The 144179-nt window shown below is 44.2% G+C and overlaps 1 protein-coding gene across 10 annotated transcripts; it reads right to left on the bottom strand.

Annotated features, from left to right (window-relative positions):
* Positions 1 to 9419: 9419 nt before the first annotated feature.
* RALY (RALY heterogeneous nuclear ribonucleoprotein) lies at positions 9420 to 90872 on the bottom strand. 10 transcript variants are annotated; one of them, XM_044263212.1, is made up of 11 exons: positions 90792 to 90835; positions 66971 to 67121; positions 55587 to 55667; positions 16838 to 17102; positions 15905 to 15977; positions 15668 to 15715; positions 13474 to 13640; positions 12672 to 12785; positions 12290 to 12468; positions 10964 to 11012; positions 9420 to 9781 (listed from the first exon to the last, which is right to left on the bottom strand). In XM_044263212.1, the coding sequence occupies exons 4-10, from the start codon at positions 17091 to 17093 to the stop codon at positions 10968 to 10970; spliced, it is 882 nt and encodes a 293-aa protein (XP_044119147.1). In that variant the 5' UTR covers positions 17094 to 17102; positions 55587 to 55667; positions 66971 to 67121; positions 90792 to 90835; the 3' UTR covers positions 9420 to 9781; positions 10964 to 10967. The 10 variants fall into 10 exon arrangements, with proteins under 10 accessions (XP_044119147.1, XP_044119153.1, XP_044119148.1 ...); XM_044263218.1 differs by lacking the exon at positions 90792 to 90835 and adding an exon at positions 53068 to 53156; XM_044263213.1 differs by lacking the exon at positions 66971 to 67121 and having other exon boundaries at positions 90792 to 90872.
* Positions 90873 to 144179: the final 53307 nt, after the last annotated feature.

Below are 144179 nucleotides of genomic sequence, written 5' to 3' on the forward strand. Positions count from 1 at the left end.
CAGGATTTTACTATTTTACTTGTGTGACAGGTTGGCACACAGTCGTTGTAATTTCAACCCAATTGTAACTTCATTCTCAAAATTATTTCTGGACAGGTAACACGCTTTAAGACTGTTTGATTAAAACTGAATTAACTCTTCATTAACCCACTCAGTTTTGGCCTGCCCTAAATTACCCATTCATAGTAGCCTTTATGCATCTGTCTCTACCACCTCATACCAACCAGCTCAGCTGCAAGGAACCTTCTGTAGGGTGACAAAAAAGGCAACTAGAGGATTTGTGATTAAGAGCCAGGTTTTGGTTGTAAGAAAGGAACAAGACCTTTTCCAAATAAGACCATTTTTAAAGTGTTTTAGGAGACAGTCCTGAGGAGTGTTCGTAATTATACAAAGGGGAAAAAAGAAGGGTTCTATTGGTGGTTTAAAAAGTTTGAGACTAGATAAACAGGTTACATGACTGCTTTAGTTATGCTGATGTGCATGTTCTTTCTGACCCCATCCTGGCTCACTCCCACATTTCCACTGCCCACTGCATATAAAATAGCGCACCATAACATAGGCACCAAGAACAAGGGGTTTTGCTAACTCAGGCACCCCCAAGTACTGAGGGCAACCAGTTCCTAGCAAGTTGTAGGTGTTCAATACTTTAGTTTCATCAAAGATTTTTGAGAGAGAGCACAGGCAGGTGGGCAGAAGGATAAACAGACTCCCCGGCTAAGTGGAGCCTCATGTGGGGCTCAATCCTAGGACCCCAAGATTACAACCTGAGCCGAAGTCAAGTCACCTAATGGACTGAACTACCCAAATGGCCCTTGAATGAGTTTCTTTAAAAGAAACAAAGAGCCACCTGGTGACTCAGTTGGTTAAGTGTCCAACTCTTTGATTTCAGCTCAGTCCTGATGCTAAGCCCTGTGTCAGCCTCCACGGTGGGCACGGAGCCTGCTTAAGATTCCTCCCCCAGGGGCACCTGGGTGGCTCAGTGGGTTAATCCTCTGCCTTCGGCTCAGGTCATGATCTCAGGGTCCTGGGATCGAGCCCCACATCGGGCTCTCTGCTCAGCAGGGGGTCTGCTTCCTCCTCTCTGCCTACTTGTGATCCCTGTCTGTCAAATAAATAAATAAAATCTTTAAAAAAAAAAAAAAAGATTCCTCCCCCACCCATGCTCATGCTTATTCTCTCTCTTGTACTTTAAAAAAGGTGGGGGGGGGGGGGAACAAGAATATGTAGACTTTTATAGCCCCTTCTCCCCGGACATCCTGCAATGTAAATGCTCTGCAGAAAAAACTTTGGCTGGACATCTTAAAAGAAATGCTATTTTATGTGAGGTCCAGTTCTGACCTGACCTTCCCCCACCCAGATCCTTTGCCTTGGCAGTTCTAAGGTTTCACATTTCAACAGAACGTTAGATTTTGCAATGTGTTTTTAGAGTTTGGGCTTTGTAGCATTTGGTCTTTATCAACTGAAAAAATGGCTTTATAATTAAAAACTTAATTCCCATAATCCTATCAACATTTTAGTATCAAAAACATTTTTCCAAGTTAGTGCAGTCTTCATAATTTTTTAAAACTGCAGAGAAGTCCATGTTATACCATAGTTTATTAAATCAGTGCTTGGATGGGTATTTGCTAATTCTTAAGACTGCTAGGAGCATGGACTCTGAACAGTCTAGAATGGCTTCCCATTAAAGATTGCTCTTGGGTTGGTCGTCTTTGTTTCAGAACCTGATAAACCCTGCCACCCTTGGCCATCAGGGCATCAAACTCCCCCAACAAAAACATAGTCCTTGGAGCTTTGTCACATTAATGGTGCTTTTTGAGAAGAAAGGACCAAACACTTGCTGGGTCCCCTGTGGCCCCCATGGCTCCTGTCTTTTCAAACCTTCCCTGATAACAAATTTTCCTGAACCCTTTTCATCACTGCCCTTTGATTTAAGCTTAGGTTCTGTTTTATTAATACAACACTGGAAATTACTGGAGGACAAGCAGTTATAAAGGATAAGTATTAATGGATAGCCTTCATATTAAACACTAACATCTTAATAGCCATCTTTTTAATTTATCCTCATCAGCTGCAGATTTTCACGAGCTTTTTAAATGGACCAGAAATAAGATGAAAGCCAAAATCTTACAGGGGAAGCTGGCCAAACCTCATCATATATTGAGCCAACAGCTTCAGTATCATAACTATTTAGGCCTCTGAGAATTGAGTGATTTTTCAGTCTCATACAAAGCTGTGCATTCAATAAGACTACTGTGGTGCAGAATCTGGGGTATTCTTACTAATTTTTTAAACACTTTTTTTTTAAGTAGGCTCCATGCCCAACATAGAGCTTGACCTCATGACCCTGAGACTGAGAGTCACATGCTCTACCCACTAAGTCAGCCAGGCCAGGCACCCCTATTCTTTTTTTAAAAGTGTTTTATTACATTCTTAAATAATTTTGAGCTATTCCTAAATATTCTTAAAATAATCTTTCAGGTAAGTGGCTAGTACTACCGAAGTCCCAACTTTGTGCCAGGCTCTGTTCTAGTGTTTTTCACAGCAGCCCTTTGAGGAAGGTATACTATTCTCCCCATTATGGAGATGAGGAAGTAGACTCAGACAGGATAAGCAACTTGCCCAAGAGGCACAAAGCTGCTAAGTGGGGAGCCATGTTGCAGGTCCAGGCATTTCTGGACCTCTGCCTCTCAGGGACAGTATCATATGTTTAAAAGTATTATCTGAGTGTCTGCAGCAAAAGGCAGTCAGTCCCCTATCCCTCCAGAAGCTTAGAGTTCAGTGAAGATGACAGATGAGCAAACCAGTTGTAAATATAATCTGGTAAGAGGGGTGGTGATAGAGCTAGCATTACTGGAAGGGCCAGTGCTAACTCAGATCAGGAAGGTGTCTGAACTATAGGTAATGAGCCCAGTGGAGAAGACAAAGCACTGCAGGAGGAGGTAACAGCAGCAGCTGTAAAGGCACAGAAGTCAGATAGAAAATTCTAATTCTTTCCACCATTGGTTCCATGTGCCTTGACTGCAGGGGTCAGATTAGGAGATGGGAGATGTTGAGCTGGAAAAAGAAAGGAAGGGGTCCAGAATCTACTGACTGGGCAGTGAATGGTGGTAAAAAATGATGTGGAAGGGGTGCCTGGCTCAGTCGTTAGGCATCTGACTGCAGCTCAGGTCATGATCCCACGGTCCTGTTGGGCCCTGCATCGGGCTCCCTGCTCAGCAGAGAGCCTGCTTCTCCCTTTGTCTCTGCCTGTCGCTCTGCCTACTTGTGTTCTTTCTCTCTGTCAAATAAATAAAATCTTTAAATTAAAAAAACAAAAAACACGAATGACCTGGGAAATAAGCATCAGGGAGGCTAGTTTGGAGGTTATTGTAAAAATCCAGTAAGAGATAAAGGGCCTAATCTAAGGCAGTGGGATAGAAAATGAACATGATCTGACCAGTAGAAGATGCTGACATGGAAGTAGGTGGACAGTGGTGCCATTCCCCAAGATGAGGACTCATGAAGAAAAAGACTGGTGGCCTCACAGGGCAGGGCTTGACTAAAATCCTTGTGGACATCCAAGTATAGCTCTTAGGTGGGCAAATATATGTATCCCCTGGTGCTCCTGGGGAGGACTAAGTTAGAGTTGGAGATGGGGACGCACTCCTGTAGAGTCTGAAGCCATAGATTTGATTAGCCGGGAAGCTATACTGAAGAAGGTGGTGGTGAGGCACTGACAGACAAGGAAGAATCAGCAAAGGAATAGTGTACAGAGGCAGAGAAAGGGCCAGGAGAGAGAGTTGTCCCAAGAAGCAGGAGTGGAATTTCAGGGTCAGTTTGTGACGGCATGTGGGAAAGGACTGCCCAGGTTTGCATCCTGCCATCCAACTCTTCAAAGACAAGATTCACAGTCAAGACATGATCTTAGGCAAACTGTTCAACCCAAGGTCTCAATTTCCCAACATGTAATCTGGGAGGAGTATCTCCAACTCTGGGAATTATTATGGGGGTTAAATATGATAATGCAATCCCTGTTAAAGAACTTCACAGAGCACCCAGGAAATGCTAACACAGACATGTTAGATCTCTCTTTCTACAGAGTCAAATGCTGCAGGAAGGGTTGGGGGGGCACATAATTAAGAACACAAAGTTAGGGGTGCCTGCCTGGCTCAGAACACGTACCTCCTGATTTCAGGGTCCTAACTTTTTAAGCCCCACAGTGGATATGGAGATTAATAAAACCACCACCACCACCCACAAAGGTAGATACAGGATTAAACTGTTTACATGTGTTTCAGTTAATTAACTGACCAAGTCACACACTGCTTTTTAAAACCCTTATGGGAAAGAACTAATGAGACAGTCTCTGGCCTTAGCTCCCTGTGTGGTCAAGGAACTGGACACTGGGCTGTGCAGGGGGTAGAAGAACATTGCAGGTAAGTTTTAGAGGTAAGGGGGGCTACAAGATGGACAAGAAATGGGGTCCAGGTCAGAAAGTGGGAATGGGTAACCCTGTCCGTTTCTGTTCTATACACCTGTAACAGCCAAACCCATGCACTTGCCAAACGAAACTTGGCTGCTACACCTTTATAGGACACCCTGATCACCTGGGTTCCCTCAGGAGGTAGACTGAGACAGGGGTACAGGGAGGAGGAGGACATGTGCACCAGGAGCCCACTCACCGGTCAGAGGTGGCAGGTGTCCATTCATTCATATACACAGGAGGGCCGGCTGGGCTTGCTCCACAGGTTTAATGACCAGATGGACACATTACTCTTGACTGCAGTTAATTCTTAGATGTAGGGGGAAAAAAGCTTGCTAATATTTTCCCTTTGCCTCCTTTTTATAATATTCTATTTTATAATACTCTATTGATTTTCTCTTTGTAAGTTGTCTGAAACATATTTTGGAACTCCCCTGGCCGGGGGGGGGGGGTGGGGTGGGGTGGGGAGGAGAAAGAAAATTCTAGTCTGTTAGTTTTTAAAGAGAAAAATCACCTGAATCTCCATTAGATTATAATAAATGAACTCATTTATTAAGTACTCTCATAACAGCGTTCTCTTTTCTGCTTTTCAGATGAGAAAGAATGACTCAGAGAGGTTAACTGACTTTACTAAGATCATACAACAAATAATCTGGATTGGAACTCAGTTCAACACAAAGTCTATGCCCTTAACCCAGTACCCCTAAAGTAGAGCAAATGCCTTAACCTCTCTGAGCCTCAATTTGTGCCCTAGTTACTACTGATAGGGAACAAATTAGTCCAAAACTCTGTAGCTTAAAACAATGACAATCACTGATTATTCTCCCTCACGGTGCTGGGCTTTAACTGGGGTCAGCCAGGCAGTTCTTACTTGGTTTTCAGCCAGTGGCTGCGATGGACTCGTCTTGAAGGCTTCCTCACTCATGTCTGACAGCTAATGCTGCTGTCAAGTCAGCTGGAACATTCCACAGAAGTGGAACTTGCTAGTTCTTAAGAACAGAACTGTGAGACTGGCACATCATCACCATCACTGTATTCTGCTGATCAAAAAGCATGCCAGAGTCCAGATAAAGGGGAGAGGGTATAGATACCAGCTGTCAATGGGGCCAGGTTTTAGAACCCTCAAGGCACAACTACACAATGAAGACCCGTTGTTTTTGTCAGCCCAAACCTCCCTTCTTCTAGCAAGAGAACTCCTATCTTCTTTCTGGAGGTTCTCCACACTCAGGCTCTGCGACCATGCTCTGCCACCACAGAGAACGAGGCCCACGGAGGAAGCAAAGCCGAGGAATAGAGAAAAAGATTCCTGAAAGACTATCCTCAACCTTTAAATCTGTGACAATAAACTTCCTCCTGCTTAAGTCCAGAAGCCTTAGTTCAGTTCTAAAACGTGTAACCGAAAGTTCACATTACATAGACCTAAAAGGTGGTTACAAAGATTAAATAAATATGAAACGTGCCTTTTACACAACAGATACATAGGAAGTGGTTTACTGTCGTATGGCCGTAACCGTAAGGATCTGTATTAGCCCAAAGTGAATCAGTGGCCCACCTGGAATTCAAACCCAGGATGTCTGTCTGAATCTTTTGCCCAGCTATACCTTCCATATTTCTGTGGTCTTGCCAGATGGCTCACTATAAAGTACATAACATCCTGAAGGGACAAGAGATGACCTGGCCAGCTCTGGCTAATACTGGACACTCATATACACACATGTCAACTCCTCACGCATAAAACAACATGATCAAATTATCATGTTACTATTTTTTAGGAGTCTAAAAAAACCTCCAAATCCTCAAAAAGCACTCCAGCTACTGAACATTCTGAATGACAAACGAAATAAAACCTGAGAGGGATTAAAAACAAACTGGCCCTATTTTTGAAGCTCCTCAATTTAAGAGGAGTTCAGGCTTAGCCGTGTGACTTGCTTTGGCCTAAAAAAGCTGCCAAACACGACCCAAGCAGGAACTTGAAGAGCTCTTGGGTCCCAGGGCTTACCTGGTCTTGCCTGCTAGATGCCGGGAACATACGTCCTGTTGCCTGCCAACCACTTGGCAAGTGTGTGAGATTATCTCTCCAGCTGATCACCACTTCAGCCACATCAAAGCCCAGATGAGGTAAGTAGAAGCCCAGCTGAGCACAACCCAAATTGCCAAGCCACTCAATCAGAAGCTAATAAATGTTTATTAAGGGTACTAAATTTTGGAATGGGTTTGTTATACAAGTTAACAACTGATGTAAGGCCCATTTACTATCCCCAATCTAAGCCAACCCCTCATACAGATGAGGCAACAGAAACCTAGCAAGGAACACGACTTGCCCAGGGTCACAAACCTTACTGGCAGCAGTACAGGGAGGAAAGCCTTGACTCACAATCCAGTAAACCCACTGATTGTGATTATTCCTTCAACACCGCTGCCAGGATTACAAATGAGGCTTCAGATCTTCAGAACACCTAGGAAATACAAGTCTTTTGGGCAGAATCTGGTTATCACATTCCTTCATCTCCTTTTGGTTTTCAGAGATTGAAAAGATAAACAAAAACTGATGAGCAATGGAAAGGGAGAGCTGTTCCCCTGCTCCAAACATGGGGAGGATGGGCGGGGTATGCAGCGTTTTGTGGATGTGAATTTCCCACTCCAGCTCTCCCATGGGTTACGTAGTTCTGGAGCTTTTCTGGGGCACCAAGATGGGGATCTCAATCTGTCTCGGGTATGTCCTGATGCCGGGGGATTAGGCAGGGCCTCTGTGTAGGACAGATGCTTCCTGGCCTGGAAGTGATCTTCCCTGCTTTCCTGCCTAACATACTACAGAAGCCCACAGCCCCTCCTGTTCTACCTGTCCCCCAAGCACTGCAAAGTGAGTGCCTTGGTCAAGCACTATTGAGTAAAGTGTTACAGAGTCTGAAAAGGTTACTACAGTGCAACGGGCACAGAGCACTAGGCTCTGGGGACACAAGAACCTGGTGCCACCTCTCAGTGTGAAGTCCACAAAGGTCCAAAACCCCTTCTTTGTACTCTGCCCAAGTTCCAGTCCAGGGCAGTGTACAAGGTAGGGACATGAAGACCTGTTATGTGCATGCAAGTGGGTCACTAGAACTTGGCTCTGGCCTTCTGAGCAGCAAGGACAGACTGAGTTCAGGACTGGATGGGTATGTTCCACTGAGGCCGCTTTGAAAGAGATGAGACACTCCCTGTGGACCTAGCCTCTTCCACTGGACACCTTCTTTAGCTCTCCAGACTGAAATCTTTTGTTCTAAGCTCCCAGGGGCTATTTTCCACCCCAGGTCTGAATCTCTCAGACTGCAGGCCACAGCCTCTATCTTCTCTTTCCTTGCTGCCCGGGGTCCCTGGCAGGCACACATAAGGGGACTGAGATCCTACTGGGCAGCTAAAGCTCCAAAAAGGCAGAAACACTGCTCCACATCATGCTGAGAGGCAATGGCCAGCAGCGATGGGGGCATTTGACAAAGCTGCGGGTCCAGAACTCTGGCTGTCTTGTGGGCTTCGCTAGTCAGGACCCTGCACAACTTGGGAACACAGAGCCGCACTCAGGCTTCAGAATGCTAGCCTGCCAATAGCAAGCAGGAGGGCTGCCCAGGAATGGAGCCAGGAGACAACAAAGACTTTCCTGGGTGACTCCATACCCAGAGTAGCCTAGCCCGAGCACGGTCTCAAGCCCAGCCTCTATCCCCCACCAAAACCTGGAGCCAGTTCCAGGGGAGGTCTGATGGAGACGATGCTGGAGAACTGCTAGTGGGAGATGGATTTTCAGTAAGGACTCCGGCATGCCTCAGACTCTGAGGAACATGTAAAGATGAGGGACAGCCCAAACCCCAAATTTGTGATAAAGGGACCAAATTTCCTGTTTGGGGGAACTGCCTGGAAGAAAAATGAACAATTTCTGAAGAACAGTATGCCAATCAGAAATACTTCTCAAAGGTGCCAGCATTAGAAGAGCAGTTTGAGGAGGAGTGGGTATTTCTCAGGTGGACAAAGCAGAAAACAAGAAGAGTACATGCCAGACTTTGGAACAAAGCTCCAGACCAGAGAGACCAGTCCAAGTGGCCACACCTTTATGACCCAGTTCAGAGGGGAAGGTACTCATAACCTAGAAGTGACTCAGAAAGATCCACCGTGGCAGGTGATCTCTCCTGGAAATCTGAACAAAGGGAATTCGCTCAACCTGTGGAGGTGAAGTTAGGACAGAAATGGAAATCTGAAGGAACATCACCAGTAGTCAGAGAAGAGAGCAAATACCTAGACAGGTGACCCAAGACAGGTGGAGGGAGGCACAGCTCTTCTGATAGTCAACTGGACTGGGGCTCCATTCCTTGCTGCCTAGGAGAGTGAGGGACCTGTTCTCAGTGGGCCAGAAAAGAGAGGTGGTAACAAGGGAGAGAAGAGGCCAGGGCATATAGATCATGTACGGGAGTTGGGGTTTTGTCCTGATGGTGAGTAGTTGGGTTTTACAGGGAAGATACGTGACTCAGATAAAGCACTGGGAAATGGGGCAAGGAGAAGCTAGGGACTGGGAGGCCGGTGAGAGGACAAAGCCCGAGTGAAAAAAAGTACTGTCCTAAACTAGGACAGGGAAGAAGAAGAAGAGGTGGACTCTAGAGCCACCTCAGAGCTAGGAAAAACAGACTTGAGAAGCTGAAACCTGGACCTACCGCTGCCTAACCAAAGTGGGTCACAACTGCCTGATACTTAAGCCACTGAAGTATTCTCTTGGGGACAGGGACATCTGACCCTTCCCAACAACCCTATTGGCCATTTTTATCCCCATTTTAGCTGTGGAAACTAAGACCCAGATAGACAAGTATTAGGCACCCTTGACAAAGCTCCCTAGCCAGGGAGATTGAGGAAGGGAAAAGAATAGGGTGAAACAGACTAGACCAGACTATGGCTGGGCAGGAGGGCCCAGGTACTGTAAGAAAACACAAACCATCCCATCTCAGAGCAAGTTGGGATCCAATCTCTTTATTGTCAGGGTACCCTCCCTGTGACCCTCCCCTCTCCAAACCTATAGAAAAACCCCAAGCCTGGGAGTGTCCTGGGAGGGGAGGTAGAGTGTAGGGAAACCTCTGTGCTCTGCCCTCTGGCCTGGGCAGTGCCAAAAGGGAGGGCACTTGGGAAGGGGAGGCCAATAACTCCACCTGCAGAGGATGTGGCACTGGCTGGGATGTGTGGAGGAGGAGGTGCCTGCTGCCAGCTCTCCTGGGACCCGCTGGGGGTAGTCTCCAGGGGTGGGTGCCCAGCTTTAGGCCTGGTACAGTGCATGCCCTTCTCCTGCCGGTGGCCATCACTCCTGCCAGGCTGAGAAAGAGAGAGACAAAGGAGAGACTGAGGCTGAGAGGAAGAGCCCCCAGTACTCTTGATAACTAGGGTTGGGAAGACAAAGGGGATAATGGTGTTTGCTGTTAGCAGACAGACACATGCCTGCACTCTGGCTCTGGTCTTCTAATTTCCTGGACATGCAACTTTGGGTGAGTCCCTCCTTGTCCCTGAGCCTCCATTTCCTGACCTGAGCCCTGCATCTCATCGTGAACTAGCTTCATGAAGTCCAACTTAGCCTCTTTGGCAAAACAAACCAGGAAGCTCCCAGAGGACAGACTACAGATACAGAATTTCCTAAACTGTCTGCTGGTAGAGCATCTTACAGCATAGATGTGTCTTATGCAAAGACACCTACGCGACTTTGAGACCTTCCTCCACCTAAACTTGTGTTACCGTGAACATGGTCCCCAAAGGAATGGGGCAGAGCAAGGTGGTGGACACGGCCTGAGAGCAGGCTGCGAGGCCACACACCACTGGACTTAAATCTAAGCTCCACTGATTATCACCTTGGGACTGGTGAGACACGTTACCGGGCTGCCCCTCTCAGTGCCTCAGACCCCACATCTGGTATGCCGGCCCCATCACAACCTTGCAGGGCTGGGACAGTTTCCTCCGGGCAGGATTAAGTCCCAGCCCCTAAGCACAGCACAACCAACCCTCTCTGATGACGAACAGCTGATTAGGAACTCACCCTGACCATGCAGAGCCGAGACTACCGCTGCAGGAGGCTCCTGGCCGACTCCCACATACTGAGGACCACCAGAGCCCCTGAGCTTGGCTAAAGCTGTTCCCTCAGATGCCTCTCCCTCAACCCTGAACAGGCTCAACTACATATTATCAGCTCTTCCACCACATCCTCTCTGACCTCCTGGCTCTCCAGACCCTCATGAGGCTCACACTAGTAACAGTTTGTGTCTTCCATCAGACTCAGAGCTCTTCAAGGGCAGAGGAGATGGACAAAACGCCTGCAGTGCGCCGAGGAAACCCCTGCAGGGCTGGAGCGGCTAGCCCATCCATGGCTGCTACTCCCACAGCCTACCAAGCTCCCACCACAAAGGAGCACAGTAGAATGGCTGAGGATGGGGGAGCCTTCCTCAATGGGCATAGCACGACCCTGACAGGTCTGTTTCACTTCACCCCCGTCCACCTGGACCCCCATACCTGCTTACTGCAAGGCCCCATCCTCCGCGTCTGTGTCCTGGCTGTGCTCCTGATAGGGAGGAGGCAACAAGAAACCATTCATCACTTACCCCCAACTCTGAGTCATCCCTGGAGCCCAGAGCACATCTGGAGGCCAAACTCCAAAGAGGGATAGAAAGCCAAGGGGAATGATTATGAACAGTCTCAACACAGCAGGCTTGGAATTCCGACAAGATGGTCTGGGGATCCCCCAGAAGAGAAGGGACCAGTCAAGGATATTCTAGCTGCAGCAGGGGACACATTTCTGCATAGAAAGACCTTCTCAGACTGCAGCAGGCTAAAAGCCTGGTAGACTGGTGAGCTCCCCATCTTTGGGGTACCTAAGCCTTTGTTAGGGTCTTTACGGAGACTGCTATGCCTAGAGAGTAACTGGGTCAAAAAAGAGAGATGAGGTAGGGGCATGAGGAGGAGGACCTCCTAAGTATGGTGGCCTCTGTCCTCCTACCAGGACCCAGCATTGATGAAAAGGATAAAGTTCCACCTCTGTCCTCCTACCAGGACCCAGCATTGATGAAAAGGATAAAGTTCCACACCTGGTGAAGAAGTTTGGGCTTTAATTCTGGCTCAGCCCTTATTATTCAGAAGGCCCTGAGCAAGTTACTCTACTCCTGAGTCTCAGTTTCCTCACTGGGTAAAAGCTGGGAAGAGTAATACTTTGAACAGCGAAAGGCTGTTGTTAAAGTTAAAGGAAGTCAGAAACTACAGGGCCTGGTGCTCATTTGAGTGCCTTTAGGTAAATGGGCAGTAAGCACACAACAACCAACTTACACACTCAGAGTCTGGTCTACCTTGCTACTTTACATAATAATAAAGCTCCTTGCCAATGGCTTCCAGTCTCACTCTGAAGAGTTCCAGTAACAGAGAGCTCCCTCCATGACTCCATGCCTCCCTGCCCTTCTTTCATACTTGGGCAGTAATGGCTTTTAGAAAATCCTCAGGTAGGGTGGATACCCAACCTTCCAGTGGCTTCCCTAGGCAATCCCAGTCCTGCCCTCTGGAGCTCTGCAGACCGTGTGCACTCCCTTGAGCCCGATTCCTCCCTCCTCCAACCTGTTCGGAAACCGAATCTAGACTGGGCCCTGGACTGAAGAGAGGTCTACCTCAGGCCTCAGGGGGATTTTGGACTGGCAGTTGAAATAGGCATTCCCCTGCTCTTCTTCACAGGGCTAGAATCCCAGGGAAAGAGGAAGGCGGGAGCTCACAGGACCACCAACCAACTCCGAGGCTCTGCTCTCCATTCCCCCCACCCACTGCCCTCCTGCAAGCCCCTCCTCTCGGTGCCCTCACCAGTTCTTCCTCACTGTGTGTCAGCAGCCCCTCCTCATCGCCGTCGTCTCGAGTCTGTGCTTCTCCCTGGGGCGTGCCTGCCTCAGAAGCCGTGTCCTCTTGTGGGGCTGGTGGCCGGTTGCTGCCACCACTACTACCCCCACCACTGCCACTGCTGCTGTCGCCCTTCTTCTTGCCATCTTGAGGGGAAAGGGGTGGGAAGAAGGGAATAAAACTCAGCCCGGGGCAGCTGCCCAGGGCAGTATCTTACTAGAAGCTAGGCCTCATCACAGTGGACCCAGGTGGCACTGACAGCCACAGCCCCTCTCTCTGCCCTACGCACTGTCCTCCCCACACTCTGCACTATGCTCACTGAGCTGGGCAAAGACCCTTGGAAGCTGACCTGGGTTGGCCTTCTGCTCCTCAGCAATCTGCTCCAAGCGGCCCAGCAGAGCGTCGATGTTGGACTTGATCTGTGTCAGCTCTGTCTTGATGGTCTGCAGCTCACTGCTCTTTACTGGGAGTGAAGGGAGTAAAGGGCTGTCACCCAGGGGCTGGGAGCTTGACACTAACATAAGACCCCAGCCCCATTCAATCAACTAGGAAGGCAGGGCAGTGGCAGGAACTGTCTTCACCTGCATTTCTTTGGCTAGGGAAAAGGCTAGAGCCGTCTGAGGCCATGCCTACAGTAACCAGCTGGCCTTTCTGAAATTGTGAACTTTCCCCTGACCTCTCAACTCCTGAAAGGGACTGGAGATGGATAAGAATGCAGGTGTAGTGTGCATCTGAGCAAGCATATGTGTTTGTCTTCGTGTTATAGGATGATGCCCAGATTTCAGGTGTATAAATGCAGGTCTTTTACCATCAGATTTTCTGGGTGCCTGACTACATCCATGTGTACACCAGAATGAATGTGGAGTAGCGGGCCTCTGCAAACTTGTCCTTACTAGAGGAAAGATGACAGCTTCTCCTCACTGGGTTCCATGTCACAGCACTGGACATTTCTGTGTCCTACCCAAGCCCCTCCTCCTCAAAAGTCAGCCTTTTCCTCTTAGAAATGCATAAAAATACTCACTTGGTAGTGTCAGAGCTGCAGAGCTGTGGGAGATTTGTTCCTTCATCTATTTTCCAATGTAAAAATATGTGATTCTGTTATTTTACTAATAAGAAAAACAAAAAAGATCTAGGAAGATCTAGTCACTCACACTTGATCTTGGCTGAGCTGGCAGTAATGGCTGTGGAGCGGGCAAAGAGCTTGACAGGTATGGTGGTTTTGACGCGCCGGACCAAGGGGACTGTGACCCGGGGTCGCTTCACAGGGACGGCCCTGGGCACTGGCACAGGTGACAGGCGGCCCCGATAGTCGAAGAGCCTGTAGGGGCAAACGGGCCAGAGGCTGCAGCATGGCCTGTGGCCACCAGAGGGCACTGCGACTCTAGACCAACATGGGGCCGGTGGGCAAGCTGTGCTACACACTTCTGCCTGCTCCCAACAAGTGCCGGGGCGATGGGGGGGGGGGTGTTAAAAGGAAAGGCTTTTCGGACCTTAAAAGCTGTTGGAGTCTCATTCCATCCACCTTTCCTGCCAGTCAGGTAGGGTAAGGGCATGTGGGTGGTAATGGTTATAGCCCCAGTTCAAGAAAGGAGCCAACTGAGATGACCCCCCAGAAAGAAGCCTTCCCTAGATCTCCTGTATTACCTGACCCGGCTTCTGCTCACTCAACTGCCACCTCAATCTCTGGTCAGAGTTTGCAAATGTCCCTAAAGCAACGCAAACTGCCAGCTGGGAACAGAAAGATGTGGGAATGGGGAATCCCTAAGTCTGCCAGAGCCTCAGTTTTCCCATCTGCTTCATGAGGATGGCTCCAAATTCTGTGCCAAGAACCCATCCCTCCCAAAGACTGCTGTGAGGGCAGAGAATGAGAACACTTGGTTAAAAACACATGTTAAAAGGTGTGATAGGTGGAAGGCTAGGGTGCTGAGACTCCAACCAGGAGCCTATGATCTCAGGGGCATGAGAATGGAGTCCAAGCCCTCATCCTCATTCTGGGCCCCCTTAATCACCCCATCCTTCTAGTCTACTTCAGAGATGGAGGGGAAGAGATCGGCAGAATATCAAGGTTCGGCAGCTCAAATCAGACCCCTGAGCTCCAAGACTATAGACTGGCAACACACAACCCTCTCCAAGAGGGTTCTTAATCCTGCCCATCAGGCAGAAGCTTGTAGGCTGAGGCGGGGGTGGGGGGTATCTCTTGCACCACATCTGCTATTACCTTTCTGCAGGGAACAAGCAGCCTTAGGGGTACACTATGGGCTCACTTTTGAGACAGCCAGAAAACATGCCATCACTAGGCAATCCAATGTCCCATGGCTTGGCACTCATTTACTGAGAGAGTCCCTGCCCTGGGGTGGTGATGGCTGGAGATGAAGAGTCTCTGGGAATGGATCCAGTCCCGGACCCTGCATTTCTGCCCCTAAGGGGAGGGGGCGGCTCTGGCCTTGGTCAGAATCACTGAACCACAGAATCCCAGAGCTGGAGGAGCCCTAAGGGATCACTTCGTGCAAAAGCCCATTTCAAGACTGGGAGGGCATCTGCCCAAAGTCACACAATCCATTCAGTGGCAGAGCTGAGATTAGCACCCACGTCTTCTGACTCCCAGGCTAGGGCATGTTCCACTACACCGAACTATCTCCTGAAACCATTCAGAGGTGAGAAAACCAAGGCTCTGAGAGGTTCTGTTCTTCCTTCCCATGGGCCAAGCAGGAGAGAGAAGAGAGGGAGGGAGGAAGAAGTTTGGAACAGCCTCATCATGATTCAAGATCAGCCTCAAGAATGTGGCTGGTGCCATGGAATGGAGCCCACAGCTCAAGGCTGGGGTCTGATGAAGGATGGGACATAGGCTACTGGGGACTAATTCAGACCTCCAAAGGTCCGCTGGCCTCTTGGCTATAAATTAAAGGCCAGGGGCTTACACTGAGCTTTGAGGTCCCTTCCACCTGGCTGAGCACCTCCAGGAGGTAAGGAGACTAAACAGCAGGAGCGTGAGGGCTCAAACTCCCTGCACCTACTCCTGTAACCTGTTCTGTAATCCAGCGTGCTAGATTTACATGTCCCTTGCTATCCAGTCGCATTGAGTCCCACCCTAGGATCAGGAGGAAGAAGGGCAGCCAGAAAGCGGGAAACAGTGTGGGGTGGGGGAAAGCTCTGACCTGGGCACCTGCAGAACTAGACCCTAGTCCCAGCTCTGCCACCCATTTGTGAAGCAGCCTTGGGCAGATGCCTGTCCACACCTTTGGGCTCTGGTTCCCACTTGGAGGACTGAATGGGCTGCACCAGCAATCTCTCAGGACCCTTCCAGCTTGGCTGTTTCATGCCTGGGCACGCCCCTCCCCTGCTCACCTGTCGTAGAAGTCGTCCCGGTAGTAATCATAGTCAAAGCTGTAGCCACTGGGGAAACAAAGGGGAGAGGGCCAGGGCTTAGGGACAGCCATTCAGCCCACTCTCCACAGGCCCTCATCTCCAAACGCCTCCCCAAATTCTAGGCTCAGCACACTGTCGCCAACCAGTGTTTTCTCCCTCTGTGCAAAGAGGGACCAATCCCACCCAGATGGAGACAGACAAGACAGAGCGCCCCACCTGTATATGGCAGATGCTGCTCTCTTTAGCCCCTTAGGTCTGTTGGGCTTGGGCTCTCCAGCCATGTTGATATCTGTGTGGAGGGAGGAGGCACAGTCAGATGCTGGCAGCACATGAGCAGCGATTTCTATATGCTTATGTGAGGTACACGTGGACTGTCCTAACTAAACAACCAACAGAGGTCTTCACACATTATTCACACCCACACATCACAGAGACAGGCCTATTTACAAATCAATATACATTCAGACACCCGCATGCATGCTCACAAGCATATCACTGACACGCATGCCATGGACATCATATGCACTCTCAGGTACACTCGTGCACATTAGGACTTCAAATATTTATCTTCATGTGTATCTTCACACGTTCATGTATCCAGGTAATCAAGTCACACACAAAAATAACAACTATACTCTCAAGTGCGCAGAGACATGACTCCAACATCTATATAGATATAGATATGTATATGTATGTATATATAGATATGTATCTCTGTATCTGTATGGGTATCACATATACATATATATCACCAAGGCCAAAGGCACATACTTCACCTTGTGCTCCCAGCCCCTCCTCCCACCTCTCATAAAAAGTTCTAACCTATGCTATCTATAGCCCAACATTATAGGCTATGCTAGTCCACTCCATTCCTTTTTTCTTAGGAATCTGCAATTTAACTGGAACCATAAGAGATAACACAGAAGCAATTCTGAGAAGCTCCAAAATATTCCCCTCTAGGCAGATTTTATGACTACCTAATTTATAACTTACATGTAATTTACAACTATTTAAAAGTTATGACATTTCAGATAAAGGCAGTGGGTAGTAGCAAGGGAAACAGAAAAGGGCCTAAGAGAGAAGCTAGAAAGTCATCGGTGGAACCCACTCAGGAGAACATCAGGAGCAAGGCCAAGGAGAGACGCTTACCCAGGGTCTGCCCGGCCAGCACCCGCCCATTCTCTCCCAGCACAGCTGCCCGGGCATGACGCTCGTTGGCATACTGGACAAAGGCATAGCCTTTGTGCACAGAACAGCCGGCCACACGGCCATACTTGGAGAAAATGGTCTCCACATCTGACTTCTTCACCACAGCTGTGTTGAGGTTTCCGATGAAGACCCGAGAGTTGATAGACTTGGGGTCATTCTTGTTAGTTACGTTGCTTGTCTGGATCTTCAAGGACATGGTGGCCACCTGAAGAGAGAGAGCCACTGTGAAGCTGGGTCCCCGAGCTGGGCTCAAGGGCCACCCACAGCCCACATCCTGGCTAAACTGGAAGGCTTTGTGCCCTGCTACACATACACCCCTATAGCACCCAGCCTCCCCTTTTTGTAACTTACTGGACTGCTGATGTCATGGTCCCTCATTTGGTACTGGCAGAAGCAGAACCAGACCAATTCACAAGGGAGAAAATGCACATTCAGGAGCACAATGTCAGTGAGCGACAGGGCCAGGATTTGAACCCCGGTCTCCTGAGTCTAATTCTTTTAAACCCATTCCTTCTTTAATGCTTATTGGGAAATGTTACCCCTTGCAGGATCTAAATTTGAAGACCTTCCATCATTTTTCTTCTGTTCCTTTAATGTAGAACCATGGCAAAGAAGTCACAGGGAAATTGCAAGTAAAACCTGCTCCAGAACAGTACCACATTATGAAAATTGCTCAGTCTGATCCAGACACTGACCTAGCTTTGGCTGTCTTTATTGTCACCAGTCATTTTTTAAAAGGTGAGCTAAACAAGTCTCCCTGAGCACTCACTGCAGGCTAAGGGTGGCACGCAATATTGAGTAATCAGAAAACCCTATAAACAGTATTACTATTGTTGTATTTTATCAGAAGCAGACCACAGTACGTTCTTAAACTTGCCAGGAATGAGCACTCAAACCCAGGTCAGTTGGTCCCTACAGCCCATTTTTTTTTCCAGCTCTATCCCTTTCCGTCCCAGAGCTAAAGCCAATTTAAATACTATAATATTTACCAGAGAACTGTTTTTAATAAATTAATTTTTTAAAGTTACCCATTTTTACACTGACTCATTCAAATTTTGTTGTTTGCTTAGGCATCGTATTGCACCTACTCTTTGCTCTCTATACCCTGGCAAAGTCTTTTCCCCAAAGGACCATACAAATCTCTCCTACCCATGACACAGACAGGTTACATCAGAGGACAAGCTCCAGAAGGGAAAAAGAGGCTTGATGACAGTAGGAAAAGCCTAACATTAAGTACTGGTATTTATACTTCCTGGACCAGCCTTCCGCTCACTGACTCGGGACAACTCCCTTTTGGAACACTCCTATTTAAATACTCCTGCTGCTGAGCAGTAGGGGTCTTCAGCACCAGCCCAAGCTAACCGTAAACACCTGCCTACTAACCTAATCTTTTTGGGTAGAGGGAGTTTCTTTTCAGAGAATCAGAGCATAATACAAGCTGGGAAAGCCATATTTATTGCTCCACTAGGATAAGAGACCCTTTTCTTCCATCCTTCCTGCCTGGAAGCTGGCATGTTCTGACCAGCAGATGGCAATGACTGCAAGGAAACCACAGGCTGGCCCTGAGAAGAATTGTGAAGAAACCTTTTCCTATGGTGGGCTTGCAGTAGCTCCACGGATATACTAGGGTCACATGTGCACCATCCTAAGTAAAAGACAGGGGCTGAGAGGGCACTGCTATTGATGAAAGGATTGGTGCCAGCTTTGGAAAGGGCCTGGAAGGGACAGACTCTTTTTTTGTTACTCGGTATACTTCTGCATCCAATCACCGTTTATTAAGCAGTGAAGAACACAAAAGACCTCACCCACGAAAACACTTATACTTACTGTCCATGTGCAGTAGAAAATGCTCCATGTATGTGGGTTCCCCTGGGGACCCCATTGCTCAGTCCTAATAATCCCTCTCCTACTTGGATGACAAGGCATTCCAATGTTAATTCCTTGTCCATCCATGGATATACACAGAAATTTGTGAAGCTCCTCCATGGCCATCAGATAGCTCTCCTGGCTGGTTCAGCTCAGAGGCATGAGGGGAGGTGTCACCTACTTTGGCTGGAAGGAACCAACCACTGGCCTGGGGTGTAGACCAAGACAGAAAGAGAGGGGATGATGGTTTAGACCTGTTGGTGACTACTACCTCTGCACTGACCTGGCAGGGACATGACAGGTGCTACGTTCCCCAAGACCTCTATCAGCAGCCTCTAATACCACCAAGCTGTAAGCATTCGTTAAACACCTGTGTTTAGTGATACAACAGGATCAGCACTCACTTCTTGGCTGGTGAGTAAAGTTCAGGTTTGGTCATACTCCGTTTTTTCTCTTGTAACCTGGGGTTTGGGACCATGTACAGAAAAGGACTTTGCAAATGGTTAAAGCTCTTTATAGGATCTAATAATTGACTAGCTGAACTTCTCTGTTCTAGTAACACTGCCACAGTAAGGTGGATTCTAAATGAGGGTCAAAATCAGACTGGAGCATTCTGAACAATGCCAAGAAAAGGCAGCCAGAAGCCATGTCACACAAAGGCTAGAGAGAGTATGCCTGTGGCCATTCTGGGTGAGGCATCTGCAGAACCATGAAGAAATGCCCTCCCAAAGCATGCTCTAGGAACCAACCCCTCCCTATCTAATCAGCCCTCTATCTGCTTTCAAAGGCAGTCTCCTAGGGCTGTGTGTGCTGCTATTATGCATACTTCCTAAGCCCAAAGGGACAGCTGTCTGTGGGGATATGAGAAACCTTCTGTGTTTAAACATGTTTATGAGATTCCTGCAAGTGAGGGATCAACTTGGGGGTAAGAAATGAAGAGCATGCCCAGATCAGCTCTTCTGGAACTGCTAGTTCAAGTACAGAATCCCAGAGTCAAGAATTCTAAATTCAGACATGGTCTTCCAGGTTGTTATGAACCTTAAAATCTGTTAGCTTCACTTACAACCTTCAAGTATTTCGACATATAGTATGTCCCCATCTGTACTCTGTTCTGCCTTGCAACTCTTAGAGGCAAGCCTGATGAAGCCTGGGACACACACAGTAAGTGCCCAATAAATATTAGGAAGAAAGCAGTAACAATAGTGTCCCAGGAGCAGAGCCCTACCTAAAAGGGGGGTGGTGCACAGACCACTGGGGTCAGAGGTCCCAGCCATCTCATTAAAAGACTAGAGTCTGACCCAAACACCCCTTATCCCCAACAGACCAACCACCCCCAATTCAATCTTCCCCACGCCATTCTTTGTTGGTTTTCCCAGGCTTCCCCCTAGCTTAAGAGTAGGAATCCTAGAAAATATTGACGTTCTATTCAGCAGCAGCAGCTTGATTTGATAAGCTATTTCCCCGTGGGCCAAGCTCTGCCTCACAGATTAGCTGTGTAATTGAGAGCAAGGTGTCTACAGCCCCTAGAGGCCCCATGCTTAGCACTGAGCCAAGAAAAGGTGGGTAGAGAGACTGTTCTTGATGGTGGGGGGGAGAGAGGAAGAAAGAACCAGACTAATCTCCAGAGACTTCTGCAATGTCAGATTAGCAGGGACTTCAGTGAACAAGGAGTTTATAGGCCCTCGCTCTGAGGAACGGAGGGGAATGGACTTGGCCACAATGCCCCAGCCCATGAGTAGCAGGGCCAAGAATCCCACTGTTCCTTTAAGTCTAGGGTTCTTATATTCCCTTTCTTCTTTTGGGAGGGCGAGAGACAACCCTCAGGACAGTGAGGGGCTGGGAGGGAGCAATCCAGATATGCGGGTTTTTTTTTTTTTTTTTGAAGATTTTACTGATTTATTTGACAGAGAGCGAGCAAGGTCACAAGGAGGCAGAGGGGCAGGCAGAGAGAGAGGGGGAAGCAGGCTCCCTGCTGAGCAGAGAGCCCGATGCGGGGCTCGATCCCAGGACCCCGAGACCATGACCCAAGCCGAAGGCAGATGCTTAGCCCACTGAGCCACCTAGGCACCTCCAGATATGCTATTTTTAAGGAAAACTAGGGACTGGCTCCCAAGTATGTGTCTCTACCTTTACCTGCTGGAGAAACAATTGCTGCATAAAAGCTGGGCCCTTAAGCTAATTAAAACCCACCAGAGACGCACGCTTTGAAATGCAATTTACAGCTAAAAGGGATGGGCTCACTTCTCCAAGCTAATAAGAAACAGAGGAAATCTGGCAAAAACAAATCGTTTTTCTCAGCTGAAACATTTTAGATGGAAGCTATGTTTTAGAAACCAAGAGCCAGCCTGAACACATGGCAAAGTGACAAGGATTTCTAAAGGTAGAAAAACCCTGAAAAGGTATGACCACCCCTGAACTCTGGGTAAATGAGACCCCTCAGAGAACCATCAAGGTTAAGAAGAGCCAAATTACTCAGTGTCAGACTTTACATATCCAACCTTATCTAATACAACAGCCCTGTGAGGAAGTATTTTAAATATGGGAAGGAAGACTCAGAGAGGCCAAATAATGGGTTAATATAGCAAAGCCAGAAATGGAACCCAGGTCTGTTTGACTTTTGACCATAGCGCCAATTCATAGAGATGCCTTGGGTACTGATTGCCAAGGTGAGAGAATACGTCACCCTGATTAAATGACAGCCTCTCTCCTTGGTCCTCATCCCTTTCCCTTTCTACTACAACATCTCCTGTCTGCACAGGATCTTATTTTATTTTTAAAGATTTTATTTGCTTATTTGACAGAGAGATCACAAGTAGGCAGAGGCAGGGGGAGAGAGAGGAGGAAGCAGGACCCCTGCTGAGCAGAGAGCCCAATGTGGAGCTCAATCCCAGGACCCTGAGATCATGACCTGAGCTGAAGGAAGAGGCTTAACCCACTGAGCCACCCAGGTGCCCCTGAGCAGGATTTTCGTGAACAAAACCAGTTTATACTCTTGATCCAGACACTGTCAGTCTCATCTAATAGATGAAAAGCTGAGGGATCATCAAGGTAAGTGACTTACTTCAGAAGGCTATCCAACCTAGTAAAGGGAGTAGCTAAGGGACTTGAATCCAGGCTTCTACACACCATTTCAGCAACTGTCCCAGGCCTCTGGCTCTGCCATGTCAATCCTTTCACCCTCCCAGTTCTGGCTATCAGGTTCAAGCCTAGGCTTCAGCATGACCTCTGAGGCAATTAACCATCAGAACGCCCACTGCCCCAACTCTGTAATTCCTCCCTGACACTGGATCTCTTCTTAAAAACACCAATTTCAAAAGAAGAGCAGCTGCTCTTGGTTCTGATACCCCCCCGTGACTATATAAAGCCTCTGTCTAGGCCAGTCCTGCTCAAAAGCTCTGGCCTTATTCTCTAACGTGCAGATGAGGATCACACGAGCTTGTGGCCAGACCTCTGCCCTTAGTTAACTCTAGAGATATTGGGTGGTTTTGAAGGAAAATAAATACCAGTGATGGTGAGGCTATTTCTGGAGAAAGCCAAGCAATTAGACTGATCAGTGCCCAGGGCCTCCTTGGTCCAGAGGCTCCTGGTTAACAGGCGGCCAAGGATGACAGAACATCTATTAATCTCATTAAACTCACCAGGCCCCAGCTCATTAGCATTGCCCAAATGATCATTACTGGCCAGACAGGACTAATTTCCCAAGGAATGCTCTTTAGTTCCTGACAATTCCCACTTCCCTGAGAAACCCTAGCCCACAATATGTGAATAGTGGCGGGGAGGGATGTAGAGGTGAGGAGTCTAGGCTACAGGTTCAGCAGGCCTGGCCTGAGCTCTGATGTGTGCCCTGCAGCAAGTCATACCATTTCTCTGAGCCTTATCATGCTTCTTCTGAAAACAGGAATAACCTTTGTCCTGATTACCTTTCAGATTGGCTATAAAACCAAATAGGCTAATCAATGTGAAAGTGCTCTGTTACATCTGTAACATACTCTAAAAGGATAAAGGAATGTAGTTATTATTACCCAATTCCTATCCTCTTCACTCAGTCAACAAACATTTCCTAAATATTCCCCTCTGTGCTGGCACTGAGGAGATGCTGGGGAAGAGTACTCACAGGCCTTGTCTTCTGCTTCCTTTTCAACAAAGCCCACTTTTCAGGAACCTGTTTCTTAACTGTTTCCTAACAACAAAGGGGGAAATGCACCTAAAACAGTAGAAAATAGGAGATGTAAACTTGGGACATGTCCCTTAAACTAAGTCTCAGATTCTTCAATTGCAAAATGGGAATTATACCAATGCCCACGATTAGGATTGGAGATAACAGCTATAAAGTGCCTGATACGATGGCTGGGACCAGTAGGTATTTACGTAAGAAACTCAAATGCCCTGGGCCCAATGAAAACTCTAGATCATTCACATTCCAGCCCTATGTTCTTTATCCTAATCATCTTCCAGTGCTCCATACTCTGCCTGAGAATAGGGGAGTCAGGGGTAGAGGGCCTACACACACTCTCTCCCTTGTCCTAGTGTCTGGAACCAAATCTAGAAATTTCATAAAGATGCCCCCCGCCAACCCATGCCAGATTTGACAGGCACTACTCTAAGGAGATGGGCAGAGTGTCAGGCCTTCTCAGCCAGTGACTCACTCATCAGCTGTACCATGAGATTTCTATTCCTATACTGTATTATTGGTACCAGCATCTGATAGGCACTGAGGGGAGACCCCAAAGCAGAGGCAGGGCTGGGGCCTCAGTACCTGAGTATATATCCTATCTTCCCTCTATCTTGCACCTTAACTCTACCAGACTGTAGCCTCAGGCTGAGGCTTAGTTAACACTGGTGACAAGCAGCCCTTCTAGCTATGGAGAAACAGGCAGCAAGGACTGGGTAAGTACAACCCTGGGCCTTCAAGAGACCCAAAAACAATTGTCAACCTCTTTTTGTCAAAGGAAGTCATCCAAACACTACCTACCCATTCAATCATAATTATAGCTATCCAAATACTCACTGGGCCAACTCAGTCATCCAGCAACTGGTCGGGTACCTGATCTCAAGAACTCCCAGTACATCAAGGGGACATCCACCAGGACCACAAAGCACATGTGCCCTGGGCTCTGGAATCCACTGCCCCAGAAGCCACCAGTCCAGGATATCAGAGAATGGGAAGAAGCACTACAGAAGGCTCGACAAAAAGGGACTATGTTTAAGGTGAGTTCCAACTGGGTGGTGATATGGGGAGAGGCTATGCCTGACAGGAGGAACTGTATAATGTAACAGTGTATAAAACATGCCCCCCCTTTCTCCTTTCTGCTCCCTGCTCTACCCTCGCTCCTGCAAGTATATGCAGGGTAGGGCTGGAAATAAATGTTTGAAGTAAGAGAATTTCTTCAGTGCTGCCTCCTCTTCCTTGATAGCTGCATACTAATTCCTGTCTTGAGGAAGAACAAAAAAGGAATACACAATTCAATATGCAGTAGCCTTATACTAGGCACTGTGTTGGAAGTTTTATAGGCATAATCTCTCATAATCCTGACCAAACCCCAATCATTCTTCAGATGAAGAAACTGAAGCTCAGAGACAGCTTAAATAATTTGTCCACAGTTAAGTGGCATGATTAGGAATGAAAAGACCCTAAAGCTTATCTGCTGCTAAAGCCTGTGCTCTTCCTACTCCATTTAGATTGCTCCCACTGACCTGCCCTCTTCCCACAGGAAGACTGAACTGGCTTTACTGCCGCTGGGCTACATGACTCAGGCTCGGGGGCACTTGACCACAAAAGGCCCTTTCAGGGCTAACCATGTGACTGTGACAATCATTACCAACACTTGCTGAGCACTTTTCTTCTGCTGTGGGGTAGGTGATGGTGTGTATTGTGCTCATTTCACGGATTAGGAGCCTAACGGTCAGAGCTTTGTCTTACACAAGCCAGGAAATGACAGAGATGCAGATCAGTCTATTTGAGACCAGAGCTGGTGCTCTAACCTTGGCCCAAAATGGCTTCCATGCTAAGCACACCCTGTATCTGCCAGAAGGTCAGCTTTTAACACCTTCTGATCCTTTGGGCATAAATGCATGGGGTTCTTGCTGAGGGCATACTCTCACGTCCAAGAGCCAGTAAGCACTTGCTGTGAGCTTGGAGAATGGTCCCCCGCCCCCTTCCTACTGCTTAAGGGGCCGGCTCCTCACAGTGATAATGTGGCAAGATTAGTCACTGCTTGCTGTTGGTTGATTATAGCTATTCTTTTCTGTAAATGAAGTTTAAAAGTCATCAAAGGGTCTGTCAGCTGTGACTTATGAGCCTCTTTCCCGCAGGGAAGTCAGGCAGTGACAAATGCCCCTCTCGTTCTGCCATCCATTATGAGTCGGAAGGTGCCATGTTCCAATTACTGGAGATCCCGGTGGAGCTCATGGAAAACCCTGTTCCAAGCTGCGGCCATTATTCAGGCCTGGCAGCGCTGCCAGCAGGGTTACCCTAAGCCCAGGCCCCACTAGTAAGAATGGAGAAGAGCATGTTTCTGATTTTGTGAGCCAGCCCTTACTATCCCTCACTTGTGTTATCCCCGGTGGGTTTATCCTAGACATATTTCACAAACAAGTAAAAACATGGGTACCATGTGGGTGGTCTCAAAGTACCCAGGATCAAGAATACCCGGACAAACAGACACAAGGAAATAAGGTCATGCTGCCAGGTGGAGAAGGTGGGGAATACAAGGATGCTCAGGAGGGACAGAAGAGAAGAAATGTAGGGTGTTCAAAGAAAGGAGTGACTGAAGGGGCCCTTTCAGATCATGTAATGTGATCAACTACCTCAGTTCTCAATACTCGTTATATGCCAAGCTCCGTCCAGCAAATGCTGAGGGACCAAAGATGAATGAAACATAATCCCTGCTACTGAAGGTGGATGAGATAATTCAGGTCTAAAGAAGTGATTACCCAAGGTCATAAAAATAAGTTAGGGTCAGGGATGGAATGAGAAAGTAGTCTCCAGACCTCTTGTGAAATAGAGAAAGTGGTGACAGCGAGTCTGGCGTGGAGACGGGGAACCTTCTTATGTGCCATGCTCTTCATGAAGAACATGACACAATAGTTCAGAGTGTCAGCTCCTGGGGCACCTGGCTGGCTTGGTCAGAGGAGCATGTGACTCCCGATCCTGGGGTTGTTTCAGCCCCCTGTGGGGTGGAGAGATTACGTAAATAAATTAAAAAAAAAAAAAAAAACTTAAAAAAAGAAAGAGTGCCAGCTCCTATCCCAGTCCCATCTACACACTTCCTAAAGGTTTGAATTCTGGCAAGCCCGAGTCTCAGAAAAATGGGGATTTAGAGTAGTGGTGAGGATTAAACAGGATAATGCACGTTACAATGGCAGGCACATATTAAATATCCCAAAATGTTCTTTATCATCAGGTAATTCCTGAAACAACTCTTTGAAGTAGACATTATTCATCTCATTTTATGGATAAGAAGACTGAAGCTCTTTTTCAGTTTGTCACACTAAATAAGCCAGTGCTTCTCTGAACTACATGTGGTGAAGAACCACTTTGTTTGTTTTGCTTTTTATACTTACAATCCATTACAGACAAACACATTTGTAAAATACAGTAAAAATGTCAAATTATTGGTTTTTGGGCACTTTCAATTTCTAGACTTACCACGACCCCCAACAGTTGCGGACTCACATCCATTCAGTGGGCTATACTCTAGAAGCACAGCTCTAAGCAACTCTTATTACCCACCCCCATCAACCTCTATGAAAATCAAAGAAAGAACGGGTTATTTTATTTCATTTCTTTCAAATCCTTTTAGCCCAATTCTTTTAGACTTTGGTGTTAGACCGATTTACAAAACGATCCTAATCGTTTTCCTTTTTGCTTCTCTCGAGAAAGAGAGAACAGGGTAAGCAGGCCAAGGATAGTAAGTTCAAGGACGTGCCACCGAACACTTCAGGAGGTGATTTATCTTGGTCATCTACTCTAGGTCATGCTATATCCTGCAAGGGAAGATGATCTAGGCTGTCTGAGAATGCCACAACCTTCCTGAGGCCTGGGGATCTCAGAGGAGAGTATATTCCTGAAGAGGCTGGTACTTCTGGAGCTTCCCTCCCTGATACTAGATGACATTAGGAAACTAGCCAGGAAGGGGAGGCATGTTGTACCTTTCACAGTCTTATTATCATGGCAGCTACAGAGCAGTCTTCCCAACCCTAGGGAGTTTCTTAAAAATAAGATGGAAAGATTCATTCTCCCAATACCACCATATACCCAAGAGTATGACTGGCTGAAGAAGGTAAGCAGCCAAGACACCACGGTATACCTTGAAATTTTCCAGGTGTATGGCCAAACTCTCATCACTGTACAAAACTTTCTGTTCTGAGCCTATGTCATGCTATCTTTCAGCATAAACCAAAATAGAGTAGCTCATAGGATATGGTGTAGAGAGGAGTATTAACTTGCTGCTGTGAGGAGGGGCTTGTCACCAAGTAGGAGCCAAAAACTGCATGTTTATTCCCACATAAGAAGCCATGTAATCTGGTCAAGAGAGCAGCCTCTGAGGCCAAAACACCTTCATTCTGTTATTGAACTAGCTATGTGACATGACCTTTGGGTAGTGTCTTAAGTTCTTAATGCTTCAGTTATCTCACTGTACAACGGGGGCAGCAAAAAGTATCTCTGGGGTTGCTGGAGAGTAAAATTTAATGTGCTAAGAACAGTGTCTGGCACATTACAAAGTATGCAAATATTAGCTACTGCTGCCACTGCTGTTATCGCTGGAACCTGCAAGAACTCCTCCTTGTGAGTATTAAAGGCAAGGTGGTGGAATCTGCTGTGATAATGTCACCTAGAACAGAACTGTGATGAAGAACACTAGCACTATAGATATAATAATCTCTTCAGGTGTGTCACCAAAACACTAGTATTTAGAAACGTGTCCTGAACTTAAAGAACTTATAGAAGTAGGCACTCATTAAGTGCTGAATGAGGGGCACTTGGGTGGCACAGCTGGTTAAGCATCAGACTTATACTGGCTAAGGTCATGATCTTGGGGTCTTGGGATCAAGTCCAAAGTCAGGCTCTATGCTCAGTGTGGTCTGCTTGAGATTCTCTCTCCCTTCCATTCATGTGCACTCTCTCTCTCTCAAATAAATCTTTAAAAAAAAAAAAAGGTGTTGTATGAATAAATGAATAAAGCAGCATCCCTCCCACCCCCACCCCCTGCAAGAGAATACAACTTGAGAAGTGGGTCAGGAAGAGGCCCCTCCCTAAGTAAAGATTTCAAAAGGCCTCTCTGTACCTTAAGGACCCAGAAGACAGGTTAAGCTTCTCTTCTGGGCAACAGGGCCCCAGGGCTCAACAGTGTAAGAAACCTTTACTTGTTGCTCATTGTTCTGTGTCCCTAATGTAACCTCCACATCCTGTGGCTACTCTATTCTGAATGAGGCTGCAGAAGGCTGTGCCATGGTAGTGCATGTATATTATCCCCATTTTCCAGCCTACCTCAGAAGTAGTAAGGGATATGAGGAACACAGAGAGGGAGGGCTAACACCTTTCAAGATAGGGCCTGTAATAAGTTAAAACAGCAATAGGGGATTACCAGCTTTGGATTTCTGTTTGCCTGTGGAGCCCTGGGTCCTGAATTCCACCTCCACTAGCTCTGTGAACTCGGGAAGGCACTTCACCTCTCTGAGGTTCCTCATACGCAGAATGGGATCAAAATCCCTGCTCTACACACTTGCAATGCAGGCTGTTTTGAGGGTCAACAGAGATAACATATGGAAGTGTACTCTTTTACATGAGATGCGCTTCATAACTATGGACCGGAGTATTGCGTGGATGGACTGCTGCTGCAGGGCTTCCTAGACAGAGGGACCTGGGCAGGAAGCCAGGCGGCGGGAGGCAGGGTGTAGATGGTACACAACCTGGCACTTCAGCCAAGCACTATGCCCCTCAGGTCTAAGGACAGCTGATTAAAATCCTTTCGTGTGGAATCATTATTTTGCTCATTACAACAATCTTTCCTCAAAATACTGAATTCTACCCCTCATGGCCCCAAAAAAGCTTGATCCTGAAGACAGCACATGAACTGACATATATGTTTTTCCTATTTCCTACATTCAGACAGAAGGGAAGAAACCTGACCTCTCTCCAAGATGCCAATCTAAATGCATCTTAGAGCTCACTCTAAGCATGACCCCACAGTTCCATATGTTTGGACCAAAGGGGACCACTGAGAGTGAGAGCACAGTCATAGCCACTCTGCCTTTGTTCCTCTGCTAACAAATTAACTCCATAAACATCTAAGCATCCGTCTCTTGAGTGATAAAGCAAGTGTGTTCCTACCACCTCCTGTTTAAAGCCCTTCAGTGCCTTCCCACCACCAAGATTCAAGTTCAACTCCTTTAATGTGGCTTAGAAGTCCCTTCATGAGTTAAGGTTATCAAATCCAAACACAACAATACTCTAAGGGGTTGTAGGTCACACACTCACTTTACAGATGAGTAAACCCCACTTCAGAAAGGCCAAGTCAATTGCCCATGATCATACAGTGAACAAGTCGACATGAACTGTGTACTTCTGAAGGGCTGGGTATCAGACTTCAAAGTACAGAAAGTCTAAAACCACCTTTTCTTGGACAAGGCTATATGGGACAAGTATGAGGACAGGGCATCATTTCGCTCAGACAAACCCTTCCTTTCAGGGAGCTGATTAGATGGTGTCCCCTGCTGGAGGCTGTCAATCTGACCACTTACACCCTCACAGCAGCACCATCATTAATAAACTTGGCATAATGATCACAATGTCTGTTTGCATGTAGTATGGCACACATTTGCATACCTACGCTCAAGAGGCACTGATGCCACGTACATCAACTATAAGCCAACAAAGGAACCACAAGAACTTGGGGTGGGAGGGGAAGCCCCCAAGACAGCAAGCATAACATGCCAATACCTAACGAACTTCTAAACTAGTCAGTTCAACTCATGATGACAGAAGCAACTGTGATATCTATGGTCTTTTCCCCTGTCATCACCTTAGAAAGAGTTAACTAACCCTTTCTGGTCCCTTTCTCCTCAAAAAAGAGATACTACACTCAACAAGTTTCTACACTCCAATAGTCGGTTAAAAAAAAAAAAACAAGTTTACCCAAAACCTTAATAGAGGTCTCAGCTGTGGAGTAAAATCATGGGCAATGGAAGAGAAAAACCAGGATTTAAATTCAGGTAGTGCATGTATATTATAACCTACTTATTAGCCCTGTAACCTTGGACAAGTCATGAAACTCCCTGAGCCAATGTTCTCTACTAGGCATATACTGCACCCATATACTGAATCATCCATCCCCTCATTCACAGAGTAAACCAAGGTATGCTAATTTGGCCTGCTCAAGAATTTTAGAATGTCGCCCTGCTTCCACTCTTATTACCACTCCCTGAATTCATCCTCCACACAGTCACTGGAGTAGTATTACCATATCACTCCTTTGCTTAAAACTGAAATTCAAGTTTTGCTTAAATTATTTTAAAATTCTTAACCAATAATTTGGATATTTGAACTATTTAGTGTGTTTATTTTTTGAAATTACCATAAGGAATCACCTAAACCCCTATTCCTCTCTAGGATGGAACTCCTTTCAGCATCTTGGTATAGTTTCTTCCAGTGTTTTTCCTTTTGCATTATATTTGAAATTCAGAGCTAAATCGTTTATCCAATTTTGTAGCCTAATTTTTCAATTATCATTATAACATATACAGGTTATAACATATTTGTCTTCATTGCTGCATAGTTTTCAATAAGCCCCATTTTTTAGGACTACTGTTTTTAGTAACTCATATCGTTTTCTCCTGAGTGAACTTATTATAGTTTAGACTGGTTGTAGTCAGGTGATCATTTATGCTTCTCCCAATTTCTCATCATTATAAAAATAACATCATCAAAGGTAAAGTTTATTCTATATATTTGATTATTTCCTTAGGACAGACTCCCAGAAGCAGAATTACTGTGTCAAAATGTATGAACACTTTTAAGGCTCTTGAGATAAACTGCCTAATTGCTTTCCAAAAATGCTGCACCAATTTATACTGCTATCGCCAATGAATGCCACTTTCTCTTTTTCCTTAAGATTAGAGAAAGAGAGAGAGACAGAGCGCAAGACAGCATAAGTGGGGTGAGGGTCAGAGGAAGAAGCAGACCTGCCATTGAGCAGAACCCAGGACCGCCCCGACCTGAAGGCAGATGCTTTACTGACTGAGCCACCCAGGCACTGTGTGAATGCCACTTTCAGGGCAACCTTACCAGAACTGTGTTTTACAATGTGGGGGCAGAAAAAGGAAGAAAAAAGGCAAATCCTCATTGTTGTTTTCATGTATATGTGAAGATAACAATGTCTTGTGTTTATTAGTTTTTGAGTCTATAGGGTTTTAAATGCCAAAAAGAAGTTATATAGATTCCTAGGCAGAGGTATAATATGCTGAAAGTTATTTATCTGCTCATCTATCAAAAAACCATTTATTTTGCACATATTACTGCCAGACACTATACAAAGTATAGATGAACAAAGTACAGAGAATTCACAGTCCAGTGGTAGAGATCTCAGAAAAACCAGAACTTAAATTTCTTCTTGATAAGGGCTATGACAAGAAGACTTAGGAACTCAAAAGACAGGAGAGAAGTGAGAGAAGTCCGAAAGGATTCATCAGGAGTTCTGATCCTGAGGCACCTGGGTGACTCAGTTGTTAAGCATCTGCCTTTGGCTCAGGTCACGATCCTAGGGTCCTGGGCTCCAGCCTCACATCAGGATCCCTGCTCAGCGGGAAGCCTGTTTCTCTCTCTCCCACTCCCTATTTGTGTTCCCTCTCTCCGGCTCTCTCTGTCAAACACATAAATAAAAAATCTTTAAAAAAAAAAAAGGAAGTTCTGGGGGCACCTGGGTGGCTCAGTGGGTTAAGCCACTGCCTTCGGCTCAGGTCATGATCTCAGGGTCCTGGGATCAAGCCCCGCATCAGGCGCTCTGCTCAGCAGGGAGCCTGCTTCCCTTCCTCCCTCTCTTCCTACTTGTGATCTCCGTCTGTCAAATACATAAATAAATAAATAAATAAAATCTAAAAAAAAAAGAAAAAGAAAAAAAAAGAAAGTTCTGATCCTGTCCAGAGGGATGAGCTAAAGTCAGCCCATACAAAAATGAGAGAGAGAACATTTAGGAAAGAGGAACATGAGCAAAGCTGGTAGCTAAACTGAGTGTCCAAATTCAGGGAACAATAATATGTACTGTGGTTTGGCTGGAATGCAAGGAAAGCAAAGAGCCTGGCAGAGGCCAGGTCAGAAACAGCCTTGCAGGCCCCCGAAAAACCTAGCCTTCAGGAAGCCATCACCCACTCCTATGTCACATGCAGGACAGTGTTCAGTAAGGAGGCACTCCTAAGTCCCTACAGCTCTTGACAGTCTGAGCCACATAAGTCAACCCCCTGAACATCCCATCAGTGTTGACTCCTTTTTGTCTCATGTATCTCTCTTCTCTCACCAAGCACCATAAAACCTTTGGGGTACTTTTCACATCACCTAGTATATTATTAGATACATGGCAGGAACTCCAATAATGCTCATGGATCGATTAAGTAGAGGTACTTCATGTAATAATACACACAACTCATAGTGCCCTTGCTGCCCTGGCACAGCCCCTACCAACCTCAGCAGATGCTCAGTCACTGCCTCTCTTGGCAGATGTCCTGCCTCAGAAAGCTACCTCCCCCTTCCTGCTCATTCTGCCAAACAAAAAAAATGAGCCTGGGTATAAGAAGCTATAAAGTCTTTGATAACTAAGGAGCACACAGGGTGGCTGGGGGGGGAAGGCCTGAGGAACATAAATCCTTCCCCATTGTACATTTCTCAAGCCAAGGACTCCCTCAGCTCTGCTGGCAGTTTTGGAACACCATCTCCCCACCCCCCTGCCGCCGCCGCCGCCCTATCCCCCCCCTTCCCATAAAAAATAAAACAGGTTTTTCCAATTGAGCATGTTAAAAGTCTCCTTTGAGCAGCTGCTGACCTTTCTCTAAGGTATTACCTACTTTCTACATTAATAACAGCTGCTTTAATGAAGACAAGGATATTAACAGAATGATTATTTCAACAATTAATGTAGTAGTCATTCTTACCCTGCTAGTTGTGGTATGAGCCATGGGCAGTGGGCTCTGATGTGCCGGCTAACATCCACCTTACACAACTGTATTCAAATGGTCTGTTTCTGTGTTATCTCCTCTCCTACACTGACTGTGAATTACTGATGGCAAGGACCACACTCTTTCATTTCTGCATGCCCTCTGCCTTTCAGGATAGGCCCTGGCCCAGAGTGGGAGCTCAGGGAGTATTTGCTGAAGTGAACTTCATGTACCACCGCCCCTGCCACCCCCATCGGCCATGCGTCTTTTAAAGAAGCAGGCAGTACAGAGAACATAGCCAAAGGAGTCCGGAGGAAGAGAAAGGTAGCCTTTCTCTAAGGGCCTAATCCACCCCAACCTTTAGAAAAGTCTGTTATATAATGTAGTAAATAAATAATCATTATGATATATTAATTGATTATGTAACAGATGCACTGCTAAGTATTTTGCTTCTCATTTGTACAAGTCTTTGAGGTAAGAATTATAGGAAGGTCTCAAGAACTCTTTCTGAGGCCCTTCAGAAGAATGACTTTGTGGAGTTTGACAACCTGGGCTCACATCCTAGCTTTGCCATATGATCCTGGTAAATGACTTAACCTCTCTGGGTCTTAATTTTCTCATTTATAAATGGAAATAATATTACAGTATCTTCCCCAAAAGGTTGTTGTGAGAATTCAATGAGATCATGCACCATCAAGTTCAGCATTCAGGAATTTCCTAGATTAAAGTACTATTGGCCCCACTGTTCCAAATATCATACTCTTCTTGTTGAGTAAGGTTAAGAAAGAGATTGCTTCACCAGTAAAGCAGGACCAGAGCCAATTTCTGATGTGGTGACAAAGGCTAGGGCAACGAGGAGTTCTCTGAGCACAAATCCACTGATGTGATGCCCCTGATGAAAACTCTTCAGAAAAGCCTTTGTTTCCCATCCCCCAAGCAGATCCAGTCATTTCCTCCTCTGGAACCCAATATCCTCTACAGATCTCTGCTGCAGCAACATTTGCTGCACTTTTGTATTCACACACCTGTCTCTCTCCAGGAGACTCTGAATTCCCTGAAGACAGAGACTCTTCCATTAATCTTTGCAATCCGAGCCTCTGGCACTGCCCTGGCAGCCAGTAGATGCTCAGTGAATTTCTGCTAATAAAGAGGTAAAAGAATCCTAGGTGAATGCTGTTTCAGTAAATGGTTTCTCAGTGCTCCCGACAGGGCAAAAGTAAACTGTACAGGGCACCTGAGTGGTTCAGCTGATGAAGCGGCTGTCTTTGGCTCAGACCATAATCCCAGAGTCCTGGGATTGAGTCTCACATCTCACCTCTGGCTCTCTCTGGCTCTCATGAATAAATAAGTAAAATCTTGGGACGCCTGGGTGGCTCAGTTGGTTAAGTGGCTGCCTTCGGCTCAGGTCATGATCCCAGGGTCCTGGGATAGAGTCCCACATCGGGCTCCTTGCTCGACGGGGAGCCTGCCTCTCCCTCTGCTTCTGCCTGCCTCTCTGTCTGCCTGTGCTTGCTCGCTCTCTCCCTCTCTGACAAATAAATAAATAAAATCTTTTTTTTTTTTTAAATGTTTCTTTTTTTTTTTTTTTAAAGATTTTATTTTATTTATTTGAGAGAGAAAGAGACAGTGAGAGAGAGAATGAGCGAGGAGAAGGTCAGAGAGCGAAGCAGACTCCCCATGGAGCTGGGAGCCTGATGTGGGACTCGATCCCGGGACTCCAGGATCACGCCCTGAGCCGGAGGCAGTCGTTCAACCAACTGCGCCACCCAGGCGTCCCTAAATAAATAAAATCTTTAAAAAAATAAAATAAAATAAATAAGTAAAATCTTAAAACTTAAAAAATAAAAGTAAACTGTACAGCTGGTGTTCACGAGATGAGCCCAAGTTCCTCACCCACCAGGATGGCAGAAAAACAAGTAAGACAGGGATGGGAGCAAAAACAGAGACAGAGCAAGACACTGGGGACCACTGTGTTCAGCAGACTACAGGTAGCAGAGGCTCTAAAAGAGAGGTTGACGGGCACCTGGCTGGCTCAGTCAGTAGAGCATCCAACTCTTAATCTCAGGGTCATGAGTTTGAACCCCACCATTAGGTGCAGAGATTAATTTTAAAAAGGGGTGGAGTGGGGAGGTTGAAGCTGCAGCCCAGAGCCTGCTGAATCTGGGCTTTCCGTGGGGAAATATGTAGAAGTTCCTCATCAAGTGAAGAGTAGCAAAGGTTAGAAACCTCCATCCCTATCACCAGTCAACACAGCAAGGGACACCCAGCCCTCCCGCTCTGAATTATCTGGCAACACTGAGTAAGCCCAACTACTGAGTCCTACCATGCTGGCTTGCTGGAAAGAACACGGATCAAAGAGTTTGAAGACGGGAAGTTCATTCCTGAGAGTATACTACTTTTTCATCTAATAAATACTTCTTGAGTATCTACCATGTCAGACTTGCACTAGGGACCTATAATACAACCATGAATATATCACTAATTCGCTGTCAAACATTAGACAAGTCATTATTCCTTCTGAGTCTTAGCATACTTATACACAGGTAGAAGATAACCTCCATCACAGAATTGTTTTGAGTATTAGATGTGGTCTGAAGTCTACTGCACAACTTTGCAAATGCAAAGGCGATGTTTTTAACTAGATCTTAACTACAAAGCTTAGCAAAATGCAAGGATAGTGTCCACTAAATGTCAAGGACAACACCCTCTGCCACGGGCTATACAGAAACCCAGCAGCATTATTTCTACCGCTAAATTCTGTGGTGGAGATTGCAACGGAGGAAAAGAAATCTGGCACATTCTCTCCAAACCCATCTCGAAATCTTCCCCATAGTTACTGGTGTGAGTGGGCTCATCACTGAGAACTCAACTGTGAGCCTCTAAAATGAGCCCTTGGATGCAATGGAAACTTCCTAAAGAATAGACTTTAAGGGGCGCCTCGGTGGCTAAGTTGGTTAAGCGACCGTCTTCAGCTCAGGTCATTATTCTGGAGAGCCAGGATCAAGTCCCACATCAGGCTCCCAGATCTACAGGGAGTCTGCTTCTTCCTGACCTTCTCCCCTCACATGCTCTCTCTCACTCTCTCTCTTCCTCAAATAAATAAATAAATACTTTAAAAAAAAAGAAAAGGAAAGAACAGACTTTAAAATGTTTTGGATTTGGGGCACCTGAGTGGCTCAGTGGGTTAAAGCCTCTGCCTTCCGCTCAGGTCACTATCCCAGGGTCCTAAGCATCAAGCCCCATGTCGGACTCTCTGCTCAGTGGGGAGCCTGCTTCCTTCTCTCTCTGCCTGCCTCTCTGTCTACTTGTCATCTCCGTCTGTCAAATAAATAAAAATTTAAAATCTTTTTTAAAATAAATAAATTAATTAAGTAAAACATTTTGGATTAGAGGAACCTTTCTAGACATTGAGCTAGTGTCCCAGCCCCTGGTCCTTCAACTGTTTGGAAACATTTGTTGGCTATTAAGCCTGTTGTTTCCTAATCTTTCTGTTTAGTGGGATAAACACATCAAAACCGAAAGCTCTCCACTCTGACAAGACTCTGATTACTGGTCTGCAGAATCCTCCATAATTTTTATGATTTGTTGGCCAGAAGAGGAAGAACGGTGGACTACAAATAGTAGTGTGGCCCAAGAGGGAGTCAGGCATCCTGAACTTGATTCCACTGCAGAGTGGCTCTGGAAACTTGGTGATAGACCTCAATTACCTCAGCCAGAAAACAGAGGAATTAGATCAGCTCAGTGATACATGAACTCTTCCATGGAAGAGCAGTGTTCCTCAAGATGTTAATGACAGTTCCTCACAAAAGGGGCTCCGAGGTCAAATACAAATAGGAAAGCTGGTGTACTCCATCTCCCCCCAACACACTGCTCTACCGAGTCCTATGCACACTAGGGCTCTAAGAAGGCAGCAGGAAAGAAATGTGCTTTGCCTTTTTTGGTCTGACTTCTCCCAGCTTATTAACATCTCCTCTAAGACAGACACACTAGGACAGACCTCTGGTATCTCTATCCACTCTAACCCATTATGGTTTGTATCAGAGGTACTTAGCCAGTATGCCCCAGCACCCCTGCTTCCCACTAATTCAGTTCTCTTTCTTAACCCAGTAAGGCACTTAAATAAAACCTTGGTTAATAGAGTGGCTCAGTTGGTTAAGCGGCTGCCTTCAGCTCAGGTCATGATCCCAGCGTCCTGGGGTCGAGTCCCACATCAGGCTCCTTGCTCGGCAGGGAGCCTGCTTCTCCCTCTGTCTCCAGCCTGCCACTCTGTCTGCCTATGCTTGTGCTCTGTCTCTAACAAATAAATAAAAATTTAAAAAAAAAAAAACAACCTTGGTTAATAGAAATGTATGACATAGAGCTCATTTTGCTATAAAGAGAGTACTAATTTTCAAAAACTCAGAATACAAGAACTTAAAACACTGAGATGGAAAACCTGCAGTTACTGAGCTTCTAATACTTGTTCTATACACTCTTGGCATTTTTTCATTCATTACACCATTTAATCCTTAGATAACCAGAAGACATAAATACTGTTATCCTATTACAGAGAAGGAAATGGAAGACTGAAGAGGCTAAGTAACCTGCCTGGTTATGCAGCTAGCAAATGGTGAGCACCAGATTTCAAACCCAGCACTACTGGTCTCTCAAGTCTTCATTCTGTTTAGTGACTATCAGTCACAACCCTTCCCTGGTCTCAACTATGAAGTGGGAATGGTAATCCTTGCACTGCTTCCCTCACAGAGCTTCTCTAAGACTCAAAGGCAGTAACATGCATGAAAGAGCTCTGTAATGTATAAAGACATGAATCTGAGGGGCACTTGAACCACTGTGAATAAATGTTGGTATTTCCCTCCATGATCTGTAAGGTACCTGAGGTTATTCTATGCTTTCCATCATGGAAGTCAACTGTCCTAATCCCAGTCGCTCACCACCCCACAGTGCTCCTTAGAATTTTCCAGTTAAGATTTTGGATAATGAAATAATAATGATAATAAAATTTAAAAATAAAAAATAAATCAAGACTTCAGATAAATAAGAAACATGTTATTTCTCAGTAATGACTACAATTTAGTGTTTGTCAAAGTCACATCAAGCAGCAATCTGCTTAAGCAGTCAGTAGTAAAGGCAGCAGCGTAGGTAGGAGCCTGGTAGGAGGCCTATGGACAGAGGAGATGCCAGAATAGCTGTGGGACAAGACTCCTTTACCTCATTTTAGAACGTTCTGGGGGGAAAATAGGCCCAAAGGGTCATTTGGAACAGCAGGTCCTAGAAGCCTTTGTATGAAATATATCCAGGAGACCAACAAGTATGTGTGTCATGTATGGGAGAGGGAGGTGGTGGGGTGAAGGAAGATGGGAGCTTCACTTTGTTCTGGGATAGAAAACTACCTTGGGCAGGGGCCTAGGGACACATGCAGCTGTATACGATGTATGGCTCTCAACTCATCCTCTAGCCCTGCCTGGGATCACACCCTCATGATCCACATCGCTATGACCATCTGCTCCCTCCAGCTTCTGGTGGACTAAGGCCAAAACCAATAGCAAAGCATTCTTGGCACTGGGCCCTGGCTGGGGACAGAGAAATAAATAATAGAAGTCCCTGCTCTTAAGGAAAGCACTGGACCAAGATGTTTTGAGCCTAACCAGAGGCTCCCCTGTATAGTCAAGTCTCTGGCTCATGGGGTATATTCAAGAATTACATGAAATTAATGGGGCACCTGGGTGGCTCAGTTGTTAAGCATCTGCCTTCAATTCAGGTCACGATCCCGGGGTCCTGGAATCAAGCCCCACATCGGGCTCCCTGCTTGGTGGGAAGCCTGCTTCTCCCTCTCCCACTTCCCCTGCTTGTGTTCCCACTCTTGCTGTCTCTGTCAAACAAGTAAATAAAAATCTTTAAAAAAAGAAAAGAATTGTAGGAAATCAATCAAAGGAGCCTACCTTCTGTAATTTAAGAGTATCTGTTTGGTGTCAGGAGCCCTGGATTCCAGTCCTTGTGAGTAATTCAGTAAACTCTTAACTTCTGTGGCCTTCAGTTTACCCATCCGTACAGCAGGCTCTATCTACCCCCTAAGATGGTATGTGTAGCTAATTAGATAATGGATGGGACACACTCTGTAAATGGCATGACACGGAATAGCAGAAACTGACACTGGGAAATAAGGTCTTAAAAATTCAGAGCCCAATCTGGGAAAGACCTGAAATAAGCTCCCTTTCTTTCTCCCCAACCAACTTAGCCTGCCTTTCTCAGAGATGTTCTTTGCATTTCTTGTGATGGAAAAGGGAAATGTGCTACACAAATAGGGGATAGAAAGGTTGCCATCTTTCTACTTTCAAAAGTTTATTCAGATTTACTGTATAATTATTAATATTCATAATTTATAATCCTAGCTTTTGTTAAACAAAAGCTGTGAAACCATGAACAGGCCTTAATATCTGTTTTAGTTTCCTCATCTGTAAATCAGGGGGAAGTTTCCAAAGTGATGATTATAGTTAAGATTAATTAATTAATGGTGGAAAAGTATTTTGTAACCCACAAACTGCCACACAAATGCCAGTTATTACAAGGCTGTCTTCCCATCAGCTCATGAGCCACACAGAACAGTGGTTATCACCGCTTGAGAGGTGAGATAATCAAAGCCCAGAGAAAATACTGACAGTAACATTCAGCTCTACTCCAGCTTCCTGCAGCAGAGGAATAAATTCTTTTCATTTATTATAATAATATTGTATTATTATAATAAATTCCTTTGATTTATTAAAGGAGTTGTTTATTAGTCTGTCTGCCTCTTTAAACTGACATATCTCTGAGACAGGAGACTACAACCATCTTGAGCACTTTCGTATTTCAATGGTCAGCATGGCACTCCTAAAAGATGTTAAATGTTGCCTTAAAGATGACCAACACTGGTAGCAGAAACACGTCCAGAACCCAGGATGCCTAATCTAGGGATCTTATAACCAAAGAGAAAGTGGCCTAAGCCTCACAGATTTGACTCAACAACTCCTCTCGTCTTCAATTCTCCCATTCTAGCAAGACTCAACTTTCCATTCCTGGAGAGTCTTTGGGCCTTTGTATGTGCTGGTCTCCCAGCTTTAAAATACTCTTCATCTGCTTCTTTGCTGAGCTAATTCCCAGTCACCCCTCAGATTTGGAGGCCTTTCTAATCTAATACTGGGTCAGGTTTTCCTCCTGTGACTCTTTTGTTTATCACAGAATCCTGGCACACAGATGTGTCAAAAATACCTCCTCAAAGTAAATACCGGAATGAATCTAATGCTGGCTCTAGAAATTCAAAGGTGATGCAGGGAAAGCTTCCTGGCCTGTAAGTCAGGAAACCTAACTGACTCTTAATTCTAGCTCTACCACTACTGTGTTCAATGATCTTGAGCAAGCCCCAGTCCCTCTCTGGATGATCCATATGTAAGCTATTATTATCTATTAATCATCTCGAAAGGTCCTTTCAACACCGACAGCATACCAGCCTTAGACTCATGCTAAATCCTAGGTGTGAGGAAATTTGGAGGCCGTGTGCTCCATAATACGGGAAGCCCAATAGCCCCACTCCACAAGCAGACTTCACTGTCAGCAGCCTCCAGCCCGCTGGTTTACTTAATTCCTCCTGATGAAGTGCCAAGAATAAATCGTAGGTAAGCAGCAGAGCCTTTTAATGAGTCCAGAGTCTAATGAATCTTTTCCTTCCTGTGTCAATTAGAATTTCAAAGCTAGGATCCCCAAGGACCAATTTATTGGGAACAGAGAGAAGCCTTTTTGTTCATCAGCTGCCACCTGAGCTACCTGCCCTGGTCCTCTCTCTGCTCTGTAACAATCCTGCTTACTCAGCTATACCGCCTGGGGAGTCAGAGACTAGCCTAAGAGGCTCCTTCTTGCCCAACATTTCTGGGGCCGGAATCTGAGGAAGGAAAGGAGGGATCCAGGGCATTTCTGGGGGGCACGTGGGGATGGGGAGGTGGTCAGAGAATCAGAGCCACCCTAGACTTTAATGCCACCGCCTAAAGACACTGGTCTTCACAGAGCTAACTGCAACAGATCAACTGGCCATTTGCTCAGTATCGGGTATTGTGTGACACTTATCTACCTAAGTATTCTGAGTCCTCACACCACCAAAACTGTATCAACTGCACGATTTTACAGACAGGGAAACTGAGACTCTGAAGGTAAAGTAAGAATCCGAGTGAAAAACACAATTAGCAATTGGCAGACAGGGATCTGAACTCACAGCTATGTGACTCCAGAGACTGGACTCTTTCTATCAAACCACAACAAGCTTTTCCAGGGGGAAAAGTCAGGGGCTGATGTCATGAATGGCAGAAATGAGTCTGTGGGCAGCCACAGCCATGCTAGGAGGCTTGCCACCAATACACTGTCTTTTGCCTAGGCACAAGTAAGGGTGGCTAGGCATTGCCAGTCCTGTCAGTCAATGAAACTGGCAATCCCCTTATCCTCAGAACATAATCCAAGCAGAGTCACCACCACCAAGGCTCCTACTCTAGAAATCTTTTGATTTATTTGATTTGAGAGGAGCTGCCAATCCTTGATCTAATGGCTCCCAGGCACCCAGTTCTCTGCCTCCCCATCTGGTCCTCTTCAAGTCATACAGGGCTAGCCCAGTTACTACTGCTCCATCATCAACACATTTTCCAAGGTGAGCAGGTAAGCACGTCAGGTTTCCAAATGGTTACACGGAGGAAATCTTAGAGCTCTTGTGAAAGAAATATTTAAGAGTGAGGTCAAGAGTCTTATCCAAGTTTACACAGATAGAAAACAGCAATACCAGAACACAGGCATACACTGAATCTTAACCTGACCATCTATCAATACACACAAAAATACACACAAAAGAATACAAATAGAAAAAAATGAGATTAGTGCTTTCTACAATTTTTTTTTTCACTTTGAGAGAATTATAGATTCATGTACTAGAATTATTTTTTACAAGAACTTAGGACAGTGCCTGGCACACAGAAAACCCCTGAGTGTTGTTAGCTATTAGGTAACAGAAAAAAGGGAGAGCATACAGGATGCACCATAGAGGAAGAGTAAGTTTCTCTTTATAGGATCCATGAGGGGTATACATATAATACCGTAAATAATCTTTCTAATGACTCCATTAAGCAGGTATTAACATCCCCATTTTATAGATAAGAAAATTGCTCTCAAGAGTCAAGTAACTTATCCAAGATTACTTTGTCCCAGTGTGTGCTGGGATTCAAATCCATATATACCCAACTCCAAACCCTATGCTCTTTCCACATTGCTTCTCTGGAGATAAGACTAGGGCTGGACTTCAAAGACAAGCCTGGATAAAGACTGAAGGAGAAGAGCAGGCTGCTTGCTTATTCAAGCGTGGGGTATCATGAACATGGGTGCAGAATTTAGCAACATGCTGTCTTTGCAAAGTGTGGTAGTTCAAAGACACTGGCCAGAACAGTAAATTCACATGACAAAGACCAAATAAAAAAGCTAAGGTAAGGACACACAGCAGAGAGCCATTAAATGCTAGCTGCTCTTGCCAACTACATGGGTCACAACCTGATTCCCTTTTGCTCAACACTAAGAAAGGGAGGCAGCATGCAGAAAATAAAAAGCCAGGGACTGAGTGGCAAAGGAAATCAAGCTCTACCACTAACCAGATAGGTGGTCTTAGGCAAATCACCTGTCTTCTCTGGGTTTCTAATATCAGGGGCTTGAAATAAAAAAAGTGGGGGCACCAGGGTGGCTCAGTTGGTTAAGCCTCTGCCTTCGGCTCAGGTCATGATCTCGAGCCCTGCATCAGGCTCTCTGCTTTCCCTTCTGCCTACCTCTCTGCCTACTTGTGATCTCTGTCAAACAAACAAATAAATAAATATCTTTTTAAAAAGAGTCCAAGGACCTCCCTAGCTTTGATTTCCAGGAATCATGCTATTAACATGCTATTACCATGTCACGTGTGCAGAGGTGGGCCTGGGAAATGCTTACTATGTGATAAAGAAAACTAGCCTGAAATGAAACACCACAATGCTGTGACAAGAACCTCAGGCATAAAAGGAGAGAAAGAGAACTGAGTGTGGGAAGGGAGAAGGAAGGGATTAAATGAGATCCAAATTAATCTTGGGTCAAAACCGGAAGATAGCAGGGAGGCAAAGGCAGAAAGCTGAACCAGGATGGGAGCAATCCTGGCCTTGCAGATAACTTGCTGTATGGCCTTGGCTATTGATTAGTCAGCCTCATTTTCTCACTGGACAAATGCACCTCAGGGACCTGTATGTTCTGGCCTCAGGTGTTCCCTCTCCAGCCTGATGATCTGCTTCTTTCCCCTTCAGGGTGCTGCTCCAGCCATACTGTGTGCCTTCCAGTTTTTCTACAAACATGCTCTTACCTTGGGGACTTTTCACTTGCTCTTCTATCAGCTAAAAATGATCTTCCTCAAAAAAGGGTTCCTGGCCATTTTCTAGCCCTTTACTCCTGCTTATCTTTCTTCATAACACATACAAAATGAGAGACTAACTAATGATTTACTCATTTTCTGTCTCCCCCACTACGACAAGTTCCATGAAGGCAATGCATTTTGTTCACTTGTTCACTACTATATCCCAGCTCCAAGAGTATAATCAGGCATCTGATGAATAGAGAACTGAATGGATGGATGAACCACTGGTCCTGAAAGTCCAATTCTGGCATGCAATGATTAACATATGGGCCTGTGAACTGGAGAACATCTCAGAAGTTCAAACCCAAGTAAGCTTAGGTCTAATCTGTCCTTCTGGGTCCTTCTGGGTCCAGATTCACTTTGCCTCAGTGGATCTTCACAAATTATCTCCAAATGTAATACACACACCCTAATACACAGTTATACACATGCACAAATAGACAAATGCCTATCACCTAATTCAAAGATAATTATCACATGCTATGTATGAAACACACACACACACACACACACACACACACACACACTTCCTTAAACGGAATGTCAGATTTCACACAGTTTAGCCAATTTACTGTTAACTTTAGCCCTAACCACACTCCATTCCTGAAATCCTCTAATCTGGCTACACTGGACCATTTACCCTCTCTTACCCTTCTCTGAGACATACACCTAAGTTTCTGTGTCTTTGTCCTCAATGTCTCATTGCTTAGAAGCTGCAGACGCCCCTTCACAATTACCAATATTTCTTTCACAACTGTCAAAGACCTCATATTTGAAGTCCTTCTGTGAAACCTCCATTGATCTCTCAGGCAGTTAGTGTCCTCCCTCTCCATCTTCCCAAAGCACTGCACAGTAAGAGCTCTACAAGTATATGCTTCCATTACAGTGATCGTCACTATAATCTATTTACCTTACCTGCCTGTCCTCTTTAATCAATTATGGGCTCCAAAGACCCTGACCATGCATCTGCCTTCTCCTAAGGACCTGTACGCCTGTGCCTGCCACAAATGTTATCAAACTGGGTGTTTACATGGCACCACAACTAAAAACACTTTCAAACCTTCTTCGGTAGACTCTCAGGCTTCCTTCACACTGTCCAAAAGTTCATTTCCTTCAGATTTCTACTCACTAGTATGAACTCCTTTGGAACAAAGAGCCTGAGGAAGAGGGGGATAGAGAAGCAAGAAAGAAAGAGTCTTTGCAGAGCCTTGAATGACATTCTAAGGAGACTGGAGGAGGTTAGACTTCAGAGGCAAAGACTGGAGGTGGGGAGAGGAGTTAATTGACAATTCAAATAGTCCCAGTGAGAGAGGACTAAGATTTCGCCTTGGTTGGTAACAATGAGAAGATGGGCAACATGCTCAGAGACAAAACCACATAATGAAGCAGTTACTTAGTTTACCCAAATAGAACTCGGTGTTCAAAACTTCCTCCCGATGGAACTACGATGGAACTACGTAACCTCTTTGCATCCAAGACGGCCCTGAGGGAAACCAGAAGCAAGGTAAGAGCCTCCTTGACCAGAGGAAGAAGCAAATCTAGGATCAGCAAAGGCCAAGCTCCAAGCCAGTGAGTAGAATTTTAGGAGAGAGTTCAAGATCTTGCTGATGGGTGCTACCAGAAGCTTTAGCAAGGAAGTAGGGTCTGTGCCCTGAGCAGAAAGGTGCCTTCCTGGGTTGGTACAGCTCTAGCTAGCTTTAATACAAGAGGCTCTGGTAATTTTGAGTGGTGGTAGGTTAAGGAAAATTATCCAAAACTTAGAAACAAGGCAAAAAGATGACTGTGTGACCTTTTAAAGTCCTGTCAGAACATTTTTTATTTTTATTTTTTAAAGATTTTATTTATTTATTCGACAGACAGAGATTACAAGTAGGCGGAGAGGCAGGCAGAGAGAGAGGAGGAAGCAGGCTCCCTGCTGAGCAGAGAGCCCGATACAGGGCTCAATCCCAGGACCTGAGATCATGACCTGACCCGAAGACAGAGGCTTAACCCGCTGAGCCAACCAGGCACCCGGGTACATTTTTTAATATACATCTCAGAGTCATCTAATGAGCATCTGATACTTTTGGAGAATGGAATTTTGTTTGACTTAACATTCAACAAATGGTTAGAGCCCAAATGTTTTGAAACTGCAAAGTTAGAGGTTAAGATGCACAAAACAGAGAAGGTGCACTTCTAAGCAGAGAAGATAATGCCAAACTTTACATTTTCATTAGGACATTAATCAATTTTGAATCTAATTTAGCAATCTAATTTCAGCCATCCTTTTTTCCACTAACACGAAATCCCGTTTCTCAGCTCTTCTCCTTCTAGTTTCCATACTCATAAAGTTAAACAAAACTTGACACAAGCTCACCATATGTATGAAAATTATACCCTGACAAAGTACAAACACACATAGGTCTGCCTATCTCAAAAGAACGAGATGCAAGGAGGCACAAAAAGCCTGACATCCACGTACAGAACGTTAGTCAAGTAGAACAGGTGGTCACTTATGAAATAACATAAAGCTCAGTAGAAAGGACACCAAGCTGAGAGTCAGGAGACCTGCTAATTCACTGTGTGACCCTGGGTATATTACTTACTGCCCCTTGCTGGGCCTCAATTTCACAATTATAAAGGGTTTCTCTGTAAACCTGATGTCTGTTAAGGACTCTTCTCACTCTGACATCTTAAAAGTCCATCATTTTATGGCAAATGATCCTGGGGAAAATGCAGAGCCAAAAATATATCCTCTTACCCTACTCCTAAAAAATATATCATTAGAAGGAAGTCTCATTAAGAAGCCCTAGCAGCAGGTGAGGAAGGGCACAAATAGCAAAGGGCTGAGAAAAGGGCAGAGACTTAGGGTCTGCACCTTTAGCAACTAAAGACTGGGTGGGACCCAAGGCCAGGGACAGAACCCTTTCAGGAGGGGCTCAGACTCACTGACCTTATCAAGACTAAGGATTTGGATTCTAGCTACTGGCTCTGTGACATAAAGGCAGGTGCCTTCAGTTTCCTCAAAGTAAGATCTCTACAAATCAAGTGCTTTGTAACTGAAAAGCCAGTAGAGATTGGAGGACTTATTAGAACAATCTTATTCCTAAATCTCTCATGTTTATGTCTCTTCTCCTGCCAGGTCCCCTGAAGGAGGCCTATCAAACTTGAGATGTACAGACCCTCTTTCTTCCTTCCCTGCATGTCCAAGCTGCTATTACAAATGCTTGAAATATTGCCCTCATTCAATTCTGAAAATGACAAGTACATCTTTATGAGGGATTTAGTGTCCCACGTTGAAGACAGAAACTTGGTCTCTTGCTTAGTGCTTGGATCTCTGGGCCACACACCTGGGTCCTGGAGGCAGGCAAAGAAACTCACGGGAAAATGGCACTGAAGGCATGAAAGATATTCCCATTATGCTAACGCCACTCCTGAATAGTGTGAATAGTCCTGAACAGTCTACCCTCGGGGAGGGCTGATGCTAGAGAGGCAGTATGGTACTCAGGGAAAAGCTTACAGTAGGATCTATGGGGTTAGGAGGACCTGAGTTCAAACCCAGCTCTTTCACAGACTAGGTATGTGACCTCGAGCAAATTCATGTACTTCCCTGAGCCTCAGCCTTTCCCTCTGGAGCTATTAGTAACTTAAGAATTACAAAGACTAAGGGAGATAATCACAGTATCTGGCACATAGTAGACACCTCAATAAATGTTACTTCCATCAAGAGGGAAAGGGCAAATAGCAAGACAAATGAATGTGATTCACATGACAAGTAGGGAGGACTTGGGGACAAACCCCAGAGTAAGCAGCATATCAGAGCTGGAAGTTCCGAATGGAAATGGGCTGATTTGGAGAGTCTCATGTGCTATTCTAAGAGCATCTGGATCCTGTACCAGCCAAAGCAAATCAAAGAGAAGTGCTTATGGAGCGCTGGTTTCTAAACAAGTGCGGGCTGTGTTATTGACACAAGCCACAGGGGAGCTGAGAAGGCTGTTGGGGAATATGTTAAGAAAGCTGACATGCTTTTAGTACTAATCTCTGCTACAACATACACACAAGTACAAGTGACCCTGGCTCTAGAGAAAACTCTGGACAGAGACACAAGAGACCTAGGTTCTGATCTCAGCTCAACCCAGAGCAGGTGACTTTCTCTCTCTCTCCTTTGTTTTTTCTTTCCTCCTCCAAATAATGGTAATTATCTTGTGCCTCATACTCTATTGTCATCATTTTCAGAAGATGATACCATGGCTTGTGAGATTAAGCTAGTACTAATTGGAATTTGAATTCAAAGTCTGCTGTCAAAGCCTGTAGTCTTTCTACTCTGCTGCATTACCTCCCAATGTTAAATGAGGGGTTGGACCAGGTGGACCAAGGCATTCCTCAGCTTGAAAATTTATGATTCTTAGTGGCCTGAAATCATAGTTTCAAGAGCCTTCTAAATACTCTAGGGCTAGACAAAGCTTGGCTTGTAAAGCCTTTGCATATAAATGAAATCAACACAAAGGAGAGCCAGAAGAAAGTAAACAATGAAATTTTAGAGAGCCCTAAAGAAGCCCTTGGAGAATACATCACCTAATTCGTTTTATAGATAGGGACATGAAGGCTGCAGAAAGAAAAATAATTTGACTGGGAACACCAAAAGACAGTTAGGTAACAGAGCACAAACTGGGTCCTATGCCTAACATTCTGTCTCATACTAGGTATGTACTTGGATCTCCAACCTGGACCATTCTGATTTGCTCTGGTATTTCTTTTCTGTGTGTTGGGCAACAAACAGTCACTGCCCCTGAAGCAGACTCCCAGATACTTCCAATACCTGCTCAATGCAGATAACAGCTTTCTCTGTAACTGTCCTTGCTGTAGCCTTGAGGATGACTGAACAGAGGCTTCTTTGACCCCCCCCTTGACTCTGTTTCATCTTGACTCTTTGATGCCTCTGAACCACAGGCCCATGTGCACAGAACTAGAGGCACAGAACTAGAAGGGACATCAGCAATTAAAAGGTCAACTTTCAATCTTTCTTTTTAGAGCTGAAGAAACTGAGGCCCAGAGAGATAAAATGCTTTCACAAGATGGAGTTAGTAAAACAGGGTTAAGAGCCTGGGGCAGGATCTTCACCTTCTATTGTAATCGGACCCTGAACAGTGGTATCAGAATTTTAGTCACTGCGCGTTAACACCACTCCAGGCCAGGCATGTTTTTCATATTTCCTACTAGCATCCCAATAACCATACAGGCATTTTTGTTCCCCATTTTGCAGATGAGGAAACTACAGTTCAGGGGTACACAGGAAAAATGTATACTGTAGGTAACTTTGGTCTTCTGCCCTATGCATTTAGTGCATAATCTGACATATTATCCTAATTGGAAAGATGGGACAGGGGGAGGCAATGAGGGAAGGGAAGCAGTGGAGATTCAGACAATACAAAAGGACAAATAATTCAAAAGAAGCAATTTCTGCTTTGTTGTTAACATGGGTCTTCAGTAGGATAGTTTTATTATTTTTCTTTATCTGCCCCCATGAAATCATAAATCCCCTCAATTCATGCCCTACTCATCTCAAGGTTCTAACACCATGGTTGGTGATAGACCTTGGATTCCTCATCTATTGTTTCCCAGTTTCACAGTTTGGATTTTTGATCTCTTGTCCTTATTCTTAGGCTCAGGACCCTGCTTCTCTGCCACATCCTTAGAACTGCCCTACAGCTTATCTGACTGACCTATAGGGTCTGTCAGTCCCTCTTCTGTCTGGCTGCTGTTCCAGTGGGACAGAAAGATCTTCTTTAGTTTTAATGAAAACTGGGAAAGGAAGAAGGGAAACAGAGGACCCAATATAGCTCAGAGCCCTTTACATAGTATTCCCTCCCCACAAGTGAGCTGGACCTTATTGCTTTCCTGTGACAGAAATCTTCAAGAAAGCCGGCTGTTTCTGGAACCAGAGAATATGAATATGGGCAAAATTCCTGGGTGGGGAAAGAACAGGAACAGCTGCTTCTTACACGAGTTGTTCTGGTGGCCTCCCTCAGATTTTCTCCACAGAATTCTCTAGCTGTCATCTGATTATTACACTGGCAGACAAGGAACCTTCTGCCTTACTAAGCTACAAAGACCATTTTAGTCAGACATTCATCCCACAACTTGAAGGATAATAATGCACTGCTTTTACTCCTGGACCTTCTCAGACTCTGTTCCTGGTCCCTATCACCAGAATTACTAACATGAACAGTCCCTTACATTTGTACAGTATCTAGCAGTTTTATATAGCACTTAGTTGACATATGCCCAACAGAGTTCAATGGTAGAAACTGTTACTCATTGTTTGTAGATGAGGGAACTAAAGATCACAAATAAATAACAAACAAGCCCAGGTGTTGCTCAGATCAACACCTCAATGTTGACTAAGGGATCTGCATTTAAGTCTTATTTAATAGAATTAAATTTCTGCTTAGAATCTCAGTCATTACTGGAAACAGAGGTATTCTGCAAGGTCTCAAAAGCCATCCTGAAGCTTCTGAAGTCTGTGAGGTATGCAACTATCTTGACCAGCTCTGTGCATCATGCAAAATCTCCTCAGAAGCCTGGGGGAGCTCTGGCTTTCCATGTCACCTGCCCTCCTACTGCACCACCCCCTTCTCCTACATGGAAGTTCAGACCTGATCCAAGTCCTGACTTGGGACAGGTAGGGCTGAGGCTGCCTAGCACTATGGGCCCAGCACTTTGGGTCTAGCTCCAGCCCCTTTCCTCCCAGTGGGTCCCACCGCACTGTTTCTGAGTGAGGCCCTCTTGGAAGCTCCACATACTGAAAACCACCTGTTTGGACTGCAAAGCACCTTAAAAAAAAAAGAAAGACACACACACACACACACGCGCGCGCACACACACACACACACACACACACACACAGTCTTAAGAAACTAGAAAAAGAAAAGAAAACCAGCCACCAAGAAAGTCGAAGTTAAGAAATAATAAAGATTATAGAAAGAAATTAGGGAACAGAAAAACAATGCAACCAAAAGTTGGTTCTTTGGGAAAAGATAACAAAACTGGCAAACATTTAGCAAGACTGACCAAAAAAACCAGAGAAGATACAAACTGCCCAAACTAGGAACTAAAATTAAAAGTAGAGTTGGGTGCCTGGGTGGCTCAGTGGGTTAAGCCTCTGCCGTCGGCTCAGGTCACGATCCCAGGATCTTGGGATCGAGTCCCACATCAGGCTCCCTGCTCAAAGAGAGCCTGCTTTTCCCTCTCCCTGCCGCTCTGCCTACTTGTGCTCTCTATCTCCCTGTCAAATAAATAAATAAAATCTTTAAAAAAAAAAAAAAAAAAGATGACAACGACTGTATTACTCATTTCAAGACAGAAAGAACACAAGCGCCTAGGTGGCTCAGTGGGTTAAGCCTCTGCCTTTGGCTCGGGTCATGGTCCCAGGGTCCTGGGATCGAGCCCCGCATTGGGCTCTCTGCTCAGAGGGGAGCCTGCCTCCTCCCCCTCTCTCTCTCTGCCTGCCTCTCTACCTACTTGTGATCTCAGTCTGTCAAATAAATAAGTAAAATCTTAAAAAAAAAAAAAAGAAAGAAAGAACACAAGCAGGGGTTAGGAAGAGGGAGAGGGGAGAAGCAGACTCCCTGCCAGGAGCTGGATATGGGGCTCAATCCCAGGATCTGGAGATCACAACCTGAGCCAAAGGCAGGCACTTAATCATCTGAGCCACCCAGGCAACCCCATGAACAACTTTAAACCAAGAAACTAGTCAACTTAGATGAAACGAAAACATTTCAAGAAAGGCTCAAATTATCAAACATGACTCAAAAAGAAACAAAATCGGGTGCCTGGGTGGCTCAGTGGGTTAAGCCACTGCCCTCGGCTCAGGTCATGATCTCAGGGTCCTGGGATCGAGTCCCACATCGTGCTCTCTGCTCGGCAGGGAGCCTGCTTCCTCCTCTCTCTCTCTCTGCCTGCCTCTCTGCCTACTTGTGATCTTTCTCTGTCAAATAAATAAATTCTTAAAATAAATAAATAAATAAAATTTAAAAAACAAACAAACAAACAAACAAAATCTGAGCAGACCTAACAGAAAACAAAAATTAAACTAGTAATTAAAAATCTTCCAACAGAGAAAGCCCAGGCCCACACTGGCCTCCATGATAAACTGTATCACACAATCAAAAAGGAAATAATACCTATGCATCACAAACTCTTCCAGGAAACACTCTCCAATTCAATCTATGAGACCACATTACTATGATACCGAACCAAAGACATCGCTAAACAAACAAAAACACAAAAAACAACTAATATCCCTCAGAAATACAGATGAAAAATCTTCAGCCAAACAGCAATACAAATCCAACACCATCTAAAAAGAATCATACACTCAGACCAAGTGGGATTTACTCTGGAATACAAGGTTGGTTTGATATCCAAAAATCAATTAATGTAATGCCATGTTAGTAGAATAAAGACCAAAAAACATATAATTTACAAAATCCAACATAATTCATAATAAAACCTCAGTTAATTAAGAATAGAAGGAAATTTCCTTAGCCTGATAAAAGTTATCTAAAAAAACTCTACAACTAATACCATACTTCACAGTAAAAGACAACACTTTCTTCCTTAAACTGAGAACAAGGTAAGAGCGTCTGCTCTCACCAATTCTATTCAACATTGTGCTGGGCGACAGAGGTCTTAACTTGTACTATCAGGCACAGGAATTTTTGTTTTTTTTTTTTAAACTGGATGTCAGATTTTATCATTCCTCTACTGAAAACAAACCAACGGCTTCTTGTTTCACTCAAAATAAAGCCCTGTATGATCTGGGTCCCTGTCTACCCTACAACTTCTCCATAGTCTACTCTCCCTCTTGCTCACTCCATTTCCAACCACCTGGCTTCCTTTTGCTCCTCAAACACAATAAGCATGTGATGGTTTCAGGGTTTCTGAACTTGCTGAACTCTATGCCGGGAATGTTATTCCCCAAGATACACCAGAGCTCACTATTTCAGTTCCTGCATATTTCTGCACAGATTTATTTTCTCACAGAAGCCTTTTTTCATCACAAAGTCCCTCTCTGTTCCCTTACCCTGCTTTTTCTTCATACATATTCATTTGTTTATCTGTTTTCCTCCACTAGAACGTAAACTACCAAAGAGAAAACTATTTTCTTCACTGCTATATTTCAAAGCTGTGCCTGACACATGGTTGACACTCAAAAAATACTCACTGATGAATGTCTTAAAAATAAAGTTTTATATAGGAGAATGAATACAAAGAACGTAGGGGGAAACCAGTGGCTCAAGAAGCTGAGAAAGACCAGGGTTTCAGGTAACGGGGAAAGAACCAATATAGGCTAATAGAAAAAACCTGGTTGTCCAGAGCTGGATTCTTCTGGGTTCTAAGCTTAGCTCTTCCAATCACTGCCTGTTTGTCTCTCTCGGAGTCTTAGTAATTTCTAAAATGAGAATATCACCACCTACCTCCCAAGCTGCTATGGAAATGAAATCAACTTCTGTAGAGCATTCAGTATAGCATCTGATAATATAGTAGAATTATAAATCATTTAGCATTTTCTGATAGTGCTGGCCTCAACAAGAATCTAAAACTACCTTAAAAATTACCAACTCCATTTCACTGAAGCACACAGGTGTCTGCAGAGCTGCTGCCCCTCAACTGAATGGCCTCCATACTTGTTTTAACTTCTTATCATTCTTCTTTCATCCTTTCCTTCCTGTTAGGTCTCAGCTCTCACCTCTCGCTGCTGTTAATATAGCAGCTCCTCGTCCTTTTCTGGTATGCTGCTTTGAATCCTATGGGGGTTTAGAAACCAGACTGCTAAACCTGTTACAACAACATATAAAAATAGGAATAAATTACTGCTGTGCAAGGGCTTAAGGATGACAATGCTTTGTTTCCTTCTTTTTAGTTGAAATTTGTTTTTAGTAGAAACTTGAGTATATCAGATAAATAAGCGAGATACTTTTTTTTACATGGAATCATTCATATTTTTAAACAATCAATACTGGAACTTCTTCAGGGGGCAGCTAGTACAAAAACAGTAAGGTCCAAGCTTGGGACCTAGGCCATGGAAAGCCAGGAGCTACAGAACTTAGGTTAACCAGACAAAAAGAGGTGGCGGCAAGAGCCTGGAGATTCAGAGAAGGAGGGAAGGTTCGCTAATGTGGATTCCAAGAGCACCAGGCTGGGGACAGACCCCTCTGTACACCTTCAGGCAGAGAGAAGCAAAAACAAAATGTCCACGTTACAGAATGTAAAAAGAATGGCCTAGTATCACTCCCAAGGGCGAGAGAGAGATGGTGGGAAGACTAGATGACCATGGCCTCTGACAAGATTATGAGGCTATAGCCTAAGTGCCTTTTCCACTAGTAGTTGAAAGGTGAGGGGTGGGGATGGGCAGGGTACTTAAGGCCAAAATAGGAACAGCCTTCCCCTTCTGAGAGGACAGTAGGAAACAAGGCAAGATCTATGTGGAATTGTCAGTGAGTGTAGACACACGCTGGCGATGGGCCCTTGAAAAGTGCTTTAACATCTGTGCTAGGAGTGTCCTTGGAGCCAGGCTGCGTGAGTGCATTTAAACCTGCACTCTGCAGCCCACCTGCTGCAAACCAGGCTGCTGATGCTGCCTGGCTTGGTCTCTGTACCTTGGAATCCCTTCCCTTGTGGAAAGATTGAGCCTCAGATAAAACCTGAGTAAGAAGAGGAAGAAAAAGGCAGAAGATTAGCAGCACAAATTTCCAAAGGAAAATCTTCCCTTTTCCCTTTGGGGAGTGGAGCAGAAATAGGTCAGGGACTAAGGTGCCAAGAATACTTATAATGCTTTCTTCTCACTTTCTCTCATTTCAGTCATGCTGCTTTACAATTCACAGAGCCTTCCAACTTGCATTTTTCATTTGATTCTCTACAACATCCTGCAAGCTGGTATACACACAAGACATAAGGGGGTGCAGGGAAGCACCCCAATTTTACAAATAAGGAAGGGCAGATGTTGAGAGAGAAGATAAAGACCCAGGTTTCCCAACCCCAATCCAACTGTCCAGTTCCCTATCTCAGAGCCGGCGTTTACAGTAACTCATGTGTTACAGGTGTTTTCTTCTCCTTCCAGTTATACTGAGCCTGGGCCTCTAACTGCTAGATTCTATCTTCTGGCCTCTTGGCTCCCTCACTGGAAATGCCACTGCATCAGAAGACACCCCCAACTCCTGCCTGCCTGCCTGCTGGGCCCCTCAAATAACTAGACCTTCTTCCTGAATCCCTAAGGAGGTCTGTCTTCTTGAACTTTGTAAGAAAAATCAGGATTCCAGGGAGATTAGCAGTCCAAGGAAAGCCTGCCAAGTCAGGGAAAGCAATGTTATTTACAATCAGACTGACCGATTCTAACATCAGCTTTACAGATTCTCAGATGTGAACCCCCGGCAAATTATTTGAGCTTCCAGAGCCTCAATTCCCTCATCCATAAAATGGGATTTTGTCTAGATTAAATGAGACCCGTAACAAAATTGGTTCTTAATGTGCAGATTCCCCTTCCCATCTCACCATCTGTGATTTTCCCCTCTACCTCTAAGTTTCCTCTGACTTTCCCTTTAAACGGCCCCAATTCTTTCACTCCATCTTCACGACCATTCATAATCACATTTTCCAGGACTGATAAAACCGTTTCTGACACTGACCTATGGGCTTGGTAGGTCACATTCAAGACTGCCATCAGTAAAGTTTCTAAGAGCTATAAGGTCAAGTAAGAGAGCTTATAGGAGAATAGGCTTAGCTCCCAGGTCCAGGATAACTTCCAAAACAAAGCAGCTGGCAGAAGCCAGAAGGAATTGAGCCTGGTTTGCCTTATTCACCACAAATGATCCCAAACCATCTCATGGCAGTTACACAAAGTCAGTTTCAAACCTCCTCCCATTGGGCACCTGGATGGCTCAGTGTAGGTTAAAGCCTCTGGTCATGATCTCAGGGTCCTGTGAAATCTCTGCTCAGCAGGGAGCCTGCTTCTCCCCCAACCCCATTGCCTGCTGCTCTGCCTACTTATGATCTCTGTCAAATAAATAAATAAAATCTTAAAAAAAATAAAATAACATCTCCTCCCAGTACAGAAGACTGCCTATGCCAATCTCTCAGACATAGAGTAGGAGAGTAACTGCCTAGAAGTTACCTGTACTAAAGATAAAATAAGCTCTATTTACCTTATTAGGTAATTACCCTGTATCTTGGCCCAAACTTGCCCAGAGTTTGCCCAAGACCCTCACTCACCAGTACCAAGACTCAGCTCAGCCCACAATTTTCTCTTTTGTGTCACAAGGTCAGCACCAGCTGCCTCTGAGAACAGCTCACCTAAAACAGAAAGAGAAGTCAGTCAGTGTCCTGCTCAGAACAGGCATGAACTTAGGTCAGCACAGGTATTCCAAGTTCCTGCTCTCACATATCTTGCATCTTTGTAAAAGACAGGCTGATAATTAAATACATTATTTCAGGCTATGCTAAATGCTATGAAGAAAAATAAACCAGAGTAAGGGAGGAGACCAGAATGACAAGGAGGAGAATGAGACTTACTTTAGATAAAATAGCCAGGGAAACCCAGGGCACCTGGGTGGCTGAGTCGGTTAAGCATCTATTTGGCTCAGGTCATGCTCTCAGGTTCTGGGATCAAGCCCCACATGCGGTTCCCTGTTAAGCAGGGAGTCTGCTTCTTCCTCTCCTTCTGCCCCTCCTCCCCATTCATGCTCTCTCTCTCTCTCTCTCTCTAATAAATAAATAAAATCATTAAAAACAAACAAACCAAAAAAAAGGTCAGAGAAACCTTCTCCACCAGAAAGAGACCTGAATGAAGTGAGGGAGTAAGCTCTGCAAAGTTATGAAGGAAGACTGTTTCAGAGAGGGAGAATACCAAGTGCAAAGACGCTGCAGCAATAATAGGCAAGAATAAGCTTGTTATGCTTAAAGGAAACAAGAAAGTCAATATAACTAGAATGCAGTGATGGAAAGAATGAGATACTAAATATATGAAGAGGAAATAATTATGCTCCCTATTTTACACATGAGACTGAGGCTCAGAAGTTATGTGACTTGCCCAAGATCAAAGTGAACCAGTGGCAGAACTGGGAATGGAGAAGCACCCGGCTGGCTTAGTAGAACATGCAACTCTTGATCTTGGGGTTCTGAGTTCAAGCCCCATATTGGGTAAAGAGATTATTTAAAAATAAAATCTTAACAAAAAAGAATGGGAATGGAATTCAGGTCACCTAGACAACTCTGTTTCTCAATCTTGGGCCAGGTTCCTCCAGCTTAGATAACCTAGACCCCAGTTGGGACAAACTTAAAAGCACTCTTAAAACTGGATTCAGGTTTCTTTCTTTGTCCCCTTCTCTGTTGGGTGAGGATGGTTAAAAAACAGAGAAATGGTTATATTTACCTGGAATGTGGAATAGAGGAGACTCCAGGGTTAAGGAGAACAGAAGCACAAGCCAAGCACTGTTGTCAACCCTTTATTTGTATTAACTCATTTAATCCGCACAAAATCTTGTAAGGTTGCTCTTATTTTCCGATTTCACTACTCGGGAAATTGAGGCACAGGTAAGTAAATCTGCCCAAGTCACACAGCTAACAGAAAGTAGAGCTGAGACTTGAACCCAGAATCCAACCTCCGAGGCCTGCCCTGTCCCCTTAACCATACTATAACAACTTCTGAAATACCAACTTCTGAAAAACTAAAGAAAAAAGACAGGAAACATTCTCTAGTCCTAACCAATATGGTTCAGAGCTTCATTTACCCCCAGCCTGAAATCCTCTCCATTTACTGGCAGCCCAGCTTCTTACTGAATACCAGATGAAGGACTCTTGAGTCCTTCAGTCAGGTGGTTCCAGACACTTCTCTAATCTCTAGCTACTGTGAGCAGAAAGTGATAACCACAACAACAGCCATTTAATAGTCACTAACATTGAACATACCCTTTGAAATAGACTAGGTACCAAGAATCTTACATGCACTATTGTATTTCAGACAAGAGAGTGACAGTTGTTCTAAGACATGGGTGAAGGGATCTCTGGGGGGCTCCAGGCCTGGAGGCAAAGCAGCAAATACAGGGAACTGAAGGATTTCTGTAGGCCCGGGTCAAAGGACAAAGGCAGAGATACTTGGAGGTGGGCAGTAAGCGGAATAGACTATTAGTACCTCCAACTCAACATGTCAACAAACTGAACTCATCTTCTCCTCTACAGTTCAGCAAACGGTATAACCATTCTTCCAAGTACTGAGACTCCAAATGTTCATGCTCTCCAATCTCTCCTTTCCTCATGCCCCATTCCCACAACTGTGAAGTCCTCATGGGTTTTTTGTTGTTGTTCTAAGAACTCTATATCCAAACCGTTCTTTATTCTCTACTCTGACAACTTCCTCTTGGTTCAGGATCCCATTAGCTCTTGCCTGCAAGGCAAGAATAAGAATAAGAGCCCGATGTGGGGCTCTTAAGAAATATTTCTTATTTCTACAGACTGTTACTGTAGCCTCTTCTCTGGTCTTCCAGTAGTCTCCCCCATCCCTTCCTTCTCTAACCACTGGGTCCACACCGCCAGACTAATATTCCCAATGCCAAATCCCACGCTCAGAAAAGAAAAAGGAAAGCTGTGGCTTCCAATCACTTCAGCTTTGCTAAGTATGACTTCATCTGGTCATCAAGTATGCCTTACCTCTATCATGGGCTTTTCAGCTCTCATCCTTTTGTCCATGCTGTTCTCTCACTTAGAATGCCTGTCTACATTTGTATATATTCAAAAACTTCTTAATCTTCAAGGTCTAGCAAATCTATGGTTGCCCTGAACCCTTTTTCTCACCACTCTCTGTCATGTTCTTGAATCATCACTTACTGTGACTATACCTGGCTCTGGCCTCATCATCAGTTAAAGCCTCAAAACCAGTTCCTCTGTTCCTTCTTCCTCGTGAAGATTCTTGGTGGTTCCAGAGAATGAAGACCTAGTTGGTTAAGATTTCTGTTCTCATTCCTGCTACACTGGATCTATCACCTAACAAGGGACCTTGGTTCTAATCTGAGCCTCAGATTTCTATAAAAATGGAGATACAATCCCCATCCTGATTAGAGGACAAAGATTTCATGAGAATCATTGCAGTAACAGAAGAGGAGGTGGGGAAAAGTTAGGAAGAGAGATTCCAGGCCAGGTCTTTAATAGTTCTTTCTTTTGGGGGGACCTGGGTGGCTCAATCGTCAAGCATCTGCCTTCAGCTCAGGTCATGATGCCAGCGTCTTGGGATCAAGTCCTGCATCAGGCTCCCTGCTTGGCAGAGAGTTTGCTTCTGCCTCTTCCTCTCCCTGTGTTCTGCCTGCTTATGCTCTCTCTGTCAAATAAATAAATAAATCTTGGAAAAAAAAAACAAACAACAGCTCTTTCACTGCAAAAACACTGAACATATTTATAGAAGCCTTCTAGCCAATCAATCAAAATATACTTCCTGGGCCTGGTTGGTCATGGTTATAGCTCGAAGTCAGGGGTTACAGATGACACAGGGGATGAATCACAACACTTCTTATCCTTAGGATTCCTTGCATTCCAGGGTGGGACTATGTGACCTTCCTTAAAAGGACACTACTATTAGGCAGGATCCAATAGTTCAAAGAGTATTCCATGTATTATAAAAATGAAGAAATCAGGCTGACTGGAGGTGGCCTCCCCAAGTTTCACAGGGACAAGGACTTAAGCTAGGCCTTGAAGCAGGATGACAGAAAGACACAGGCCACTACTACGCACCAAGCACTGGACTAGGTATTATGAGTATAACCCTCATAAAACGGGCATGCCATCACTCTTCACAGAGTAGTATATCAAAAGTAACTGAATAATGGGCAAGGTTAAGTGTGCCATTTAAGGTTAAACAGCTAGTAAGTAGCAGAGCTAGAATTTGAACCCAAGACTGCTTTGCTTTATTCCAAAGCCTATATGTGTTTACTTATTTACTTCATCATTCTATCTTAAAAATCCAATGGGGGATCTGGGTGGCTCAGTCATTAAGTGTCTGCCTTCAGCTCAGATCCCAGGGTCCTGGGATCGAGCCCCACATCGGGCTCTCTGCTCAGCAGAAGACTGCTTCTCCCTCTCCCACTCCCCCTGCTTGTGTTCCCTCTCTCACTCTCTGTCAAATAAATAAATAAAATCTTGGGGAAAAAAAAAAAATCCAATGATTTGGGACACCCAGCTGGCCCAGACAAAAGAGCGTGAGACTTGAGTTCAAGCCCCACACTGGGTATAGAGAATACTTAAATAAATACAGCTTAAAAAAAAAAAAAATCCAATGATTTGAATGGGAGAGTAGGGGAGGAGATCTGCCTGATGTCCTCCCAATATGACTGTAATTTTATTGGCAGGTTTAGGGTCTTATTAACTAGAATACCTTAAGTATCTGACACAGAGCCTGGCAGGTTATACTTAGGAGACATTGTGAGTGAATAAATGAATAAGCACCTTCCCCATGAACTTTTGTTCTGAAGTCTAGAAGGTCTAGAAGGTCCAAAATCTCAAGCTCCTTGTTATGACTCTCAGCCCCTTTAATACAAATTATCTACCATTCTGTTGTCTGAAGGTTCCCTTTTCCCATTCTTGTTTTCAGGCGTTAAGGGAGAGGAGAGGACAGAAACGGGTAAGAAGAAAAGCTGGGTGGCTAAAAGAAAAGAGAGGGAGAGAAAAAGGGTGAAAGCAGAGAAGGTAAGGAAGGAGACAAAAAGGAAGGAATTATCTGAGGCCCAGACTTTGGGAAAGGTTTCTTTTCTGGTACCAGAACCAAGCACTCATTTATTTGTTTTGTTTTTTTAAAGCACAGCTGTAGGAATTCCTCTTTTTAAATATCAAATGAAGGGAACTTTCTTATCCAAAACCCCAGACTAAATCTAGCAGCAGGAGGTACAATGAAACTCCTCAGAGTTTCCATCCACAGTTCTTTCCACCATCTTGCCCCAGCCCAACTGTCATCTGCTTTAGGCTAAAACCGGCTGAGATGAGAACACATACAGGTTCTTCTGCTCCTTCTACAAGAGTTATTCCAGGCTAGTAAGCCTTGGGAACCCAATCTTCCTTATGAATGAGGAGAACTGACATCCTCTGGATGCTTCCCCACAGCTCCCTGTCATGAAAGCTTTGCTGAACCCTAAGGGAAAGCATTACTCCCTCTCTTCTGAGTTCCTCAAATGGAAAGAACGGAGGTGAAGACATGGATGAAGGTCCCTTCAGAACTCTATATCCGAGGTCCTAACACAACTTAACCTTCTTTGGTCTCATCTGCAAATTATATACACATACCTCTCCTTCTCCCTAAATTAGTAGAGAAAGCAATGGGCTGAGAGTCAGAAAACCTAACAGCTAGTTCCAGCTCTAAATCACTGTGTGACTTTGGACAAATCCTTTCACCTTCCTGGAGCTTAGTTGCTCTCTGTAAAATGAGGGAGCCAGCATCTACTCTTCTGAAGGGCCTTCTGAGGGATCAAAAACACTGGCAAGAACAGTAAATTTACTTGGCTTTGTATGAATGGTAAAGGAAGGAGGGGATGGTCTCTTAAGAACGGAAGAAAAAGGGCTATACCACCTTTCAGTTGAAGGGCCTGTTCTAAGTGAAAGGATTAGGAAGAACTGTGGCAGACTGTCACTATCTGTACCTCCATCAAAAGACGGGCACCAGCCAAGACATAAAACAACTCATGAACCACATGCATGCAAATCCCAACAGGTCCAAGTGGAGAGAAACAAGAACCACTAAAAGTCACATATTGCTCACAAAAAGTAATAGTAGTAATAATCAATTCAGTGGTGAAGAGCTCAAACTCTAGAATCAGACACCTGGATCTGAATCCTAGCTCTGTCTCTTAACTACTTTGTGACCTTATGGAAGGTACTGACCTTCTGTGCCTCTGTTTCCTACATTTATTAAAAATGGTTCCTGCTGTGGGGTACCTGGGTGGCTCAGCAGGTTAAGTGTCTGTCTTCAGCTCAGGTCATGATCCCAGGGTCCGAACTGAGACCCACGTCGGCTCTCTGCTCAGCGGGGAGCCTGCTTCTCCCTCTCCCTTCTCCCTGCTGCTCCCCCTGATTGTGCTCTCTTTCTCTGTCAAATAAAAAAAAATAAAATAAAATAACTTTTTTAAAAAAAGGTTTCTGCTTCATAAATGTTTTATTGGAAAAAATAAATAAGACAGCATGGGAAAGCCCATACCTCAGAGTCTGGCTCAATGATAGGTATTGTTATTCCATTTAAGTACCACAAAAGGATGAATTAAAAGCAATAAAAAGGCCTAAGAGGAAAAAGAAAAGAAATGCACATTTGCCATTACCTATTGTGTATCATGTCCTATGCCCAAAGCCTTAATTTTATTTATTCCTAATCACCTTTTGAGGTCTAAAATCCCTATCTTAGTAAGAAACTGAGCCTCAGAGAAATAACTTATCTAATACCACACAGCTAGGAAACAGAACTTACTGGAACCAAGATCTGACTTCAAAGACTATTGTTTCTACTATATACCTTGTACTTTCTCATGCTCAAAAATAAGCAGCCCCCGCCACTACATACAGGCACCGATAATAAAGTTTTAGGAAGTGGACGAAATTCTCCCATTTTGTTTGTTTGTTTGTTTGTCAGAGAGGGAAAGAGCATAAGCAGACTGAGAAGCAGGAAGAGGGAGAAGCAGGCTCCCTGCTGAGCAAGGAGCCTGATGCAGGACTCAATCCCAGGACCCTGAGATCATGACCTGAGCCGAAGGCAGAAGCTTAACAAACGAGCCACCCAAGCATCCCCAAATTCTCCCATTTTGTACTTGATGAAGCAACTATTGGTTTTGCATGCCTGGAGAAAAGATGGGCAAGGGTGGAATCCAAGTGTACCAACAGGATCCAGACTTACAGGACTTACCAGGCCTTCCCAAGGGGCTATCAGCCGGTTGTTGCAGTAAGAGAGGAGAGAGGTACTATTCCCAAACTGGATAAGGTATTTTAAGACTGTATCAAACAGTCAAGAAGCCCAGGCTGAACTCAAATACCTGATCAAAACACCTAATACTGGGAGGGAATACAGTGCTATGAATAACTTTGCAAAACTCAGTATATACTGTGTCCTGGATGGGCATATTGTCTCTATTTCTGGGAAGCACTTTATTATGGTCCAGATGACCATAAGTTAGTCCGAAAAGAAGCACTCTTTCCCTTGAGCCAGGTCATTATTTTGGAGCATGCCACCAGAAATTTTTAAAAAAAGAGAAAGAGAGAGAGAATCCAGAAACTACAGCTGGTAAGTAGGGGAAAGGCAGCAGGAAGTGAATTAAGAGAAGATTTGGGGAAGAACGGAGTCCTGGACATCAAAGGCTTTTGGGAGGGTGGGGAACAAAGCAAAAGGCCAGGGACAAGAAAAAGGAGTGCTTCAAGGGGCTAAGGAAAGATTTTGATAGAAGAAATCATCTTCCACATTTGTAAAACAATTTTTTTTTTTTTTAAATAGCATGTCCCTATCAAACCCTTGCTGTTTAGAGAAGAAGAAATCTCCAGGGCCTACAGGAAGACTGACTGAAAAATGTATTGCTGAAGTGTTATTTTCCTCTGGAGAGGGGAAGGAAAATAGAAGCTGGGTTCTCTTGGCCTCTTAAGTGGCAACCAAGGCAAGAATGAGCAGCCCTAGAAAATAATCATAGCATTAACAGCTCCATGCGCAATCAGAAAGGGCTCACCTGCAGACCCACTTCTGCTCCGATCAGCACTTGAGGGTGTACAACTGCCCACATCCAGCAGAGAATATAAGACTGGGCCACTAAGCAAAGAGCCCTTGTCCTAGGAGCCATGCTTGCCAATCTATTTGTTAGTTCTTTTCCAGCTGCACTCTAACCTCTTAGTTTCAAAACTAACCTCCTTAGCCTCAAAACTAACTGCCTCAATCCTTGTGAGGCCTGCTTTTCCCAGCCTTGACCAAATCCGTTAGTTGGGCAGTTCTACCAGACTCCTCCCAGTCACAAGGATACCTGACCTTGAATCTTGTGACTGACTCTATTGTGTGGCTGCCTATGCCTAGGCATAATAAACCAACTGGCTGTGGTTTGCCATGGGGGCTAAAAAGATGACTCACAACATCATAAAAATGCAGCCAGGTCACAAAATAGCTCAGTAAAACCCTCCTCTACTCCCCAACAAAGACAGGTGTCAGGATGCCCAACATATCACAAAAGGAGGCCCTCAAGGGCAGCTGGTTTCTTATTGACAGGTGATGTTAGGGCTCTTGAGCCTAATCCATGTCCATGTATGAGAACATTATTTATGCCATAAATAGATGAAACTCAATCCAGGCAGTCCCTAGGCTGCCTGGAGGAATGTCCAGAAGGATACAACAGATGTGCAGGACAATCATTCTTGCCTCTGACTTTTCTGAACAGCTAATAGCACTTCTCCTTCCTTAGCTGAAGCTGTCTCCAGTTTCCCCCTCCTCCTTTCGTAGAAGTACCAACCCTGCAGAAATCATCCAGGGAGGCACCAGTAATTATTGTTTTCTTTTCTCCATGCTAATGAGACAGTTGGATGGTTCCCCTTCCCCTTCCCTAGCTGGAAGGGAGAATCTATGGCTTTATAAACTGGTAACCCACACACCAAAGCTTGGGCCAGACAGTCCTCTGCAACCTAACTGTGTAGACGCCGGCTTGGCTGGAAGTGGCCCTACCATTTTATAAAGGACAGAACAGAATGGGAAAAGGATCTGTCCAAAGTCACAGAAGGAAGTCAATTTAAGGGCCAGACTCCTACTCCCAAAGAGGACAGTTCCCACATCATCCAGATTTCCTACAATACAGAATGACTTTGGAGGTGTCCTTGGTGTAGAGCCAGGAACTGCAAGTTTCAAGTTCACATACTGGTTTTGTTTTGCTTTGTGTTTTGTTTTTACAGAAAGAGGGCACACAATAATGGGGATGGGGGGTGGAAAGGAGCACAGGGAGAGAAAGAGAAATAATCTTAAGCAGGTTCCAAAGCCAGTGTGGGGTCATGCCCAGAGCAGAACCAGACACAGGGCTCAATCTCCAACCATGACATGATGACCTGAGCAGAAATCAAGAGTCAGATGCCTAACCAACTGAGGCACACATAATGGTTTTGAATAGGTTCTTAAAAAGCAACAAAATGTTCTGTAGATATGGACTCAGCCCCAAGAATCTCAGTTCTGGGATGGAAAGGCAGGATGGAGAGATAATGCCAATGTTACCTCAAAATTAAAATCACAAGTTGATGGTCAGGCAAAAAAAAAAAAAAAGACTGGGATTCATTTCCGTTACATGAAGACTACAGGATGGGATCCAGAGTCAGCCTTAAAAATGAACTTCAGTTCTGATGACTAAAGGAGGTCCTGAGGATAGTACACTTGGACCTCAGTCTGCCAGACCAATCCTCATATGTCACAGATGAAGAAACTGAATCTAGCACTATTGGGAGCTTCAAAGAAGAGGACCTTAGGTGAAGCAGCAGGAGTAAAGGATGTTACAGCCTAGTGCTAGCCACAGCCTGCCTGGATAGCCACAGTCAGAATAAAAGAAGACAGGGTCTCTGGGAAAAGCAGCCAGCATTTACAACGGCTGCACTGAGAAGAAAATGGATCAAGTTTTTAAGCTGGAATAATGTGCAGAAACTAACAAGGGTTATTTTTTTAGCCTGAAGACCAGCTGCTGTCAGTCTCTAAAACCTCTTTCCTTTCCCTCTCAGTGTCTATCCTAGCTCTATGATTTCAGGTAGGAATCAGCAACTCCAATCCAGTCCGTGAACTAACTCTGACTCTAAGCAGGAAATATTTAAATCAGTCTTAGCTGCAACCACCATTCCCTACCTACGGGGCCTGGATATCAACGCTTCCTCCTCATTTGCTACCACAGAGTTAAAGGTGGGCTCCCCGTGGTATTCCAGGATACGGCCAGTACTGACCACCAGACTTCACCTTCTAGAGGTCACAAAGTCATGTGCCCATTCTATAAATGTGCCTAAGTCCACGTGATAACCCCTACCTTAGTCACCTGCCTAGCAACTCGGGCCCTCCAAGGACTAAAGCCTAGCTCGGAATCCAAGGCCAGATTTCCTCATCAGTGGTCATTCTCCAGAGATTACCTAGGAACGTGAACTTGCACTCGAGTCTGCTGCCCTCCCCACCCTTCAGCAGGGAAGGGACATTGGTACAGTAGAAAACAGCATGCAGATAGGCCTGGGTTTGAGCTCTGACTCTGTGACCTAAACTGCATATCCTCAGGCACTGTTCCTTAAACGCACTTCTGCATCCTCTTAGAGCTCTCATCACTATTTACCTGTCTCTGTCCTCTATCACTCTCCCCTACTGGGGAAAAAGGAATATTTGTTTCCCCATATACTCAATGAGTCAGTCACTGTCTACTGAATGATCCCCTAAAACTAAGTTCCCACTGTCTATAAGACAGAGATAACATCACCTATCTCAGAATTGTGAGATAAGGAAAAAGTCCATAAACTGCCTGGATCTACTGTATAAGGATGCCCAGGGCCAAATGTTTATCTGTACTGCCGTAGACTGCTGTAGACTGCCGTAGACTGCCGTAGACTGCCGTAGACTGCCCATGCCTTGCTCAACCTCTAGGATCACATGGACCTGAACTCCAGAGTCTGTTCCATTCTGGTAATTAGACTGGGTGCCAGTTCCTGGAACCTGCCAGTAAAAACAACTAGAGATAGGACTACTCTCCTCATGGTCAAAGGCAGTGAATTTCAAGTAGATGAAGTGTGGGAATACGCTAGTATTTTAGACTGAAAGGAAGGAGCAAACATGGGGGAGTGGGGGAAGCCTCTGCTCTGAAGTCAGGGTTCAGAGAAGAAATCTCAAATTCCAAGAAGTGGCTCAAGTCATTTGTACTGGAGCCTACAGAAGGACCAGAGACAAAGGGGATAAGGTCACACAGTAAGCTAAAGGGAAGTAAATTCAGAACCCACCCCTACAGACTCCCCATCTAGTGTTTTTTTTCTATCCTACAGGGCAGATGCACAATGTCCCAGGAAAAGGGAAGGCATGGGGGGGTTCAGTGTAGTGACAGGGAGCAACTCATAAGGCATGTCAAGTGGTACATACGCAGCTTCTGGCTGGGAGAGGTGATTGAGAAATAAATCCAGCCTTTGGTTTTACAGAGGCCTAGTATGCTCTGGAAGCTGAAGGGTAGAAGTTCAATGTGGCCAGAGTAAGTGTGAGCAGTTAAGGAAAAGGGTAAACAGAGTCCTCAAAGATCATGAGCCCCTCTGCCATGACACCAGCTGCTCTGGGTGATCAAAACCCTCTTGCCCACCCATCCCCAATTTCTCAACTATGTTGCAGATTTGAGGATATTTGTCTTTTCTACCAGAGGGCACTCAGACTTATAAACTGGAAGAGAAGCACAGAGAAGTGGCAGAATAAGAGCTCTGCACCAAGCGGAAGAATCTGAATGAGTCTTTTCTTCGTCCTATTTATCATGGTCACCGGAACTTTCAACAAGTTAGGTGATTTGTCCAAGGTCACACAGCTAATAAGGAATAAGTAATAAGCTAAAAATAAGCAATAAGCTAATAAGTAAATCGGACTTGGAATCCTATGTCCTTTTGTGACCATGGTAATTTTCAGCAAATCTGACCTTTATAAAGAGGTAGGAAGGGCTAGTGTCCTCTGCTAAATCATGCTGTCGCTTCTGGAAAGTCTCATTTGGTACCTCCGATTCATTTCAGGTCCGGTCTCTTAACGAACTTCAGTAACTGCCTTCTAACTCAGAGGCCAGCAAACTTTTTCTGTATAGGGCCAGAAAGTAAATATTTTAGGTTTTATGGGCTATAGCAGTCTCTGTAGTATTCAACTTTACCACTGTAATATGAAAACACTCATAGGAGAACAAACATGTATGACTGAACCCCAGTACAATTTTATGAAAACAAGTAGTAGATCGGATTCAGCCCACAGGCCACAGTTTGCGGATACCTGCTCTAATCAATCTACTGTCTCTAATCACCCCATCTCCCAATCCATCAAACACACTCAAATGAAAAGCCCCATACCCTCATGGATCCCCTTTGTCTACAAGATAAAAGTTTAAACTCTACCCCCACCCTCTACCATATCCTTCCCCTGCACACTATTCTCCAATCACAGCAGGCTATCACCTGGCAACTTCCTACCTTTCACTTGTTATTCCCTAACACCTGCAATGCCCTCCATTCCTCTCCCAATAATGTCTATTCAGGGACAGGTTCAAATGGCAACACCTGTGAAAAGTCCTTGTTTGCCTTACATAATTACTCATCTGTATATGGCTGTCCCTCACCCACCACTGCCTCTCCATTCCCCCACAACTGCCAGCTTCACAGGGGCAAGCACTGTGTCATATTCAACTCTGTATTCCTTGTAGTACCTAACATAGCAACCAGTGTCCACTAACTGAACAGGTTTGGCTTCTAAGCTAAAAGGAGATCACTAAAACATGGGGAACTTTGTTTCTAACAGAACCATGAAATGACTCCCAGCATCAACAGAGCCTTCAAGAGCTGCCCCCGCTCCTTTTGTGTTCCTCGGGACTGGCCAAGTAATTGGTTAAGACCAAGCATTTTGCTAGGTGGTTCTAGCCTTTGCTGAAATATGTGAAAGAGGGGATCTTTTCAAACCTCTATCCCTGACCTCAAACTGTATTCTTAATATCAGCCATAAACTGATCCCAGACCCATATTTAGCCCTAGATCAGCAGACAGCCTTCTAACAAGCACAGATCCCTGGTCCCTGAAGGTGGGGATTTCACCCAGGGAAAGGCTCAGGGCATGCAGTCCAACCTCAAATGAAGAGGAAACTCAAAAGTATGTGCTAAGAATCATCAGGAGCATCACCTCTGCAAAGGGATCTCTATGGAGTGTTAAAGGTCCTGGGCAAGCCTATAGCCCACGAGTATGGCTATCCTAGCCCGGGGAAGCTATGAGGCCAAACACTAAACTGCTGATGGGAAAAAAATGAAACAAACACACAGAAGAATTTTTCTCCTAGGCCCAGAACACAACAACATTCCATCTGGGTAAGTGAGCTTGTCACAGGCATGGGGTACTTAGCATATCTGCCATTCCAGGATTACGGCTGTCAAATTTTAATTAGGGTAATTAGAGTTAAAAATGTAATTTCATTTCAGGGGTATTTTGAACAGATTCCATTAATTTCCTTTTTTTGAAAGAACATAGAAAGGAGGGGCAGGCTGAGTGGAGCAAAGGATACTGCCATGGGAGAAGCAAAGCCATGTGCCTGGGCCAGATGAGCTTTCAAACCACTGCCTAGAACCCCAGCACACACCTCTGTAGGCTTGGCCCAGAGGACAGAGGACTGCTGCTCTTGAGTCTTCTTCCTTAGTTCTCTCCCTGAAACTCTCAGTCAGTATCTGCTGATAAATCTACCTCCCTCTCCCCACCTCCTGTTCCTGTATTATTGCCACTCAATAGCTCCTATTACAGCCCCAAGTATGGCAAGGGGCAAGGGCTTAGGACTGACAATCTGATTTGCTACATGTTAAGGAGGGCATTAATGACAATCCCTCTGTCAGGAGCTCCTGGTCACATTTTTATGGGTTTCTCTGTACTAATTCCCTAGTCTAGAGTGACCCTCCTTGCCTTGCCTGCCTCAACGCTCCCTCTTCCTTCAAAGCACAAATCAAACTTCTCTTCCCCAGGAAAGCCCACCTTCATGCCTGTAAACCCAGGATCCCTTGCGCATGCCTCCATTAAGGCATACAAAGAATACTGTGGTTGTTTCCTGTTTGACTCTGATGCTAGATCATAAGGTCTTTTCATGGCAGGAACTGGGTCTTCATATGGGAATTCTTAGCACTAGCACAAGCCCTGACACATTTGAAATACTCCATAAGTACTTATTTTGTTTTGAAGATTTTATTTATTTGACAGACAGAGATCACAAGTAGGCAAGAGAAGCAGAGGGGGCGGGGGGGGGGGTGAGCAGGCTTCCTGCTGAGCAGAGAGCCTCCATAAGTACTTATTTTGTTTTGAAGATTTTATTTGACAGATAGAGATCACAAGTAGGCAAGAGAGGTAAAAGGGGGGTGGTGAGCAGGCTTCTTGCTGAGCAGAGAGCCTGATGTGGGGCTCGATCCCAGAACCCTGGGATCATGACCTGAGACAAATGCAGAGGCTTGATCCACTGAGCTACTCAGGTACCTCTCAATAAATACTTGTTGAATGACCAACTACAGGGGCAATTTGGTCTAACCAAAACTGGTAGCTGAGCACGTTATGCCCTCAGGTACTACAATCCCTACAAACACCCAGTCATGAGTCCCATGCCCCTCCTTGCACAGGGCCAGTTCAGAAACCTGACTCTACACTCCATGCAGGAGGAGAAGTCCTCCCATTGATCCCAAATGATGATTGATCTCTCCCATTACAGCCTGCTCATTCCTTAGGGACCTTGGAAAGGAGATGAGAAAGCAAAACCAAGCAGAGAATCTCCCCCCACCCTCTTCATCAATGATTTTAAAGAATTTCCTCCAGTCTTTGAAGGGCTCCAGGGAGAGAGCCTGAGCTCCAGTTCAATCTGGAGAAAGGTAAGGGATCGCCCTGGTAGAAAACACTTCATCAGCTTGGAATCAGTGCTGCAAATGCTCAGAAATCGAATGTAGTACAATACAGAACACGCTATGTGACACAGGACAGCCAAGTCATTTCACTTCTCTGAGCTGCAGATTCCTTTTCAAACCTATCCCTGTAGGTTGTTACAGCAGGAGAAATAAACATACAAATGGGCTTTAAACCAGTATTTAACACTCAGTAGGTATTCAATAAACGATTTTTCCATCTGAAGAGGGCAGCTATACTATGTAGCATATTATGTTTAAGTTTACAGAGGTGGGGAAAACATACCAAAGGGGGATAAAAGTTAACCATTTCTCTGCTGGGGCAGCCCTGCCTGCTGGTCCCAGGGAAGAAGGCTACACCAGAATTGTGCTGACAAGTGTAACCAAAGCCATTTCATGGTAATCAGATTCTCCCTAGCTAGGAGCACTCTAACCTCCTCCCAGGATTCCCCTGGCCTGGCTGCAGGCCCATTATTGATCCATTTCTAATCAGGACTTGTGTCACTGGTTCTAACAGAAGGTCAGGGCCTAGGCTGCCTCTGCTGGTCTCTGGCCAAAGCCTGAAATGCTCTGCCCAGGGTAGACCCAGAGAGCCACCACTTCTTTGGTAGAAAAGGATACCAGAGTGAATTCATCGAAAAGCAGCATAAAATTTTAAGAGATGAAAGTGTCATTGGGACACGTGGATGGCTCAGTCGGCTAAGTGACTGCCTTCAGTTCAGATCCTGATCCCAGGGTTCTGGAACTGAGCCCCACATCAGGCTCCCTGCTCAGTGGGGAGCCTGCTTCTCCCTTCCCCTCCATCTGCCAATCCCCCTGCTTGTGCACTCTGTCAAATAAATAAAATCTAAAAAATAAATAAATAAATAATAAAATCTAAAAAATAAATAAAATCTATAAATAAAATAAAATCTATAAATAAAAAATAAATAAAATCTAAAAAAAATAATAAAAAAAAAAGCCACATTTAGGATTTACTTAAAGAAAGAAAGGAAGGAAGAGTGGGTCAGTCCTTTATGAGCAGGAGCTTTGTTACATTACAGGGGAGAAGGCAGAAGTCCAGAAAAGATAATTTGTCCAAAGTGGTTCAAAAAAGATAATGCACATGTTACTCATTTCTTTCTTCTTGATAACTGCTTCCCAACCTGGTTACACAACAAAAGACTCTGGGAACTTGTTAAAAATATAGTTATCTGGGTCCTGCCCCAGAGAACGTGATACGGAACATATGCAGTGGCTCTCTTTTCCTAAGTTATATGATCATGTTCCAATAAAAGTGAACCCTGAAATCACAGGACCAGTTTGCACCTAGGTTCAAATCTACCTTGGGTCATAATAGTGCCATTTAGAAGTAACCCTCTATTGTCCGTCCCAGCCTTCCCTCACCCCAAACGTAACAAGGTTATTCTAAGGGCTTCAGAAGTATCTGTCATAAATGGTTCAGACTTCTAATAGTCCACTAGTGTGGCTGTCAGCAAAGACATTTCAAAACTAAAATGTCTCTTATGATGAAGATTAGAAATACCCAAGGAGGGGCTATGTAAAGAATAGCGGGAGATGGTGTGGTATTAGTGTGAGACACAGAGCATCGGGAGAGGTGTCTGTGTATAGGGAAGGACTTGTGTGGGTATGTAAGGAAACTGTGGTTGGTGTCTGTGAAGCTTGCAGATACCTCCGGAACACATACAATTCTGAATAGTTAGGAAACAGTGGGATGGGGGTATTGGAGGATAAATGTGTGGGTACATGGCAAGAGGAGGGAGTAGGTAACTTGAAAATGTAAGGGAGAGAAGCAATGTCTGCACCTTTGTGACTCAATTTTGTGTCTATGTATTGCAAAGCATATGAACTTGTAGGGACAGGAGAGGGAGTATGTGTGGCCTAGACACTTGATGCATGAGAAAACAGATCCATGAGCATCTCTGACTCATCCAGCCCCAGCTTTGCCTGAAGGCTCATACCACTCAAGGGCAGGCCTGTCTGCAGAAATTTCTCATTAAAAATGACATTATGACAGCTACTAAAAAAAAGAAAAATGATAACAACACCCCCAGCATCGTGGGAGGTTAAATAAAGTCAATGCCAATAAAACACAACAGACACATAAGAAGCAATTATGCCACGATTATTTTTCAGCTTCACAAGGGGAGGTGTTTATTTAAAGTTAAATATTGTATAGCTGATTCACATCTCAACCCAAAGGACTGGATTTCCTGGGTAACTTGGGAAAGAAGGCAAGAAAGAATAAAGTAGGTAGAGAAAAGTAAAAAGTAAAGAAAATGAAAATTTTTTTAAATGGAGGAGGACTGGAAACATGAGAAGATGAAAGAAAGGGGAAAGGTTGGGAGGGAAAAAAAATTAAAAGCCAAGCAGGTTGTAAGAGATAGGAAGAAGAGAAGGAAAGAAGAAAGAAAAAAGGTAGAAAAGACAGGAAAAGACAATTTCCTTTAGGCTGGCCTAGAAACAGCACACACTCTAGCAGGAATTCTGGCTAAAGGGATGGGTGGTGTAGGTGGTGAGGCCTCATCTCTATACTTCCTCATTGTTTTTAGTCCAACCACTGCCTCCATCTGGAATGTTCTTCCCACCATCTTTGCCAAGCTTTTCAACTTCTAAATCTCCAAGGACATTTTCAAAGGCTACCAGCTTTTAGAAGCTTCCAAGATTTCTCCCAGTTAGAAGTTAGCTCTCAAGAAGTCCCATAAACTTCCACAGCAATTTGTCATATTTGACCTGTAGCATTTAACATTCAACTTTACACCAAGGTATCAGTACACATACGTTTCTGTTATTCATTCTCCCAAGTACTATTTATGCCAGGACTATTACAAAGACACAAAGGAAAAAGATAAGTAGTATACTGTTCCCTGGCCCATAAGATCTTAATTTCATGAATGAGAGCAGATTTGGGTGTGATACAACAGCAGAGTACAACTACAGAAGCAGAAGCAAAGTGTAAAGAACTCTTGCTTATGGAATGACCATGGAAAGCTTCATTGAGAAGATGGCAGTTGAAATGCTTTGAAAAAATGAACAGCAGCTTGTCTGATTAAGGGGGCAGGGAGCTGAGAGCTTTCTACTCAGAGAACAGTCAAACAACAAAGTCATTCTGAACTGAGCAGGAAGACAGGGGAACAGTGGGTGTTACCATGCTGCTGACAAAAGGCAGCATAGTAAGGTGACATGAGACTGTATGAGCCTTGCAGCCAAACCCAGAGTTGAGATTTTATCCTTTCCAACCTGGGGTGAGGTGGAGAATGGGGACAGTTTTAAAATGTTTAATCTCCTTTATTTAGTTGCCCTACTTTAGAGCAAGTCCCCTCAAAAACCCTGCAAACAGGTCCAATCCCAGGCTCTGCCTATTACAGAGGCATTATAAGAATTTCCCATGGAGGAGAAGGGCAAGCAATAGTCAGAAAAACAAGGAATAAAAGGGTGGGGATTAGGAGTTGGCGGAGGGGAGGGGGAGCGATGCACAAAGTAGGGCAGTAGGGTCAAGGAGAAAGCAGCTGGAGGAGAGGAAACAGAAGAAGCAGGAAAGCACGAGGAGAGAAAGATCTTGGCACTGAGGTTTCTTGTTGCTGAGCTGTCCTGTATATCTTTCTAGGTAGAAAAAATAAGGTCAATCTGATGCTAGTGACAGAAATAGACCCTTTGCGCTAAGACTGAACACATTACTAACCGCCACCTCAACCCTCCCTTTGCACAAAATGACAGAGTTATGCCAAGAAACGGAGTTTGCCCCAGCTCTACTAACCACCCTAAAATAGCCAAAACACCTTGCATGCCCTGAAAGTGTGTGAGGCAGAAACACCAAATAAAGGTCTGGAGTTCGACACAGGGCCTGCCCAAGACCTCAGGAAAGTTCTGCTTCCTTCCCTGGACCTCAATTTCATCCGCAAAACAAGGGTAATAAAGGTGAAGCTCTCTTAGGGGTTAAGATAGCCTATGAATTTACAGAATGTGTTTCCCACAGAGGGTGATATACAATATGGAATTTTCCTAACCTACCAAGTCATAACTTCATTCTTTCCACTCTAAGCTATGACCAGTATGAAGCCAAGGAGAAGTCAAACCCAGAATGGCAGCTGTCCCTGACACTATCATCCACTTGGCCCTGTCCAAAGTCTAGTTCCTTGCTCAGACCTGTTTATCTTCTAGGTCACAAACAGATGCTCAGGCCCAAGATGTGTTTTGTCTGACCAACATAAATTTGTTTAAAAAACCTTTCAATTAATTGCTAACATTCCAATCAGATCTTGTGTTTTTGGTTTTTGGGTTTTTTTTTTTTTGTTAAGATTTTACTTATTTCTATGACAGACAGAGATCACAACTAGGCAAGGGAGGCAGAGAGAGAAAAGGGGGAAGCAGCCTTGCTGCTGAGCAGGAAGCCCAATGCGAGGCTTGATCCCAGGACCCTGGGATCATGACCTGAGCCAAAGGGAAAGGCTTTAACCCACTGAGCCACCCAGGCACCCCAGATCTCATGTTTTTAAAAAGTTAGTTTTCTTGCTTCTCAACAATATCAGAGTTCTTAGGGCACCTGGGTGTCTCAGTTGGTTGAGCATCTGACTCTGGGTCTCGGCTCAGGTTGTGATATTGGGCTCCCAGCATCAGGCTCCTCGATCAGCAAGGAGTCTGCTGGAGATTTCTCGTCCTCCGTCCATCCCTCCCCATGTTGTGTGTGCTCTTTCTCTAAAATAAATTAATAAATTAAAAAAAAATCAGAGTTGTGGCAACCCTAGACCCCGTGGGGTAAAAGTCAAAGAGCCTACTGTAATCCTATAATTTATCTAATGCCTTCTCATCTTAAAAAAAAAAAAAAAAAAAATCCATACCAACATGATTTAATGAGTAAACTTTTCTTTTTTTTTTTTTTAAAGATTTTATTTATTTATTTGACAGAGAGAGATCACAAGTAGGCAGAGAGGCAGGCAGAGAGAGAGAGGAGGAAGCAGGCTCCCTGCTGAGCAGAGAGCCGGATGCGGGACTCGATCCCAGGACCCCGAGATCATGACCCGAGCCGAAGGCAGCGGCTCAACCCACTGAGCCACCCAGGCGGCCCTTAATGAGTAAACTTTTCAATTACCAATTATATTTACACTAATTCACCTTCAAAAAATTTGAGTACATTGATACTTCAGGAAGATATGTTTTATCCCATGATTTCATGTATCACCCAATATGCACCCATGTGTCCCATTTTGAGAAACTCCAACATAGTTTATCTACTCACTCAAAACATACTTAGGTCCTATGGTAAGGACCAGGAAAACAGTAATTAACAAGACAGGCATGGTTCTCGTCTTTGTGGAGCTCATGGCCCAGTAGGATACAATGGAAAAAAGCCATAGAGTAGGGAGCACAAAGGAACACTAAGCTAAGGATCTCAAACAGGGACCTGTCTATAAAAAGGAAAAGGTTTAATTAAGACTTTGCTGCTGAAAAGTCCTTTCCAGCTCTCAAAATTCTACTAGCATCACAAGAACTTAGCCCAATATCCTTTTTGAGTTCCTAACACTTATTAGCTTCCTCCCTTTATCTGGGAAATCATGACCAGTTGTCATGGAAATTACCATGGTGCTCCACATACAAGATGATGTTCCAGTAACTGCAAGAAGCCAAAGGGAACAGGCAACAAGAAGTCACTCAGAAAAAGTCACCTACTTTCAACACACAGGAGCTGCTGCTCATTACAGCTAGGTGGGAGAAAGACCAGGGGCTAATTCCTAAGTAAAACCAATTCTGTATTAGAGGTCATGGTTTCTTTCATGAGGCACAGGGACCCAGCTTCCATACCCCCGCCACCTCTGCCACACAAACTTCTGAGTTTTAGAGATTGCAAAAAAAATGCTAATTTTACAAGGACACGGTTCACCGAGCCTTGACTAGTTTGTTGTCCTTATGAAATCCTAAGCCAAGCCAAGAGACAGACTTACTAGCCAGTAGGGATACCAAAGTTTCTAATAAAATGAAGATAATTCATCTAGTCCCAGGGGACTAAGAAGCATGGTAACTGGGCAAAATCCCTCCAATACTACAGAGTTCCATTTAGAGTGGGGTTGGCCCAAAAGGACCAAGCAGGTAGCAAAAATAAGCACAGCTGACCGAGAGTTTTGAAGAAAAAAGTTCTAGTCTGGTGGTAAATGGCAATTGGCACTGGACTTGGGTATCGCAGAAACAAAAGGAAATGGTGAGGGCTTTGACAAACTTGAGAACAAATATGCCCTATCTAAAGAAGCCAAGCCAAGGGGCGCCCGGATGGCTCAGTGGGTTAAGCCTCTGCCTTCAACTCAGGTCATGATCTCAGGGTCCTGGGGGCAAGCCCTGCATCAGGCTCTCTGCTCAGCAGGGAGCCTGCTTCTCCCTCTCTCTCTGCTTGCTGCTCTGCCTACCTGTAATCTCTGTTTGTCAAATAAATAAATAAAATCTTTAAATAAAAATAAGTAAATATGCCAGCCAATAAGAAGATAGAATGTGAAATAAACAGAAAGAACCTAACTCTTTAACAAAAGCATTTTTGCCAAACTAAGCTGGTAATGCAGACTTACCCAAAGATGAGAAATCACATCCTTGAGCCAAAAACCAAAAAAAGCCAAGCTACAAGCTTCTTAAACATGAACAAGACAGTGCACAAGGAGTCACAATACAATGAGTCCCTGGTAGCGGGCTTAAGGAGTGAACTCTTCCATAAAACAGCAGGGTGCTATTCCCACTTCTGTGAATAGGAAAACTGTTCCAGCCCGATACTTCCTCAAAAAATCCTCCTCCCTCTTCAGGAGGAATCAGTCACCCTCATAGCCCACACCAGGATCTCTGATCTCATACAAGTTATCTCTACCGAATATCCCCAGGCTGGGGTCCAATTCAAAACAAAACATAAAAACACTGGTCAAGTCAAACAAAATATGTATGCAGGCCAGAAACACCCCAAGGGGCTGTCAGTTTGCAATCCCTGATCTAGAGGATAAGGTTCTCTGACTAGGGGCACCTCGGTGGCTCAGTGGGTTAAGTCTCTGCCTTTGGCTTGGGTCGTCATCTCAGGGTTTTGGGATCGAACCCTGCATCGGATTCTCTGCTCAGAGGGGAGCCTACTTCCCCCTCTCTCTCTCTGCCTGCCTCTATGCCTGCTTGTGATCTCGGTTAAATAAATAAATAAAATATTTTTTAAAAAAAGATCCTCTGACTAGTTCTGAACAGGAAAGATTTAGGAGTCCCCTAAGGATGCCTAACATTTGTCAGAGGAACACTGCTTTTCCAAGGAGCTATCCAGGGTCCTAGACCACTTGGCTTCTGAGCTTTAGAACCCATGATTCCACAGCCTTTGGCTTAATCAACTGCCAAAAATTTTTTTTAAATAAAGATTTAAAGATATTAGGTACCTATTACATGCAAGGCACTCGAAGGATACAAACACCATGAACCTTACTTCTCTGGACTTTTGACTTTACTACTTACAGCTGTTATGTCAGTCTGGACCCAGCGCCGACTATCTGCCGCCCAAATTACTACAGACTCAAACCACTGCTCTATATACCACATTCACTCCTATATACCATATTCACTTTAATGGCTTGGCTAGCCAGTAAAATGAAGGCTCAGCAGCTTAGTTCCCCTCAAAGAGGTATCTTTAAAAACTCTTGTCCCTGGGACGCCTGGGTGGCTCAGTTGGTTAAGCAGCTGCCTTTGGCTCAAGTCATGATCCCAGCGTTCTGGGATCGAGTCCCACATCGGGCTCCTTGCTCGGCAGGGAGCCTGCTTCTCCCTCTGCCTCTGCCTGCCATTCTGTCTGCCTGTGCTCGCTCTCTCTCCCTCTCTCTCTCTCTGATACATAAATAAAATCTTAAAAAAAAAAAAAAAAAAAAAAACTGTTGTCCCTGATTTCCACAACTCCAAGTTCCTTTTCTTTGGAAAAGAGCACACTGCCCCCATTAGGGTCAAACATCCTTGGTGTGAAGAGTACAATGCTAAATGTATGCTCTCCCCTGAATCAAGACGGCATTCCCGTGCTTTACTCCAGCATTATTCTATCACCTCCAGATTTCCTCAGCATTCCCATAAAAGCAGTAACACCTATGCCAAACAGAAAAGAAAAAAAGACTAGCTTCCCTTGAAACAGTAACTCAATCCAAGGAGGGAAGGTTTATTGCTGGAAAAACTTTGTTTCTTATTTACTAAGTCTCTCAAACTTGATTTATGAACAGGGGAGAACACAACAAAAATGGTTTTTAGAAAAAGGCACCTGGCAGCAGGGAGGAGAGCATGGCATGGAAGAGGGCAAGAAAGGATGCAGGGAGGCTAGTTAGGAAGCTCCTATAGCCTCACCATGGCCAAAACAGGCTCCATGTCTGAAACAGGGTATGGTCCTACAGTCCCTAGCTATCTGCTCACTGAAGACAGTCTTATTCATCTGAGCATCACCCTCAGCAGCTAGTAGCATGCCATCATCACATGGTAGGCACTCAAATGGTCATAGATATATAAACCACCAGTGCTGTGGAAGCTCTCAGTATACATATCAAAGAAAGAAATTAAGGCCCAGAGAACTTAAAGTGATTTGACCAAGCTCAAAGATTGGGTGAGTGGTAAAAAAGCAAAGAACACAGGCTTTGGAGGTAAGAAGGTCTGTGTTCACATCCAAGGTAGCTTGGATGTGGGCAATGGGCAAGTCACCCAACTCGATCTTTCTCAGTCTGTTTTCTCATCTGCAAAATAAGAATACCTATTTTTTTGTAGAGTTGCCATGAAGATTAAGACATTAAGATTAAGACTGCCCCCTAGATACAACCATCAATTTACAGGAAATGCAGAACACAGAAAACTCTACAAGAAAAACCCAGTTACTTCAACAAATAAAGGTAACAGAAGTGAAATTATGAATTAAGAGACTTAAGATATGTAACCACCATTTAAAATGTGTGGATCTGGGGCGCCTGGGTGGCTCAGTGGGTTAAGCCGCTGCCTTCGGCTCAGGTCATGATCTCAGGGTCCTGGGATCGAGTCCCGCATCGGGATATCTGCTCAGCAGGGAGCCTGCTTCCTCCTCTCTCTCTCTGCCTGCCTCTCTGCCTACTTGTAATCTCTCTCTGTCAAATAAATAAATAAAATCTTTAAAAAAAAATAAAATAAAATAAAAAATAAAATAAAATGTGTGGCTCTTACATGAACCCTAAGTCAAACTAAAAATAAGATCGTGACATTTATGAGATAATTGAAAATTTGAACACAATCTGGATTTTGATGGTATTAAGGAACTGTTAATTTTATAAGGTATGAAAATGGCATTGTGGTTGTGTTTCATGTTTTCTGTTTTGTAAATAAACTTTACCCCCAACCTGGGGTTGGAACTCACGACCCTGAGATCAAGAGTCACATGCTCTCCTGACTGTGCCAGCCAGATGCCCCTGTGGTTGTTTTAAAGTCATCCTTTAGGGGTGTCTGGGTGGCTCAGTCACTAAGTGTCTGCCTTTGGTTCAGGTCATGATCCCAGAGTCCTGGTATCAATCCCTGCATTGAGTTCCCTGCTCAGCAGGAAGCCTGCTTCTCCCTTTCCCACTTCCCCTGCTTGTGTTCTCTCTCTCTCGCTGTCTCTCTCCATCCAGTAAATAAATAAAATCTTTAAAAACAAAAACAAGTCATCCTTTAGAAATATACTGTGAAATATTTAAGGGCAAAATAGAATAGCTGAGATTTCCTTCAAAGCACAGGACGAGGAGAAGCAGGTAGGGGTATAAACAAAATATGATTGTGAACTGAAGCTGAGCAATGGGTGTATCATGCTACATTAACCTATTCTGTCTACTTTGTGTATGTTTAAAATTTTCCGTATTAAAAAGAACTGGTTAGGTTTAAATCCTGGCAACTCCATTTACTAGCAGTGTGATTATAGGCATATGTCTTAACCTCAGAATGTCTCAGTTTCCCAACTATATGATGACGATCAACAGAACCCACTTCTTAGGGATGGGGTGAGAATAAATGTTTTTATATATATGTATATAGACAGATTTATATATGACATAAAATTTATGTAACATGTAAATGACAGAAATTTAAACTTCAGTTTTATAATACATCATTTACAAACATCTGTATATATACAAACACACAGTTTAGCATATAGAAACTTTCAATAAACATCAGCCCTGTTAGTATGAACACATGGTACAAAGCATAGTATTCTCAACACAGTGGGTACCCAACACATGGCAGCAATTAATATGAAACACAGACTTGGGTGTAGAACCTAGGTTCAGATTTTTAGGTACTCAACTAGTCTCCTTGACAGAAAGCCGAAATACCCTCTGGTAAATGTCTCTCCAGTGGCAGCTCTAACATCCCCAGTCTCTCCAGACAAATACCCCAGGAAGTGACATAGGATCGGGACCAGACTAATGTTTAACATGGAAGTACTGCACTCTGGGAGCAGGCAGGGCCACCTATTACCACCAACCAGGTAATTTAAGGTCCATTTTCTAATATTTACTGACAGAACAAAGAGGAAAGGCTCTAAGAAATGATCAATGTTCACGCCAGCCTTCAAAGTGATTTGGTAAAAGTACAGAAAAAACACACCCAGCTAGGGTCCAACCAGCAAGATAAAAGCTGACAAAGAAATGGCAATTTTTCCCTGAGCAAATATACAAGTAATAGATGAGCTCTGAGAGACTAAGCTCTTGAGGTTTTGGCATTCCCCTCTCACCCCCTCCCCTTTCTTTTAAGAGAAGACAAACTCTCAACATAATTCAAGTATGACTGTTCACTGGATTAATTTATTCCCTGAAATGATGTAATTATGGGCAAAGAGTCATTCTTACCTTCTATCCAGTTTAAATACAAATCGGCTTGGGAACAGCAGACCTTTTCCACCTGCTCCAGAAGGCTATGAGAAGGCATCACCCACCCTTAAAGTATGAGACACATCCTCCCCACCCCCAGATCATAAGCAGGAATAGGAATGCCACTCAATTTAGTCATTCATGTGTTTCTATTCAAGATGTTCCCGTCATACAGAATGTCCTCTCTCCATCTCTACAGCCTAAAATCTCCTGTGACCAAACTTTCTGGGGAAAAAATGGGAAGAGAAATGAGAAGGGCACAGCAACTGAGAAGGGATATCTGGATGCTGCTTCTGGATAGTCTGGAAGTAGAGTCCAGACACAGAAATAATGGTTCACAATTTATAAGCATAACCAGACAGAATATTAGAATCTAAGTGGTCCCAGGTAACATATGGTCACTATCTTTTTCCTACAAAACCCAGCAAAATGCTCACACCTCCATAAATATTCCCTGGTATCACACCCCCACAAATGAAGCACTCTCTCCCTCCTCTGTAATCCCAATCCCTTTACCTCTTTATGGTACCTGAGAATTCCTAACATGGTTCTTAAAACTCATTTTTGTAACTATGCACCAACCAGCAGGACTTAAAATGAAAAATACAGACAATGCTAAGTGCTGACATGGACATGGAGCAACAGGAATTCTCTCACATACCAATGATGAGAGTGTAATCTGGTATGCCTCTGAAAACTGTTCGGCAGTAACTACTAAAGCTGAACATATGCCCACCCTGTGACTTCAGGTTGCAAAACACTAAATGCTCCCCCTGAAATTTTCCCTACCCTTTTGCCTCATCACTACCCCTGTCTAAATGCTTCCACCATTCTTTTCTCCAATCCTAGAGGTTGATTCAGACCACTCTTCCTGATCACTCCAATCCAAAGAGATCTCCCCTTCTATAGGAAACTCTGCCATTTACCCATTAACTATGACAAATGACTCATGTATTCACATATAAATTGCATCATCTTGTTTTATAATGTTCTTTTTTACGTTTAGTAACATTATCTAACTTGCTCCTCACAGTAACATTGTGAGGAAGTTAAGATATGAAATATTAACCCCATTTTTATAGATGACAAAATGGAGGTTCCAAGAGGAAAAATGACTTATTTCCATTTACCTGGCCAAATTAGTACCAAGAATAAGGGTAGACCTTGGTCTTCCAAACCAAGCTATCTATACCAAACTGCCTTACTGTTAGATACATATTCATGATAATCTTATCTCCCCAAAGAGACCATAGGTTCCCTGAAAGCAAGAATATGCTATACATGTCATCCCTCACAGCCCCAAGAAGGCACTAGGTGTGCTCCCATTTGGATGGCTGATCTCAGTATTGTCCGCAATACTTCAAGAAAAGACATAGACATATTTCCTCTTCTAGACCTCATTGGCAATGCTAAATTGTTGGGAGAAATTATGAACACAACACAGCATCCCAACAAACTTTTTTGAGTATAGGGACCAGGAAAGAGGAAGATCTTACCCTTCAAGATCAGGGTAAATTCAACAGTCCCTCCATTTCCCAAAGGCTCTGTGCTGCAAAATGTCAAAGTTGGCTGACACAGACAGTGGCAGTGGGCTTCAAGAACCACAATTTAATCACAACTCATAAGTCACAAATTGAGCAAATACCAGAAGCCACACCTCAAATAATTTACTTACACGCAAAATAGAAAACTATTTTACTTCAAAACTGAGTATAATAAAACTTAAAATAATTCAATATGAAACTTAATTTTCTTCCTTCCTAAATAAGAACCTAGACAATTATCAAATCTTTCTGGAAGCCATCCAGAGAATTGATGTGAGGAGAATAGGGGAAAGCACTAGGCAGATGTCTAGACACCCAAACCTGAAGGACAGTGTTGTCCCCTACCCTAACATTCTTCACTCTATACACTGCATGTGGGACACCTCAGCAACAGAGGATAAAGGGAGGCAAAATAAAGGTAGGGAGGGCACATCTGGGTGGCTCAGTTGTTTAAGCAGCCAGCTCTTGATTTTGGCTCAGATCATGATCTCAGAGTCCTGGGATTGAGCCCCATGCTGGGCTGTGCTCAGTGGGGAGTCTGCTTCTAGACTTTTTCTCTCCCTCTGTCCCTCCGCCTGCTTGAATGCAAGCTCTTTCTCTCTCCCACTAAAAAATAAATCTTTCTAAACACTGGAAGTCATATTCAAACAGGTCTCCTTGCCTAGTGATACATCCATCAATTCTGCTATTTCCAGTCTGAACCCTCAACCCAAATTTCAGGAGTAAGAAAGAGCTAGGATCTATTGTACTTCTCTGTCTCCCTCTCAAAATTGAAAGTAATTGAGGGCAGGAATTATGTCCTGCTAGGTGTTTATGTTCTCCATAGAGAGAACACAGCAGGTACTCCAAATTCCTAGAAATGAATAACTGAACTTTGAGATGGAAAGCAGCTACACAAGCATAATCACACTACAGCAGCGAGGTAACCTATTTGGCATGGTAACTCTACCAAGCCCCTAATTTTAGGAAGAGCTGATTTTAATTGGTGTGAAAATCAATTTAAGAGTGAGTCTTTTAAGGTTTGAAGAAAAGATATTCTTATGTTAAACTGATTCAGGCATAGCTATCATTATTATATTGACAACACTGTCGCTCAGTGCCAGATTATAGCTATCTGGAAGAACAAAGTCCCAAAGCCTTAAAATGGTCTGTGTAAGCACGGAACAACATTTGATGTCTCAATGCAACATGATCATACTTTGAGAAAGGAAACCCAGACCTAGAGAAATAATGAGTTATGAAAATGATCTTTTAAATCTACTGCTGAGCTTGCTTTCACTGGCACAAAAAATTACAAAGGAAACTAGAAAAACAGATCAACAGACACCACGCAAACAATACCTTTAACTAGGCTTAGTAAAATCCTTAATAAAACAAAAAGGAGAACTGCTAAATACCAGATAAATGCCTCTAGAATGAAGAAAACCTGGCCAATAATATTAAGCTTATAAGCCTGGCCTTCTAAAGAGAAAATTTACTTGGAATAAAGCAATGATTCTTACCTTGACAAATAAACAGAACTATTCACTCTCCACAGATGGCATTTCAAGGGCCAGGTAACCTCAGCAGAGGTATCTATCTCATAAACCTAAAGCTCTAAGGAAATGCAAATTTTTAGTCTAGTGTTTTTCCAGTCCTTGTACTGTTTGGGCATATGATACTGTGTGTGTGTGTGTGTGTGTGTGTGTGTTTAATTTTCTCTTTATTCTGTGATTTTAAACAGTTCGCTACATATTTAAATGTAATTTTTTTCTAGTCTTATACTCCAAGTTTGTCCATGGAACCACAGCTCCAAGTTTATAATGGAAATCAGCAGACAATTTGATAAATTCACTCCACAAGCAATTTTTCAGCAATCTGTCCACTCTAAAAAGCAATATCCATCTGTTTATATACAGAAAGTTATCTGTGAACCCAGAATTTAGCCCTCTGACATACTCTCAATGCTCTAGCAAAGCCCCTTCTCCTTCCAGAGATGAATTCTCAAGCCACTTATGTAAAACTAGAAATTCATACAATTAAGGGGGAAAAAAATCATTTAAAATTATCCAGTCCATCCCTGTTGTTTTAGACAGGAAGACTGAGATCCCAGAGAATATTAGGTAATTACAATTTATATGTCTTTACCAAGCATCAAATGCCTGCTATTTCCCCCAATGGAACCACACTGGGCATGCTGGGGAGAATGGCCAGACTTGCACTTTAGTCAGTGGAGCACTCCAAATACAAGTGTCTGAGCCTCAGAAAAATCTAAGTATATTCAACCACAACCTCCCTCCCCTTACCCCTTCATGTAGAGCAAAGGACAGTGAGTGGACAGCCTGAATGCCTTTTTAGGAATATAAACTGGAATCTAGTGTTATTCCACCCTTCCTCCCTCCTCTATGAGGTACAACCCATTTATTCACATCAAGACCATTATGAAGTAAAATACACTAAAACGAAGGAAAAAGAGTGGGTTTTAGAAACAGAAAAGATTGGGGCGCCTGGGTGGCTCAGTGGGTTAAAGCCTCTGCCTTCGGCTCAGGTCATGATCCCAGGGTTCTGGGATCGGGCCCCACATTGGGCTCTCTGCTCGGCCAGGAACCTGCTTCCTCCTCTCTCTCTGCCTGCCTCTCTGCCTACTTGTGATCTCTGTCAAATGAATAAATAAAATCTTTAAAACAAATAAACAAAAATTTAAAATAAAAAAATAAAAGCTATACTACACCTCAGGTCTGAAACTATTGGGTAGTTGTAGATCAGCAGGCTAACATTACTAGTCATCTTCTCCCCCTTCCAGTTACACATTTTATACATGAAGCTAAAACTGAAAAAAAACTAGGTTTCTATAGACATTCATGTGAAAAATCCTATCTCTACGCTTTCCCATACCATTGCCTGGGGCAAAAAAAAAAAAAAGAGAGAGAGAGAGAGAGAGAGAGAGAGAAAGGAGGAAAGAAAATGTCTCTCCAAGAGATACACTATCTAAACCATCATCTAGAATCATAAAATGTTATTGCTAGAAGGGACCCTTGTAGTCATCTCATCATTATTTTCTATCATTACTGACAGAATATCATAGATGAATAAACCTGGACCTTTGCCACCTGATGAAAAGACTAGAGTACAAAGCAGGGTCTCCTGACTTGTCCCTACAAAAGTCCCCTGTGGTCCCTCTCCATCCTGTCCCTTCCTGATCTGCCCCACCCTACCCTCTACCTCCACCACTGTTATCTAAGCTACTGAGAACTGCTGCCTTTTTTAATACAAGCTCCTGAAGCTACATTTTATTTACCTTGTTTTCCCAGTGCCTAGCAGGTAGTAAACACAGGTGACTTAGAGAGGGCCATATTAGCAGATGGAAAGAATCTCAGTACCAAAGGGCATTGTCTAGGAAAAACGTAAGCCTTCCTTGGCTTAATGTAAGCAGTATTCAGGGTTATGCATGACCTAAATGTCTGGGATCTAGTATGTCCTCCGTTTCTAAACTAGTGTTTACATCATCTAGTTTAGCCAGGAACAGTTACCAAATGTGTTGCGCAATACTGTCCCTCACGCATGCCCCACTCCCAACCCTCCATATCGAGAACTAGATCAACAACTAGAAGGTAAAGGAGAGCAGATTTAAGACGATCCTGCATGAGAAATACACCTCCTCTCTTATGCCTTCACCTCAATAAACAGCATCCCCATCTACAGAACTGCACCAGGTAGAAATCTAAGAAGTCATCCCTGATGACTCTCCACACCAATAACTGTTAGGTCTCAGTGCTCAATTCCTTCTACATATACACATTCTTCATTTGAAACACCATCATCTCCTACTTGTATTACCACAACAGCCTCCTCCTAACTGGTCTTTTTGCCTATGGTGCTGTAGTCCTCCAAACCACTCCCCAAACCGGTAGCCAGAGATCTCTTCTAAAATGCCCACAGGAGCATGGCCCACCTCACCCTGCGATGAAGTCCAAAATTCCTCAACTGGGGCAACAAGGCCCTTTCATGACTTGACTTCTGCTCTACCTACCTTACCAGTCTCATCTCCTCTCTTGTCATATTCACCCATCTTTTGCTTTATGCTCCACCCAGGAATCTTGAGCAACGTGAGAGATGTATTTAACCCCTCTGGGTCTGTTCCTCACCTACAGAATAGGAATAACAACAGTATGTACTCGGGTGGTAATAGGAAAAATTAACACATGTTAAATGCTTAGAGTAGCACCTGATATCGGAAATGGCCAAAAAAGTCTCAACTACTACCACCACCATCTCGAGACTTGCTATTCCTTCTGACTAGTCTTATCTCTGTCTCCTCCTCAACTCTCCAAGTATCTTTTCCTCCTGCCTTACGTCTCTATTTTTCTTGAAGAAGCCTCCAAGGCTGGGTTAGTTACCATTCATCTATGGTCTAATAGTGTTTATCCCTATTCACAACACTTCTCACATTGCCTGTTTCCTTGCCTGCCTTCCCCACAAGGCTGTATAGACTCAGATCCCAAGCTTAGGACTGTGCATGGCAGATGCTTAATAATTCTTCTGTAAATGGAAAACTTTCTAATAATGAAGTGTCGAATGGAACCGAATCCCAGCAAGTAGCCAATTCAAATGTTGGCCAGATGGCTGGCTGGTCGACAGGACTTTAAAAGCCCTTCAACTACAAGATCCTATCCAATAAACAATTCAACACATTCAGACCTCATTATCGCACTCAGGGGTTTGGACTTAATACATAGGTAATGTTAGGCCATCAGATCTTTAAGCAAAGTGCAACATGCTCAGATCTGTTTGTTGCCCTATTATCCATCTCTGGAAAACCTCCCACCCCACCCCGTTGGTATCAGCACAAAATTCCAACTACCTTTCAAAAACACCATATTCCACCATGTCCCAAACACAGAGAAACAGTCAAACCTAAGGGAATTTTGTAAGGCATTTAACATTCCATCTTAACCACCTGCAAGCAGTGAGTATTCATAAACACCCTCTAGGAACCCAAAGCTAATCCTTTTTGTGTGACTTTATGGAAAGAGGAGAGCAGAGAGAGTGCATTTCATAAAGGTAATCCATTTAATCGTCCTCTGAGTAGTTTTGATCCGAGCTGCTGTCACAGCACTGCTATTCTTGATCACTGCAGCCTGATATGCCCAAACCCTGGATAGTCGGAAAGGCAGGTGCAAACAAGGCCAGGGTGGAGAGTCCTCTGTGTTCTATTTCAAGGGTAGGAGGTCTCTTTGGAAGATACAAAAGGGGCAGAGATTTCCAGAAAAGGCTTCTGTGATAAAGAACTCCAATCTACAGCAAAAAAAAGCGGGAAAAGAGCTTAGCCAGAGGTACATACAACTAGGGCTCAGTTCCAGCTCTGGGGCTGCATGCCACACCCTACTGCAGATAAGGACTAATCATTTTGCATTTACAAAGCACCCTGAGGTAAAGGGAGGCATTAAAAGTGCCAACTTTGCCAGTCACTAAAGGACCAAAAAAAAGGTAGGATTCCACTTATATGGGGTTCTTAAAGTAATGAAATTCAGAGACAAAATATAATGGTGGTTGTCAGGAGCTTCGGGAACAGGGGAATAAGGGAGTTGGTGTTTAATGGGTACAGATTTTCAGTTGGGGAAGATAAAAAAGTTCTAGACAAGGACAGTAGTGGTGATGGGTGCACACCAGTGTTAATGTACTTAATGCCAGACAACTATCCATTTAAAAGTGGTTACAATGGCAAATTTTACCTCATGTATGTTTTTACGAAAAAAAGAAAAGAAAGAGAAAAAAGAACAGAACAGAACCCACACTGGCTTCAAAGTTATTTTGTTTCAGGTTATCAATTACATGATCCTGAGCAAGTCATGTAACCTCTCTAAGCCTGTTTCTACCTCTGTAAAACAGGGATAATGATACCTAATTCAAACATTCCACTCTGAGGAATAAACGAGATACCCCACAGAAAATCCTTAGTCCAGGAACTGGTACCCAGTAAGTACCTAATAAATGTTAGGTATTATTTCTCCTCCTCTACTACTACAATAGACTTTCACAGTCATTTCTCAGTCTCCACACAAACAGCCACAATGAGTGGCTCAGTTAATGATGCTACATCAAATCCTCTGCCCATGCAAGGTGTCCTGTCCTCACCACTTATTAATTTAGTGACCTTACCAAGGCAAGTGCCCCAATCTTGCTGTGTCTCAATTCTCAATTACAGCTGTAAAAAGGAGACTTCAAGCAAACTCTCAAGACCTCTCACAGAACTGGGTTAGAAATCGGATGATTCCAGAAGAGTACTATACACCATAAACAAAGTACCAAATAATAAGAGTAATGACTAATGAGAACTGGCACACCTGTGCACAGAACCTGAACTCCTTTTTTTTTTAAGATTTATTTATTTATTTATTTGACAGGCAGAGATCACAAGGAGGCAGAGAGAGAGAGAGAGAGAAGCAGGCTCCCCGCTTAGCAGAGAACCTGATGAGGGACTCGATCCCAGGACCCCGAGATCACGACCCGAGCCGAAGGTAGCGGCCTACCCCACTGAGCCACCCTGAACTCCTTTTAATGCTAAACCTGAGGCATGGAGAGAGGTTGGAACTAACAAACTTTCTCAAGATCTAAATTTACTCAGGGTTCCTGGTCTGTTAAGGCCTGAGTAAGTAATTTAGTGCCCCTTCCAAAGGTGTCAAGGGATGGCAGAAATAAAACTATTACTGGTCTGCAAACCAAAAGACTGGGAATTATAATTCTGATTCTGTCACTAAGGCAGTCTGTAAATTTAGACAACTTACTTCCCCTTTCCAGTGTTAACAGGGTAGAAGGAACAAGGCAGATAAAAAAGACCAGATGGTAAAGACCCCTTCCAGGTACTACATACCACAACTCCTAAATGCAGAATTTTGGAAAGAGGAGAGCACAACAGACCTGCAGACTGCAAAGAACAAATACAAAACATTAGAAGACTCCTTCAAGATGCCACCCAGGTACTCGTATTTTTAAACATTCCCCATAATAGAGATCAAACACACTGGAAAACTATAAACTTGCCAAAGTTAATTTTAGTTCACTTTTACCCACTCTTGGTCTCATCTGAAAAAAGGAAAAATAAAACCCTATTTCAAGAAGGGAGTTAGTTGAAGCAGTTGACTTGAGCCATTTCCTGCTTCTCCTTCCCCAAGTAGGAGCTAGAAATCTAAACACTATAGAGAACACAAAAGGTCTGGCTGCTGGGAAGGAGGGGGGGGGGACGGTGGCGGGCAGGAACATCCCACAAATAAAATATAGGATAGACCTCACTATTAGGACTTAAGCCTTCCATGAGCCAAAAACCCAGAGAAAGTCAGCTGAGCTTGAGATCTGGAGTCGCCTACATTCATCAAATTCTACGGGGCAATACTAGCAAGAAATTCACAGTAATTTCTTTCCCCTCGGACCTCCCGTATCCCCAGAATGGGATTTCATCCGTAGTACAACGGACACTACCCTAGGAGTCAGGGAAAACGGAGTGACCCAAGGGTAAGTCAAAATCCTCTCTGCACTAAAGGATTACACAAGCTCACACTAAGAAATAAATAACAGGTATTTCTTAGTACCACGGCTTTACACTTCTGTAGCTACTAACTGTGATTGGGAGCAAATTATTTTACCTCTCTGTGCCTTGCCTTCTGCTTTTGTAAAGGGGAATACCCCAAAGGCCGTCCTGAGAATTAAATAAGGTTTACTAAGTTCCTAGTCAAGTCCATTAAATGTTACCTGTTGGTATTAAACGCTTCTCTCACATACTAGTTCCCTAAATCCACAAACATCCTGCGAAGCGACTTTCTTTTCCCCATTTTAAGGAGGGGCAAACTGAAGCTCGGCTGCACGGTGGGGCTTGCGTGAAGTGCGGAACACCGCCCCAGCTCGAGGGCGCGTTGTTGCTCCTCTCCGAGCCCCAAGGTGTGCAACGAGCCCAGCAACGGCAGCGGTGGGGGCCAAGGCGGCGCTGAGGCCCGTGGGGAGCGAGGCAGGGCCAGCTGTGCGCGCCTAGGGGAGCCGGCAGACCGAGCCCGGGAGGGGGAGCCGGAAGAAACCCGGGCCGGGACCAGAGCCCGGGCCCGGCCCGCCCAGGCCTCCCCTGCGCGGCCTCCGCTCCTCTCCCTCCTCCCCTCGCCGGGCGGGGCGGGGCGCGAGCACAAAGACTTCAACTTCCGAGCGGGCGCGGGCCCACCCCGCCAACTCCTAGCCCAGGCCCGGCCCGCGACGAGGAAGCGGCCAAGGAACGCCAGGCGGCCGGGGGCGCTGAAGGGCCGGGCCAGCGACACGGGGTTTGCTGGGGGAGGTGCCGGGGGGGGTGGTACGGGAGTTACTCCCGCTCTTGGGACGCCCAGAATGGCCGAAAAAAAGAGTTTCTAAAAATAGGCAGCAACCCGCGCGAAGAGGCTGGTGGCCGAAAAGGAACAAGGAACAGTCCCCCGCACCCCTAAGGAGGCGCCCGTGGCCCCCACTCACCCGCGCCGAGAGGTCTGGAGGAAGCCGCGCGGCGCGGAAGGAGGCGGTGCCGCCGCACTCGGGGGCGGAAGGGAGGGAGAGAAGGAGGAAGAAGGCGGCCCCTGCCGCGGCGTGAGGAGCTGAGCACACGCGCGGGAGTCGCCCCCGCTGCCGCTGCCGCCCCCTCAGCTTCTCCCGGTTGCGCCCGCCTTACGCCCGCGCCGCTCGCGCGCCCCGCCGCACTGACAGCGGCGCGAGCCCCGCAGCCGCGAGTCCTTCCCTCGGCCGGCACCACTGAAGCGCGCGGGGGTGGGGGCGCCCCGAACGGCTTTCCTCAGCTTGGCCCCGCCCGCCGCTCCGGCCCTGGTCCTGGGCCCTCCCTCCCCACCCCCGCCTCTGTCTCCGGAGGAATACACGAAGACACAGGCGCTAGGAGTCCGCAGCCCCACCCTGACACAGCCCGGCTTCCCGAGTGCACGAGCTCTCCCCACCCCCTCAGCCTCGCTTTGGAAGGGTCCAGAGCTTCGGCGGGGAGAAGAGGAAGGCGGGGCCAGGGCGGGGCCTGACGGGGAGGAGGGACTGAGGAAGGAGCCTGGAGAGGCGGGGCTAAGGACTGGAAGGGTTGGGGTGGGAGAGACATAAACTCTCCTACACCAATAAGCGAGCCGAAGGGGGGCAGGGTTGAGAGGGTGGTGATGCCGGAGAAGAGAGAAGCGCAAAGCAGGTATGGAAGACGGTGGAGGCCACGCGGAGACAGGAGCAGGGCTGCACTTATAAGGAGGGATTGCGGGTGGGGCTAAAGGGAGGCCGGGCCCATAGGAGGAGTCAAGGGTGGAGGGAGACTGAGGCGAGGCTGGAGGGAAAGCGGAGCCCTTAGAAGAGAGGGCGGGAGACGGTGCGGAAGAGAGATCCAGAAGGGAGGAAAAACTGAAGCGGGACAGAAGAAGGCGGGCCCGGAAAGAGAACGGGGGCCCAAAGGTGGCCGCTATGGGGATGAGCCGGAAGGAGGCGTGACCAAAGGCGGGTCGCAGGGCTGGAGTTGGAGGTGGGCGGGGCCTGGAGATGGGACCCAAACACGTTGGCGGCGGGCGGTGCGGGAGGAGTGCGTAAGGGACGCAGTAGGCAGGAGATCCAGGTCCTCTCACTTGCAGGGAACCGGGAGGGAGTAGGGGAGGGTACCTCCTCGCTGCTTACTCTAGGACTGGGCGGAGAGGCGCGATTGGTTGGGTTTGGGGAGGACGTGCCACTCCCACCTACAAAGGAGGTTTCAAGTACCTTTACCCTTCTAGGGTGCCGGAAATGTTTTATAACCCGATCTGGGTCGTGGTCCTCTCTCCTGAAAATTTCTCCTGCCGGAAACTCTGACCCAAATCAGTGTTCCAGCCTCCACGGAACAATCGGACGGGTCTTCCTAGTGCACACGAAGACCATTGCCCTTCAGTCTTCAGCTATATAGATTTCTTCTTCTTTTTTTTTAAGATTTTATTTATTTATTTGACAGAGAGAAATCACAAGTAGACTGAGAGGCAGACAGAGAGAGAGAGAGGGAAGCAGGCTCCCTGCTGAGTAGAGAGCCCGATGCGGGACTCAATCCCAGGACCCTGAGATCATGACCTGAGCCGAAGGCAGCGGCTTAACCCACTGAGCCACCCAGGTGCCCCAGCTATATAGACTTCTTGAGGGCTGTCAAAAGTCTCCATGTGGCCGACCTGTAATTTCATGATTGTATTTGTCACATTGCTACCCCCAGAACCTGCCAAGTCCTAAAAACAGCAGAGTTTGAATGGAATCCTGGCCCTGCCACACCAACAATTACAACTCTGCAATGTTGTTTGATGACCTCCAAGTCTCCCTTCAGAGGAAGAAATCAAATTAGAGAGATAGTAACACTGAGACCAAGGCCAAGAACATTCTTCCCCTGCCCCTTCTAACTCTTTTAAATATCACCTCCTCGGAGAGTACTTTCCTGAACACCCCACCTAAAGATGTTCTCTAACTTGGACTCATTCATTTCCTTCATGGCATTTCTTAGTCTTGCCATTTATTGGTCTGTTTGTATGTTTTTGTCTATCTCCCCACTAGAAGGTAAATTCCTTAAGACCAAAAATCTTTGGTTGAGTACATCACTGTTACCAGACCTGGTGCAATGGCTGATATAGACATAATGTTCAATAAACACTTCAGTAAATGAATCAATCAACCCATTAAGAAATTGGTCCCTTACCAGTCTCCTCTGCTCTACTTCTGGCCTCTCCTAGCCACTGGCCTCCCTCCCTTTGTACAGGCCTTACCATGTGTACTTGAATACACCACAGTCTCTCAGCAGCCTCTGCTATAGCATAATTCTCTCCTTGGACTGCTCTTACCCTTCTGCCTAGATACCTCCTGTTCATCCTTCAAAACTCAGTGCAGGGGGGGCGTGGGGGGTGCTGGGTGGCTCAGTGGGTTAAGTCTCTGCCTTCGGCTCAGGTCATGATCTCAGGGGCCTGAGATGGAGCCCCACATCAGGTTCTCTGCTCAGCAGGGAGCCTGCTTCCTCCTCTCTCTCTGCCTGCCTCTCCGCCTACTTGTGATCTCGCTCTCTCTATTAAATAAATAAATAAAATCTTTAAAAAACAAAAACAGGGCGCCTGGGTGGCTCAGTGGGTTAAGCCGCTGCCTTCGGCTCAGGTCATGATCCCGGGGTCCTGGGATCGAGTCCCGCATCGGGCTCTCTGCTCAGCGGGGAGCCTGCTTCCCTCTCTCTCTCTCTGCCTGCCTCTCTGTCTACTTGTAATCTCTGTCTGTCAAATAAACAAATAAAATCTTTAAAAAAAAAAAAAAACCTTATAAAAAAAAATAAAAAACAAAAACAAAACTCAGCGCCGAAACCACCTCCTCTGATAGGCTTTCTCTGACCTCCCATCAGCCCCACCACCAGCTGTTCACCTCTCCCTGTTCATAGCCTCTATTATAAAACTTGCCTGTGCAGGTGATAATCCTCTTCCTGCTGGCACTGAGGATTATATTCACAGCTTCATAGGTCCTGACCTGCCCTCTGCTACCATTCTGACCTTATCCCCTCCTTAATTGCTTTCGCCTCCTCTTACTCTCCTCCAGCCACACTGGACTTGCTGTTCTTCTGACATGCCAAGCATACTGCTAACTTCAGGGCCTTTGCACTTGTGTCTGCCTCAAATGCTCTCCTCCTTGAATGGGCATGGCTCACTCCTTCAGGTTTCCACTTAAATGTCACTTCCTCAGAGAGGCCTCCCCTGGCCCACATTTAAAATAGCGACAGCATGGTGCACCTGGGTGGCTAAGTTGGTTAAACTTCTACCTTCAGCTGAGGTCATGATCTAGAGATTGAGCCCTGCGTTAAGCTCCTTGCTCAGCGGGGAGGCTGCTTCTCCCTCTCCCCTGGCCCACTGCTCCTCCTGCTTATGCTTTCTCTCTGCCAAATAAATAAATAAAATTTTTTTAAATTAAAAATAAATAGGGGCGCCTGGGTGGCTCAGTGGGTTAAGCCGCTGCCTTCGGCTCAGGTCATGATCTCAGAGTCCTGGGATCGAGTCCCGCATCGGGCTCTCTGCTCAGCAGGGAGCCTGCTTCCCCCTCTCTCTCTCTCTGCCTGCCTCTCTGCCTACTTGTGATTTCTCTCTGTCAAATAAATAAATAAAATCTTTAATAAATAAATAAATAAATAAATAAATAAATTAGCAACACCCTGGAGTGCCTGGGTGCTTAGTTGGTTGAGCATCTGACTCTTGGTTTTAGCTTAGGTCGTGATCTCAGGATCGTGAGATTGAGCCCCGTATCACACTCTAAGTGCAGGGCAGAGTCTGTTTGAGATTCTTTCTCTCCCTCTCCCTCTGCCGCCCCCCTGCTGCTAGCTCACTCACTCTCCCCAAAATAAGTAAGTCTAAAAAAAATAAAATAGCATCACCCTACTTCTCTGTACCCTTTCCTGCTGGAATTTCTCCATAGAACTTACTACCACCTGAAATATGTGTTCATTTGTTTGTTGTCTCTTTTCTGTCCCCACCTTCTACTACATTTTTTTGTGATCTTTACAAGGACAGGGTTTTATCTGTTTTGCTCATTCCTCAGTCTCTAGAATGAATATTTGTTGAATGAATGACTATGAATTAAATAGAGATGTGTTAGGAATACTCTGTGTTGTCCAGAAGAATCCGTGAAGATTAGAGCATGAAGGGAAATGACCTGAGATCTTGAGATAAAGCCCCACATCAGGCTCCATGCTCAGGTTGGAGTCTGCTTGGGATTCTCTTTCCCTCTCCCTGCCCCTCTCACTTGTGTGCACATTGTCTCTCTCTCTCTCTCTCTCTCTCTCTCTTCCCCCTCCTTTTTTTTTCTCTCTCTCAAATAAATAAAAATTTAAAAAGTTTTTTAAAAAATAAAGAATAGACTGATGATAGGATTGTCTCACATGGTTATAGAGGCCAAGAAGTCCCATCATCTGCCATCTGCAAGCTAGAGCTCCAGCAAAGCCAGTAGTATAATTCAGTCCAAGTCCAAAAGCCCAAGAACCAGGAGCAGGGATGTCCAATGTCCTGGGCAAGAGAAGATGGATGTCAGTTCAAGCAAAGAGCAAATTTGCCTTTTTATTCTATCCAGTCTTCAACAGATTGGATGACACCCACCTCCATTGGTGAGGTTGATCATAGTGTAGCAGTTCAAATGCTAATCTCTCCCCAAAACACCCTCACAGACACACCCAGAAATGTTTTACCACCTATTGGGCAGGCCTTAGCCCAATCAAGTTGACACATAAAATTGACCATCACAACCACCACGAGGAAAAGCCAGCCAGAGAAATAAAGCCATCACAAGAAAGAGGGCAGCACTAAGAAAATATTGTTGAAAAAATGAGCCAGAGACCTGATATAACCATACCAGAAGCTTGACCCACCTTTGGACTTTCCATGAACCAATATGTCTTTATGGTTTGAGTAGTTTTAGTTGGGGTTGTTGTAACTTGCAGTGAAAACAAATTTCCTAACAGATGAGTAGGGTTCAACAGGTGGGGTACAATGCCTTAAGTTTTTATAAGGAGTTTGTTTACAGGATACTGGAGAGTATTCCAAATAAGGGGCATAGTAAGTATAAAGGCAGGAATGTAAAAGCTAGCACAAGGGATGAGCTGAGCTGGGAAAGATGAGATATAAAAGATAGGCTAGAACTAGTATCTAGAGGATAGTTCCGGTTTCTACATTCAACTTGGTACATAGTGGGAATCACTGAAAAGTTTTGAGCTGAGGTTGCTTTAATATGATAATGTGTCAAGGTCAGAACTAATTTTAGAAGTAATCTGGTTCAACTTTGAGTTCTTTTGTCTTCATTTCACAGATGAAAAAATGTGACACTGCCAGTGTCTCACAGATGGTGGTAGGTAAAGGAACCAGTATTTAAACCCAGAGCCAGCTGAACCCCAAGACATACATTCAACCTCTTCCTCTCCCTGCCACTAATTCTGCTCTGTGAGCTCACCCTGAATGGGTGGATCTCTCTTCAAACATTTGACCATGAGGTTTGTAGAGCTACCGGAGCTAGGATGAGGAAGATGGATGTGAAAGAGGGGAGAGTAGAAGGACCCACCGGGTATCTTCACTGGAGACAAGGAATGAAGGCAGATGAGGAAGACAGGTGAATTAGGAGAAAGGGATAGGTGAGGGAGAGGTGGTAAGGGCAAATCAGCAGGACCTGGAGAAGGAGCAAATGGAAGGATATAAGGAGTCATTGAGGAAGACCCAGTCTTGTCATTAGAACAGGCTTTGAAAAATCAGATTATATTATTATCTTATATGTAATTATTATTATATGTATTATATTATATTATATTATATTATATGTATTATATTATATTATATTATATGTAATATATTATATGTAATATATTATATGTATTATATGTATATGTAATTATATTATATGTAATATATTATATGTAATATATTATATTTTATTATATTATATTATATGTAATATATTATATGTAATTATATGTAATTATAATTATATGTATTATATTATATGTAATATATTATATTATATGTAATATATTTTATTATATGTAATATATTATATTTTATCATATTATATTATATGTAATATATTATATTATATTATATGTATTATATTATATTATATGTAATTATATTATATTATGTTATATTATATGTAATATATTATATTATATTATATTATATGTAATATATTATATTATTATATTATATTATATGTAATTATATTATATTATATGTATTATATTATATGTAATATATTATATTATATGTAATATATTATATTATATTATATTATATGTAATATATTATATTATATGTAATATATTATATTTTATATTATATTATATTATATGTAATTATATTATATGTAATATATTATATTTTATTTATATAAGCTTATATAAGTAATATATATGTATTATATATTATATTATATGTAATTATATTATATTATATGTATTATATTATATGTATATTATATTATATTATATTATATGTATTATATTATATTTTATGTAATATATTATATTTTATTTATATAAGCTTATATAAGTAAAATATATAAATTATATATTTATATAATTTTATATGTTATATATTATATATTTCATATATAAAATAATATATAATAATAATTTGTTGTTGTTGTTATTAGCATAATAATAATAATAAATTAAAAATCAGGGCCAGGCAGGTCTCACAAATGAGCAAAGTGGGTTACGTGTAAGATAATAAAGAGTAATGGAGTCTGTAGTAAGCTGGGAGTTCATGCTCCTTCTAGAAGAGGCAGCTACTAATGTGGGATAGAGATGCCCAGTATTATTGCCAGTTACCAGGTCTTAAAAGAAACAAAAACAACCTCTAAGTCCAGGTTTTTAAATTAAATTGGTTTTTAAGTGCTGGCAACTAATTCAAATGAAAAGAGCACGGTCCTGGCCAAAAAACTCATACCTTAGGGCTGAGTTTGGCTTGTGAGCTGCTAGTTCGTGCCTGCTAATCAATTTTGGTCCAAACCTCCCTGCACTACTTACCAGCTGTGTGCTCTTGAGCAAATTACTTCACCTCCGAAGTCCTAGGTTCTTTTTTTTTTTTTTTTTTTTTCCTTCAGAGAGATTTTATTTATTTATTTATTTGAGACAGCATGCATGCACAAGCAGGGGCTTGGGGAGGGTGGGAAGAGGAAGAGGGAGAAGCAGACTCTCTGCTGAGCAGGAAGCCCAACATGGGGCTCAATCTTAGGACCCCAGGATCATGACCTGAGCCAAAGACAGACGTTTAACCAACTGAATCACCCCAGTGCCCCTGAAGTCCCAGGCTCTTATCTGTAAAATGGGGATAATTAATTCCCCACATTAGAGGGTTGCTGTAAGGATTTCTAGAAATAAATGTATGTAAATCACTTAGCACAGTGCCTGACCTAGAGCTAGCAAACACTCAAAATAGTTTTATCATCAGTGTGAAGGTTATTCTGTTTTCTGTAACCCATGAAATCATGAACTAGAAAAAATAGAAAGGTCTTCAAAGACATCTCATCCAGGGGGTTTCAAACCAGTTAAGCTATAGAACCCTCTTTTAAGCCAGACCTTTCACAGAGAGACAGTGAAAAAACAAAAACAGTTGGGGGATGAGGTGGCTTTGAATAGGGGAGGGGAACCCAAACTATGGCCTACTAGGCCTTCCTACCACTCCCAGCTACAAACCACCCTCCCTAAGCTGTAGTTCCTCCACAAAATTCCAGGGTGTTGCAGAACACAGTTTGAGAATCACCATTATATTCCAGATCCCATTTTACAAATATGGAAACTGAGGCTCAGAAGGGCATAGAAATTTGCCTAAGTTTCAGTGACAGGAAGGGATTCCTGCCTTCCATGCTAATGCACTTTCGACTGGGAATGGCGCTCCCTCCTTCCTGTCCACTAGGTTGAGAATAAAATCTTTCTCAGTGCTTCCTTGATTGGGTAAGGAGTAGCACCCCCAGCACTGACCCAAAGCCCCAGGATATAGCCAGGTTCATGGTAGCCAACTAGTTGGATGGGGAATGAACTCGGGCTTACAAAAGTAGAAAAGGAATTTATCTGGAGGGTACTGGGAGCTCAGAGAGCTGAGGTGCCGGGACCAGAGACACAGATGTTACTAGAACTCCTCTCCAGTCCTTGTCTTTCCTTCTCTCTGCATGTAAGCTTTTCTGCTCAAGGCTGGACACAGCCGCCACAACTCTGAGCTCTCACAATTCTCAGAGGCTCCACCAGACAACCTGAAGCCTTCTGCTTCCAGTCTTAATGACAGAATCTTAAGTAAAGACTTTTTGTTTTTTTTTAAGATTTGTTATTTATTTATTTGACAGAGAGAGATCACAAGTAGGCAAAGAGGCAGGCAGAGAGAGAGAGAGAGAGGAGGAAGCAGGCTCCCTGCTAAGCAGAGAGCCCGATGCGGGACTCGATCCCAGGACCCTGAGATCATGACCTGAGCCGAAGGCAGCGGCTTAACCCACTGAGCCACCCAGGCACCCTTAAGTAAGGACTTTGATTGGCCCAGCATGACTAAGGGCTCATCCTGAGACCAATTATCCACTGTTGGTGGGGTCAAGTATTGTGACTGGCTCAGCTTGAGCCAGGTGCTCATTCTGTAATCAATCACTGTCAATACAGATGTGGGAACGGAGAAAAAGATGGCAGCCCCCATTGGAACCACATGGTCAGAGAAGGAGAGGAGCCTTTCTCTCCTCAGTGAAGCTTACTTCATCTCTCCTGCCATGCATACCTGCCACTAGCTAAGTTTAAATGAAAGGTTCTACTCTCCAAGCTTTGTCGCCCTTTATTTATGACTATTAGAGAACACACATCCAGCTTACCTAGAGAATGGAGGCATATTTGTCAATTTTTTTATCCTTCCAGCTCAGTCAAATAAGAAGCCCCCTAAGTGTATCAGACTGGATTGTATTGAACTAATCCTTGGAAGTATTTAGTCCAACTCACCCATTTTACAAATAGAGAAATGAGACCTAGAGAGGGTAATTCACATGTCTTGAACACTGAAGGCTGTCCATCAGAAGAGTTACAGAACCAGGGCTAGAGACTTCTCATCTTGACTCTAGACCAGGGCAGATTAAACTCTGTGTTTAATCCTTGCCAGTAGGGACATCTGAAAAAAATAGAACACATATCTCATTTTGGATGCACCCATTGGCAAATTTTAGCCAGGAGCCCAAACCTCCCTAGTGTTCAGCAATTGATGACATCAGAGCCAGATATCAAATGAACAGGCCTTGGTTTCAACCCCAACATTGCCTCTTACTAGACAGGTTTCTCAGGCTCTCTAAGCCCCCAATTTTCTCTGTAAAATGTGCATAAATTACATTTACCTTGAAGGTTGGGAAGACTAGCAATAATGTGTATAGTGTCCCTGACACATAGAAGCTCCTCAAGAAATAGTAAGCTCTTCTAATGATTGTTGTTGATGATAAACAAGATGAAAAAACAAGAGCTCTAACTTCTCAAAGGAAAGAGAATTGTTCCTGAAGCTCTTCTTTTAGAGAATATAAATCCATACCTTTCCTGAGCAAAGGAGAGGAAGAGAAGGAGGGAAAGTGGGCAAGCTGTGACAGTCTCTACCCTCCCCTTCTCTACCCCAAACTCTGCTCCATCCCACTGCAGTGCTGAGACCACCAGCTTTGAGTCATCCTAGCTAGGAGGAAGGAAGTGCATGTGGCAAAATCAGAATGCCACCCATGACAGCAGATGGCAAGATTGGAGCTTATGGTCCCCACCCCTGATATTGGTGGCTCAAGGTTATGGGGGAAGCTCTAATATAGGTTAATGGAAGGTTGTTCGTCTCTCATTCCTCACTGGCTCAGCCCTAGAGCCTATCTCTACTCTCTGCCTTACTAGGAGGTCTTCAAATTTATCAAACAGTAGACAGGTGGCATCTTTAAAGTATAATCTTCATTAACTAGGGAAGGCAGCTATGCTCACCACTATACCACCAACGCAGATCTTCATTAACTAGGGAACAAATGATTCCATACATTCCCTTCCAGAGCCTCCTTCACTGGGGACTTTCAGCCTCCTAACAAGAGGGGACACTTCCTCCCACTTCCCATGACCTTCTCCCCCTACTCCCCACCACTGTATCCATGAGCCACAACACCAAGATCAGATATAGCAACATTAATGGAAATTGACATTAAGGGTTCACTTGCTAAAGCAGAAGCACATTAGAAGAAATATAAACAAGGAAGGTTTTGTGTCTGTGGAGTTTGTTCTAATGAGAAAAGCCATGACTAGAGAATCTTACTCAAAAGATTGAGTGCCCAGGAAATAACAGATAGATGAGGCTTGCCACACCTTCCCTACCTCCAATATTCAGAAGAGTTGCTCAACTTCCTGAGACTTGCCCAGCAACCTTGCTTCAGTCCTTGCCTCCCAGGTAGATTTCTATAAGAGCTGTCCACCGCATTCTCCTTAATGTTCCCCATCTACTACTCCAAATCCACTTTTCCACATTCATTTATGAGTTGATGATCAGACGTTCTTATTTTTTAAGATTTTATTTATTTATTTGACAGAGAGAGAACAGCGAGAAAGGAACACAAGCAGGGGAAGTGGGAGAGGGAGAAGCAGGTTTCCCACCAAGTAGGGAGCCTGATACAGGGCTCAATCCCAGGACCCTGGGATCAAGACCTGAGCCAAAGGCAGACGCTTAATGACTGAACCACCCAGGCATGCCCTGATCAGATGTTCTTATTTGCTGTTATACCTCAGGAATTCTTGCTCAGGTGGCCCAAGAATTTAGCTTGGATCCAACCAGGGGACCCAGCGACTTAAAGATTCACAACTGGAATAGATATGAAGATATACAAGTACTCAGATATCTACAAAAAGAACATAAAATATTCTTTAAATTGGGCTGTAAGTGGTATATTGTCTTTATGGATATTAATGGGTGGTTGTAGGTTATAGCTACTATTTTTTTCTATGATTTTACTTATTTATTTTGAGAGAGAGTGTGCACAAGCAGGGAGGACAGCAGGGTAAAGGAGAGGGTGAAGGAAAGGGAGAATCAGACCCCCCACTGAGCAAGGAACCCAATGGGGGGCTCAATCCCAGCACCCCGGGATGACGATCAGAGCCAAAGACAATGACTGAGCCACCCAGGCACCCCATAGATACTGTTTTTGCCTGCACAGTATCATTTCCCCTTTGCTTGATATCAGCACCTGACTTTCCTGTGAACCTCCACTCTCATTCTTGATCCAGGCCATAAACTGTGGATATTAAAGTCTGACCACCTGGGTTTGAATTCTGGCTCTGCCCTTTACTAGCTATGTGAAACCTGGGCAAGTTCCTTAATGTCTCTGTGCCTCACACAAGAAATACAGAGAATAACATGTATTTCACAGAGTTCTTGGGAGGATTCTATGAGTTAAAGTATTTAGAAGAGTACTTAGTGCACAGTAAACACTCACTAAATGTCATCTCATTAATATTGCTATTATTAGGGGCGCCTGGGTAGCTCAGTGGGTTAATGCCTCTGCCTTCAGCTCAGGTCATGATCTCAGGGTCCTGGGATTGAGCCCCACATCAGGCTCTCTGCTCAGCAGGGAGCCTGCTTCCCTCTTCTCTCTGCCTGCCTCTCTGCCTACTTGTGATCTCTCTCTCCTGTGTGTGTCAAATAAATAAATCTTAAAAAAATATATATTGCTATTATTACTTCAGAATGGACTAGCCCCATTCCCCTGGCTCTGGTGATGGCAACTGACCCCGGCCTGAACAATCAGGACATTCTGTCCACTATGGAATCCTTCTCCACACGTGGGCAGTCTTATCAATTATTTGAATTGGTACCATGGGTTGAAACCTAATCTGGTTTCTGAAAGCCTAGTCTTGCTAGGCCAAAGCTGCAAAGCAAAGGTAACATCAGATTCTAGGCCAATTTTAGTCCTAAAAGGGAAGTATATAGACTACAAGTCTTTCTCAAAAAAGTTTTCAAATACACAACTTAACCCTACACCTAAAGGAGCTGGAGAAAGAACAGCAAATAAGGCTAAACCCAATAGGTTAGCCTTCTCCCAACAGGAGAAGAAAAATAATAAAGATCAGAGCAGAAATCAATGAAATAGAAACCAAAAGAACAATAGAACACGATCAAGGAAACTAGGAGATGGTTCCTTGAAAGAATTGATAAGATAGATTAACCCCTGGCCAGACTTATCAAAAAGAAAAGAGAAAGGACCCAAATAAATAAAATCATGAATGAATAGCCAACACCAAAGAAACAGAAACAATTATAAGAACATATTATGAGCAAGTATATGCTAAGAAATTAGACAATCTGGAAGAAATGGATACATTCCTAGAGAAATATAAACGACCAAAATTGAACCAGGAAGAAATAGAAAACCTGAACAGACCCATAATCGGCAAGGAAATTGAAACAGTAATCAAAAATCTCCCAACAAACAAGAGCCTATGGCCAGATGGCTTCCAAGGGGAATTCTACCAAACATTTAAAGAAGAATTAATATCTATTCTTCTGAAGCTATTTTTTTTAAAAACAGAAATAGAATGAAAACTTCCAAACTCTTTTTATGAGGCCAGCATTATCTTGAACCCAAAACCAGACAAAAACCTCACCAAAAAAGAGAATTACAGACCAATTTCCCTTATGAACATGAATGCAAAAAGTCTCACCAAAATACTAGCCAATAGGATCCAACAGTACATTAAAAGAATTATTCACCACAACCAAGTGGGATCTATTCCTGGGCTGCAAGGTTGGGTCAACATCCACAAATCAATCAGTGTGATACTCTACATAAACAAAAGAAAGGACAAGAACTATATGACCCTCTCGATATATGCAGAAAAAGCACTTGACAAAATACAGCATCCTCTCTTTTTTTTTTTTTTAAGATTTTATTTATTTATTTGACAGACAGAGATTACAAGTAGACAGAGAGGCAGACAGAGAGAGGAAGGGAAGCAGGCTCCCCGCTGAGCAGAGAGCCCGACATGGGGCTCGATCCCAGGACCCTGGGATCATGACCCGAGCCGAAGGCAGAGGCTTTAACCCACTTGATTAAAACTCTTAACGGTGTAGGGATAGAGGATAGATACCTCAATATCATAAAAGCCATCTATGAAAAACCCACAGCGATTATCATTCTCAATGGGGAAAAACTGAGAATTTTTCCCCTAAGGTCAGGAACATGGCAGGGATGTCCACTATTACCACTGCTGTTCAACATAGTACTAGAAGGTCTAGCCTCAGCAATCAGACAACAAAAATAAATAAAAGGCATCCAAATCAGCAAAGAAGAAGTCAATCTCTTACTCTTTGAAGATGATATGATACTCTATGTGGAAAACCCAAAAGACTCCACCCCAAAATTGCTAGAACTCATACAGGAATTCAGTAAAGTGGCAAGATATAAAATCAATGCACATAAATCAGTTGCATTTCTATACACCAACAATGAGACAGAGAGGAAAGAGAAAATAAGGAGTTGATCTTGTTCACAATTGCACCCAAAACCATAAAATACCTAGAAATAAACCTAATCAAAGAGGCAAAGAATCTGTACTCAGAAAACTATAGAATACTCATGAAAGAAGTTGAAGACCCAAAGAAATGGAAACACATTCCATGCGCATGGATTGGAAGAACAAATATTGTGAAAATGTCTATGCTACCTAAAGCAATCTACACATTCAATGCAATCCCTATCAAAATGCCATCAACTTTTTTCAAATAAATTGGGACAAATAATCCTAAAATTTGTATGGAACCAGAAAAGACCCTGAACCGCCAAAGGAATGTTGAAAAAGAAAAGCAAAGCTGGTAGCATCACAATTCTGGACCTCAAGCTCTACTACAAAGCTGTAATCATCTACGCAGTATGATACTGGCACAAAATTTGAGATGGACCCTCAATTCAATGGTCAACTAATCTTCAATGAAGCAGGAAAGAATATCCAATGGAAAAAAGACAGTCTCTTCAACAAATGGTGTTGGGAAAATTGGACAGCCACATGCAGAAAAATGAAACTGGACCATTTTCTTACACCATACACAAAAATGGTCTCAAAATGGATGAAAGAACTAAATGTAAGACAGGAATCCATCAAAATCCTAGAGAAGAACACAGGCAGCAACTTCTGTGACCTCAGCTGCAGCAACTTCTGTCTAGACACATCTCCAAAGGTCAGGGAAGCAAGGGCAAAAATGAACTATTGGGCCTCCATCAAGATAAAAATCTTTTGCACAGCAAAGGAAACAGTCAACAAAACCAAAAGCCAACAGAATGGGAGAAGATATTTGCAAATGTCTCATCAGATAAAGGGCTAGTATCCAAAATCTACAAAAAATTTATCAGACTCAACACCCAAAGAAAAAATAATCCAATCAAGAAACGGGTGGAAGATATGAACAGACATTTCTCCAAAGAAGACATCCAAATGGCCAACAGGCACATGAAAAAGTGCTCAACATCACTCAGTAACAGGAAATACAAATTAAAACCACAATGAGGGGGCGCCTGGGTGGCTCAGTTGGTTGAGCGACTGCTTTGGGCTCAGGTCGTGATCCTGGACTTCCAGGATCAAGTCCTGCATCGGACTCCCAGCTCCTTGGGGAGTCTGCTTCTCCCTCTGACCTTCTCCTCTCTTGCTCTCTCTCACTCATTCTCTCTCAAATAAATAAATAAATAAATAAAACCACAATGAGATACTACCTCACACCAGTCAGAATGGCTAAAATCAACAAGTCAGGAAACAACAGATGTTGGTGAGGATGTGGAGAAAGTGGAACCCTCTTACACTGTTGGTGGGGATGCAAACTGGTGCAGCCACTCTGGAAAACAGTATGGAAGTTCCTCAAAAAGTTGAAAATAGGGCTACCTGGGCAACCCTGTCGGGACCCCTCTCACTCACGAGAGCTTTTTCTATAGCCTTGCTTAATAAACTTCTATCACTTTATTCACTCTCCTTTGTCCACAGGACTCATTCTTCAACACTGTGAGATGAGAACCTTGCTCTCCCACATCATCAGTGCTTTGTACTATCACTTTACTATTGCTCAATAAACCTTACTTTGCTGCCCACCAAAAAAAAAAAAAAGAGAGAGAGAAAGAGAGGTACCCCACAACCCACCAATTGTACTACTGGGTATGTACCCCAAAGATACAAATGTAGTGATCCAAAGGGGCACCTGCACCCCAATGTTTATAGCAGCAATGTCCACAGTAGCCAAATTATGGAAAGAGCCCAGATGTCCATCAACTGATTAATGGATAAAGAAGATGTGGTATACACACACACACACACACACACACACACACTCACTCACTCACTGGTATATTATTCAGCCATCAGAAAAAAATGAAATCTTCCCATTTGCAACAACATGGGTGGAACTAGAGGGTATTATGCTAAGCAAAATAAATCAATCAGAAAAAGACAATCAACATATGATGTCACTAATACATGGAAGTTAAGAAACAAGGCAGAGGATCCTAGGGGAAGAGAGGAAAAAATGAAACAAGATGAAACCAGAGAGGGAGACAAACCATAAGAAACTTAATCTGAGGAAACAAACTGAGGGTTGCTGGAGCAGAGGGGGTAAGAAGAAGGTAGGGTAAATGGGTTATAGACATTGGGGAGTCTATGTGTTGTAATGAGCACTGGGTATTATATAAGACTGATGAATCACAGACTTGTACCCCTGGAACAAATAATTGAATTTAAATTTTAAAAATCCCCAAAACAAAAAACCAGTCATGCTCTAACACAATGTAAAAAAGTCAGTAATCAGGGTGCCTGGGTGGCTCAGTGGGTAAGCCTCTGCCTTCAGCTCAGGTCATGATCTCAGGGTCCTGGGATCGGGCCCCGCATTGGGCTCTCTGCTCAGCAGGGATCCTGCTTCCCCCTCTCTCTCTGCCTACTTGTGATCACTCTCTCTGTGTCAAATAAATAAATAAAATATTTTTTTTAAGTTGGCAATCTTATATAAAGATTTTGGTTTTGAAGATTTTTTTTAAAGTAAAGATTTATTAAGAATAGAAAACAAAAGGACTCTAGGCCAATTTATCATGAGAAAGAATTCAGAGTGGGGGCCATGTGAAGTTCTAGACCATCAAACCTCATGCTATATGTAAAAGCGCACTCTCCCTATTTAGCCATGGGTCAGACAGCATGAAATAATTATCCTAGGCCATTAATTTGGTGGCTGCAATGAACCACACTTCCCAATAGTGACGCTTTTTTTTTTTACCTTTTTTTTTTATTAACATATAATGAATTATTAGCCCCAGGGGTACAGGTCTGTGACTCGTCAGGCCCAATAGTCACTCTTATATATAGTCTTTTCCCACATTAACAGTGGGCTTGGCCATGTAACAGACTTTAGCCAATGGGACATTAGTAAGCATGATGCAAGCAGAGATAAATAATAAATAAATAATGAATAATAAATAAATGCTTTCGCACTGGCTTATCCACTTGGAATGCCCGTTCCTTTGCACCTTGAACAACCATGTAAGAATGACTAGAGAGACCAAATGAGGAGAGTCAGAATCCTAGCCATTAACCAACCTGCCCGCTGGATGCAACCACAGAGTGACCATCAGCAGGATCAGTGGAAAAACCACCTACCTGAGCCCAGCCCAAACTGCACAATCATGAACAACTAAAATGTTTTAAACTATTGTTTTAAACTATTAAGTTGGGAATTTTTTAACATAGCAATAGACAAATCATCAATAATGTTCAATAACATTTCCTAGCTCCACAAAATTCTCAAAGCCTTCCCACACCTAAGAGAGTAGAACTGTTAATAACCTCATTTTACAGATGGGAAAACTGAGGCCCCAAAAAAGGCCCAAATAATATCCCCAGCCAAGCAGAAAGCGAGCTGCCCCACTCATACACTTCTGAGTCAGCTCCTTCCACTGCATTTCCTACTGCAATAACTTCTATCCAGATGAATAAATTTATAAACAGCAGAAGAAGAAGGTGTCATAAAGAAAGAGCATTATACTGGGAGTCACAGTGGCCCAGTCTGAAGTTGGCTATTGCTTGGCCGTGTGAGATCAGACAACTCAAACCATTTCCCTCTCCAAGGTCCTGTCTTTCCAACGTGTTTCAGTGAAGGGGAACACTCAGAAGCTCACAGGAACCAGGCAAATAACAGACAAGGGAAGCAGGCCAGGTGGAGGCTATGGTGGCAGGTGAACTCACACCCATCGAAGGGGTTGTTAACCAGCTCCAGTAGTCTTACCATGTGCAATCTGGGCCCAGTGTGGCCCGATTGCCAATTTTTTTTTCCCCTTGGAGAAAGAGGAAATACAGGTTATAATGTGAAGCTTCCCAATGTTAAAATATTACAAATTCATTTGAATTTTAGAAATACTATGTGGGACCAAAGAAAATTATATCCATTTAATCCTTGGGCTGGGGCGCCTGGGTGGCTCAGTGAGTTAAAGCCTCTGCCTTCGGCTCAGGTCATGATCCCAGGGTCCTGGGATCGAGCCCCGCATCAGGCTCTCTGCTCCGCAGGGAGTCTGCTTCCCCCTCTCTCTCTGCCTCTCTGCCTACTTGTCATCTCAAATAAATAAATAAAATCTCAAATAAATAAATAAAATCTTTTTTTAAAATTTATTTACTTATTTACTTGAGAGAGAGAAAGCTAGTTGGAAGGACAGAGAATTGAAAGCAGACTCTACCCTGAGCACAGAGCCAGATTCAGGGCTCAATCTCATGACCCTGAGATCAGGACCTGAGCCGAAACCAACAGTCGGGATGTTCAACCGACTGAGCCCATCTCATCGGTGAGCCCATCACCCCTATGCTGTGAGTATTATTACCCTTAGTTTAGAAGGGAGAAAGCCAGACCTCTTCCCAAAGTGGGTTATAAAGTTTCAATGAAATGGGTAGCCATAAGAAAAACAAGCATCTATCAGCATTTGCTATGTTCCTGGCACAGTTCTAAGTGCTTCACAAGTATCAACTCACTTACTCCTCACAGCATCCCCGGAGGAAAATGCTATTATTATTCCCACCTAACAGATGAGGAAACTGAGAGCAAAGAGGTTAAGAGATTTGCCCAATATAGACATAGAGGCTGGAAATAGAGGACATAGAGGCTGGAGGAGAGCTGTTCATCCCTGATCATAATGAGCCTTGAAGACAGAAATGTAGTGGCAGCAAGTGACAACCCAGCCATTATTTATATTAATAGAGGGCATTAAATTGAAGGGACATATGTAGCTCTTCAGTTACCAGCCAATGTTCCGACAGCCTCACCGTTCTCTGTAAGTCCAAACATGCTTACGTGGTGTGCAGAGAGCTGCCCCTCACACTGGCTCTCTACTAAAGAGCTTAATTGTCCGAGAGAAAATACCAGGAGTCCTGCCCAGCTCTGGGCAAAGCTGCAACAAACTAATTGAAATTAAATGGCTCGGCTCTCAGAAGGCAAGGGGACACTGGGAAACATAGAGTATCTTTTCACTCAACAAATATTTAATTATCATTTTTATGTGCCAGCCACAGTGCCATGAACTATAAATATGGCAAAGGCCAAAGCAGGTAAAAGCCCTGCCTTCATGGAGATTATATCTCTAGGAGGATTGAAATCTACCCTCTATAACTCATAGGCACCAAAAAAAAAAAAAAAAAAAGTACAGGTTACTTTTTATAGGTGACCTTTTTTTTCTTGTGTTTCCTCTATATATTATTAACATAGAAAAATAGAAATCTGTTATCAACAGTACCTTAGTCTCTGCCAGTTGAAAACAGTCTGGTGTAGGTATTTGGTATCTTTTGAGTTAAAGGTTCATTTTTCTTGGATCTCTACCACTTCCTCAACTCAAGGTGGTTGGTGGGTGTCAGCCAGTCCACACATGAATCCTTGTGCTAGTTATCCTCTGGGGCAGTCACCGAAGAGGTCGGGAGACAGTATGTGGACCCAGATGTGGACCACCCCCTCCTCCCCACTGATTCAGTGGGAGGGTGGGAAACCCCAGGATACCATGGCTTAGGGGAAGGATGATCCATCTGTAGCCAAAAGCCAGAGCCCTCCCATGTCTCCTCAGCACTCACCTCCATGCTCCAAGATGATTACTACAGCTATGACCCAAAAGACTCAACCACAGGGGCATGCTTGGTCCATGTACCAGACAATTCAGCATTACTGGTGATCATGCCCACAGAAATAGCCTTCAACCAATTACAGATGGGAAGTGATGGCTGCTCAGCATCCTCAGCCATCATATGGGATAACTCAGAAGGGTGTTCTTAACTCCCAGAGTTCCCCAGTGGGATCAGCTCCAGTTGCCAACAGTGGTAAATTACATGATCACACGTAATTCATTAATAGCCTTTCCTTCGCTGCCTTGCTCCCCACCCTACTAACAGTATTTCTTGAGATCATCCCCCAAATTAATTACTTGGTCTGAAATTCTTGTCCCAAGGTCTACAATGAGCAAACCCTAAGGTACCAACCATTTAATAGCTTTAGGTCATATTAGGTGATTTCTGACAATAAGCCAATAAACAGAAGCCCCTTTATCTCATGTTACCAAGACAGATATTTGATCAGTGCATCAAAAACATTAGTCCAAATGTGGAATAATTATAACATATTATATATATACACCTCAAACATTTTCATTTAGTCTAAAATAAACCAATGTACAGTCAGATGCCAGTCTTCTGACAGAGGACCAATCTTCAGAAAATTCAACATTACTCACAAAGGTTTTTAGGTAAGCAGAGATATACTTGGAGAGAATTTGAAGAGGCAAAGGAATGACAGAAGGGAATTAACTGGTAATTAACTAACTCAAGGCTGTGAGTTCCAACCCTCATGTTAAGGTCGAAATGCCTCCAAGCTTTAAGCAGTCACAATTAGAGAGAAGCTGGCCGGAAACCAGCCCTCCCAGGAGTCCAGGGACAGTGGGCAACCATATTTCCCAACACCACTGCCCCAAAGAGAAGGGTAACTGCTGTCAAGTCCAGTTTCACATCCCAGGACAGCTACCCCGGTGGCATCTAACCTGTCCCCCCTCCCCCGCCCAGTAGCCCACAGAAACCAAACACAGAGGGCCCTCAAAGAGAGTGTGAGAGGGAACTGTGTCCCAGAATGATGTGTTATTTTATAACAGGGTCACAGGACATCCACATGGGAAGTATTCCAGATCACCCCACCCCTGCCAGTGTACAGATGGACTACTAAGGTACAGATTAAGGAAAGGGCTTGTTACCAAATTTTTAGCTCTCATAAGGAGCACTATAGTTCATGCAAACTAAAGTGGTTTCCCGGGGCGCCTGGGTGGCTCAGTGGGTTAAATAAAGCCTCTGCCTTTGGCTCAGGTCATGATCTCAGGGTTCTGGGATCAAGCCCCACATCGGGCTTTCTGCTCAGCAGGGAGCCTGCTTCCTCCTCTCTCTCCATCTGCCTCTCTGCCTACTTGTGATCTCTGACTCAAATAAATAAATAAAATATAAAAATAAAAATAAAGTGGTTTCCCGGGGCGGGGGAGGTGCCTGGGTGGCTCAGTCATTAAGTATCTGCCTTTGGCTCAGGTCATGATCCCACGGTCCTGGGATCGAGTTCCGAATCCGGCTCCCTGCTCAGCGGGAAGCCTGCTTCCCCCTCTCCCACCCCCCTTGCTTGGATTCCCTCTCTCGCTGTGTCTGTCTCTTCAAATAAATAAAAATCTTTTTTTAAATTTTTAAAAATAAAATAATAAAATAAAGTGGTTTCACGGTTCCCAATGGTTTCCCCAGTGGCCATGCCAGTGCTCCCCACCTTTATTCTGGAAATTGAGTCCTGGTGGTTAATCCATGCCATGAGCATGTGACTCAGAGCAGGCCAATTAGGGGCCACCTGGGTGGCGCTGTCCATTGGGCCCTGGACTCTTGGCTTCATGGAGGCCATAATTTCAGGGTCTTGAGATCAAGCCCTGTGTTGAGCCCCACACTTAGCACAGAATCTGCTTGAGATTCTCTCTCTCTCTCCCTGCCCCTCCTGCCTGTGAGTACACACACTCTCTCTCTCATTCTTTCTTTCTTTTTTTTTTTTTTTAAGATTTTTATTTATTTATTTGAGAGAGAGAGGAAGAGAGTACCAGCAGAGGCAGGGGGGCAGAGGGAAAGAGAGAAGCAGTCTCCCCGCTGAGCGTCGAGCCCGATGCAGGGCTTGATCTGAGCCACTCAGGTGCCCCTCTCTCTTTCTAAAATAAATAAATCTTTTTTTTTAAGATTTTATTTATTTATTTCACAGAGAGAGATCACAAGTAAGCAGAGAGGCAGGCAAAGAGAGAGGAAGGGAAGCAGGCTCCCTGCTGAGCAGAGAGCCCGATGCGGGCCTCAATCCCAGGACCCTGAGATCATGACCTGAGCCGAAGGCAGCGGCTTAACCCACTGAGCCACCCAGGCACCCTAAAATAAATAAATCTTTAAAACACACACACACACACACACACATCAGGCCGATTAGAGACCTCTCCTGGAATTTCTTACACCGGAGCTAAGGGACTTTCTCTACCCTCCAGGAGTTGCTGAAACCAAAAGGCTATGATTCTAGAGTTGCTAGAGGCCACGTTCCCCTCCCGAGGGGCAAAGGCCATCTGCGATAAGCAAGAATGGCTCCAACAAGCACAGAGCAGTCGAGAAAAGTGAGGGAGAGAAGATCTTGACAGCGTTTGGGTATTAGAATACGCTCACCACTAGATCAGTTCTGTCCTGTGCTATCCACGGTTTGGCTATGTGAGCCAATAAATCCCCTTTTGTGCTCAAACCAGTTAGAGTTGGGTTTCTACCACTTCCAGCGAAGAATCTTTGACTAATACAGACATCCTAGCAATGGAAAAGATGAGGAGCTTTCAAGTGGCCTCCCTGGCAACAGAGGATCACAGTCAGGGGCTGGGACAATAGAAGAGGGGCCATATAGAGATGACTGCCAATAGCTAGTCTTTAAGCATATAGGGAATACACATAATTCTTTTCACACACATGCGCACACACACCAGGGATAAAGGGGGGAAAGAGCTTTAAGGAACAGGTATAGTCAGATCAGAACACTCTGAGTGAGGTGCTCATTTTACTCCCGATAAAGCCCAGCTCCTAGGTATGGTCTAACTATATCAGGCAGCAGAAAAACTAGACACATTAGCTATTGTTCTGATTCTTATTCTCTCTTTCTTTTATGAATCATTTCTAAATTAATGTATTACCTTTTATAACTTTAAACAGCCATAAAAATGAGAACAGATCCATTCTTTATGAAGAATTGCTCAATGTGTGTGTGATCTCCTCTCAAATAGAAGGCCTCGAGCGCATGTGAAAGCTCGAACATAAAGCACTGGGGTTGTTTGTCAATTCCTTCAGGGTCAGGCCCCAGCCTGGTGGTCAGGAAAGGGAGCTTAGAAGCATAAACTTGATACCAATGTTTTATTTATTTTTATTATTATTATTTTTTTTTAACTGGATAGAAATGTTGGTTAATTGAGAAAAGCGAATGTAGTGTTTTTAAAGCTCTATTCCAGAAGGTGGGGGAGCAATCCACTGTGTGAATGTTTATTGTCTGAGGCTTGATTGTATGTTGATGCTTTGGGATTAAAGGGAAAAAATGGGGAAGGCTTTGCAAAGGGGGCTTAGGTCCTGCGTGAGTGAAATATTACAAGAGGAACCATAGGCTTTTTTTTTTAATGTGTTTTTTTTTTAAGATTTTTAAAATTTATTTGACAGAGAATGAGATCACAAGTAGGCAGAGAAGCAGGTGGGGGGGGGATGGGAAGCAGGCTCCCTGCTGAGCAGAGAGCCCAATGTGGGGCTCCATGTGGGGCTCCATCCCAGGACCCGGAGATCATGACCTGAGCTGAAGGCAGAGGCTTAACCCACTAAGCCACGCAGGCACCCTGGAGCCATAGGCTTTTGATAGATGATAGATTAGACTGTTGTCAGGAATATCTCCCCCCTCGCCTCCCCATCCGTGGGTGCAGTATGTACTTCCTCACCTCCTTATTAGACTTCGTTTGGACAATGGGCTTAAAATACACTTGTGTCGTTGGGCATGCTCTCTTACAATTCAGAAGGAAGGAAATATGTTCTGGTTAGCCCCCGGGATTTAGGGGAAGGATGAGAGACACATGGGAGTAGAGTCACACAAACAGGACTTGTTGAGTGAAAGAGAGCCATTCGGCTGACCAGGACTCTCAAAACTAACAAAGAGGTCATACGCCACTGAGTGCTGGAGGTTGACTATTGTGTGACATTACCACCAGACATTAGTGTGATTTCCATTGACCATGCAACCTGGTGAATCCAGGTAACATTTGGGTTATTTTACTAATAAAAGAAAATTCTAAAGCGAGTGAATCGTTCACATTGTATTATAACTGATTTTATTATTACTGATCAGGAGTCAAGGTGAACACTATAATATAATTACCCTCCCCTGCCCCCACTACCTGCTGACCTTATACTACGGTTTCAGAACTTGGAGAAAGAATGGTGTGGTTTCAGCTCTGGGACCTCACAATACTTCCTAACCTATCTGATCTGGGTCATGAGGCTTGTAATTGGGATATCCATAGGTGTGATTTGTTGGAAGAGACAATCTCCACCATGATCTTGAGCACTCATGAACGTTCCTACTGGATATGCCAAGAATATAGGCCCTGGTTACCCTTTATCCGGATCATTCTCAGGGTTGTGTTTAAGACAAACAGCCTTGAAGGATGAAATTGTTTTCCTTCCAATAAAGGGCCCTGTTACCGCTCAGTGGAAAAGCCGTAAATTCTCCAAGCTCAGTGTTGTCCTATAAACACAATTCACTGTGTGTGCAGGCCCCCTGTATCACCTCCATGGGGAATCAGTAGAAGCCTGACCTTTTGGCTTCACCTTGTCGCTGTCTCTGCTCCAGGAACCGGACTTCTGCCAGCAGCAATGAAGCAGCCGAGCTTCTCAGCTTGTAAGTAGGGGAAAGTCTCGGTCCCTTCCCAACTCCTGCCATGGGTCACCTTCTATGAATGTTAACCGTCCCATGCACTGCACAGGACTGAAATCTGTGAACTCCTCCAGAGTAGGGGCTCCCAGGGGCAACATGAGGCACCAACTAGGAAAGGGAACTTCATAAATTCTGAAATGTAAAGATTAGAAGGAACCCTTGTGATCAGAAGCTTAGTGCAGTAATTCCTAGAACATGGGCTGTATCCCTGGTGGGTCACAAGATGATTTGAGATAATATGTGGAAGAGCATGATTTTAAATTTTGGTGGCAATTATTTCTAATATGTGTTAGAAAAAGAAGGTAGTCCTCTTTAAAGACATATTTAAAGAAAAAGAATAGGCTAACTTAAATATATACACACACAAACACACACACATATACACATATTTTATGTGTATATACATTCTATATGTATATATACATTTAAAAAATCTTTATAATGACTTAAACCCTAAAAACCAAATTTGATGATCTCACACAATGGAAAGTCTGGATGTTCCAGTGTTCTACTGCTATAGAACAAAGATTCCCACCTAGTGAGACTTCCCACCTAGTTCACAGATTTTGAGGCTCAGGAATCCAGGCAGGTCACAGAGGGTATAATATTTCTTTCAGAGAGAAAGAGTGAGCCCAATGTTTAGGGCTTTATCAAGGAAGACTAATTGCTGGAGGTGACTCACCTGGCAGAGGCTGGAATGATCTGAAGACTTTTCTCCTCACATGTTTGGCACCTAGGCTGGCATGACTCAAAGGCTGAACTCAACAGCCCAATAGATAGATTGGGGGCACAGAATCTATACCTGGCTCCTGTGTGGCTTGGGCTTCCTTACAGCATGGCTGACTCGGGGTAGTGACTCAGGTAGTGGCTCAGGGTATCAAAAGCAAGTGTTCTAGGGAACAAGGCAGTAGCTACATGGTCCTTTGTGATCTAGACTCTGAAATCATATTGAATCACTTCTGCTGTCCTTTTTTTTTTTTAAGATTTTATTTAGCTATTTAGAGAGAGAGAGAGAGCAGAGGAAGGGGTAGATGGAGAGAGAGAATCCTAAATAGACCTTGAGATCAACAGAGCCTGTCACAGGGCTCGATCCCATGACCCTGAGACCAATACCTGAGCTGATTCAACAGTCAGATGCCCAACAGACTGAGACACCCAGGCACCCCTCTGCTGTACACTTAAAATAGTCTCAAGCCCATCAGACTCAAAAGGGAAGGACATAGACATGACCTCTTAATGGAGGGTATGTCAAAGAATTTACAGAGTTAGCAAACATTTAAATTCCAAAAGACCTGCAGCTGGTGGCTTTAAATATATCACTTTTATTTTACTTTTTATTTTTGTTCTTTTTTTTTTAAATTTTATCCATTTAACAGAGAGAGAGAGAACACAAGCTAGGGGAGCAGCAGAAGGAGAGGGAGAAGCTGGCTCCCCACGGAGCAGGGAGCCCAATGTGGGCCTTGATCCTAGGACCCTGGGATCATGACCAGAGCCAAAAGCAGTTGCTCAACCGACTGAGCCATACAGATGCCCCTATTTTTTATTTTTGTTAAAGATTATTTATTTCAAGAGAGAGAGCACAAGTGGGGTGAGGGGGTGGCGCACAGAGGGAGAAAGAGAATCTCAAGCAGACTCCATGCTTATCGTGGAGCCTGATGCAGGGCTCCATCTCACAACCCTGAGATTATGACCTGAGCTGAAATGAAGAGTCAGAAGCTTAACTGACTGAGCCATCCAGGCACCCCTAAATATATTATTTTTTAAAGAAATTAGAGGTGTCTATTCTTTCTTTTTTTTGGACATGTCTATACTTAAGACGCTGCCTGACATACTCTAAAGTGTTAGAGTAATTTTACTTATTATTATTAGATTCTTTCAGATTTTTCCCCACACATACCAATATATGTAAACATGTAAGGATCATGGCACACAGATAAAACAGTATACACACAATTCTATAAGTTTAAAAAATTATAATGTAGATATCTTTTCATGTCTGTGTCTATAAAATGATTTCTTTTGAAAAACTTTCTGTCGTGGAAAATTTCAAACATATACAAAAGTAGAAGTAATCTTATAACAAATCCCATGTGCCCATTATCAACTTATGGAAAGTTTAGTTTCATTTCTGCCAACACCCACCTCCTTTCCTCTCATATTATTTTGAAGGAAACTAAGATATTATATCATTCCATTAGCAAACACTTTACTATGTATTAGAGTTATCCCTCAAAAAAAAAAAAGAATTATTTATCCATTTGAGAGAGAGGGAGAAGAGCAGGGGGAGGGGCAGAGGAAGAGGGAGAGAATCTCAAGCAGACTCCCTGCTGAGCGTGGAGCCTGATGTGGGGCCAATCTTCTGACCCTGAGATCATAACCTGAGCCAAAACCAAGAGTTGGGTGCTTAGTCAACTGAGCCACTCAGGCATCCCAGAGCTATTCCTTTCTTCTCCTTCTTCTTCTTCTTCTTCTTCTTTTTTAAGATTTTGTTTATTTACTTGTCATAGAGAGAGAGAGAGCACAAGCAGGGGGAGTGGCAGGCAGAGGGAGAAGCAGGCTCCCCACTGAGCAAAAAGCCAGCTGTGGTACTTGATCCCAAGACCCTGGGATCATGACCTAAACAGAATGCAGACACTTAACGGACTGAACCACCCAGGTGTCGCGAGCTATTCTTTTTTTTACATGACAAAATCAAGGGGGTCATCGCCCTTCAGCTCAGGTAATGATCTCATAGTCCTAGGATCAAACCCTGCATCGGGCTCTCTGCTTAGCCAGGTTGGGGGAGCCTGCTTCCCCTGCCACTCTCTGCCTGCCTCTCTGCCTACTTGTGATCCCTGTCTGTGAAATAAATAAATAAATAATCTTTTTTTAAAATGACAAAATCAATACCTGGTTGTTATAAAGAAGCCCAACATTATACACAAATAACAAGGAAAATAAATATTCCTCATAGCCTCAACTTCTAGAAATAACTGCTCTTAACATACTCTTAGTGGCTATTCCTCTAGATCTCTTTTTCTTTTTCTTTTTTAAGATTTTATTTATCTGTCAGAGAGAGAGAGAGGCAGAGGGAGTGCACCAGCAGGGGGAACAGCAGACAGAGGGAGAAGCAGGCTCCCCCTGAGCAAGGAGCCCACTGTGGGAGTCGATCCCAGGACCATGAGATCATGACCTAAGCCAAGGCAGATGCTTAACCCACTGAGCCACCCAGGCATCCCTAGATCTCTTTTTCAATGCACACACGAGCATATTTCGATATTTAAAAAAAATTAAAACAGACACATTTGGTACATTGTTGTATAACAGAAAAGTTTTATTTAGCAATATACCTTGGCTGTGTAGTCATTGCGCCAAAGGTTCTAGATCTTTCTACTGCACTCTCCCCATTTTGAGACCCTGGAAAGGTGGGGCAAGTTCCAGTGTGAAGACTTTAGGCAGAAGCCACCATACAAAAGCAAAAAAAGCCAGCATTTCAACCCTTCTTCTCCTCCCCTCCTCAATAAGGTAGATTTTTACTTAAATTGGTTCCGTTCAATGTGTACAGATTTTGGCTGGGTTTTGAGAGGCATTTCTGAGTTGGCTATTTGAGGAGCAGTGGTTATGGTGAGATAGAGGCAGATAGGGCCTTCACTTGGGAGGCTGCACAGTAAACTGTAAATGAACTTGGACTGAGAATCTAAACATGAGTTCCTTATCTTGACTCTGAATTTTGTATGCTTTATTACGGTTAAACTTTTTTTTTTAAGATTTTCATTTATTTATTTGACAGAGATCACAGGTAGACAGAGAGGCAGGCAGAGAGAGAGGAGGAAGCAGGCTCCCTGCTGAGCAGAGAGCCCGACGTGGGACTCGATCCCAGGACCCTGGGATCATGACCTGAGCTGAAGGCAGAGGCTCTAACCCACTGAGCCACCCAGGTGCCCCATTACGGTTAAACTTTTGAGACACCTCTTTCCTGGCTGAATTACAAGGGTAGAGAACTGAGGTATCTTTTTATTAGATCATCCTATTAGGCATAACTTTGGAAAAGAGGAAAGAAACCTATTATTATTTGGAGAAAAGGTATATGTAACTGAAAACACCAAGAGAATCAAGAGAGAAAATATTGAAAACAATGAAAGAATTCTGTAGAATAATAGGGTAAAGAATTAATAAACATTAAGGGCGCCTGGGTGGTTCAGTGAGTTAAGCCTCTACCTTAGGCTCAGGTCATGATCTCAGGATCCTGGGGTCGAGCCCCACATCGGGCTCTCTGCTCAGAGGGGAGCCTGCTTCCCTGCCTCTCTTCTGCCTGCCTCTCTGCCTACTTGTGATCTCTGTGTGTCAAATAAATAAATAAAATCTTTTAAAAAAGAATTAATAAACATCATCAACTGCTTTCATATATGCAAACATTAACCAGGTAGAAGACTTAATGGAAGAAAATATCTCATTTACAATAGCAACCAAAAGGATTCAAGTTGTAAGGAAATTATTTCTTTACAAAACACCTAGGAATAAAGGTACAATAACTGTATGCAGAAAACTTTAGAATATTACCGAAGAACATCAAAGATTTGAACAAATAGGAAAACATGGACTTGGATAAAATGACTTAATAACCCAAAGATGTCATTTTCACTATGTTTATACATACATTTATCCTAATGCCAACATAAATGCCAACAGTTATTTTTGAACGTAAACAAGCTGATTCTAAATTCCATAAGAAAAATAAACAAACAAGAATGCCTGAGAAAACTTGAAAAGAAGAATGAGGGAGGGCGCCTGGGTGGCTCAGTGGGTTAAGCCGCTGCCTTCGGCTCAGGTCATGATCTCAGGGTCCTGGGATCGAGTCCCACATCGGGCTCTCTGCTCAGCAAGGAGCCTGCTTCCCTCTCTCTCTCTCTCTCTCTCTCTGCCTGCATCTCTACCTACCTGTGATCTCTCTCTGTCAAATAAATAAAATATTAAAAAAAAAAGAGAGAGACTATTTCAAGAGAGTTGATGGAAGAGTGGCTCAGACAGCTGGGTAGCCTATATGGGGGGGAAAGTTAGATCAATTCCTCACTCTCTTCACCAAGATAATTTCTACAAGAATGAAAGATTTAGGTTTAAAAAATAAAGATATTAGGAGAAAACATGAGGAAATTCCTTTATCTTGTTGGCATGGAAAAGGCCTGTCTAATCGTGACTCAAACTCCAAATAAATTTGACACAGAGAGAGACAGAAAGAAAGAAAGAATGAAGGAAGGAAAGGAAGACAGTCTCCATGGCAAAAATACCAGAATCAAATTTAAAGATTTTTTTTTTAAAGATTTTATTTATTTATTTGACAGACAGAGATCACAAGCAGGCAGAGAGGCAGGCAGAGAGAGAGAGAGAGGAGGAAGCAGGCTCCCCGCCAAGCAGAGAGCCCGATGCGGGGCTCGATCCCAGGACCCTGGGATCATGACCTGAGCCGAAGGCAGAGGCTTTAACCCACTGAGCCACCCAGGCGCCCCCAGAATCAAATTTAAAAGATAAGCAATATATTGGGAAAAAAATTTTTCCCAATAAAAGCTGCTCCCCCTGCTTATGCTTTCTCTCTGTGTCAAATAAATAAATAAAATCTTTATTAAAAAGAAAAAGAAGAACAAAGCAATATTTAAATGGGTAAGGATAAAAATGGATAATTCACCAAAAAAAGGAAATGTATGAAGAGATATTCGAATTAATTTAGAATAAGAAAAATGCAAATTAAAACACACTGATCTGCTGTTTTTCACCATCAGATTGGCAAAATCCCCAACATTACACTCTGTGAGGGAGCCCATAGTGGTCTTATTTATCTCTGGTGAAAAGAATGAACAATACAAATTGGTGCAACCCCTATGGTAGGCAATTTGGAATTACCAAAATTAAATATACATATGGGATGCGTGGATGGCTCAGTTGGTTAAGTGTCTGCCTTTGGGTGAGGTCATGATCCCAGAGTCCTGGAATTGAGCCCCGCATCAGACTCCCTGCTGAGCAGGAAGCCTGCTTCTCCCTCTGCTCTCCCCCTGCTTGTGCTCTCTCTCTGTCAAATAAATGATAAAATCTTTAAAACATACACACACACACACACACCTCAGCAAACTATGAATAGAGGGAAACTACTTAAACTTTATAAAGAATATCCATCAAGGGGCACCTGTGTGGCTCAGATAGTTAAGCATCTGCCCTCAGCTCAAGTCATGATCTCCAGGTCCTGGGACCAAGCCCCACATCGGGCTCCCAGCTTAGAAGGGAGTCTGCTTCTCCCCCTCCCTCTGCTTCTTTCCCTGCTTGTGCTCTCTCTTTCTCTCTCTCTTAAATGAATAAATAAAATCTTTTTCTTTAAAAAGAGAACATCTATCAAAAAACCTATAGCTAACATCATACCTAACAATGACAGACTGAATATTTCTCTCTATGATAGGAACAAGTCAAGGATATCTGTTCCTGCTATTAGAAGTTAGTCAGTGCAAGAAAGCAAGAAAAATAAAAGATAGGGAAAAAACTGCCTCTATTTGCAGATAACATGATTATGTACATAGACTATCCCAAGAAATCTAAAAAAATATAAAGCAGAACAAAAAACAATACAACAAAACCTCCTAGAACTAATAAGCAAGTTCAGCAAGGTTATAGGAGGGGTACCTGGTTGGCTCAGTCAGCTAAGCATCTGTCTTTGGCTCAGGTTAGGATCTCAGGGTGCTAGGCATTGGGCTCCCTCTCCCTCTGCCCCTATGATAAATAAACCTTTAAAAAAACAAGGATATAGGATATAAGATGTATCAATCACATTCCTATAAACTAATAGCAAACATAGATCAATAGAACTGAATAGAGAATCCATAAATAGACCCATACATATATGCCCAAAACAAAACAATTCAATGGAGGAGGATAGCCTTCTCCACAAATGGGACTGCAGCAATTGGACATCCATAAACAAAAAACAAAACAAAACAAAACCCAAAAAAACCTTGACCTAAACCTCACACCTTGTACGAAAATGAACTTAAAATAGATTATGGACTCATATGTAAAACGTAAAACTATGAAACTTTCAGAAAAAAAATGGAAAAAATCTTTAGGATTTTTGTGGGCTTGTGTCCTCCTCAAAATTCACGTTGAAATCCTAATCTTCAGTACCTCACAGTGTGACTGTTTTGGAGATAGGTCTTTAAAAAATATTAAGGTTAAATGGGGTCATTAGGATCAGTCTTAATCCAGTATGAATGGTGTCCTTAGAAGAAGAGGGAATTAGGGGGCACCTGGGTGGCTCAGTGGGTTAAAGCCTCTGCCTTCGGCTCAGGTCATGGTTCCAGGGTCTTGGGATCGAGCCTCACATCGGGCTCTCTGCTGGGAAGGAGCCTGCATCCTCCCCTCTCTCTCTGCCTGCCTCTCTGCCTACCTGTGACCTCTGTTTGTCAAATAAATAAATAAAATCTTTTTTAAAAAAGAAGAAGAAGAAGAAGAGGAAATTAGGACACAGACTCACACATAGGAGAAATCATGTGAAGGAGAAGTTGGCCACCTATAAGCCAAGTAAAAAATCCTCAGAAGAAACCAATCTTGCTGACATTTTGATCTTAGACTTCCAGCCTCCAGAATTGTGAGAGTATAAATTTCTGTTGTTTAGGCCACCCAGTCTGCGGTACTTAGTTATAGCAGCCCTAACAAAATAATAAAGCAGTCTAGAGCTTGGCAATGAGTTCTTAGACTTGACATTAAAAGCCTGATCCATAAAAAGGAAAATTGATAAAGCAGACTTCATTAAAATTAAAAACTTTTCCTCTGTGGAAAGACTCTGTTAAGATAAAAGGACAAGCTATAGACTGGGAGAAAACTGTTGCAATTCACATATCTGATAAGGGACTAGTATCTAGAATATAAAATAACTTTCTCAATACTCAACAGTAAAAAATTCAAAAATAATTCAATTAGAAAATGGACAAGAGACATGAACAGACATTTCACCAACGAAGATAGATAGAAGGCAAATAAGCCCATAAAAATATGTTCAATATCATTAGCCATTAGGGAACTATAAATCAAAGTTATAATGAGGTATCACTACATGGCTAAAATGAAAAATGGTGACAATGCCAAATGCTGGTAAAGATGCAGAGAAACTTGAAATAACTCAGCAATTGCACTCTGAGGCAGTTAACCTGGAGAAATGAAAATTTATCTTCACATAAAAATCTGTACACAAATGTTCAGAGCAGTTTTGTTTGTAATGGCCCCAAACTGGTAACAGCCCAGATGTCTTTCAGTGGGTGAATGGTCAAGCAAGCCATGGTATGTCCATACACGGCATACTGGTCAGCAGTGAAAAGGAACAGGCCATTAAAACATGTAATACCTGGAAGAATTTCCAGGGAATTATGCTAAGTTTAAAAAAAGTTAATTCAATGGGGCACCTTGGTGGCTCAGTCAGTTAAGCATATGCATTTGGCTCAGATCATGATCCCAGGGTCCTGGGATTGAGAACTTTCATCCCTGCATCAGATTCCCTGCTTGGTGGGGAGCCTGCTCCTCCCTCTCCTTTTGCCTGCCACTCCCCCTGCTTGTGTGCTCTCTCTTTCTCTCTGTTAAATAAATAAATAAAATCTTTTTTTTTTAATCAATCCCAAAAGGCTACACATATGATTCATTCATGTCACAGTCTTCAAATGACAAAATTATAGACATGCATAACAGATTAATGGTCGTCAGGGGTTAGAAAAAAAGAGGAGGAAGTGATGGGGAGGAAGGTATGTGTGGCAATAAAAGGGCAAAACATAGGATCTTTGTGGGAATGGAACTATCCTGTACGTTGACGTAACAATGTCAATATGCTGGTGGTATTGTGCCATAGCTTTTGCAAGATGTCACTGTTGGGGGAAACTAGATAAATAATTGGTACACAGGATGTCTTAGTATTATTTCTTACAACTGCATGTGAATCTACAAAAGTGTTATGTTAAGGGGGTCCCGGGCGGCCCAGTTGGTTGAGCCCACTCAGTTTCAGCAAGGTCATGATCTTGGGGCTGTGGGACTGAGCTCCATGCTCTCTCCCTCTGCCCCTCCCCACCATGCTCTCTCTCATAAATAAATACATCTGTAAAAATTTTTTTTAAATTTTAATTTTTTTAAAAGATATCATTTATATATTTGACAGAGATCACAAGTAGGCAGAGAGGCAGGCAGAGAGAAAGGAGAAAGCAGGCTCCCTGCTTAGCAGAGAGCCCGATGCGGGGCTGGATCCCAGGACCCCGGGATCATGACCTGAGCCGAAGGCAGAGGCTTAACCCACTGAGCCACCCAGGTGCCCCTAATTTTAATTTTTTAAAGATTTTATTTATTTGAGAGAGAGAGAGACTGTGAAAGAGAGAGAGCATGAGAGGGGCGAGGGTCAGAGGGAGAAGCAGGTGGGGAGCCCCACTCAATCCCGGTACCAGGATCATGACCTGAGCCAAAGGCAGATACTTAATCAACTAACCTTGTAGCTTCTGGAAAGAGAGTGGCTTGGAGGGGCCAAAGGCGGAACTGGAAAGCCCAGAAAAAAGACTTCCCAGCTACAGAACAATTGAGCTCCACATTCTACAATGCAGCCTTATTTACCTTTTATTTATTTATTGTTAAAGATTTTATTTATTTATGACAGAGAAAAAGAGAGCACTAGCAGGGGGAGCCTCGGGCAGAGGGAGAGGGAGAAGCATGCTCCCCGTGCAGCAGGGGGAACCTGACCAGCGGCTCGATCCCAGGACCTTAGGATCATGACCTGAACTGAAGGCAGTTGCTTAACCACCTGAGCCAGGCAGGTGCCCCTAATCTACCTTTGAAAACAAATTAACTGCTCTCCTCTGCTGAGGAAACCTTTCCACCCTTAGGATAAAGGCCAGCAACTCAGCATGGCATTCAAGACATTTTCACAATGTGGTCTTAGCGCCGCTATTTCCAGGCTCATCCTCTCTCCCTACCGCTTTAATCACCATGTTCTTTTTTATCAGAACACTTGAAGTATTGTCACACCTGTGTGCCTTCGCCCATATTGTTCCTTCTGCCTGGAATGCCCTTCCTGCACACTTCACCCTTACAATCTCCAACTCCTTAAGACCAAACACCAGGTTCTCCTTTTTTCTGGATGCTTTTCTGACCAATCCATCTCCCCATGCACAATTAATTGCTCTCTGTTGAGAGTTCCCAAGGCACTTTCTCTAACTGCCATTTTATCACTTGTGACACTGGCATACACTCAGGAGTGACTTTAATTAATTGTTACTAAATAATTAATTGAGGGGCCATTTGATATCCTTTTCCCCCAGTAGACTGCCAACTTCAGGAAGGTAAGATCATGTCCGTCATAGAATTTCATTGACTGGGGAAGTGTCTAGAATCCTGCAGCTTACTGCTAAGGGATTCTCTAAAAAGTTTTGGCTCTTGAGCCCCCATTCACCTTCAAGGAGCATGCCCGGAGCATGAACTAACTGGCACTGAAGAGACTGAACTATGACTCTCCTTGTTCAGTTTATGCAACTCTATTATTGGAGCCCTACCTGGAAGGCCACCAGTCTCCCTGAGGTTCCAGCCCATCAGATGAAAGGGGTTAAACCCTGCCAGCAGGGATTGGGGGCAGAGAGCCTAGAGCTGCATATCCAACACAGTAGCTACCAACCACAAGTGACTATTTAAATTTAAATTTGTTGGGACACCTGGGTGGCTCAGTTGGTTGAACATCTGCCTTCTTCTCAGGTCATGATCCCAGAATCCTAGGATCGAGCCCCCAGTTGGGCTCCTTGCTCAATGGGGAGACTGCTTCTCCTTCTGCCCTCTGCTCCCCCTGCCTGTGCTCTCTCTCTCTCTGACAAATAAATAAAATATTTTTTTTAAAAAATAAATAGACTTAAATTTGTTAAAATTAAATTAAAAATTGAGGTCCTTAGGGGACACCTGGGGGACTCAGCTAGTTGAGTATCTGACTTGGGCTCAGATCATGATCTCAGGGTCCTGGGCATTGAGCCCCATATTGGGCTCCCTGCTCAGTAGGCTCCCTGCTCCCTCTGCCCTTCCTCCCACTCATTCTCCTGTTCTCGCTCTATCTCTCTCTCTCTCTCTCTTCAAATAAGTAAAATCTTAAAAATAAATTAAGGTCCTTGGTTAAGCTAGCACATTTCAAATGTTAGCTATCTGTGGCTAGTGGCTACTGTATGAGACAACATGGAATTATAAACCATTTCCATCATCACAGGCATTTCTATGTATGGGACATCACTGAGATATAGAGAGTTAACGTTTACTGAGGGTCTCCTATAAAGCAGCAGTCTTCAAAAGCATCTCAGAGAGTGGGCTCTGGGATCAGACTGCCTGGGTTTGAATGCCAGCTCTGCAGTCACTAGCTATGTGACCTTGAGCAAGTTTCTTCACCTCTCCGTGCCTCATTTTCTTCAACTATAAATTGGGAGTGTATCACAGTAGTATCTACTTCATAGTAGGTTGTTGTGAGGGCTCCATGAGCTAACACAGTAAAACACTTGGGAATCACTACCCTGGCCCACATTAGAGGCTCAGTTCCTGATTTGTTTGGTTCTGAAAATGTTTAAATGTTTTCTTTAAATTTCACAACAGTCCTCTTAGGTGGGCGCCATCATGATTCCCATTTACAGATGGTGAAACTGAGGCTCAGAAGACAGAAGGAACCTGTCCAATGTCACATGGTGAGAGATTGGTATAGCTAACTTTGAACCCCAAAGCCCACAGTTTTCTAGGCTTCCTCCTTTGAGGGGTGGGGACAGATACGCCCCTAGCCCCAGCTGGAACTTGTTTTAGCTCCATGGTCCTCTTCGCCCAGATGAGCTCCTGCCAACCCTACCAGGGTCTCTGAGCACTTGACTGATGCCCCATCTCCATCGGCAGGGGTCTCCACCATGAGCTGGCATCCGTCAGAAAGACTTCTCCTTCCTGCTGCCCTAGATGAGATGCTAGACCCTGAGCGCTGTGCAAATACAACATGAATTCTGCTGACAGGGTAATAATAAGGCTCCTAAATCAGCACTTGGACTTTTTGCTTTACATATATTACTCAAATTACGTGTCAGGGATTAATATACATTGTAAACCAGATGTGCCAGTTACATATTTCTCTCTGGAACATTTCTTGGGTGCCTCCTGAAACTGCTACTGGTGTTAATCACACATTCTTGCCACCATGCTTGGCCCTGTCGGGGTCCCCCGATGGCAGGAGGGCCAGGATGGGGTCAGGAAGGATGGGAGGCCAAGCGGAACTGGAAGGAACCAGAACCTGATTTTCTCACTTTATTTTTTGTTTTTATTTTTTTTAAAGATTGTATTTATTTATTTATTTATTTATTTATTTATTTGACAGAGAGAGATCACAAGTAGGCAGAGAGGCAGGCAGAGAAAGAGGGAGAAGCAGTCTCCCTGCTGAGCAGAGAGCCCGATGTGGGGCTCTCGATCCCAGGACCCCGAGATCATGACTCGAGCCGAAGGCAGTGGCTTAACCCACTGAGCCACCCTGGCACCCTGATTTTCTCACTTAGAAACCAGGCCCGGCTGCACCAGGTTTCTCAACCACTTCCGTATCTTTCAGCCGTTCCGGCTGTGGTTTTCGGTCCCCAGTGCTTAGCCAGAGTCTGCTACATAGTACATATTCAGAAGAGATGGCAGAGGCTGCTGACTGCCTACCAAGGATCTATTCTCTCCTTGTTTCCAGTGAATAGAACCCTGATACTGTTTGGTGCTGCAATGGAATAAGCTAAAAGCATTCACCTTCCCAATTTCCTTGTGGCTAAGTATGGTATGTGAGTCAGTTCTAGCCACTAAGATGGAAGGGAAAATATGCTGGGGATTCTCAAGAAATCCTTACATAAGGACCATCCCTTCTTGATTCTTTTCCTCCCTGCTGGGAACAGAGTCATGATGGTTACAGCTGCAGCCATCTTGGCACTGTGAGGTTGCAAGCATAAAAGCAAAAGTCTACGTGCTTACTGAGGTGGAGGTGTGAAAAGATGGAGTCTGGAATCATGTGGATATATCTGAGCCTTTGTACCAGCCCTATTTTGTCTTCTCCAGACACTTTTTTTTTCCAGTCACGTTCTTTTTTTTTTTTTTAATGTTTAAAAAGATTTATTTATGTGTTTATTAGAGAGAGATAGAATGACTAGTGGGGAAGGGCAGAAAGAAGCAGATTCCCTGATGAGCAGGAACCCAGATTTGGGACTCAATCCTAGGACGCTGGGATCATGACCTCAACCAAAGGCAGATGCTTTACCATCTGCCTTTGCTAAAGGTAAACTGAGCCACCCAGGCATCCCTCCAGACACATTTTTCTCTAAGGTAAATAATCCCCCATCTTTTTTTTTTTTTTTAAGATTTTATTTATTTATTTGACAGAGAGAAATCACAAGTAGGCAGAAAGGCAGGCAGAGAGAGAGAGGTGGAAGCAGGCTCCCTGCCAAGCAGAGAGCCCGATGCGGGACTCGATCCCAGAACCCTGAGATCATGACCTGAGCCAAAGGCAGAGGCTTAACCCACTGAGCCACCCAGGTGCCCCAATAATCCCCCATCTTTGGTTTGCGGTTACTAGAGCTTATCATATGGCTGATGTATTTGCCTTCAGGGCCCCTGTCATCCACAGAGAAGCAACTCTTGGGGAACCTCCTCAGTCCCTGTCTTTCTTCCCTGAGGTGTGGTCCTCACCACATTCCTGCCCAAGCTCACTTCTCAGAGCGTTCTCACCACGCTTCCTGCTGGGTGGGCAACAGACCATGGCCATAGCTAATTGAATCCGTGGAATAAATCTGACTCAACTGGATTCTCTCCCTAAGAATTTCAACTGGGGGAGATTTGCATTCAGAACACACATATTGGCATCTGCAGCCCATCAGGGCCACCGGAGGCTTTGTTTGGCCTGTACAGCATTTTTTTTAGATGACTGATATTAGAAAACATCCAGCTTCCCATAAAAATCTAGATTTCTGGCTTCTCTTGAAATCATGGAAAGTCTGGCATCACTGGGCCATGTGGCCATGAAGGCTTTGCTGAGAAGCAGGCACACCCTCTAGGCAGCCCTGCCTTCTCCCATACCCCAGAGGCCCCGCCTCCTCCCAAGGTTCTTACGCATGCGCCTCCTCACTTCTTCCTGTTGCCTGCTGGGCTGCTTCCAGCGCTTGAGTTGAACAAGTCAGATCTAATTAGTCTCGGTAAAGCCCTGATTCCTGATGATGAAGAAATGCGGCCACTGAAGACGGTTACTCTGAGCCAAGCAGCACAGTGAGGACTTTACACACAGTATCTTATTTAGTCCTCAAAAAAGAAGACCTGGCACGCCTGGGTGGCTCAGTCGGTTCAGTGTCTGCCCTTGGCTCAGGACCTGATCCCAGAGCCCCTGAATGGAGTCCTGCATCGGGTTCTCTGCTGGGCAGGGAGCCTCCTTCTCCCTCTGCCTGGCGCTCCCCCTGCTTGTGTGCTCACTTGCTCTCTCGCTCTGACAAGTAAATAATAAATGAAATCTTAAAACAAAATAAAACAAGAGACCCTACCATGATTATTGTACAGATGAAGAATGAGGTACCGTAACTAGACAGAAGCCTCACAGTAGTTATAATCTGGGATTCAAATCCAAGCATTCACACATTTGAGTGGGTGCTTCTTAATCTACAGACTATGCTGCCTTCTCTTGAATTAAGACCAAGCCACAGCTGCAGAAAAATGCAGGAGCACAGAGAGCGCGCCGGGAGAACGGAAGCACCATCTCCCGAGGCAGGGAGCGGCTGCGGAGGTGCCTGGCTGCTTTCTGGCTCCTTATGAGGCCTGGAGGGAGCGCCACACTTGGGTTCTGAGGAAACTTCCACCAGTTGGGATTCATAAATGCAAGCCACAGAAATTGATTCTCGAGGATTTATTCAGAAAAGGAATCAGTGGAAAAGATACTGGGAAGCTTTCAGCATTGCGGGGAAGGCTAGAGAAGCAGACATGGCTACCACCGTGGGAGAGGCTCAGGCTAGTCTGGTGCGGACCCTGCTGCCCCCACCAGGGTACCAGACCTTTCAGCTTGCCCATCAGACTCTGCTCAAGCTCCACACCTGCTGCTATGGTCTGCTGCTGGTCCTACTGCCTGGGCTGCCCCAGAGACAGAATATTGTTGCATTCCACGGCCACCATCACCACATTAGGCCTCTCCACTGTCCCCATGTCTTTGAATCATTGGCTTCTCATTCAAAATCTAATGTGTACGCCTCTGACTACCCGAGCCTAGGTTCCATGCACAAACCCTAGTTGCAAAGGAGGCTGGAAAGCAAAGAGCTAGCATTTGCACACTCTACATTGGAAAGTGAATTCTGCTTCCCATGAAGTCTCATACAGTGGGAAATTCTCCAGGTACAAATGTGGGTTTCCGAGTCTGGGCACCTAAAGGGGCAACTATAAATGAATGCTTTTAACCTAGCTAGCTCTCAATTCAAGGTTGCATTAGGAAAGAGATAGCACATTCGAATGGAATAAAGAGAAAAAAGAATTTATAAGGTGCAAGAAAGGTCAAGGAAAACCAGTGAGGGAAGGGGAAGCACCCCAGAGAGCACAGCAGTTGGGGGGCATTAGGTGTCCAGGGTTGAAGGGGGTTGAAGGAGAGGGGATACTTAGGGGAATGTGAAAAGAAGTGGAGTTGTAGATGAGGATCCTCAAAATGGCATCAGTCCACAGGGAGCTGGGGCAATAAATACCCTAATTTCTCTTTCCCGCCATGCTCTAGTCTCCCGCAGGTGCCTCCCATTGGGCAAACCAAACAGGAAGCCAGAGAAAAAAGGATCGTCTTGACATAATCCATAGAGGTGAGCCTCTGGGACAGCCCTCCAGGAAGAGGAGGGAGAAAGGTAGATCTGGAAAGCTAAACAGAATGGCCAGCAACTGTGGTGTGATCTCAGTCCCATCATTTAATGACTCTCAGCTGGTTTCTCCACTGCAAATTGAGAGCCCTGACATTTTGTGGTTCACGCAGGCCTTCCTGATGACCACTTATTCTGTTATTTCCTCCTTTCTGGCTCCCCTGTAAGTTTATCCCTATGTCAACCTCCATATAAAGGTCAAAGCCTTTGTTTCCAAATGCAGTCTTCTCCACACGCTTCCAGAGATTCTTCTTTGCTGTAGGTGGAAACAGTTCTCCATCCAGCTCTCCAAATTCTGATTTAATGACTCCCCTGGAATTCTCTCATAACTGCAGCTTGCCTTTTCAAGGCATAAAATGTCTGCCCAGATCTCAAGAGCTCCCCTGATGGGGCTGTTTCTTTATCCCTTAGTGCCTCACTCATTCTCTTTCTCCTCTCACAGCTTGCTCCTCCAGCCAAATTCCCAACCTGGCTTCCCTCCTAACCCTCTGAGCGATCATCTCTCCATGACCCAGACCTCAGACTTTCTCAGTCCTCCTACTGCAAAGAACGTCACATCTCTACCTTGACTGCAGTTTGGTGACTCCATTGCCAGCATGGTTTGAAATCATTATTGCCTAGATTTCTGGTGGAAAAAACAGAGTTTCTCCTCATTCTTTAAGTGTTCAGTGGGTGACCTAGATGAAACTATGAAGAATGAACTCAAAGAAGTGACCGTTAGCAATGGATTCATATAAAATATGGATAGTTTATGAAACACACCCAATAAGTGATGACACATGTTTAATGTATAACAAGTGACGATTGTAACTGAACCAAACAAACGTTTGTCCACCCAGTGTGCGGTAAGCCAATAAAAACCGATACGGAGCCTTTGCTGTGAACAAAGATAAGCAATTGATTGGTGTGGCGCCACCAAGAAGAACAGGGAGCTAATGCTCAAAAGTACTGAACTCCCTGAAGGCTTGCAAGTGAGGATTTCAAGGGCAAAATTCGGGGCAGGGGCTTCCCGAGAAGGTGGGTGCTGTTGACTGGAGGCCCGTGAGGTTGTTAACCTTAGATATTACTTAACATTTTCTTTTTTTTTTTTTTTTATTATTTTTTTAAAGATTTTTATTTATTTATTTATTTGAGAGAGAGACAGTGAGAGAGAGCATGAGGGAGGAGAAGGTCAGAGAGCAAAGCAGACTCCCCATGGAGCTGGGAGCCCGATGTGGGACTCGATCCCGGGACTCCAGGATCACGCCCTGAGCCGAAGGCAGTCGTCCAACCAACTGAGCCACCCAGGCGTCCCTACTTAACATTTTCTAGTGCTGCTTGTCTGGTGCCCCAGAAGTCTGTTCCACTTCAAGAGACAGAATCTGAGAAAATCTTTGTTTTGTGTGTTATAGACTTCATTAGTGCTGATTAACTATTTGTCCTACAGGTTCCTCTGAATGATAAGCATTTCCACTTTTGAACCTAGGCCTATGTGTTCCCTGGCCAGTCCTGCTGTGCCTGGGACTCATAGGACCTCTGGTGTTCAGTCTTCCATCTGAACTGACAAGATAGACACCAGCATCATATTATTACAAAAATTAGCATCACAGGAGCACCTGGCTGGCTCAGTCAGTAGAGCATTTGATTCTTGATCTTGGGGCCAAGAGTCCCAGCCCCACATTGGGTGTAGAGCTTTACTAAAAATAAAAAGAGGGGCGCCTGGGTGGCTCAGTGGTTTAAGCCTCTGCCTTCAGTTGAGTCGTGATCCCGGGGTCCTGGGATCAAGCCCCACATCGGGCTCTCTGCTTAGCGGGGGCCTGCTTTCCCCTCTCCCCCTGCTTCTCCGCCTACTTGTGATCTCTGTCAAATAAATAAATAAAATCTTAAAAAAAAAAAAAAAGGCATCACAATTCTTGGGGAGATGTAGTAGTGTTGTGGACTCTGCTATTCCACACATCATTCCTGCCCTGAGGAATGAAGGACTTATTTCACCAGCTGCTGGAAGTGCTCTCAGCAGATGACCTCGAGATGAAAGTCTTTTCGGGGTGCCTGGGTGGCTCAGTTGCTTAAGCCTTTGCCTTGGGCTCAGGTCACAATCCCAGGGTCCTGGGATGGAGCCCCGCATCAGGCTCCCTACTCAGCAGGGGGTCTGTTTCTCCTCCCTCTGCTGTTTCCCTGCTTGTGCTTTCTCTCCTTCTCTCTCTCTCAAATAAATAAATAAAATCTGGAAAGAAAGAATGAATGAACTTCTTTGGCAATTTCCTTCACTGCTGTCTTTTTGAGGTAGCCTACACACAATGATAGACCAACTTGGGAACAGAGCGGCCTGGTCCTCTTGCCCCAACTCAAGACCACTTTGTAGACCTGTCCCTGCCTCGGAGTTCCCTTGTGGTCAGTTGAAGCATTTGTTCTGACATTGGTAGCTCAGAGTTCTCCCTCTGCTCTGTCCTGTTCCTTCCTCTCTCTTCCATGGGTGATCCCAAGAACAATCCCCAACCAACCTCATGCATGCCTATCTCTATCTCAGAGTTGGCTTTCTGGAAAACCCAACCTACCCCCACCCCCATCCATGCCCACTGGACTGTGACTTTGCAGCTTCTCCAACTAGAAGATTCTATTTCTCCACTCACTGAATCTAGACTGGCCTTGTGACTTGCCTTGGTGAATGAGGCAGAGGTAATAGCGTACCAGTTCTGAGCCTCAGCCTCCAGAGGTCTTGCGTGTTTCTCCTCTCCATCTTGCAGCCCTGCTGCCACCACAAAAACAAGCCCAAGCTAGCCTGCTGGAGTATGAAAGACAAGTGGCCAAGTCACTGCTGCTCCCCAGCTGTCAGCCAACACCCACCCCCCGCAAGAAGGAGAGCCAAGGCCTGACCACAATCCATGAATGAATAGACAAGAACAGAATACTACCTAGCCGAGCCCATCCCAAGCTGCTCAGCAGAGAGAATTATGACCTAGTAGACAGTGTTGTTTTAAGTCAGTTAAGTTTGGGGTGGGTTTGTTAGGTAGCAATTCCTAAATGATACAAGAAAGAGCTGTTTGAGAAACCACCTGTGATACTGTGATTTGTTATAAGAAATATATATTTAGGGGTGCCTGGGTGGCTCAGTGGGTTAAGCCTCTGCCTTCGGCCCAGGTCATGATCCCAGGGTCCTGGGATCGAGCCCCGTGTCAGGCTCTCTGCTCAGCAGGGAGCGTGCTTCCCTTCCTCTCTCTCTGCCTGCCTCTCTGCCTTCTTGTGATCTCTCTCTGTCAAATAAATAAATAAAATCTTTAAAAATAATAATAAATTTTTTAAAAAATAAATATATATTTAATCTCTGTCCTCATTTCTGCCTCACAGCTCCCCAATACCTTTGGAATTTCCTAAGTATTGAGAGTGATCAAGGTGTCTTGTTCCGTTAATGAAAGGACTTTAGGAAAGCGTCTAAGAATGGGGGCTGGTTGATAATGGAGCCAGTCCCACCCCCTAACCTCCTGACACGGAAGAAAAGCTGGAGATTTAGTTCAGTCAATGGCCAATGGTTTCATCCAACGTGCCTTGGTAATGAAGCCTCCATAAAAACCCAAAAGGATGGAGTGCGGAGAGCTTCCAGGTTAGTGAACACACGGAGACCAGGGAGAGCGGCTTGCCTGGAGAGGATATGGAAGCTCCCTGCCCCTTCCCCATACCTCTCCCCACGCATCTCTTCCACTTGGCTGTTCCTGAGTTAGATCCTTTTACAATAAACCAATAATCTAGTAAATAAAACATTACTTTTAGTTCTGCAAGCTGCTCTAGCAAATTAATCAAAACAGAGGAGGAGGGCAGGTGACCTGGGCTTGTGACCAGCACCTGAATTGAGGGCAGAGCACCCCTGAAGGACTAAACCCTCAGTCTGTGGAATCTAATGCTCTCTCTGGGTCGATGGTGTCGGAACCAAGGCACACACTTAACTGATGTCCTGAGTATTGGTTATTGGTGCGGAATGTCCCTCCCAACATTGGAATTGGTACCAGAACCTTTCAGATAGAAAACAAATTTGTGGGGGCGCCTGGGTGGCTCAGTGGATTAAGCCGCTGCCTTAGGCTCAGGTCATGATCCCAGGGTCCTGGGATCGAGTCCCACATTGGGCTCCCTGCTCAGCAGGGGGCCTGCTTCCCTTCCTCTCTCTCTGCCTGCCTCTCTGACTACTGCGATCTCTCTCTTTCAAATAAATAAATAAAATCTTAAAAAAAAAATTAAAAAAAAAAAAAGAAAACAAATTTGTGGAGGCAGGAGCCTCTGGCCACAGGCAACAACACATGGGGTGAGTAAACAGCTTTCCAAGAGAACATGGGCAGAACTTACTATTTTTTTTTAAACCGATCTCCATGTCCAACGTGGGGCTCAAACTCACAACCCTGAGGTCAAGAGTTGTATGCTCCACCAACTAGGCCAGGCAAATACCCGGGGAAGAACTTATTTTTTGGCCCCAGTGACTGAGGTAGAAATATGGGACTGGAAATGAAGCTGCTGAAAAGTAAAGAAGGAGGAGAAAGTTGTGAGCAAGATGGTTTGAGACTAGGAACAATATGGTTGAAACAGCAGGTAGAATCCCCCGAGGGCGGTGGGATCTATAAACCTGGGGATGAGATGGCAGAAAGACAAATAAGCAGAGATAAACCTGAGAATTATTTTGAACTTCTTTGCATTTCTTTGATGTAACTGTTTTTTTATTTGCATCCCATCCAATCTTCAGGAACATCTTCTTAAAATACAGGACCTTTCCCAGTCCGTTGGTAGAAGTGTCATTTCAGCGCAGTTCGGTAGTATGTATCTAGTGAGGTACAAAATGCACATGCCCTTTGACCTGGCAACTCTACTTCTAAGTTTTTACAGAGAAATGCTTGCTAATGTGCACCAGGAAACAAGCACAGAATGTTTGCTCTTTGCAGCGTTGTCTATAATAGAGGAAATTATATTGGGAAAACCTCAATTGTCTACAAGCAGAACTTTAGATAGATGAATTTGAAATATTCCTTTTTTTTTTAAAGATTTTATTTATTTATTTGACAGAGAGAGATCACAAGTAGGCAGAGAGGCAGGCAGAGAGAAAGGAAGGGAAGCAGGCTCCCTGCTGAGCAGAGAGCCCAATGCGGGACTCGATCCCAGGACCCTGAGATCATGACCCGAGCCAAAGGCAGCGGCTCAACCCACTGAGCCACCCAGGCACCCCGAATTTGAAATATTCCTAAGATAAAATACTATATAACAGTTAATAAGAATGAACTAACATCTATATATATATATACCATCAAAGATAGATCTCAAAACACATTATTGCATAAAAAAGCAAGTTCCAGAGAATAAAATACGATATCCTTTTGGTGTATTTACTTATTTTTAATTTCTTGAAAGATTTTATTTTTAAGTCATTGCTACACCCAACACGTGGCTCGAACTTACAACCCCAGTCAAGAGTCACATGCTCTAAGGACTGAGCCAGCCAGGTGCCCCTTTTGTGCATTTTAAGTCTACACGAAACAGCAGTATGAGCATTTATGGACACACTATATGCAGTAAAATTATAAAAACAAGATTTGGAAGGACAGACACCAAATTCCTGATGGTGAATTTCCCTGGGGAGGGAAGTATACAGAGAAGATTTCACTTTTAACCCTACTAGTTTAAAAACAGCAAATATAAAATGAAGCAGATGATAAAATGAAACCATTAAATTCTGAGAGTTGGAGGGCATGGGTGTTTGTTAGATTATGTTCCGTTCTTTTGTGTATTTAAAATTTTTTACCAACTGAGAAAAAATCTAATTATACCCATGAATGCTTTCTGTGATTTGGGTGGTTATTTGTCTGTGTGTGTGGCTGAGTTTCACATCTGGGTCACAGAGATTCATGCCAAAAATCAGGCCCCCAAAGGCAGATGTTACTGAGCATGTGAGCCCCTGGAGTCTCCAGACTCTTGGAGAGAGCTCTGTAGACCTACAGACTGTGGACCTGGAATCAAGTAAATCTTACGGAGATCACCTGTGGAGAGAGACGCTAGGATACATCTGGGTTATATGTGTAATCGTTACAGGCATTGATACCAGCGGTGAGCTGCTCTTACCAATTACATGAGTGGTGGAAAAAACTCTTCTGCTTTGTTGATTTTCCAGTGTCTACCATCAGGCCAGATACGCAAGCATATCTTGGCATATGTTCTTCCTGTCGTTTAGAAAATTAACTCTAGGGGCGCCTGGGTGAGTCAGTTGATTGAGCATCTGACTCTTGATTTCAGCTCAAGTCATGATCTCAGGGTCCTGGGATCCAGCCCCCAAATCGGGCTCTACACTCACCAGCGAGTCTATCCTTCGCCCTTTGCCCCTCTCCCACCACGTGCACGCAAGCACAAGCATGTGCTCTCTCTCTAAAAATAAGTAAGTCTTTAAAAAATAAATAAATAAATAAGTCTTTTTAAAAAAGATTTTAGGTACTAGAGAGAGAAGGTGCAGAGTGAGAGAGACAGAGACAGAGACAGAGAGCATGAGTCGGGGCAGCAGAGGAGGAGAGGGAGAAGGAAACTCTCTGTTGAGCAGGGAGCCCGACACAGGGCTCAGTCCTGGGACCCTAGGACCATGACCTAAGCAGAAGGCAGACACTTAACCAACTGAACCATCCCCATGCCCCTAAATAAATTTTATTTAAAAAGAAAGAAAATTAACTCTATCCATCGCATCCAAATGTTTTTTGTAAGTCCTGAAACTACACATGCCCCCAATTTTTTTGAGTGGGAGTTTATGTGTGGGGATTAAGGAAGGCGTGAGAAACATAGTACAGAATGATACTAGCCAATGTTACCTAGCTCTACGTCTGTTCCGGGGGCCTTACGTACAGTGACTCACCCCACCTTTATACCAACCTGAAAACACAGGTGTTATTATCATCTTCATTTTATAGATGAGGAAACTGAGGCCCAGAGAGGTTAACTAATCCCAAGATCACAGCTGGAGCAAAAACCAGAGCCAAGATCCGAACACAGGAAGTTTGTGCCCGGGATCGGCACTGTTAACCATGGAACCTATCTTTCCAAACAGACTTACCAGAAGCCCAGAGTCGGGTGCACAAAAGTAATGCATAAAATTCACAGGACTTTCTCCAGCACTTTCTCACTGGCATTGTTCTAAGCCCTTATTAGATATTACTTTGCATAAAAAGTCAAGTGGGAGATTTGAATCCATCTTGGGTCACTCTCAGAGGGGTGGCAGACCCCCTAAAATGTAGATTGTGTGGAGTACCTGGGTGGCTCAGTTAATTAAGCATCTGACTCTTGATTTCAGCTCAGGTCATGACTTCAGGGTTTTGAGATCAAGCCCCGCATTGGGCTCTGTGAGTGTGGAGTCTGCTTACGATTTTTTTCTCTCCCTCTCCCTCTGTGCCTTCTCACTGCCTGCCTGTGCTTGCTCTGTAAAAATAAATATTAAAAAATAATAATAATAATTAAAAAAAATAAAATGTAGATTGTGTGTCTTATCCCATTGACTGCTTATAACTACAATCTCAAGTTGGCATTATCCCCGTGAACAGATGTGAAAACCAAGCATCAGGGACATGACATGCCCTGGCCGAGATCACAGGAATGGGAGAGATTCACATCATGAAGCTGAAATTCCTATCTGTCTAGCTCCAAAGCCAGGCTCCCTTGGCCTCCTAAAATTCAAAGTGTCCTCAAGGTGAGGAGGCTGCTGGTGCCCAGTGCCAGGAGGGAGGAAGCAAGCAAGTTGTTTCCAACAGTTTGTCAGATTAATGAGGCAGACACTAGCTCATCCAAGCGGCTAAACAGCATCTAAACATGTTTCAGAACCATTTAAAGGTTTCAGAGATGCCTCCCCTGAGTCTAGAGCTTGCCTCCACACCGAGCTGACAGTGTGTGGAGGACACACACTGTTGTGTGATTGGACATGGCACACAGCTTCCCCAACCGATAAACGACTTCTGCTAAGTCCTGCTAGGTTCTCTACTAAGGTGTTGACAAATACAGCCATGGGAATAAAAGGACTGGGAACTGGTGTGAAAGGACGCCCACATTTCATTCGTAAGCTCAAAAGCCAGTCTATCATGAAACATACAAGGTCTTAGCACGGGCTGCTGGAGAGTCTGGGTGGGTGGTGTTTCCACAGGCTAAGCAATCCTCCTGCAGGACTGCGGACATGGGGGGGCAGAAGGAGCCCCCCACCCCACGCCATAGATGGGATAGGGTGTAAGCTGCCTCTTAAGAACATCATTTCTACCACTGGTCTGGCATTGAGAGCTCAGACCCAATAAGAAGGGATATAAATTCCACTATTTGCTAAAAAGAATATCAAAGAATTACCAGGGGTGCCTGGGTGGCTCATGGGTTAAAGCCTCTGCCTTTGGCTCTGGTCATGACCCCAGGGTCCTGGGATCAAGCCCCACATCATGCTCTCTGCTCAGCAGGAAGCCTGCTTCCCCCTCTCTCTCTGCCTGCCTCTCTGCCTACTTATGATCTTTGTCTGTCAAATAAATAAATAAAATCTTTTTTTTTTAAATGCAGGCTCCAAAGGGGACCTGGCACGTGGAACAGGAAAACTGAGTCAAACTAGATTATGGAAGAGTAGACGCTAAAGTTTTGTCAGTGTCCCAGTTATAACCAAACACTCAAAATTTAGTCACTTAAGATAGAAATCATTGGTTTTTCTCATGAGCCTACAATTTGGGCCAGGTTCAGGAGGGACAGCTCATCTTTGTTTATGCAACATCAGCTAGGATCCATTTCTAAGATGTCTCAACCATGGGGCTGGTGAGTTGGTGCTGGCTGTCAGTTCTTCTCCATCAGCCTTCTTCTTAAAGCTGCTTGGGCTTCCTCACAGCATGGCAGCTGGGTTTCATGACTGAAAGTTCTAAGAGACAGAAGTGGAAACTGATAGTTTCTTAAAGCCTGTGCCTGGAAACCGGTATGTCATTTCTTTCTTTCTTTAAGATTTTTATTTATCTATCTGACAGAGAGATCACAAGTAGGCAGAGAGGCAGGGTGGGGGAAAGCAGGCTCCCTGCCGAGCAGAGAGCCCAATGCGGGGCTCGATCCCAGGACCCTGAGATCATGACCTGAGCTGAAGGCAGAGGCTTAACCCACTGAGCCACCCAGGCGCCCCTGGTACATCATTTCTACCACTGGTCTGGCATTGAGAGCTCAGACCCAATAAGAAGGGATATAAATTCCACTATTTGCTAAAAAGAATATCAAAGAATCAGAGGCTATATTTTAAAACTGACACAGTGAGAACTTCCCCTTGCATCCTATTCTCACAGGGAGAGAATGGCAAAAAGTTTATTCCAGTGCCTTGTGGGAGATTATGGGTTGGACTACTGCAGTGAGGATTCAGAATATCTCTGAAGGGGTGGGTCCAGATTCCGTCTCTGAAGAACCACCTTCCCTCTTGTCTCTCCATTGCCTCAGAAGCTTTGTTTCATTTATTCATTCATGCACGTACACTTTCTTCATTCTTACATTGCTTTTAGCAATACTTGTTAAGTACCAATTCTGCTCCAATACAGCGGTGGTAAATAAAGCAGAGACATGGAAACCGCAGCCCCCGTGGAACTTACATACTGTGGGGGAATCAGACAATCAGCAGGTAAAGAAACAAATATGTAATTAAAATTGGACAAGTGGGGCACCACGGTAGCTCAGTCAGTTAACCATCTGCCTTTGGCTCAGGTCATGATCCCAGGGTCCTGGGATGGAGCACCACATCGGGCTCTCTGCTCAGTGGGGAGTCTGCTTCTCCCTCTGCCCCTCCCTCCTCCACTTGTGCCTGCTCTCTCTTGCAAAAATAAATAAATAAAATCTTTTTAAATAACTAAATAAATAAATATAGTGACAAGTGCTTTGAAGGAGCCCAAAGAGGGCATTGCTGACACTTGAGCAGGAGCCCAGCAAGGAGAGCCATCAGTGGTGGGTAAACATCCATGGGACAAGGAAAGATCAGGCTTCAACAGCGACATGGTGATGCAGTGAGACGCAATGGAGTGAAATGCTCCGACTCCCTAGTTCTCTCTGCGGGTGGCATTGGAATTGTACTGATGTTCTGAACCCAAATGATCCCCTAGGCTTTGAAAATCCAGGATACTGGGGAAGCCTGAAGAGGGAGATTTGGGCCGTTGTACAAATAAGGGCATGTGAGGATTTGAATGAGTGGAAAATTAAAAAACAGTGGCTTTATTTGTGCCCTCAAACTGGCAACGTAGGTCATTCTGATTATTCCAGTTGATTATTTATTTAAGAAAAAGACGATTTTTAAATTTTACTTTCACTCATTCCTTCCTAAAAGTCTTTCCTGTGTGGAGACTTGGGTTTCTGACCTATATTATTGTCATTCTCTAAAGAACTTCTTGCAAGACATGAAGACTGGCAACACACTTCTTCAATTTTGGCTTATTTCTCTGTTTGTTGTGAAGGAGAATTTAGCAGGTACAGATTTCTAGGTTGGTGGGTGTTTTCTCCCAACACTTTAAAAAAAAATATTCGTTCCAGTGTCGTTAACATACAGTGTTATATTAGTTTCAGGTGTGCAATGTGATGATTCAACAATCTCACACATTGCTCAGTGCTCGTCCTGGTAAATGTACTCTCTTCACCCACCTCCCCTTGGTTTGTTCATTATAGTTTTGTGGGTTTTTTAAGATTTTTATTTATTTGACAGAGAGAGACACAGCGAGAGAGGAAACACAAGGTTGGGGAGTGGGAGAGGGAGAAGCAGCCTTCCCGCCGAGCAGGGAGCCAGATGTGGGCTCCATCCCAAGACCCTGGGATCATGACCTGAGCTGAAGGCAGTGGCTTAATGACTGAGCGACCCAGGCGCCCCATGTTCATTCACTATAGTTAAGTCTGTTTTTTGGTTTATTTCCTTTGTTCATTTGTTTTGTGTCTTAATTTCCATATATGAGTGAAATCATAGTTACCGCTGACCGACTTATTTCACTTAGCATTATACTCTCTAGATCATTCCATTTTGTTGCAAATGGCAAGATTTCATTTTTTATTGCGAGATAATATTCCATTGCATATATATATACCATATCTTTTCTTTTTTGAGATGTTTTTATTTTTGTGTGAGAGAGAGAGCACGTGAGCACAAATGGGGAAGAAGGAGAGAGGGAGAAGCAGAATCCCCACTGAGGGGGCGCCTGGGTAGCTCAGTGGGTTAAAGCCTCTGCCTTTGGCTCAGGTCATGATCCCAGGGTCCTGGGATCAAGCCCCACATCGGGCTCTCTGCTCAGTGGGCGGCCTGCTTCCTCCCCTCTCTCTCTGCCTGCCTCTCTGCCTACTTGTGATCTGTCTGTCAACTAAATAAATAAATAAATAAAAATCTTTAAAAAAAAAAAAAATCCCCGCTGAGCAGGAAGCCCAGTGCAGGACTCAATCCCGGGACCCTGGAATAATGAACTGAGACGAAGTCAGACACCTGACTGACTGAGCCACGCAGGCGCCCTATACCACATCTTCTTTATCCATTCACCTATCAAAGGACACTTGCGCTACTTCCATAATCTGGCTATTGTAAATACTGCTGCAATAAACATAGGGTGCCTATCTTTTGGAATTAGTATTTTCCTATTCTTTGGGTAAATGCACAAGAATTTAATTACTGGGTCATATGGTAACTCTATTTTTAATATTTGAGGAACCTCCATACTGTTTTCCACAGCAGCTGTACCAGTTTGCACTCCCACCAACAGCACACAAGGGTTCCCTTTTCTCCACACCCTTGATGACACTTGTTTCTTGTGGGTTTTTTTGTTTTGTTTTGTTTTAATTTTAGCCATTCTGACAGGGGTGAGGTGCTATCTCATGGTGGTTTTGACTTGCATTTCCCTGATGATGAATGATGTTGAGCATCTTTTCATGTGTCTGTTGGCCACCTGTATGTCTTCTTTCGAGAAATGTCTGTTCATGCCTTCTGCCCATGTGTTAATTGGATTATTTGTTTGATTATTCCAGTTTAAAAATCTCAGGCACATGACTTGTACTGACTGACACCCTACAGCTTGGTGAGTGAGGAACCTAGTTATAAAATGGAAAGGCTGCACAGGCTATGAGATGGGCAAGAATGATTCTGTTGAGTCTGTTCTGGGGCTGGAGTTATCGACCTCTTCAATATAGGGCAGAATTTCCCCTTAGTAACTGGAGAAGGGCTGATCCTGCAGTAGATGTCAAGAGGTCTCAGCTGAGGGGGCGGGAATAGAAACCAGGCAGAGAATAATGGATATTTCATGAAACCATTTTGTTGGGAATCAAAAAAATTGGAATTGAAAAGGCATTGGCATATGGACAATAAAGGCAACTGCTCTCAGATGCGATAATCAGTTGGGTTTAGTCTGGCTGCAAGTAATAGGAAATCTAATTAAAACGCTTATGTAAAAGGAGACATTATTGGCTCACAGTCTAAATGTGTCTAGCTTCAGGTACAGCTTGACCAGGGAGTCAAATGAGCTCACTAGATCCTAGTTCCCTCTAACCCCATTTTGTTCTTCTTCAGTTGCTGGCTTGAGTTCCAAGCCTTATGATAAGAAGGCAGTGGTGGATCCAGCTCTTAGGTTGTACGTACTGTAGGGAACAGAGTCTCCTTTCCAGAATCCCAAGTAAGTCTCACTCTATCTCATTTGCTTTGGCTGAGTCATGTGCCCATCCATGAATTCAACTGTTGGGGCCAGAGGAATGAGATGTGCTAAGTCAGGAGTCTCAGCCCCAGAATGGAAGGTGAATTCAGTTTCATCAGATTCCATGTGGCATGATGATGGGGCAGAGAGTGTTTTCTCAGAGGAAAATTGGAGTGTGAGTACTAGAAGGAGAATGAATGGGTATGAGGTCCACATGTGAGCTCCAGAAAGAAGCCATATCTGGCAGTGGGAACAGGACTATCCCTAGGGTGCATAGCGCCCTTGACAAATAGGTTGGAGAGTGCTGCCTATGAAAACAATTTGATTAGAGATATAAAATTCCTGGGCCCAGATGAGGTGTAGGGATCTACTGAGAAGCCTGGGGATAATCAGCATTAAGTGGTACTTTTATGTTTATTCTTCAATCAGTACATACACATTTTCATGGTAGCCATCTCTTCCAGTTTTTTACTGTCAAATGACAGTGGTGTTCTGGGATGTGATATCTCGCACTATGAGAAAAAGGCAGCAACTTAGTGCTTACAATGCCATATTCTTCAGACCATGTTTATGCTGAAACAATAGAGCTCTTGCTTCTGCATTTCCCTGGTACCATTTATTCAATGCTGGTCACACCGTTACTCATGGTGCTGTACCATCCATCCAGTTGCCAGTGAGTAATGGCTTCCACGGACTCTCTCAAAGGCGGTGCTTCACTGATGATGGCCACTGATGGAAGTCTTACCCAACGTATGCGCAATCTGTGAATGATAATTCATTTTTGGTCATGTTAAATTTACCACTTGGAATTTTCTAGTCTTCAACCATGTCTTCTCCTTAACTCCTTGAGCTGCAATCACGGCATTCCTAAAATGTGATTTC

The sequence above is a fragment of the Neovison vison genome, chromosome 8 (assembly GCF_020171115.1).
Source record: "Neovison vison isolate M4711 chromosome 8, ASM_NN_V1, whole genome shotgun sequence".
NCBI lineage: Eukaryota > Metazoa > Chordata > Mammalia > Carnivora > Mustelidae > Neogale > Neogale vison.

What these genes read in the sequence shown, in the direction of transcription:
- RALY (XM_044263213.1), bottom strand. Translation starts at nt 17,093, where the DNA reads ATGTCCTTGAAGATCCAGACAAGCAACGTAACTAACAAGAATGACCCC. An exon ending in CAGCTCAGCCAAGATCAAGT is followed by an intron (nt 12,786 to 13,473) that starts GTGAGTGACTAG and finishes CTTCACTCCCAG; the next exon opens with TAAAGAGCAGTGAGCTGCAG. An exon ending in GGAGCAGAAGGCCAACCCAG is followed by an intron (nt 12,469 to 12,671) that starts GTCAGCTTCCAA and finishes TTTCCCCTCAAG; the next exon opens with ATGGCAAGAAGAAGGGCGAC.